The sequence below is a fragment of the Salmo salar genome, chromosome ssa12 (genome assembly GCF_905237065.1).
Source record: "Salmo salar chromosome ssa12, Ssal_v3.1, whole genome shotgun sequence".
Lineage (NCBI taxonomy): Eukaryota > Metazoa > Chordata > Actinopteri > Salmoniformes > Salmonidae > Salmo > Salmo salar.
This window is the reverse complement of record NC_059453.1, coordinates 41,952,918-42,097,096: the sequence shown is the minus strand read 5'-3', so window position 1 is coordinate 42,097,096 and position 144,179 is coordinate 41,952,918. Positions and strand designations below refer to the sequence as shown.

Here is a 144,179-nt window from a genome sequence, read left to right as displayed (position 1 = left end):
GTCCTTACATCTCTATTCAAACCTGCCAGAGCTGTCACGCTTGAACTCCCCTGTGCTCAATCGTTCTACATGTCAGGCTGCTCCCTCTCATTGTGGGCACACTCAATACTTGTTACCATCTGTGTCGGGCAATGCCAGGGTTAATGCGGGCACTCTGCTGAGGGGAGAACAGCTCATAATAATGTCCGGAATGGAGCAACCATGTGTTTGATGTATTTGATACCATTCCACAGAACCCGCTCCAGTCATTACCACGAGCCCGTTCTCCCCAATTAAGGTGGCACCAACCTCCTGTGTAAGCACGCTCATCTAAATTATATAGTTAGCTGACAGACTCGATTGAGAGAGCCACAGGCCAGAGTGTGGTTAGCAGTAATTGGTGAGATCCCGTGGGAGCAGGCAGCTAGTGGGCTGGGTGCCTGAAGACCTACGCAGTTAGCAGGCTGATTCATGCCTTCAGCATCAGAGAAAGGAACAGCCCTTCAGTCAGTACCAGCACAATGCAGACGCAAGTCTCTCACCACCAACATCACTGACCTCCTCCTTAAGGCCGGAATAAACTTACGCAAATACATTACACCGCGTCAACTGCAGAGAAGGTTAGGGGTTAAGTGCTTTGTTAAATGGCACAACAGAAGTTGTGCCATTTATTGGCACCTTTTCACTTTTCTTAAATAATTCCCCATTTCTTCTCAAATAAGTACAAAATTAAATCAAGTATTTTCTCCCTCCTGAAATTCAAAACTTGATAACTCACAATGGACGGGATGTCAGAGAACGGATTCCACTGGTTGATAGGAAGATGCATTGATTTAAAACTGTAATGGGCCGAGCTTATAGGTCCTTATGGGAAATTTGTTGCTGAGGAGATGCATATATGTACAAAATGTCCTGACTGTAGCTCAAACAGAACAGGAGATATACTTGTTCCAAATGTTTTATATCAGTGGATTACTATAGCGCCCACCTTGGGGTAATCATTTTGTAAAAGCCATAGCTCTATGGCAAGACGCATCATTCACACATCATTCACGAAGTTTAGTCAAAATCGGACCAGTGGTGTCTGAGATATTGCATGTGACTAATGTACATACTAACGTTCGTACGTACGGAGACAGATCCATAGTCCCCCCCCAGATTTCATTGTGGAGGACAATAACAACATCTCATAATGAATAAGATTACATGGACAGAGGGGACCTGATCATAGATCAACATTACTCTGAGAAGCTTGATACATATGGGGCCTAGATCATGATCAGACATGTAAGTCAATATGCTATTAATCACCTAATTATCATGAAACAATATGTAATTCATACTGATCAGGTTGGTTAGTCATAAGTTATGACTATGACTAACTGTAACTTATGACTAAGCATATAACATGTAGCCCAAAGACATCTATTAAAATTTTGGGGCACTTAGAAATGTCCTTGTTTTTTGTCCATTAAAATAACATCAAATTGATCAGTAATTCAGTGTAGACATTGTTAATGTTGTAAATGACTATTGTAGCTGAAAACTGCTGGCAGCTTCATTTAATAGTACCTGCAAAACACCAGTCTCAATATCAACAGTGAAGAGGTGACTCCGGGATGCTGGCCTTCTAGGCAGAGTTGAAAATAAAAAGCCATATCTGACTGGCCAATAAAAATAAAAGATTAAGATGGGCAAAAGACCAGCATCCCGGAGTCGCCTCTTCACTGTTGACATTGAGACTGGTGTTTTGCGGGTACTATTTAATGAAGCTGCCAGTTTAGGACTTGTGAGGCGTCTATTTCTCAAACTAGACACTAATGTACTTGTCCTCTTACTCAGTTGTGCACCTGGGCCTCTCGCTCATATTTCTATTCTGGTTAGAGCCAGTTTGCGCTGTTCTGTGAATGGAGTAGTACATAGCGTTGTACGAGATCTTCAGTTTCTTGGCAATTTCTCGCATGGAATAGCCTTTATTTCTCAGAACAAGAATAGACTGACGAGTTTCAGAAGAAAGTTATTTGTTTCTGGCCATTTTGAGCCTGTAAACGAACCCACAAATGCTGATGCTCCAGATACTCAAATAATCTAAAGAAGGCCAGTTTTATTGCTTCTTTAATCAGGACAACAGTTTTCAGCTGTGCTAACATAATTGCAAAAGTGTTTTCTAATGATCAATTGGCCTTTTAAAATGCTAAACTTGGATTAGCTCACATAAAGTGCCATTGGAACACAGGAGTGATGGTTGCTGATAATGGGCCTCTGTATGCCTATGTAGATATTCCATAAAAAATCTGCCATTTCCAGCTACAAGTCATTTACAACATTAACAATGTCTACACTGTATTTCTGATCAATTTGATGTTATTTTAATGGACAAAAAATATGCTTTTCTTTCAAAAACAAGGACATTTCTAAGTGACCCCAAACTTTTGAACGGTAGTGTATTACATATGGTCCTATTCCCATAAGAGGCTGGTCAAGTGCTCACCCAAAGTTTGACTGCGTGATATTATGTGGCCTAGGAGTAACATAGTGCTATCTTTTGTAGGTATATGTGTGATAACGTTCTGTTTGATAGGGTGAGTCACTCACCGGCTTAAGGGTTTTCCGTTTGCAAGTAGTCTGGTAAACTCTCAGCTGCCAGTGTTTGCATAAGGAGATAAGAAGTACTTATACACCTGCACAGGACAGGTATACAGAAAGCCCTCTGGTCAATGGATATATGGATAGACCGGAGGAGAAATACACTTCAGCACCTGACCTGGGCCGTGTTGGAATACTTTAAAAATGCATCCTTCCTTCCTTTCTTCCTTCCTTCCTTCCTTAAAGTAATCACAGATCTGACATGTCCGCATTGGTTAAATAAAACTGAGAGACCCTTGCTTTCATTTACATTTACATTTACATTTTAGTCATTTAGCAGACGCTCTTATCCAGAGCGACTTACAGTAGTGAATGCATACATTTCATTTCATGCATTTTTTTTGTACTGGCCCCCCTTGGGAATCGAACCCACAACCCTGGCGTTGCAAACACCATGCTCTACCAACTGAGCCACGGTTGATCTGTGCTGTTTGATCTGTGATTGCTCCAATTAGTGGAAAAAAGGAAGGAGGCAATCTAACCGTATTCAAACACGGCCAAGGGTTCAAATACTATTTGTGTTCTTTCAAATACTTGAGTGTTTGATTGAACCTGCCAGGTCGAGACTGATCTAGATTTCCAGATGGGCAAGGGTTGCACTTGTAGGACTATTTCATTGGTTCCATTGTGTAAACAATGCAGACAAGGTGGTTGAAAAATACAAATCGACACTGCCCTGCCCAATTTCAGAACCAGCCTCTGTCGGGGTTCCCATCCCCCTTTCTGACCCACATAAGGTGACGGTGACCTCCGGAAGTGACAACCCATTGAACTGTGATGGATCAGTACTGTTAAAGTGTAGAACCACGCAGGCCTGGCCTTTGAACTGTGATATAGTACCGTAGAGGCCCCCTCAACCATGTTGATACCTAATCTGGACCAACAGACACGCACCTTATCTCACTGACCTGGCCCAGAAGAGTCAGTCCATTCATGGTGAAAAAACATGAACGCACACAAGTGTTGGATGTGTTAGCCCAGTGTGGACCTGCCGACTTAAGACTCAAACACCATATCACGCGTGCAGTTAGTTACACATCATCATTCATTCATTATTTATGTTACCTGGCTATAGGTTATGTATCATGAGTAGGCTTATACCAGTGGCGGTCAGTGCTGTTTAAGATGTGGGAGGACACTTTTTTTTTAATGAGCATGGCCTTATTTCTATTACAGCATATTGCATGACTGTCATTCATATTCCATTCACCCAGTTCAATGTAACAGTGATAGGTTTAGGCTACTACATGATACTCAAATTGTCCCTATACCCATCATGATGTTGCTACAACCTCGCCTATGAATGAAAGTTTACAACATAGGTGTACACAGGTCAAGAGAAGAATTTGAGGTGACAGACAGTGACACAGGGACAGACAGTGACACATTCAATACTGCATTGCACACTCTTGCCTGCATCTAGCTGATGTAGGGTGTAATCATTAGTCCAACAGTTGCAAATTAGAGTTTCTATTGGACAAATTCAGGTATGTTTATCCCTGTTTTGTTTGCTTCCGTTTAAGAAATGTTTTTCAACAGAATCGGCAGAATGAATACACCCCTGATCACGTGTTAACACAGTTGACTTTCATAGCAGCCTTCTCGCATTGTATTCCTTCTCACATGTATGCGCTCTCCTCCGCTCGAAAAAAACCTTTCCAAGCCAAATCATATCATAACCTCTACACGGCCTACACGTAACGTCATAGTCAACATATCTAATAGAACTAACGCCTTAGTAAACCGCTACAATCATGCAGTAATGTTACAGTGTATAGTCAGTAAGCAGTTTAGCACTTACGCCGGCAGGCCCTGGTGGCAATAAATTATTAAAACCGAAAGCTTACCTTGACTTGGAAGAGTTCCAGTGTTTTGTTGGATCAACATAGCCAGCTAACTAACACAGCATCTCTCTGTTTGAACAGGATGTTGAGTAGGCTAAACTAGCTAGTTGCATTTGCTAGCTAAGTAAGTGAAACTGAAAAAGAATGTCACTCTTGCTTTTCCTTCATTTGTTCAACTGCAGTGCTAGCTAGCTGTAGCTTAGCTTATGCTTTCAGTACTAGATTCATTATCTTACCCTTTGATTGGGTGGACAACATGTCAGTTCATGCTGCAAGAGCTCTGATAGCTTGGAGGATGTCCTCCGGAAGTTGTCATAATTAATGTGTAAGTCTATGGAAGGGGGTGAGAACCATGAGCCTCCTAGGTTTTTGTATTGAAGTCAATGTACCCAGAGGAGGACGGAAGTTAGCTGTCCTTCACCTATACCATGGTGCTACCCTACAAAGTGCTGTTGAGGCTACAGTTGACCTTCATTGCAAAATAGTGTGTTTTAATCAATTGTTTGGTGACGTGATTATTTTTCGCATAGTTTTATCCCCCAAAATATAAATGTTCCTGTTTTTAACATTTAAATTTTTATGAAATTCACTGAGTAGGATGGTCCTCCCCTTCCTCCTCTGAGGTGCCTCCACTGGCCGATACATCTTCATTCCAGTCTAATCCCTACGGTGAGAAAATCTGCACATACACACATGTGCAAGGGCAAGTTAGATGTGTTATCAATGTATACCCAGCAATGTCTATCGTGCATGTAGTTACACATTATACAGAATACAACCTAAAGTCACTACAAGACATTAACTGCACATAATTACAAGAGTATTATAAACATTGTTAATTTGTGACACTTCTACGATCAAAGGTCTCACCAGATCTGTTTGCTCTGTATCCATAGGAGTTGGTTATACAGCACAAACTGATCTGAGACCAGGACCTCGATCCAGCCGGTATACGTGTTGCACAATGACACTCTAGTCTATTCTTTGGAAAATGATTATACAACAAGCCTGTCATGTCAGCGGAGACACGAGGTGTGGTGAGCCTGCCTGGACTGACTGTTGTCAGGGGGGCTGATAGGAGTGGAGTTGTGTTTCATCATCCATTGATGGCTGTCCTCTTGACATCTGATATCAGTTGGCTGGCTGCTGACAGGGAACAGTGCCACGGACCCTCTTACTCTCTTGGTGCCCTTCGGACACACATAACAACACGGCAAGGTGACCAGACAGCAGTGGAACAAACATGAAATGATTGAACTCCCTGACCCTGCAAGCTTTATAGCTGTTGTGTACTAGACTACAGCACAACATCATACCCCCTGACACTTTATTAGCCTTCTTTGTTAGATACATGCTAATTAGCGTCTGTGGAGGTCGCCTTTTAGGACATCTGGCGTGCAGAACATTTCTAGAACGCTCACAGACACGAGTTTGAAAATGTAGTGATGGTTATCTTGTAGTTTGCCATTGTCTGAGTGATTATTACAGTCGCTCAGACTCATTTAGATGGCAGATATTCATCAGAATCCGTTTGATATTTGGACATAATTACAGAACATTCAGGGGCAGAAATGACACTTCTATTTGGAACCAAGCCATCTCGCTACTACATTATTGCACTTAGTGTTGCAATGCAATGGGTTGTGCCATAAACGTGCTGTTAAAACTTAACTGTTTGAACTACATAATAAAAAATGGATCCGCTAAGTGCCAGAAAACTTTATGATTTTCTATTTCAAATCCCCCATTCCAATTGTTACATTTTACCCCACACCTTGCTCACCAACTGGCCCCTGCACACCTAACCGAGATACTGTGTTGATAAGAGGAGCAGATAATTGTTTTTAATTTCATTTTAAAAAGCTGATGAAAACCTGTAAAAGCTTGTGAACCAGACTAACAATTTAAGACTTGAAGTGATATAAAGGTGAGCACAGTGGTCAGTCTGGTTGACCAGGTTAGTAAAAACATACAGGCACAACTCGGATTCACCAATGGACGAAATGTGCAGTTGGATCAAGAAGCTACTCCAAGGCTAAGCAGAATGAGGGTTGGGGGGGTCGAGTGGGTCCACCTTCCGCAGTGGTTTGGACCCGTTGGACATGCGGTCTTCTGAAGAAGAGTTAATGATTAACCCCTTGTTTAACTCTGACGTATCCCACTTCAAACACGGTCGGCTTCTTTGGTTCTACGGAAACGGGAGAATGCCAGTGGTTGGAAATCGAGATTAGAGTGCCCCGTTAGCTGGCATCATGGGGGTGAACAAACACCGTCTGTTCACTTTCCCTGGGGTTCCCAGGCCCAGAGCAAGCAGACCAGGCGCCAAGCGGCCAGAGACACACGGGCGACATCAGAGAGAGAACAGTCAGTAAGTCAGTCATTCTGTTTGCTCTCTCTGATCCATTGCGAGGTCATGTTTGACATAGCCATAATGTGACTCTGCACTGGATTGGGGTTTGAGCTCAGTGAAGAGGATCAAATGAGTTCTGAGGAATTAGATTAGACATCAAAATTACCTGCCCAAACAAACATTGCTAGATATGATTCTTTCTCTCCAATAATACAATTAAAGTCTGTAATGACTCCTAATGACATGTGTAATGTTAATCTCTTGACAGCCTTATGTTGGCATTATGACAGAAGGTTCAAATACAGTGCCAGTCTGAGTTGAAAGAAAAGGAAAATGAAATCTTGGTAGCACTGGTACTCCCAATTTAGGAGTTAGGAGTACAACATTAAATTTAGGAGCACCAGAAAATAGAAGCAAGCCGTTTTCCATGTAGTAATGGAGTAACCATGATGCTAACAAATCACTCGCTTGTTTCTCTAGGGCACTTGGAAACAACGGTACAGCAAAACCTTATCATTACAACAATTACAATATGGAAGATTTTTTCATAGACCCACAGTGCTCTCAAAGTAAAGATCCTGGTCATACAGCAAAATATTTAGTCTCACTTTAGAGCCCTGCACTGCACCGGTTCTCTTTATACTCCTGTGTGTGTGGGTGTGTGTGTACATACTGCATGTACAGTATGTGTGAGTGTCTCTTCATATGTCAATATGTTCTGTAATGACAGGGCCGTTCTGCCTGGCTCCCTCCTCCTCCTCCACTCGGAAGACCGCCAGCGCAGTCCTGGAGGGCGTCTGAGGTTTCTGACTAAGCTCAGTTTCTGGTAAAGGGCCGCCCTGCTCAGAGCCCCCCGCGCCCTGTTCCTGGCTGCTGCTGCTTTGGATGTAGCAACCTAGCCATGCAGCTGTAGTGTCTTCTTAACCCTAAACAGAAACATGAACATTACAGAAGCCATGAAGCAATGGGGAGACAGAGCAGAAGGGGAGGGGAGGAGAGCAGCCATATGGAGTTTACTGGGTCTCTGGAGTACAGTGTCACTTCCAGCTTCTTTCCACCTCGTCTGGGAGGGTTAAAGGGACATTACATACCACAATCAAACGATCGTCAGATGTTTTCAGATATCCAAAGTAGTATTAAGTCAAGATGAGTCCAAAGACCATGTGAGCTGTTATGCTATTCTAGCGCAGCAGGTATTCTAGTGGTTAGAGCATTGGACCAGTAACCGAAAGGTTGCTGGTTCGAATATCTGAGCCGACAAGGTGAACTATCCAGGGGTGCCATAGTACTCTGTAAAACAATACATTTCACTGGACCTATCTGGTGTATGTGACAATAAAACATATCTTTTTTTTTACCTCAACCCTAAATGAATGGAGAAGATAAACACAGAAAATCTGGAAAGGACATGGTACTTATCTTTACCATTCATTTTGGATTGTGGCATATAGCTAGATCCAGGGGCGTTGCAAGGATTTGAGGATATTTGGGTCTTAGCCCAAAGCCTCTATTGGGTGCATGCACTTGCACGTGCATGTAAAAACTTTATGGGCCTAATAGTAGACATGTCATTTAAACCTCTCCTGGGTATGTGGGACGTGACCGTCCCACCTGCGGGACACACTATTCAACAGCCAGTGAAATAGCAGGGCGCCAAATTCAAAACAACAAAAATCTCATAATTCAAATTTCTCACACATACAAGTATTTTACACCATTTTAAAGATAATCTTCTCGTTAATCCAACCTCTTTGTCCGATTTCAAAAAGGCTTTACGGCGAAAGCATAACATTAGATTATGTTAGGACATCACCTTGACAAGAAAAACCACACAGCCATTTTCCAAGCAAGGAGAGGCGTCACAAAAAACAGAAATACAACTAAAATGAATCACTGACCTTTGATGATCTTCATCAGATGGCACTCATAGGACTTCATGTTACACAATACATGTATGTTTTGCTCGATAAAGTTCATATTTATATCCAAAAACCCCATTTTACATTGACGTGTAATGTTCAGAAATGTTTTGCCTACCAAAACGTCCGGTGAATGAGCACATCAATTTACAGAAATACTCATCATAAACGTTGATAAAATATTAAACTGTAATTCAAAGAATTATAGATACCCTTCTCCTTAATGCAACCGCTGTGTCCGATTTCAAAAACACTTTACAGCGAAAGCACACTTTGCAATAACCTGAGTACAGCGTTCAGACACGAAACCAAACCCGCCGTTTTGTGGAGTCAATAAAACTCAGAAATAATATTATAAATATTCACTTACCTTTGATGATCTTCATCAGAATACACTCCTAGGAATCCCAGGTCCACAATAAATGTTTGTTTTGTTCGATAAAGTCCATCATTTATGTCCAAATACCTCCTTTTTGTTCGCGCGTTCAGTCTACTACTCCAAATGCAGGAAGTGCGTGAAAATGTCACGACGAAAAGTCAAAAAAAGTTATATTTACGTTCGTAGAAATATGTCAAACGATGTATAGCATCAATCTTTATGATGTTTTTAACATAAATCTTCAGTAATATTCCAACCGGACAATTCCAATGTCTTCAGAAAAGAAAAGGAACACAGCTCACACTCACGTGAGAGCATGCCTCTGAGCTCATGTCATTTCCTCACTCATCTGACTCCAGGCCCTCTTGTTCGCTCCATATTCACAGTAGAAGCATGAAACAACGTTCTAAAGACTGTTGGCATCTAGTAGAAGCCTTAGGAAGTGCAAAATGAACCCTAAGTCACTGTGTACTGGATAGAGAATCACTTGAAAAACTACAAGCCTCAGATTTCCACACTTCCTGGTTGGATTTTTCTCAGGTTTTTGCTGCCATATGAGTTCTGTTATACTCACAGACATCATTGAAACAGTTTTAGAAACTTCAGAGTGTTTTCTATCCAAATCTACTAATAATATGCATATCCTACCTTCTGAGCCTGAGTAGTTTAATTTGGGCACACCTTTCATCCGGACGTCAAAATACTGCCCCCTACCCTAGAGAAGTTAACAGTAAAAATGTATTACATTTTAATGTGGCATGAACACAACCAGTCATGATGATTTCATCTTATTGTTAAAAAAATCACTTCAAAAGTAGGCTGCCTGTGCACCTTCATCCACTCCATAATTCCGTCATCAAAACTGTGCACCCACCATTTGATGAATGGAAAGAGACATCTGTTACAAACACCATAAAATTATATTCGGCAATTGTCATTAGGCCTACACAGTGGAATGTATTCATGGATGCCAAGGGAAGCCATGCTTCCCCCAAAATGTTAACAATAAAGAAAGAAAAACACTCATGAAATAATGTAAATTTCGTGTCTCTCCGTGTTTCATCATTTCCCTTCAACCCTCACACTCTTATTCTCTCTCCCTCTCTCTCGCACACAAACACTTTTGAATCTGACCTTAGAAATCACACAAAGATATGTCAAATCAGGTAATGCCAAATTTAAGTATGAATTAAGTATGCGTTCAAGTGATTGAAATGCATTATAGAGGTATTGGAAAATTCAGGAAAGCAGAAGGAAGATCATCAGGCAATCATTGTGTATTTAATCTTTCTTAGAACAGAAAATCACATACAGTGTCTTCAGAAAGTATTCACATCCCTTTTTTCCCCCAAAATTGTCTTACATCCTGAATTTAAATGTGATTCAATTGAGATTTTGTGTCACTGGCCCACACACAATACCCCATAATTACAAAGTGAAAACGTAATTTTTTTCATGTTTCTTGAAAATGAAATACAAACATTTCTAATTTACATAAGTATTCACACCCATGTCAATACTTTGTTGAAGCACCTTTGGCAGCGATTACAGCTGTGAGTCTTTCTGGGTAAGTCTCGAAGATCTTTGTACACCTGGATTGTACAATATTTGCACATTATTGTAAAAAAAGAAATCTCAAGTTCTGTCAAGTTGGTTGTTGATTATTGCTAGACAGACATTTTCAAGTCTTGCCATAGATTTTAAAGGCAATTTAAGTCAAAACTGTAACTAGGCCACTCAGGAACAGTCAATGTCATCTTGGTAAGCAACTCCCGGGCATATTTGGCCTTGTGTTTTAGGTTATTGTTCTGCTGAAAGGTGAATTTGTCTCCCAGTGTCTATTGGAAAGCAGACTGAACCAGGTTTCCCTCTATGATTTTTTTTGCCTGTGCTTAGCTCTATTCCATTTATTTGTATCCTAATAAACTCTCAAGCATAGTTTAAAAAAGGTTAAAAAAATAAATAATTAAATAACATGATGCAGCCATGAGTGGTTCTCAGTGATGTGTTGTGTTGGATTTGCCCCAAACATAATGGTATGTATTCAGGACATAAAGTACATTTTTTTGCCACATTTTCTGCAGTTTTACTCATATTTTTTATTCTGTACAGGCTTCCCTCTTTTCACTCTGTGGAGATACTGACTGTTAAAATCACCATTGGCCTCATGGAGAAATCCCTGAGCGGTTTTCTTCCTCTCTGGCAGCTGATTTAGGAAGGGTGCCTATATCTTTGTAGTGACTGGGTGTAGTGATACACCAACCTAATGAATAACTGACCATGCCCAAAGGGATATTCAATGTATGCTTTTTTTTACCCATCGACCAATAGATGCCCTTCTTTGCGAGTCATAGGAAAAGCTCCCTGGTCTTTGTGGTTGAATCTGTGCTTGAAATTCACTGCTCGATTTAGGGACCTGTGTGGAGTACAGAGATGGGGTAGTCATTTAAAAATCATGTTAAACACTATTATTAGTCCATGCAACTAAAGTGACTTTTAAACAGATTTTTACACCTGAACTTATTTAGACTTGCCATAACCAAAGGGTTGACTCAAGACATTTCAGATTTTCATTTTTAATTAATGTGTAGACATTTCTAAAAACATAATTCCACTTTGACATTATGGGATATTGTGTGTAGAGCAGTGACACAAAATCTCAATTGAATCCACTTTTTCCACAACAAAATGTGGAAAAAGTAAAGGGGTATGAATACTTTCTGAAGGCACTGTATATCAGTGGAGCCACTCCAGCTTCACCTATGATGACGGTCATTCAAAATGACCCAACAGCACTGTCATTTGACCACATTCTGTCTTAGGGAGGTGGAAGGGAAGAGTGGTTTTAGCATTTTTAAATCCTTGAATTTCACTGAAAAGGTCCTTGGGGTTAGAGGGGTGGGGGGTGGTTTATGTTAAGCACTGTCTCTCTTGTTGTGCCCTGAAGGCAACAGTGTGAGGGAAGAGAGAGGGGCCTCTGAGGGGCCGACCTTATCCGTGTGTGTGGAGGCCACACCTGGGAGCGCTCACGTGCTGCTCAACTGGTGGGAAAGTGGTGGGAGTGTTGACAGACAGCCCAATGATAAGGAGGAGGGAACGAGAAAGAGAGAATGAGGAGGATGGTGTGGGAGGAGCCGGAGGGAAAGACAGTACAACTTGCAGAGTAGGACAGATAGTGATCAGGTTGTCATTCAGGGACGTGTGACTTGGGCTGCACATGTGCTTTTCACAACAAACTACAACTGACTCTCTTGGGGCTGGTTGAGTTTTGTTTTCTTCATGTCATAGAGTCAGTGCTTCCTTGTTTTTGTGCACATTCTGTTTTGGAGTATAGAAAACTGAGGGAAACTGTAGCTAAATGACAAAAAGCAAGTAAACTCCCCATTTCAATATCTAGGCAGTTTCTATTTTATTTCACCTTTATTTAACTAGACAAGTCAGTTAGGAACAAATTCTTATTTTCAATGACGGCCTAGGAACGGCAGGTTAACTGCCTTGTTCAGGGGCAGAACGACAGATTTGGGGAGAAGGGTCTAAGAATGCAACCATAAAATATAATAGCCATGTTAATTCAGCAATGATACAGAACAATGTGGAAAACCGTTAATATAACGTCAGTGATTACGATCCACTGTAATACAAGTCTGATTAATGACTAAAATGTAACAGGGAATAATACGTCCATTATCAGATGCTCTGCACAGTCATTTGGCCATTCATAAAATTTAAACAGACCAAATAACGCCAGGAAACCGGAAACGTCTGAGGAGGCAGGAGTTAAAAAAATTGCTCTACTCCGGCTCTGGGGTTCCTGATCTGTTTCTTTCCTTCCCCCTCCCGGTTCGGAGGAAGAGGGCGCGCTCGGAAGAATGTGTCCCTGGCAGAACTCCAGGGATTTGCATAGAGCTGGCGGGAAACAGTTCCTCCCTTTGTCAGAACTGTACAGCAGCCAGGAATTCTCGCCCAGCTGCTAGATCCCCCAGTGGTGGCCTCCTATTGGCTACAGCTTCGCGGGCTTTCTCCTACCATAAACCGGCACATTAAAGTACAAAAGGTCATTGAGGCCAAGGGGCATGACCGAACACAACCCTCCTCAATCTTACATTTGAAAACCCTTGCAAGATAACACGAGCACTGGGACAGAAACAAAGAAAAACAAAGAGATACCGGGTCTGGAATTGAACCAAAAAGGCTGGCAGAATAATATCAAAGATTTTTTACAACTAAACCAAGATAGACCACAGCCTGTTGTTTCCAATAGGAAGAAATGAGTCATAGCGGCCAGAACAAGCAAGGAGGTGGGCATTCTAGCATACATCTGCATATTTCTGTTAGGGAACGCCTGCTCTGTGAAGTGCGCTTTGCAATAACTCAATTCGCCTTTGCACTTCTTCTAAAGAACATGATTTTTTAAAAGGTTTTGCAAAGGGTAAAGTCTGCAAAACGTAGTCCACTCTGTTCATAACATATTTTAGTTTTGGGAACAAAAAACTGTATTGAAATCTAATGTTTTATCAATGAGAAAATTGGCAGAATGTCGGCCAGAAGAATCTCTTTTCATCTTCTCCTACTGCCGGCCAGTGTGCATTCTCTCACTACCGTATTTGGTAGTGAGTGGAAACGGCAACTGGATGCTTCACATTTGTGCATCCGGTGAAATATCTGTCTCGTTGTTCTATCTGTGATAATATGGTCCTTTCAATGGCCGATTGTTTTGCTTTTAACGAATCCTGTCTGACGTGTCTCATTGCTTTTTGGTCCACATTAATAAACGTCATAGGGCTATACGTGCCACGGCCAGGTCATTGACAGTGCTAAGCTGACAGCTACAAAACACCTCCAGACTAACATTATGAGGGCATCTAGCGGCTAAACCAAGACATGACACCAAAACCACAATCCTTTATAAACAGACTTTTACTGTGCTTTGTCCACTCTTTTTAGAGTCTCCCTAAAGTCAAAGAACATGCCAGAATCAATTGCCTCAGGATAAGAAGCGAGTTTTCAGCTTCGTTTCAAAAGGAAGGCCCCTCACATGGCTCGGAGCAACACAAGGTGGCCGGTTACCATGGTGAGGGTGGACAGAAAAGCACGGGGCAGGCAGAGATTTGGCGGGAAGTGCTGCCACAAAGTGCTGCTTTTGTTGATTTTGTTTCTGGACTGGAGGAAGCCAGAACAGTTTCCGTCCTGATTTGTACAGTCCACTGAACATAAAGCCGTTTTATTTCCCATGATGTCAAGCAAAGAGGCACTGAGTTTGAAGGCAGGCCTTGAAATACATCCACAGGTACACCTCTAATTGACTGAAATTATGTCAATTAGCCTATCAGAAGCTTCTAAAGCTATGACATTATTTTCAGGAATTTTCCAAGCTGTTTAAAGGCACAGTCAACTTAGAGTATGTAAACTTCTGACACACTGGAATTGTGATACAGTGAATTATAAGTGAAATAATCTGTCTGTAAACAATTGTTAGAAAAATTACTTGTGTCATGCACAAAGTAGATGTCCTAACTGACTTGCCAAAACTATAGTTTGTAAACAAGAAATTTGTGGAGTGGTTGAAAAGTGAGTTTTAATGAATCCAACCTAAGTGTATGTAAACATTCGACTTCAACTGTATGTATTCAGACCCTTTGCTATGATACTCAAAAATGAGCTCAGGTGCATCCTGTTTCCATTGATCATCCTTGAGATGTTTCTACAACTTGATTGGAGCCCACCTGTGGTAAAGTCAAATGATTGGACATGATTTAGAAAGGCACACACCTGTCTATATAAGCTCCCAAAGTTGACAGTGCATGTCAGAGCAAAAACCAGGCCATGAGGTCGAAGGAATTGTCCGTAGCGCTCCAAAACAGGATTGTGTCGAAGCACAGATCTGGGGAAGGGTTCCAAAATATTGCTGCAGCATTTAAGGTCCCCAAGAACCCAGTGGCATCCATCATTCTTAAATAGAAAAGGTCTGGAACCACCAAGACTCTTCCTAGAGCTGGCCGCCCGGCAAAACTGAGCAATCAGGGGAGAAGGGCCTTGGTCAGGGAGGTGACCAAGAACCCGATGGTCATCCTGACAGAGCTCTATAGTTCTTCTGTGGAGATGGGAGAACCATCTAGAAGTATAACCAGCTCTGCAGCACTCCACCAATCAGGCCTTTATGGTAGAGTGGCCAGACGGAAGCCACTCTGTAAATGCCACCTGACAGCCCACTTGGAGTTTGCCAAAAGGCACCCAAAAGACTCTCAGACCATGAGAAACAAGATTTTCTGGTCTGATGAAACCAAGATTTAACTCTTTGGCCTGAATGCCATGTGTCACGTCTGAAGGAAACCTGTCACCATCTCTACGGTGAAGAATGGTGGCGGTAGCATCATGCTGTGGGGATGTTTTTCAGCAGCAGGGACTGCAATACTAGTCAGGATCGAGGCAAAAATGAATATTGCAAAGTACAGAGATATTTGATGAAAATCTGCTCCAGAGTGCTCAGGAGTTCAGACTGGGGCGAAGGTTATCCTTCCAACAGGACAACGACCCTAAGCAAACAAGCAAAACAAAGCAGGAGTGGCTCAGAACAAGTCTCTGAATGTCTTTGAGCGGCCCAGCCAGAGCCTGGACTAGAACCTGATCAATGTACACACAATATGGGGTATTTTGTGTAGATTGATAAGAATAAAATAATAATCAACTTTAGGATAAGGCTGTAACATAACAAAATATGGAAAAAGTCAAGGGGTCGGAATACTTTCCAAAGGCACTATATGTGTGTAACACTGGAGAAGGGACACTTCATTGAACCCACCTGTGGGAGACGCAACAATTTTGACACCAGTGAACACTGTGGAACTTCGGGTTAACACCACCATGTTTATGCACCAAGGTTTGCCTGAATCCCGGTACACTCTGGTTTCGGGGGCTCCGGCAATCAGTGACATACCCCGATTGGCAGTGCCCCTTGGGGGTACTTCTGCCACAATGAGCCTCACTCGGTTTAGGCAGTAATATGCATCGCGGTAACCGGCTGGCACCCAGAGCTGAAGCTGATTAAACATCATGATCATTACACAGGTGCATCTTGTGCTGGGGGCAATAAAAGGCCACTAAAATGTGCAGTTTTGTCACAACACAATGCCAGAGATGATTCAAGTTTTGAGGGATCGTGCAATTGGTATGCTGACTGCAGGAATGTCCACCAGAGCTGTTGCTAGATAATTTAATGTTAATTTCTCTACCATAAGCCGCCTCCAACGTTGTTTTAGAGAATTTGGCAGTAAGTCCAACCGGTCTTACAACCACAGACCATGTGTAACCACACCAGCCCAGGACCTCCACATCGGCATCTTCACCTGCGAGATCGTCTGAGACCAGCCACCTGGACAGCTGATGAAACTGAGTATTTTTGTCTGTAATAAAGCCCTTTTGTGGGGAGTATAGTTTCAATGAATGTATTTGTTTTGAGAAGGCAACTACATTTTGAAAATGCATTTATTGTTTCACAAAAGGCTACAGAGTTCTGTGTCTTGAGAACACTGTATACATAAATGATGTCGCTCTTGCTGCTGGTGAATCTCTGATCCACCTCTACGCAGACGACACCATTCTGTACACTTCTGGACCTTCTTTGGACACTGTGTTAACAACCCTCCAGACGAGCTTCAATGCCATTCAACTCTCCTTCCGTGGTCTCCAACTGCTCCTAAACACAAGTAAAACTAAATGCATGCTCTTCAACCGATCGCTGCCTGCACCTGCCCGCCTGTCCAGCATCACTTCTCTGGACGGTTCTAACTTAGAATTTGTGGACAACTACAAATACCTAGGTGTCTGGTTAGACTGTAAACTCTCCTTCCAGACTCACATCAATCATCTCCAATCCAAAGTGAAATCTCGAATTGGCTTCCTATTTCGCAACAAAGCATCCTTCACTCATGCTGCCAAACATACCCTCGTAAAACTGACCATCCTACCAATCCTCGACTTCGGTGATGTCATTTACAAAATAGCCTCCAATACCCTACTCAACAAGCTGGATGCAGTCTATCACAGTGCCATCCGCTTTGTCACCAAAGCCCCATATACTACCCACCACTGCGACCTGTACGCTCTCGTTGGCTGGCCTTCGCTTCATAATCGTCGCCAAACACATTGGTTCCAGGTCATCTACAAGACCCTGCTAGGTAAAGTCCCCCCTTATCTCCGCTCACTGGTCACCATAGCAGCACCCACCTGTAGCACGCGCTCCAGCAGGTATATCTCTCTGGTCACCCCTAAAGCCAACTCCTCCTTTGGTCGTCTCTCCTTCCAGTTCTCTGCTGCCAATGACTGGAACGAACTACAAAAATCTCTGAAACTGGAAACACTTATCTCCCTCACTAGCTTTAAGCACCAGCTGTCAGAGCAGCTCACAGATCACTGCACCTGTACATAGCCCATCTATAATTTAGCCCAAACTACTACCTCTTCCCCTACTGTATTTATTTATTTATTTATTTTTTGCTCCTTTGCACCATATTATTTATATTTCAACTTTGAACTTTTTCAAATTACATATCTACCATTCCAGTGTTTTTCTTGCTATACTTATTTACTTTGCCACCATGGCATTTTTTTGCCTTTACCTCCCTTATCTCACATCATTTCCTCACATTGTATATAGTCTTATTTTTTTATCTACTGCATCATTGATTGTAGGTTGTTTTACTCCATGTGTAACTCTGTGTTTTTGTATGTTGTCGAACTGCTTTGCTTTATCTTGGCCAGGTCGCAATTGTAAATGAGAACTTGTTCTCAACTTGCCTACCTGGTTAAATAAAGGTGAAATAAAAAAATAAAAAAACACTGTTGTAAAAACATTGTTCCAAGAAATGTTTGTACACGATTGAGAAAAACTGTAAAGAGCTTTGCTTTCGTGTGGATTTAGGCCTATACAATACTATCAGTTGTGTTCCTCCATTGTATTCACCTTTCCTTATTTATTTTCTGGATTGTGTTCCTGTGCGCCAATGGAAAGTCCCAAAAATTCTGAGCAAACCATCCTTTGTATTCAATACATGGAATTCGATTGTGATACTGATGAATGAATCCTGCTTATTTGTATTTTTTTATCAGGAATATTGAATTTGATGTGTATTAAATTGTTTGGCGAAATATGCATAAAAAGAGGGTAATAGCACATAACTCTGCACCTTTGGATAGTTGTACTTCCAATTTCGATCATCATGAGTAAATTATGTCAAAGAAAATGTATTGATCTACTGGGATTTTCTTTTGTCTGCTTGGACTCAAGAGATAAACATGGTTGTGTTCATCTTTTTGCAGGCAGTCGTGTTCTTTTGATGAATGTATTTGCAATTTTGACAATATAATATTTATGTTTTGAGAAAGCAACTACATTTTGAAATTACATTTACTGTTTTGGATGTCCACAGATTTCGGTGTCTTGTGGAGTCGGTATTGAAAATGTTGAACTACATTAAAATAGACTGTCCCATAAAAAATTCTACCATAGTGTACTATAGTATATACTGTGGCCTACAAATAAATGCATGTGTACCAGGACAACTTTGCAAATAATGGAAATGATTTATCCATATTACTCTACCGTGCAATGACAATCACAAACACAATTTATGTTGTACTGTAAATATTTAGCCATTAAAAAATCTGACATATCATGGTGGAAAGCTGGAAATCATACCATGAATAAGATCATTTTATTTATGAAAATAAATCCTGGTTAACACCCTCATACCCACATGAAAACAATACCTAAGTTTACTTTAGAATACTACAGTACTTACTTTATAGTTATGTAGTGCACTGTATTAAACTGTAGTATACTTTAGAATACTATACTACATACTATATTGATATGCTAATATTTAACTTGCATATTGTATACCCTACCCATTCCCCGTATCCCAAGAGAAACCTACATGCCAAATATAGACCAAGGTTTCCTCAAGGAGAAAACTGCTATGTCAATGTCAATAAAAGAAAAAATATAGTTAACACTACAGTAATGGCCACAAAGACACTACAGTATATTACAGTAAATACTATAGTATATAAATATACTAATACTACAGTATTTATACAATATAATACTATAGTATTTTTTCATGTGGGCTGGGCTCTCTCCGACACCTCTTGCCCTTCCTTTGCCAAAATCTTAACTGATCCAATCTGGGACACAGTCACTCTCATCAATTATGTGTCACAGTGCGTACCACTGCCAAGGCTTCTTCCAGTAAGAGGGTCAGCTTGCTCATCGGTTCCATCCGATCGGCGGTTGCTAGTGACCGCCATGACAAAGACAATGATGACAACAGAAGCAAAAATACTCTCCTTTGCTGCCCCGTCCCAATTAAATTCAGATGAGTTCATTAAAAAGTAAACATTGACTTTACAATCTAACTCGCAATAAAATGTGTGTACAGTACATATCACAAACAGGTCTACACAGAGTGATAAGCATGGGTGTGTTCATATTGGACAATAAACAGTCACAATAGAAGCATTTGACCACTGTAGTTTTAGGCAGGTAGGGAGAAGGTGTAGTTTAGCCTTTCTGTCTGACTCATTATCATCATAGAAAGCGAGAAAGAGTACACACATACAGCAATAGAGACAGAGACAAAGAGAGACAGCGAAAGTGGCGTTTCACCTCCAGAGGACTTGTTGTTGTGATAAAGACTAACAGGTCAGATGATTCATACAGCAACAATAAAGCAGGAAATGATGGATTAATGGTCAGATGATTCATACAGCAACAATAAAGCAGGAAATGATGGATTAACGGTCAAATCATATATGGTCCTTTGAAAGTCTCGCTGTCAAGATCAAATTGCCATTTTGAAAACAGAGTGTCAAGGTTTTTAATTGACATCCAAAGCGCTAAAAGAAAGATCACATTTCATGACACTATATTGTTTCCTTTACAAAGGCTGTTAGGTGGGAATACCCCAGCTGAGACAGATGCCTCCATTCATAACTTCATTATGTTAATCTGTGACAGAAATGATGATATTCAATCGTTGACCTAAGATTACACGCTCATATTGTCATTCGGCAATCAAGTTTTTCACTCTGATCGTAATCTATACATTTCTCATTGTGCTGCACCCCTTTAGAGAGTTTCAAATGTCAAAAGCTCAAAATAAATCTTGAGTAACTGAGGAAAAAGTATTTATATATGCAGTACCAGTCAAATGTTTGGACACACCTAGAGAGTTTAAGAGTTTTCTTCATTTTTACTATTTTACATATTGTAGAATAATAGTGAAGACATCAAAACTGTGAAATAATACATATAGAATCATGTTGTAACATAAGTGTTAAAAACAAATCAAAATATATGACAGCTTTGCATACTCTTGGTATTCTCAACCAGCTTCACCTGGAATGCTATTCCAACAGTCTTGAAGGGGATCCCACATATGATGAGCACTTGTTGGCTGCTTTTCCTTCACTCTGTGGTCCAACTCATTCCAAACTGTCTTAATTGGGTTGAGGTCGGGTGATTGTGGAGGCCAGGTCATCTGATGCAGCACTCCATCACTCTCCTTCTTGGTAAAATAGCCCTTACACAGCCTGGGGGTGTGTTGGGTCATTGTCCTGTTGAAAAACAAATGATAGTCCCACTAAGCGCAATCCAGATGGGATGGCGTATCGCTGCAGAATGCTGTGGTAGCCATGAGGGTTAAATGTACCTGGAATTGTAAAACAATCACTGACAGTGTCACCAGCAAAGCACCCCCACACCTCTATGCTTCACGGTGGGAACCATACATGCAGAGAACATCCGTTCACCTACTCGTCTCACAAAGACACGGCGGTTGGAACCAAAAATCTCAAATTTGGACTCATCAGACCAAAAGGACAGATTTCCACTGGTCTAATGTCATTTGCTCGTGTTTCTTGGCCCAAGCAAGTCTCTTCTTATTATTGGTGTCCTTTAGTAGTAGTGCTTTCTTTGCAGCAATTCGACCAAGGCCTGATTCACGCAGTCTCCTCTGAACAGTTGATGTTATGATGTGTCTGTTACTTGAACTCTGTGATGCATTTATTTGGGCTGCAATTTCTGAGACTGGTAGCTCTAATGAACTTATCCTCTGCAGCAGAGGTAACTCTGGGTCTTCCTTTCCTGTGGCGGTCCTCATGAGAGCCAGTTCCATCATAGCGCTTGATGGTTTTTGTGATTGCACTTGAAGAAACTTTCAAAGTTCTTGAAATATTCTGTATTGACTGACCTTCATGTCTTAAAGTAATGATGGACTGTCATTTCTCTTTGCTTTCAGTATTTGAGCTTTTCTTGCCATAATATGGACTTCTTTTACCAAATAGAGCTATCTTCTGTATACCACCTCTACCTTGTCACAATACAACTGATGCTCAAACACATTAAGAAGGAAAGAAATTACACAAATGAACTTTTAACAAGGCACACCTGCTAATTGAAATGCATTCCAGGTGACCTCATGAACCTCATGAAGCTGGTTGAGAGAATGCCAAGAGTGTGCAAAGCTGTCATCAAGGCAAAGAGTGGCTACTTTGAAAAATCTCAAATATAAAACATATATTGATTTGTTTAACACTTTTTTGGTTACGACATCATTCCATGTGTTATTTCCTAGTTTTGATGTCTTCACTATTATTCTACAATGTAGAAAAAAGTAACAATAAAACCCCTTGAATGAGTAGGTGTGCCCAAACTTTTGACTGGTACTGTATATGTATATTTTTTTACCCTTTTTTCTCCCCAATTTCATGATTTCCAATTGTAGTTACAGTCTTGTCCCATCGCTGCAACTCCCGTACGGCCTTGGGAGAAGAGGAGGTCTGCCGCACTGCTTCTTGACACACTGCTCGCTTAACCTGGAATCCAGCAACACCAATGTGTCGGAGGAAACACTGTTCAACTGGAGACCATGTCAGCGTGCACGCGCTGGCCCATGAGTTGCTAGAGCGCAATGGGACAAGGACATCCTGGCCGGCTAAACCCTCCCCTAACCCAGACGACGCTGGGTCAATTGTGCGCCGCCTCATGGGTCTCCAGGTCGCGGCCGGCTGTGACACAGCCCGGGATTGAACCCAGATCTGTAGTGACGCCTCTAGCACTGCAATGCAGAGCCTTTGACAGCTGCACCACTCTGGAGGCCCCCACTGAGGAAAAAGTTAAGGATTTTAACTCCTCAGGTACAGTGCCTTCAGAGAGTATTCAGACCCTTTCACTTTTTCCACATTTTGTTACCTTACAGCCTTAAAAAAATTTTTTTTTATTTTTATTATCAGAGAAAAAAAACAACCAATTGAAATAAGGTTGTAACCTAACAAAATGTGGAAAAAGATCAGGGGACTGAATGTTTTCCTAAGCACTGTACTTCTCACAGTAGCAAAAGGACTCAGTATGGTGGTGTTGTTCTTCGTAGGGTATTGACGATTTAGTGATACCGCCTCGGAGTATGGTTGTCCGCTGCTGAGCGAAGATGGTTGTCCTATTCAAGCCGTGTCGATAAGTGAAGCTGTACCATTTTAATGAATGCATCTCCATTGAATGAACAAAGGAAGAATAGCCAGTTTCATGTGATATAATTTCCACTGATGCTATAAAAAATACTTGATTGGGTGATGGGAAATGTATAATAACGTTGGATAAGTAAGTTAGCTACTGTGAGGATATCCGAGACATCAGCCACAATAGACAAACAGATGCACTGGCCACAAGAAACTCAATATGGTGCCAACACAAGGCACGAGCAATGACACACACACACACTTATTTAGTCATAGCATAATACTGGTGAAGGAATCACAATAGGTTCCATTGACAGGTGCTCCGAGAGTGCTGAATCACGAGACGAGCTAAAAATTCCCAAAGTATTAGTGCTGTTGGAGTTACACAAATAGGGGTGGGAGGGTGAGAGAGACAGTTCCCGGATCTGCTGGGGATCTGGAGGAAAGTTCAAAGCTTGTATCTTTCGCTGTGTGCCTGTGGTTAGAACAGCGGAGGGACTAGGGAGAGCGCACAGAGCCGAAAGCAGAATTGAGTTGACTCACTCGGTGTTGACATAAACAGGCACACATCAAGGGAATGACCACACACACTGAGTCACCTCCGTTATACAGCAGCTCCAGGAGTAACAAACAGCGAGAGAGCACTTAACCCCTACTTATGCTGCAAGGAAAGGGGAATGTGCCTGGTGAGCTATCAGTTATCATCAAACAGAAATTGACTTCTGATTGGAGTTGAGAGGAAGGGAAAGATCTGCAGTAATTTCGCTCAGATTTTACAAATTTACACAAAACCATCATTGAGAAAAAATTGTCTGATTGACCAGTCCAGATTTGTTTGAATCAGACATCAGGGAATGGCTGGTATACATCTTGTCGTTGGTCGACTGGAGTAGGTATAAGTTGTCACTAATCACTGACAGAGGGATTCAAAAATCTTATCCGGTAAAGGATTAAAGACATGCTCCAGTACTTTGTCGACTAAGAAATACTTTTTTAAGCCTCCCGCTTTGGGCTGGATGTGTTAATGTGTACAGTGCCTTCGGAAAGTATTCAGACCCCTTGACTTTTTCCACATTTTGTTATGTTACAGCCTTATTCTAAAATTGAAAATTGAAATCAATCAATCTACACACAATACCCCATAATGGCAAAGCAAAAACCCAGAAATATCACATTAACATAAGTATTCAGACCCATACTTTGTTGAAGCACCTTTGGCTGCTCCTACACCCTTGAGTCTTCTTGGGTATGACCCTACAAGCTTGGCACACCTGTATTTGGGGAGTTTCTCCCATTCTTCTCTGCAGATCCTCTCAAGCTATGTAAGGTGGGATGGGGAGCATTGCTGCACAGCTATTTTCAGGTCTCTCCAGAGATGTAAGATCAGGTTCAAGTCCAGGCTCTGGCTGGGCCACTCAAGGACAGTCAGATACTTGTCCTGTAGTCAAACCTGCGTTGTCTTGCCTGTGTGCCGTTGTCCTGTTGGAAGGTGAACCGTCGCCCCAGTCTGAGTTCCTAAGCGCTCTGGAAACATTTTTTAAAAAGGATCTCTCTGTACTTTCCTCCGTTCATCTTTGCCTCGATCCTGACTGGTCTCCCAGTCCCTGCCGCTGAAAAACATCCCCACGGCATGATAATGACACCACCATGCTTCACCGTAGGGATGGTGCCAGGTTTCCTCCAGACTTGACGCTTGGCATTCAGGCCAGAGTTAAATCTTGTTTTTTTCAGACCAGAGAATCTTGTTTCTCATGAGAGTCTTTAGGTGCCTTTTGGCAAACTCAAAGCAGGCTGTCATGTGCCTTTTACTGAAGAGTGGCTTCCATCTAGCCACTCTACAATAAGGCCTGTTTGGTAGAGTGCTGCAGAGATGGTTGTCCTTCTGGAAAGTTCTCCCATCGCCACAGAGGAACTCTGGAGCACTTTCAGAGTGACCATCCAGTTCTTGGTCACCTCCCTGACCAGAGCTCTTCTCCCCCGATTGTTCAGTTTGGCTGGGCGGCCAACTTGAAGAAGTTTTGGTGTTTCCAAATTTTTTCCATTAAAGAATGGAGGCCAGTGTGTTCTTGGGGACATACAAGATCTGTTCCTTGACTTAATCCTGTCTCGGAGCTCTACGGACAATTCCTTGTACCTCATGGCTTGGTTTATTTTTTTTGTACAGTCAACTGTGGGACCTTTTATAGACAGGTGTGTGACTTTCCATGTCCAATAAATTGCATTTACTACAGGTGGACTCCAATCAAGTTGTAGAAACATCAAGGATGATCAATGGAAACAGGATGCACCGGAGCTCAATTTCAAGTCTCATAGCAAAGAATCTGAATACAGTGAGGGAAAAAAGTACTGGATCCCCTGCTGATTTTGTATGTTTGCCCACTGAAAGAAATGATCAGTCTATAATTTTAATGGTAGGTTTATTTGAACAGTGAGAGACAGAATAACAACAAAAAAATCCAGAAAAACATGTAAAAAATGTTATAAAATGATTTGCATTTTAATGAGGGAAATAAGTATTTGACCCCTCTGCAAAACATGACTTTGTACTTGGTGGCAAAACCCTTGTTGGCAATCACAGAGGTCAGACGTTTCTTGTAGTTGGCCACCAGGTTTGCACACATCTCAGGAGGGATTTTGTCCCACTCCTCTTTGCAGATATTCTCCAAGTCATTAAGGTTTCGAGGCTGACGCTTGGCAACTCGAACCTTCAGCTCCCTCCACAGATTTTCTATGGGATTAAGGTCTGGAGACTGGCTAGGCTACTCCAGGACCTTAATGTGCTTCTTCTTGAGCCACTCCTTTGTTGCCTTGGCCGTGTGTTTTGGGTTATTGTCATGCTGGAATACCCATCCACGACCCATTTTCAGTGCCCTGGCTGAGGGAAGGAGGTTCTCACCCAAGATTTGACGGTACATGGCCCCGTCCATCATCCCTTTTATGTGGTGAAGTTGTCCTGTCCCCTTAGCAGAAAAACACCCCCAAAGCATAATGTTTCCACCTCCATGTTTGACAGTGGGGATTGTGTTCTTGGGGTCGTAGGCAGCATTCCTCCTCCTCCAAACACGGCGAGTTGAGTTGATGCCAAAGAGCTCCATTTTGGTCTCATCTGACCACAACACTTTCACCCAGTTGTCCTCTGAATCATTTAGATGTTCATTGGCAAACTTCAGACGGGCATGTATATGTGCTTTCTTGAGCAGGGGGACCTTGCGGGCGCTGCAGGATTTCAGTCCTTCACGGCGTAGTGTGTTACCAATTGTTTTCTTGGTGACTATGGTCCTAGCTGCCTTGAGATCATTGACAAGATCCTCCTGTGTAGTTCTGGGCTGATTCCTCACCGTTCTCATGATCATTGCAACTCCACGAGGTGAGATCTTGCATGGAGCCCCAAGCCGAGGGAGATTGACAGTTCTTTTGTGTTTCTTCCATTTGCGAATAATCACACCAACTGTTCTCACCAAGCTGCTTGGCGATGGTCTTGTAGCCTATTCCAGCCTTGTGTAGGTCTACAATCTTGTCCCTGACATCCTTGGAGAACTCTTTGGCCTTGGTGGAGAGTTCGGAATCTGATTGATTGCTTCTGTGGACAGGTGTCTTTTATACAGGTAACAAACTGAGATTAGGAGCACTCCCTTTAAGAGTGTGCTCCTAATCTCAGCTCGTTACCTGTATAAAAGACACCTGGGAGCCAGAAATCTTTCTGATTGAGAGGGGGTCAAATACTTATTTCCCTCATTAAAATGCAAATAATTTGATAACATTTTTGACATGCGTTTTTCTGGATTTTTTGTTGTTGTTATTCTGTCTCTCACTGTTCAAATAAACCTACCATTAGAATTATAGACTGATCATTTCTTTGTCAGTGGGCAAACGTACAAAATCAGCAGGGGATCAAATACTTTTTTCCCTCACTGTACATATGTTAATGAAGGTATTTCTATTTTCTATTTGTAATAAATTTGGTAAAATTCCCCAAAAACGTTTCACTTTCGTATTGTGTGTAGATTGCTGAGGATAACATAACATTTGGAATAAGCGAAGGGATGTAAATATTTTCCGAAGGCACTGCACAATCTATGAGCAGATTTACTGTTTAATTAACCTCAATTAACCACGAAATCCCTAGTTTGAAAGTGACTGGTTTCTTGAAGTTGTGCCGAGCCATTTTCCCTACATTTCCCCCCATGTGGGCCAGCCCCCTAACAATTTGAGTTCTAGACAATGAGCTCCAGCCCCTCGCATTTGAGTGAAAGCTAGCAAGAGGCCTACTAAGCATTATCCAATGTGGTTGCAGGGCGGCCCCAAAGGCTCAGTGGACACAGCAGAGAGACAGAGCAATTTTTGGGGGCCCACTTTTGGCTTGTGAGTGCTACTTTCAGAAGTACTGACTAAACAGTATACAAAAGTACTGGAGAATCTCTTTAAGGTTAGTATTTGGGGGTAGGGTAATCTGATGCTAGATCTTTAGTAGGATGGGTGCAATTGCTACCTTGAGACTCGATTTGTAATGAGTACCGTGCTATTGCACATGCAACGAACACTCAAACTGGACAGTTTTATCTCAATCTCTTCATTCAAAGACTCAATCATGGACACTTACTGACAGTTGGGGCTGCTTTGCTGAATGTATTGTCTCTTCCTTCTTTCCCTTTGTGCTGTTGTCTGTGCCCAATAATGTTTGTACCATGTTTCGTGCTGCTACCATGCTGTGTTGTGCTGCTGCCATGTTGTGTTGCTACCATGCTGTGTTGTCATGTGTTGCTGCCTTGCTATGTTGTCGTCTTAGATCTCTCTTTATGTAGTGTTGTCTCGTCGCGATGTGTGTTTTGTCATCATTTTTTTTATATCCTAGCCCATCCCCGCATATAGGCCTTTTTGTAGGCCGTCATTGGAAATAACAATTTGTTCTTAACCGACTTGCCTAGTTAAATAAAGGTTAAATAAATAAATAAAATCAATTCTGCCAATGGTGGTGTGTGATGCCTTCCAGTGGCCCAGTGAGAGAACACATGTCACATGGTCACGCAGCAGAGCAATAGCTGTGCAATCCTGCCCTACATGAGATCATCCCACTCTTATACCTGCCAGTCACTGTGCAGCGCTGTCTGCTTAGTCATGATCCATCTGCTATTATTTGGCACGTTCCTAAGTTTAGAAGTTGCTGACACCTGACAGATCTTACAACACATGGATATTCATTTGAAGTATCAGCTAACCACATGTTATAGCAATTTGTCAGTCAATGAGTCGATGATGTGGCACGCACCCATTATCTAGTGTGTCAGTGTGTGTACAGTTTGAAGGAAGTTAGAGACTGGAAGTCTATGGGTATCTGTACACAGACATAAAAACGGTATCCACGAGTTCATCTGACTCTGGGGACGTAGATAAATGGCCTTATTGCCAAAAACCCAAAGTAGCCCTTCAAACAAATACAGATTAAGAAAGTCCTCACATAGCTTTGTTACTAGACTAGATGTAAACAAAACAGGTTACATCACAAAAATGTGTGTTCGACCTTTGAGACAAAAAACAAGACTAGGAGCAACTTTTTGAACGCATTTATATTTTATAACCCACATTCCTTTTCATTTAAGGCTTCAGCTTCACTACACAGGTGCATTTGTGACACATAGCAATTGAACACTTTTACAATGAGAGAAACTATTTACAGAACTGGATCAACAGGAGGGTCGGTCAGTTGGAGCTCTATGGGGCAGCTTTGGGGTCAAGATTGGCAGGAAAGGGTTAGAGTCCATTTGATATTTTGTAAATGTATTGTCAAAACACAAAGTCTCAGTCTCTCACATACTGCCGGTGAGTGGCATTGGTAACAGACTAGAGAGCCTGGGTCCCAAATGGCACCCTATTCCCTATATACTGGACTACTTTTGACCAGAACCCATGGGCCAAGGTCAAGGTCAATAACTGGAACATGGTTTTTCAGAACAGGGTTTGGCTCTTCAGTTATGCTGATTGGTGGGGTGGGAGTGGGACTGTAGCAGTGTTTGAGATGGGAAAGTGTAGGCTGGCTGGGCCTGAAAAGGATCATTCAAAATAACATTTTTACATTCATAGATAATTTTACCATTCGCCGCCTAGAACTTAAACTTAAAGCTGTGGATCAAATGCAGCCCGATATTGCTTAGAGCTGCTTGAGTCAGGAGGTACGTTGTTGTATAATCCTGTCACAAAGGCCTCTACTACAGAGGCCATTGTAGTTCCTCTGGGAAACGGGCGTTTCTCCCGGCAACATGAAGAGGCCAGAGACAAGATTGGAGGGCGCACAATCGCTAAACCGGCCAATGGGGTCATTCCATGCACCCATTGACAGGAGTGAGGCAGCGACTGGTGTCAGGTAATTGGGCCTCCTACACAAACCGGGAGGTTGAAAAAAAAAAAGGAAAAAAAAAGAGGGATGGGGGGGTGAGACCGAGGAAAGAATAACCCAGCCGGGTGCTAGTCTCCTTTAATGTTGGGGGAGAGGGATATGCACTTAGCAGAGGCGTTGGTATTGTATTATACCTCCCCCTCACTCAGGATTTTTAAGGGAAGAGTAGCTATGTGTAAAGGCTAGAAGGCCCAAACCCCCATACATTTAAAGTAGTTTGGTTAAGAAGAACACAACGGCAAACAAATTCTAAATGCAATGCCACATCACTTATTTGCCTTTAATCAAATTATTTCACAACCTCCTCCCCCACGCTGTGATTAACAGTTGGGTGGGGCTCACATTCTAGGAACAGCCCAAAAACACTTTAACCCACAGCACAGAGGACGAAAAACTGTGGTCACTCCACAAACAGCGAGTCTCCTCACATGACTTCTATGGTCTGTAAGTAGTTTCAACAGCTTGCTTGGTCAGCAACATCAATTTTCATATCATTATAAAAATGTATATTTCCTAAAATCTTAATTTGGCCAGTGAGTGTATCATGTATCGGGGGGAGAGGAGTCAGGGGAGTTCATCTAGGCTGGGATTGATATGTCACAATAGCACCATATGTTCCTCATAAAAGAGACTGATTACCCTAAAATAATGCTATTCTTTTTTATTAACCAGAACTCCAACCTCAGGTAGACTTGATTTAGGGAGGATATCTATCAGAGATGCTACACTTACGGGGAACCAGGCCATCAGAAACTACACCACATACATCACTAAATCAATGTGCTTTGCAATGTGAAGAATGTCTCAAGATACACTGAGTTTACAAAACAACGACACCTTCCTAATATTGAGTTGCAGTCCTCCTGATCCCACACAATGGTGGCTTTACTTTCCAGCCCAACGATCTTACGGTACACATTAAGTCATGACCCCTGCTATCAAAAGCCCCACAAAGACCTTTGTTGAACCCGTGACCCCTCTCTGCCCTGCAGTGCAAGCCTCTGATTGGCTTAAACAGTCAACCTCCATCACGAGGGGCCCATTGCCTCCGCCACACAGAAGGTGAAGTGTGTGTGTGTTGAGAGAAAAAAAAGTCAACTGAATAAATAGAAAAGCCAGCTCAAAGCATTTCACTGTGGACCTAACAGTACATGAGAGTGCTAGAGCTCACTTGATCACCTTGAACGAGATACAGACGATAAAGCTATATAGGTCTAGTCCTGTGTCCTTGAATCCAGTTCCACTGCTTTTTTTATTTGTTCCCCTCTAATGAACTGATTTAGACCAGGGACACCACATGGGTGGAATTCATTATCAGGTACAACAGAAAACCAGCAGGTTCCGGACATCGTAGTGTAAGAGTTTGAATACCTCTGATCTATGACCTCAAATGCTTTAATATAGCCAACACGCATCCTCGTATGTATAAACATCTTAATTACAGAGCGATAAAGAGGGCATATTCACCTTACGAGTCCATCTGAGGAAGATTATAATAATCATTTTAAAACACAGTGCTGCTGGACATTTGATTAGAGAGAGGGAAGCCTTTTACACCAGACGAAATGTCCAAAAAGGCAACACCCCCTCCAAAAAGCAAGAAAAGCTAAAAGAAAAACAAGAACCATAAAACAAAACAATGACAACCTACACTGGTAGGGAGGGACTCATTTGAAATGGCTGGGCGGGGGGATGAAGGGGGCAGAGCGGTCGTTGGTCAGGGTCCGACGCAGTTTCACTCCCCGGATCATAGTGACCATGTGACCTCCGGCCCCCGAGGGTTCCTTCGCATCCTGCTCCTGGGCGGCAGGGGGCTGCTGGGGGGGCAGGCAGTGCCCGCTCTCCACCAGCTGGTTGGCAGTGCCAGAAGTATTGTGCTGCTGTTGGAGATGAGACTGCTGCTGAATCGGTTGCTGCTGTTGTTGTATGAGCTGCTGTTGCTGAAGCTGCTTTTGATGTTGGAGCTTCTGTTGCTGCTGCTGCTGGAGCTGCTGTTGGTACAGTTGTTGTTGCTGCTGTAGCTGTTGTTGCTGGAAACGTTGCTGTAATTGAAACGTTTGCTGCTGTTGTTGTGTCTGGGCTGTTGGTTGCACCTGATGTGTCTGGGGCTGCTGTTGATACTGCTGCTGCTGGTTGTACTGCAGGTGCTGCTGCTGGTACTGCTTTTGCTGCTGCTGGTGCAGGGCGTACTGCTGCTGCTTGCTCAGCTGGTACAGCTGCTCCGAGCTACCCATGGGAACTGGCGCCTGGCCCGGGATCAGCGAGTAGTACGGTGATGTGGACAAAGAACGGTGCAAGGGCATGGCGCTCAGGCTCTGGGTCGACGTGCACAGGCTGTGCTTGGTGTGGACCAGCCCGTGGTCCACCGTCCAGCTCATGCCCATCCCGCCCTCTGGTGGCCCCATGTTCTCATTGCTCCCGCTGTTCCCCCCTCTGCCGCAGTTGCCTCCCCCTCCTTCTACGCCCAGGGCTTTGAGGGGCACCTGGGGGGTGCAGATGGGGATAGGCACGCCGCCGCTGATGGTGCCGCGGCGGTAGGCAGGCTTGGAGGAGGGCTTGCGGCGGATGGTGGCAGTGTGCGATTGGCACAGGCCCAGCAGCTCGGGCTCGGCCAACAAGCTGACTGTGGAGGCGGGTCGCTTGCTCTGGAACATCTTGCGGTACTGCAGGCTGAGGTCACTGTTGCGTGGGATGGTGGATGACTTGTCAAAGTCAGGCGGGCCGTGGTGCTCCTCCTCGCCCCGGTGCAGGCAGATGTAGTCGTAGTCTGGTGGGTGGAGAAAGAGGGAGAGAGGGATGAGGGACAGATGGATAAAGGAGGGGTGAGGAGGAGGAACAAGAGTAAGCCTGTGGTTACTTAGAGTGGAGGAACACACAATACAACTGGAAAATAACATGGAAAGAAAGCAGACGCTTTGGACTGGGGTGGAAAATCTGACCTGATGCATTCTGTTATAAACCAAGAAAGTTGTTGCACAAAGCTCTTCTACATTAAAGTACGTGAGACAGCATGGAAGACTAGACATATTCGGTGGAGTCAGACGTGTAAAATGTATTAGAGAAACACAAACTCAAAAAGAGTCCAGATTTGCCCCAAACATTATAACCGAATTATGTCTGCATCCCAAATTGCACACTATTCTCTATCTAGTGATCACCTTCTGACATAGGGCTCCGAATCACTGGGCAGTTTGTGACAGGAAGTTAAAAAAGGAAGAAAAAAAGTATTATCTGATGAGGAAGAAATTAGGGGGGGGGGGGGGTGTATATATGATAAAGGGTGAGTCAGCACAGAGCGATGACCTGTTACCAGACAATGATGGTAAACACACACTAACACAATTTCCGGGCAGTACCGCATACATGTGCATATGCCCAATCACTCACATAAGAACTCCGCTCATCCTCTTACGCAAAGGTTTTGTCTCTCTTTCACACGTCACACACCAAATGTTCTACGCTAACGCTCTTCTTTCACTAGCAAAAGGCCATTTGATGTGATGAGAACTCACACAGCACAGATGTCACACTAAATCACTGTGGATGATCTTGTCATTTCACTTGTAAGGAACAGAGAGGGACAAATCTAAACAGTAATGGACAAGAAACCTACCATAAAGAGGCAGCTCTTTCTTTACAGCTGAAAAAGAATATAGAATTGCGTTGAACTTATATACAAAAAGAAAAACAACTTATTGTGAGCTCATTTTCTATTATCAAAAGTAACATGATATGTTGAATGGGGGGGATGCTTCAAAGTGACAGTCGAGCACCATGATGCTTTGAGAGGTATCAAACTGGCGTAAAATAATATTCTCGGGTTGCAGGCATTGGCCCTGATAAGCTACGTATGGCTTTACATCTCGGCATGCAGGCTTTTGATACGACAAACATGATACCGCATGAGACAATATTATCACGATACTTCCAGAGCAATCGGAAAGTATTCAGATCCCTTGACTTTTTCCATATTCTGTTATTTGAAAATTGATTAAATAAATCCACAAAATACCCCATAATGACAACAAAAATACAATTTGTTTGCAGATGTATTAAAAATAAAAAAAACAGAAAAAATACCAAGTATTCAGACCCTTTGCTATGAGACTCAAAATTGAGCTCAGGTGCATCCTGTTTCCATTCACCATCCTTGAGATGTTTTCACAAATTGACAGGACATGATTTGGAAAGGCACACACCTGTCTATGTAAGGTCCAACAGTTTACAGTGCATGTCAGAGAAAAAAACCAAGCCATGAGGTCGAAGGAATTGTCCGTAGAGCTCCGAGACAGGATTGTGTCGAAGCACAGATTTGGGGAAGAGTACTAAAAAATGTCTGCAGCATTGAAGGTCTTCTATACTCCTCAGTAGAAGGCACATGACAGCCCGCTTGGAGTTAGCCAAAAGGCAGTTAAAGTCTCAGACCATGAGAAACAAGATACTCCGGTCTGATGAAATGCCAAGCGTCACGTCTGGAGGTAACCTGGCACCATCCATACGGTGAAGCAAGGTGGTGGCAGCATCATGCTGTGGGGATGTTTTTCAGCGGCAGGGACTGGGAGACAAGTCAGGATCGAGGGAAAGATGAACGGAGCAAAGTACAGAGAGATCCTTGATAAAAACCTTCTCCAGCGTGCTCAGGACCTCAGACTGGGGCGAAGGTTCACCTTCCAACAGGACTAAGCACACATCCAAGACAACGCAGGAGTGTCTTCGGGACAAGTCTCTCAATGTCCTTGTGTGGCCCAGCCAGAGCCCGGAATTGAACCCGATCTAACATCTCTGGATTGACCTGAAAATAGCTGTGCAGTGACGCTCCCCATCCAACCTGACAGAGCTTGAGGGGATCTGCAGAGAAGAATGGGAGCAACTGCCCACATTCAGGTGTGCAAAGCTTGTAGCTTCATACCCATTAAGACTTGAGGCTGTAATCGCTACCAAAGGTGCTTCAACAAGTACTGAGTAAAAACATTTCTAAAAAACTGTTTTTGTGTGGTAGTGTGTGTTGATCGCTGAGCAAAATAAATTATTTAATCTATTTTAGAATAAGGCTGTAACATAACAAAAAGTTAAAAGCCAAGGGGTCTGAATACGTTCCGAATGCACTGTAGGTGCCGTTACAATATGTATTACGATTCTCACAATTCTATATCTATTGCGATTCAATACCGCAATGTTATGTTCCGAACATATTGCACACTGTCTGCTGCAGAGAGAGAGCATGAGACAATTCATTTGATCAATCATGAAAATAAAAGGGGTGAAAACACATTGGCTCACTATTTACAAATAATACTGAGGCCAAGCTACAGGATGAAAAATACCAGAGTTTTGGCGCAGGTCTAGCCGACTCCCATGACTAGGTAGCACTGCAGACAAAAGTGCATAATACTACCAGAGGTTACTTGCACAGGCTGATGCTGTAATAATGCTGTTGAAACAGGCACATGGATTGGACAAAAGTAAAGACGCGATTCTGTTTTGGTTGTGAAATGACAGACGGATGCATGTGACAGACTGCAAAACGATCACAGACACATGTGCAGACAGACACACAGATAAGGCAGGTAGGCAAACAGACCGAAGAGTACAAATAGAGACAATACTTCAATCATGACCTGTACACAGACAGACAAACAATAAGACAAGAATACATTATAAGATCCCAGACAGAATCCGACTGAAAAACAGAGCTGGCTGAGCCAGAGAGGGACAGACACAGTACCAGTGAAAAGTTTGGACACACCTAATCATTCAAGGGTTTTTATTTGTATTATTTTCTACATTGTAGAATAAAGACATCAAAACTATGAAATTACACATATGGAATCATGTAGTAACCCAAAAAGTGTTAACCTGTTGGGTCTAGGGGGCAGCATTTGCACGTCTGGATAAAAAAAATGTACCCGATTTAATCTGGTTACTAATCCTACCCAGTAACTAGAATATGCATATACTTATTATATATGGATAGAAAACACTCTAAAGTTTCTAAAACTGTTTGAATGGTGTCTGTGAGTATAACAGAACTCATTTGGCAGGCAAAACCCTGAGACATTTTCTGACAGGAAGTGGATACCTGATGTGTTGTATTGACTTTAAACCTATCCCATTGAAAAACACAGGGGCTTAGGAATATTTTGGCACTTCCTATTGCTTCCACTAGATGTCACCAGCCTTTACAAAGTGTTTTGAGTCTTCTGGAGGGAGATCTGACCGAACAAGAGCCATGGAACGATGATGTCCCATTAGACACCTGGCGATGCGAGTTCATGTTGGGTACCCTCGTTCCAATACGTTATAAAAGAGTATGCATTCGTCCACCTTGAATATTATTCATGTTCTGGTTAAAAAAGGCCCTAATGATTTATGCTATACAACGTTTGACATGTTTGAACGAACGGAAATATATTTTTTCCCCTCGTTCATGACGAGAAGTCCGGCTGGCTTACATCATGTGCTAACGAGACGGAGATTTTTGGACATAAATGATGAGCTTTTTTGAACAAAACTACATTCGTTATGGACCTGTGATACCTGGAAGTGACATCTGATGAAGAGAATCAAAGGTAATGGATTATTTACATAGTATTTTCGATTTTAGATCTCCCCAACATGACGTCTAGTCTGTATCGCAACGCGTATTTTTCTGGGCGCAGTGCTCAGATTATTGCAAAGTGTGATTTCCCAGTAAGGTTATTTTTAAATCTGGCAAGTTGATTGAGTTCAAGAGATGTAAATCTATAATTCTTTAAATGACAATATAATATTTTACCAATGTTTTCTAATTTTAATTATTTAATTTGTGACGCTGACTTGACTGCCGGTTATTGGAGGGAAACGATTTCCTCAACATCAATGCCATAGTAAAACGCTGTTTTTGGATATAAATATGAACTTGATAGAACTAAAAATGCATGCATTGTCTAACATAATGTCCTAGGAGTGTCATCTGATGGAGATTGTAAAAGGTTAGTGCATCATTTTAGCTGGTTTTATGGTTTTGGTGACCCTGTCTTTGACTTGACAAAACATTACACACAACTCTTGTAAATGTACTGTCCTAACATACTCTAAATGTATGCTTTCGCCGTAAAACCTTTTTGAAATCGTAAAACGTGGTTAGATTAAGGAGATGTTTATCTTTCAAATGGTGTAAAATAGTTGTATTTTTGAAAAATTGGAATTTTGACATTTATTTGGATTCAAATTTGCCGCTCTTGAAATGCACCTGCTGTTGATGGAGTGCACCACGGGTGGCACGCTAGCGTCCCACCTAGCCCCAAGAGGTTAAATCAAAATCCAAATCTATTTGAGGAATTCCCTCAACCAGCTTCACGAGGAATGCTTTTCCAGCAGTCTTGAACAAGTTCCCACATATGCTGAGCACGTGCTGACTGCTTTTCCATCACTCTGCTGTCCATCTCATCCCAAACCATCTCAATTGGGTTGAGATCGGGTGATTGTGTAGGCCAGGTCATCTGATGCAGCACTCCATCACTCTCCTTCTTGGTAAAATTGCACTTACACAGCCTGGAGGTGTGTTTTGGTAACTGTCCTGTAGAAAAACAAATGATAGTGGGACTAAGCACAAACCAGGTAGGATGGCGTATCACTGCAGAATTCTGTGGTGGCCATGCTGGTTAAGTGTGCCTTGGATTCTAAATGAATCACAGACAGTAGCTGTGTTCGAATACCCATACTAACATACTGTATACTACATACGTAATGAGTATATACACTACATACTATTAGTTCATTTTAGTATACTGTAAACGAACGGTGTCCTTTCAGTTGAGCATACTAGCACTATGCCTGTCTATCGGAAGTTGATTATAAGCACAACAAATTACTAGCTAAACATTTTTGTGTCCGTAAATTCAATCTGGAGTGCCAGAGTGCGCTCTGAGCGTTCTTAAATTGAGCGTTGTCAGATTGTCCCTTTGTAAATGGACAATCCCCTCTCGGAGCTTTCAGAGCGCAAACTGGCCGAGGTGTAGGTTTGATCCGAGCATTCTGACCATCACAACGGACGTTCTGACCATCACAACGGAAATGCAGTCAAGCACACAAGCTAACTGGCTAGCTACTTCGACACAAATGAGAAAACACCTCACTGACCATTTTACTCGCCATAGCAGAGCTGATTAGGCTGTTTTCATGACACCGGCCAAATTAAAAACAGGTGTTGAGCGTTCGTAAATTCCTCAGTTATTCTGCGCTCTGGCACACTCAGACGAGAATGCTCTGAAATCGGAGTATATAGCCAGAGCGCATTTATGTCCATTGAGAACGCACAACAACTATACCACTTAGCTATGAATGACGTGAATAATCAAGTCAATAAATGTTGGGTAGTTAGATAGCGTATAGTTAATATACTGGCAAGTTCAATGTATTAGTAGCCAACTAACGAGGTAGCTAGCTAACATACCGCTAGTACCTATGTTGTAATGATATTCTACGCGGTTCATAAGGATAGCGTAGCCAACACATTGTCAGCCAACATTACGTGTAGCGTAAATCATTTGAAAAGTCATTACTTTATTACAATGCTCAACATGTTCTTAACATGTGTCATATTTAGTTAAAGCAAGTAATTTGTATCCGCTCTGGACTTCGGCTGCATATTTTCTGCAAATCTGCAAATCTTGTGAAGCCACGCCCATTTCCCGAAGAATTGCATTATGGGCCCTAAAAGTACGGAAATAGAATCCACTGCGTGTATACTTCGTATTTTGGTGAATGTAGTACGACATCCAGGAACTTTTGGCATATTAACTTTATCCTGTTAGTATGGGTATTCGAACACAGCCAGTGTCACCAGCAAAGCACCCCCACAACATCACACCACCTCCTCCATTCTTCACGGTGGGAATCACACATGCGGAGATCTGTTCACCTACTCTGCGTCTCACAAAGACACAGCAGTTTGAACCAAAAATGTCAAATTTGGTTAATCAGACCAAAGGACAGATTTCCACCGGTCTAATGTCCATTGCTCGTGTTTCTTGGCCCAAGCAAGTCTCTTCTTCATATTGGTGTCCTTTAGTAGTGGTTTCTTTGCAGTAATTCGACCATGAAGGCTTGATTCACGCAGTCCCCTCTGAACAGTTGATGTTGAGATGTGTCTGTTAATTGAACTGTGAAGCATTTATTTGGGCTCCAATTTCTGAGGTGCAGTTAACTCTAAACCTCTGCAGCAGAGGTAACTCTGGGTCTTCCTTTCCTGTGGCGGTCCTCATGAGAGCCAGTTTCATCATAGCGCTTGATGGTCTTTGCGACTGCGCATGAAGAAACTTTCCAAGTTTTTGAAATGTCCCGTATTGACTGACCTCCATGTCTTAAAGTAATGATGGACTGTCGTTTCTCTTTGCTTACTTGAGCTTTTCTTGCCAAATACGGCTATCTTCTGTATACCACCCCTACCTTGTCACAACACAACTGACTGGCTCAAATGCATTAAGGAAAGAAATTCTACAAATAAGGTACACCTGTTAATTGAAATTCATTCCAGGTGAGTGTGTGCAAAGCTGTCATCAAGACAAAGGGTGGCTACTTTGAAGAATCTCAAATAAAATATATTTAGATTTGTTTAACACCTTTTTGGTTACTACATGATTCCATGTGTTATTTAATAGTTTTAATGTCTTAAATATTATTCTACAATGTAGAAAATAGTAAAAATAAAGAAAAATCCTTGAATGAGTAGGTGTGTACAAACTTGACTGGTACTGTACATAAAGGCAGACAAGCAGACAGAGGGACATGCAGACAGAGAACCTACTATCCCCGTGTGACCACAGGGGGATAGTAGGTTCTTGTCAAAAGTAGCGCACTAGGTAGACCATAGGGTGCCATTTGGGACGTATCCCAAGGAGTGGTGTGTGGCAGGGGTTTGGTGGTGATGGTGAGCGGTGGTCACTACTAACCGTGGGAGGGGATGGTGTCCTCGGAGCAGGAGGGCGTGGTGGTCTGCGTGCTGTAGCCGCTGGAGCAGTGGAGGGAGTCGTGGCTGGTGCGGGGGGCCTCCGAGTTGAGCCCTCCGCCGAGGGCCAGGGCCAGCTGCTCCCGGGCACTCTGGGGCTATGAGAGGGAGAAAGGATAGAGGGAGGGAGATCATTGTTTAGAAGAAAAAAAAGGGAATGTGTACAATAGAAGAGAATCCCTCCTCAACCTCTTGGCCTCTGCTGCCACCGTCAGCTGAACACTAAGAACTACACCCTAGTAAATACTGGTACATGCATGGGGCTGCCCAACCCTCTTCCTGGAGATCTACCATTCTGTGGGTTTTCAGTAATTTAACACACCTGATTCTACTAATTAGCTGCTCAACAAGACCTTAACTAGCTGAATCAGATGCGCTAAATTTGGGTAGGACTGAAAACCTACAGGACAGTAGATCTCCAGGAAGAGGGTTGGGCAGCCCTGGCTCTCATCTGTTTTTTGAAAAACAAAATTAACAACGGTAATAACTGTTACTGACTACACTTACATGCTTGTTAGACGACAATTAGTTACAGCTATTATATACCCTGGAATAATGCCTAGGTAATGCAAGGTGTTGCCATCACTTCCTTGTGGAAATACGTCTTAAGTTATTCTACAATCAATTAAGTATAAATGGATTACCAAACGTCTGGTTGGTTTGTCAATGATACACAGAGGAACGCACTGCACCGGTGCTTATTTGCTTTAATCATTGACAACATATCAAAGTACAAACTGATAAGCATTCTATGGAGGTGCGAGTGTGTGTGTCTGTATGTGTGTCTCAGCTTGTGTGTGTGTAAGTCTCTGTGTGGGTGTGTGTGTGCGCACGCAAGTCTGCGTGTGTGTGTGTGCGTGCAAGTCTCTGTGTGTGTCTGCTACCTTTCCGGATGTGGACATGGCGCGGGCCCTCTCGCCGTGCTGTGTGTAGGAGTTGTGAGGAGGCGGCATGGCCGTGCCGTTCTCTGTGCCCGACCCGGTATGTCCCGACCACGAACCGCACACCTCCTGAAACGAACACCAACATCACATTGTGCCACTGCCAACTCAATGTACCAATAGATACAGAGACATTTTATACAAAGATATGATATATTCTATACTCTATAAACAGTTACACCATTAAATACAGACATTCTATAATTACAGATGGATAACTAGATAACGTCAAATTCTAATCACATTCCATTATAATATATACAGTGCATTCGGGAAGTATTCAGACCTGGACTTTTTCCACATTTCGTTACCTTACAGCCTTATTCTAAAACTGATTAAATTGTTTTTTCCCCCTCAATCTACACACAACACCCCTTAATGACAAAGCAAAAACTGTTTTTTAGAAATTAACTTTAATATCACATTTACATAAGTACTCAGACCCTTTACTCAGTACTTTGTTGAAGCACCTTTGGCAGTGATTACAGCCTCAAGTCTTAATAGGTATGAAGCTACAAGCTTTGCACACCTGTATTTGCGGAGTGTCTCCCATTCTTTTCTGCAGATCCTCTCAAGCTCTGTCAGGTGGGATGGGGAGCGTAACTGTACATCTACTTTCAGGTCTCTCCAGAGATGTTCGATCTGGTTCAAGTCCGGGCTCTGGCTGAGCCACACAAGGACATTGAGAGACTTATCCCGAAGCCACTCCTGCATTGTCGTGGCTGTGTGCTTAGGGTCGTTGTCCTGTTGGAAGGTGAACCTTCTCCCCAGTCTGAGGTCCTGATCACTCTCTTTTCATCAAGGATCTCTGTACTTTGCTCAGTTCATCTTTCCCTCGATCCTGATGCTGCCACCACCATGCTTCACTGTAGAGATGGTGACAGGTTTCCTCCAGATGTGACACTTGACATTCAGGCCAAAGAGTTAAATCTTGGTTTCATCAGACCAGAGAATCTTGTTTAGTCGGGCTGTGAAGCGGGCTGTCATGTGCCTTTTACTAAGGAGTGGCTTCCACCTGGGTACTACCATAAAGGCCTGATTGGTGGAGTACTGCAGAGATGGTTGTCCTTCTGGAAGGTTCTCCCATCACATTTACATAAGGTGCCTTATGTAAAGGTGAGAGGAACTCTGGAGCTCTGTCAGAGTGACCATTGGGTTCTTGGTCACCTCACTGACCAAAGCCCTTCTCCCCCGATTGCTCAGTTTTGCCGGGCAGCCAGCTCTAGGAAGAGTCTTGGTGGTTCCAAACTTCTTCCATTTAAGAAAGATGAGGCCACTGTGTTCTTGGGGACCTTCAGTGCTGCATTTTTTTTAGTACCCTTCCCCAGATCTGTGCATTGACAATCCTGTCTCGGCGCTCTACGGACAATTCCTTTGACCTCATGGCTTGGTTTTTGCTCGGACATGCACTGTCAACTGTGGGACCTTATATAGACAGGTGTGTGCCTTTCCAAATCATGTCCAATCAAGTTGTAGAAAGATCAAGGATAATCAATGGAAACAGGATGTACCTAAGCTCAATTTTGAGTCTCATAGCAAAGGTCTGAACACTTACGTAAATAAGGTATCAGTTTTTTTGTTTTTTATAAAGTTGCAAAACATTCTAAAAACCTATTTTCGCTTTGTCATTATGGGGTATTGTGTGTAGATTGATGAAGATGTGTATTAATTTAATCCATTTTAGAATAAGGCTGTAAAATAAAATGTGGAAAAAGGAAAGGGGTCTGAATACTTTCCGAATGCACTGTATGCCTACAGCTCATGCAAAAACAAAACAAGCAGTGGCCTGTTTGATGTGACCGAGAAACAAAAGTCCACATGACAATATGCATCAGAGGTTAATGTATCTGGGTAAGGCTGGGCAGGGCAGATGAAACAAACACTGAAGAACGGGATGTTGACACAAGGATGGGCACTGTGAAGGGCAGTGAGCCGATAAGGACTGGAGGGAGTTAGAGAGGCACAGTAACAGAATTACATATTAGAACTCTATATTACAAAAAAAGCTATATATAATTACTATAATTAGCACAGCTCTTATACGGGTTAAAGTGTTAGAGAGCAATGGCTTTTAGGAGTTTTTGGGCCATCGGACGAGGCTAGTTGGGTTATATATTACTTCAAGTTGCAAATGTTACATTTCCAATGGGAAGCAGGTGAAGTTATGGGCTGATAGTAAATTAGCGAAACCTGTTTTTCTCCCTCGCACACATATACATAACTACACACTTAGACACCGGATGCATTCATTTTACACAACAAAAACAGACGTCTCGCACACACACACATACACCCCACCATTACAGCGACATAGGGTGCTTAACACTAGAAAGGAAGAGAGCGTCATAATGACTCAAAACTAATAAACAATGTAATTACTGCCATTTTCCTTAATAAATCTATATAACACACTGTCATTGTTAGAATCTCAATATCACAAACAGAACTGGTGTTACAAACAGTTTTAGGATGGCATGTCATTTTCTGAATGGTTTTCCCCCTGCTGTCCCTCCGACAGTAGGCCCTGCTCCCCTCCTCCAGACAGTTGAAGGTGCCACGCCCAGTTGATAATCACCCAGATTATTGCCTCGACACCGAACCTAAAACTATACCGAAACTAATTTCACACATATAACAATAGATTAAATAAATGAAGATTAGTATGATGGGGGAGAATGGGTGAGTTGATGAGCGAGGGGAAGCGAATAATGCATGGCTATTCTATTGTATTAATCGATTATAATTGTAATCTCAAAACAGTACACTATATCAGTCCAAGTTTTGGTTAGCCGCTGACGTTGACACCAAGTAAATGCTGTACAGCTTTCCATATTTGGGAAAGTATTCATATCGGGCATGATGCTTGTGGAACCTTACGTCGGTGAGGAGAGAAATGTCACCATTGGGAAAATAAACCTTTTCTACTCTATTCTACTCCATAGTTCGGCGTAGAATAGATTAACATGATTAACTTGGCTTTATCAACGCACATATGTTGTTCAAGCAGTGCATGAACAACACCATGAGCAGGAGAGACGTCATCATGAGTCTGGCACACAGGCTTCGTACGTTAGAGATATATGATGTCCAAGGCAGCAGAAATTCCCGCCGAGGAGAAACTGCCAGGTGGGCAGATGCACTTGGAACAGAACCCCCAATACCCGTTTCAGCTGCAAGCAACTTGTTTGTGGGAAGTGGTAAAAGCAAGTGAAATTGACAAAATTGTGTGTCAACTGTTAGGACAAGGGATAAAACTAAATGAGATTCAACTGATACCATTGCGTGAAGACGGACAACATACTGTAAGCACGAGCAAGACGACAAATAATGTATCCAATAACTGACAATAGTTGACTGCTGTCATCGACACAATTCTAATGCCATTTTGCTTTTGCGCTGATTTTCACAAGCACACTTGCCACTTATACTGATGTTAACCCTACTAATATTTTCTTAATTTGACCGCACGTCTTGGTGGTTTGGGTATTTTTATTTGTTTTCTCGTTATAAAAAAAAGCGGTTATTGTGTTCCAACGTACATGCCTTTTGTTTCATTACACTCCACAAACATTTATTTTACACTTGAAATTCTGTGTCTTTAGTGGTTTTTCATTTTGACATATAGCCTACAGTAACAAACTAATGAAAATGTTATCCCCAAAAATGTGTATCCTAATGTTACATAAGAACTGAAAAATTATAATTGTTCCAATAGCATATATTAAATCAACTTAGACTGTTAGAACATTGACGTCCATAAGACGAATCACTGGCACGAAGGGGTCCAACGAGGTCAGGTCTTTCTAGTGTTAAAACATACACATACATGCACCAAACGACAAAACACACAAGGTAAAGACTACACGGTTATGTGGGGGCCATACTTGGGGGGTTTACGCCATGGGGGGTATTACAGGGGGCCATTAAGGCTTGAGTTTTCCCACGGTGGTGTCCGTGGCTGGCGTGGCTGGCAGAACAGGCATGGGTGCAGTGGGCACCAGAGTGGATGGAGGTGGTGGGCAAGTTGCCCTCGCTGAGAGAGTGTGCGGTGCCCTCCCAGCCCTCAAAGCAGGCCTGGGTGAGCGGCACTACCCACGGAAGGGGGACGGGAAGGGATAGAGAGAATGATTGATGTGTATGAAGTAACGGAGTTGTAGAGAGTACTGTCTAACATGAGTAACTCAGGTAGAGGAAGGGGGCCAGACAGAGCAAGGTCTTTCTTTTAAACTGTTCACTGGGGTTTTCAAATAAGTTTAAAGTTTATATACAACAGTAGTGAAGTTAGGAAAGGGCAATAGACTGAACCTATGATGCAGTCGACTGAACAAATTGTAACATATTTTTAAACAACACAAAACATACACATACAAAACGACAACATCACACAAACATCAACACACCTGCCCAGACCCACATGCTCCCATCTTCCAGCGCCCACATCAGGCTCTGCCATCATTTTTCAAATTACTTCCAATTGAGCCCACTGGGCAAAAGTGCAGCAATGGGACAATGATCGATGCATTTGGAAAAATTCAGCAGCTAAAATAATATTGGGTCTGTCACGCTTCTGCATTGAGACCCAGACAGCTGTGTGGGTTACCTGTGCTGATTCCATGGAGGGCGGGCGGAGGTGAACGCCATCCAAAGAGGAGGTGATGGAGTCCAGAGAGGGGACGTGCCTCACAGAGTTGTAGTTACTGAGAGAGAGAGAGACAGAGAGAGAGAGAGAGACAGAGAGAGAGAGAGAGACAGAGAGAGCGACAGAGAGAGAGAGCGACAGAGAGAGAGAGAGAGAGAGAGCGAGAGAGAGCGACAGAGAGCGAGAGAAAGCGAGAGAGAGCGAGAGAGAGCGACAGAGCGAGAGCGACAGAGAGCGACAGAGAGCGAGAGCGACAGAGAGCGAGAGCGACAGAGAGAGAGAGCGACAGAGAGAGAGAGCGACAGAGAGAGAGAGCGACAGAGAGAGAGAGCGAGAGCGACAGAGCGAGAGCGACAGAGAGAGAGAGCGACAGAGAGAGAGAGGCGAGAGAGCGAAAGCGAGAGAGAGAAGGCGAGGCGACAGAGAGAGAGAGCGAGAGCGAGAGCGAGAGAGAGCGAGAGCGACAGAGAGAGAGCGCGAGAGCGACAGAGAGAGAGAGAGAGCGACAGAGAGAGAGAGAGAGCGACAGAGAGAGAGAGAGAGCGACAGAGAGAGAGAGAGAGCGAGAGCGACAGAGAGAGAGAGCGAGAGCGACAGAGAGAGAGCGAGAGCGACAGAGAGAGAGAGAGAGCGAGAGACAGAGAGAGAGCGACAGAGAGCGAGAGACAGAGAGAGAGCGAGAGAGAGAGAGCGACAGAGAGAGCGACAGAGAGAGCGACAGAGAGAGCGACAGAGAAGCGACAGAGAGAGCGCGAGGCGACAGAGAGAAGCGAGGCGACAGAGAGAAAGCGAGAGCGACAGAGAGAAGCGAGAGCGACAGAGAGAAGCGAGGCGACAGAGAAAGCGGCGAGGCGACAGAGAAAGCGGCGAGGCGACAGAGAGAAAGCGGCGAGAGCGACAGAGAGAAAGCGGCGAGGCGACAGAGAAAGCGGCGAGAGCGACAGAGAAGGCGAGGCGACAGAGAAAGCGGCGAGAGCGACAGAGAGAGAGGCGACAGAGAGAGAAGCGAGAGAGCGACAGAGAGAGAAAGCGAGAGGCGACAGAGAGAGAAGCGAGAGGCGACAGAAGGCGAGAAGGCGACAGAGAGAAAGCGAGAAAGCGAGAGAGCGAAGGCGACAGAGAGAGAAGCGAGAGGCGACAGAGAGAAAGCGAGAAAGCGACAGAGAAAGCGAGAGAGCGACAGAGAGAGAGCGAGAGAGCGACAGAGAGAGAGAGCGAGAGAGCGACAGAGAGAGAGAGCGAGAGAGCGACAGAGAGAGAGAGCGAGAGAGCGAGAGACAGAGAGCGAGAGACAGAGAGAGAGCGAGAGACAGAGAGAGAGCGAGAGACACAGAGAGAGAGCGAGAGACAGAGAGAGAGCGAGAGACACAGAGAGAGAGCGAGAGACACAGAGAGAGAGCGAGAGACAGAGAGAGAGCGAGAGACAGAGAGAGAGCGAGAGACAGAGAGAGAGACAGAGAGAGAGCGACAGAGAGAGAGCGACAGAGAGAGAGCGACAGAGAGAGAGCGACAGAGAGAGAGCGACAGAGAGAGAGCGACAGAGAGAGCGCGACAGAGAGAGCGCGAGAGCGACAGAGAGAGCGCGAGAGCGACAGAGAGAGAGCGAGAGCGACAGAGCGAGAGCGAGAGCGACAGAGCGAGAGCGACAGAGAGAGCGAGGCGACAGAGAGAGAGCGAGAGCGACAGAGAGAGAGCGAGAGCGACAGAGAGAGAGCGAGAGCGACAGAGAGAGAGCGAGAGCGACAGAGAGAGAGCGAGAGCGACAGAGAGCGAGAGCGACAAGAGAGAGAGAGAGCGACAGAGAGAGAGAGCGAGAGAGAGCGAGAGCGACAGAGAGCGAGAGCGACAGAGAGCGAGAGCGACAGAGAGCGAGAGCGACAGAGAGCGAGAGCGACAGAGCGAGAGCGACAGAGAGCGAGAGCGACAGAGAGAGAGCGAGAGCGAGAGAGACCGACAGAGAGAGAGCGAGGAGGAAAAAGTGTGGGTGAGGGAGAGAGCACAATGAATGAAAAAGAGCAGGAAACAAAAGAGCAAAATAAAAAATAAAAAAAGAGAGGGAGAGACAACCAGGCATGAAAAACTGCCGCCATTTCTTCTGAAACTGAGCCAGAGCCAAACGACAGTGAGTGAGAGGTAAACTTCTGATCATTTGAATCTGTTTTGGTGCACTATGTCCTGCCCTATTCACGGTCAGACATAACATAGCCTAGAACAAAAAAATCCACAAAGAAAATCACAGCAGACTTAAGTCACTTAGCCAACTCAACTGGGGGTGTGCACCAATCCACTACAACTATCTTGAACAAGTACTATAGTAAGGTTTAGGTTCCATCCCTTATCTAGCACACCCGATTCTAATAATTAGCTGGTTGATTAGCTGAATCAGGTTAGTTAGATTTGAGGTTGGATCGAAATCTGACAGGACAGTAGCTTTCCATGAACAGGTTTGGAGAGACCAGCCCTATATAGTGTACTAATTTTGTCCATTGGTCAAAAGTAGTGCACTATGTAGGTAATAGGGTGCCACTTGGGACACTAAATGTGTGAATGCACTCATGGATGTTGGTGTCCATGCTAATCGTTAAAATAGAAAGCCTGTCCTCTCATGGTTTGAATGCATAAATGCTCTGCTACATCAACACACCACAGGTTTTGACCGCAGTAGTAGGTGCTTAAGTGGAAATTGAGCTTGGTCCAGAGAACACACTGTACTGCAAATGACCGTTCTAAATGACTATACCATACGGCTTGCTCGCTACTGTTGCTCTGTGGCAAATGTTTAAACCGTCGTTTGATGTTTACTGTACATTATAGAAGTCTTGTCACTTTCGGCCAAGCAAATAACATAATGAATGTCATAAGCTACATCAATTACAATAGAATACATATCAACACATTCAAATATACTGATAGACAGTTTTGCGCTTTAGAGGGGGGTTCGGCTATGGTGCACTTGGGGGATTTGATCTGCCTTGGCTCATTTAATTTGAGCGCACCTTATGAAGAATTGAGATCTAGGCCTAGTCATTTACCCACTGGTCTGCTAATCCTTCTAGCATGTGTGTATGATGGAGGACGTCATCCCTCTACCCCAATCACCACCTGGGGCGGCGTGTGTTTTGGCTGTGGCCTGGACGACCAGTAGACTCAACACACACACACACCAAACACACATAGGCAATGGGATACTGACGCTTATTCCCGTCACACACATTCCCCTCACACATGCAGCCAGAAACGTGTGTGTATGTGTACGTGCGTGTCTTTGCGAGATTGCATGTGTTCTGTGCATGCCTGTACATGCTCTCTGTGTGTGTGTGTGTGTGTGCCAGGATGGTAAAGAGACAGGACACCATGAATGTTTTTCTTCAGTTCCCTTGGCTCAACTTCACTTGTCAACACTGAACTTTACTCAGTCATCTGCTCTCTTCATCACCCCTCCCTCCATCCCTCAAGGCTGCATCCCAAATGGCACCCCATTGAACCCTGTTACAGGAGCACACTTCCTTAGCTGGCTCCAGTCTGTGCGATAGCACAGACACACTGAACTTCACTTAGCTGCTGCTACTACTATCCATTTGATACAGTTTTCCTACCTGCACACTTCACCCTTCAACCCCTCCTCCCTCTTTGCCTCTTTGGTGAGCTCTCTAAAATGTCAAGATGGCCCCCATGCAATGTCAAAGTCAGCACATTTGGTGTGAAGCAGTGTGCGTGTGTATGCCAATATGTCTACCTGAGTACTTAGTGTAGAGTGTGTGTGTGTGTGTGCGCATGTTTATGCATGCATGTGTTTGGGTTTAGCTACCCGCTGATGCTGCTCTTGCGGGACAGTGTGTTGCTGGGGGAGGCAGGGGGCGTCTGGTAACTGTAGCTGTAGTCTGATCCCTTCAGATCCAGGATCACCTGTTCAGAAGTAGGGAGAAAAAGAGTTTCAATGTGGGAGAACGAGAATATGGATAAGTGGGAGTTTCTAACACAGTGTGCGAGTACGTGGTTAAGTGCATTTGTAAAGGTATATTGATGTCAGTGTGTGTGTGTGGCACGAACAAGTGTGTGTGTGTGTGTGTGTGTCCATGTCTTTTTTGGTGAACATGTAGATGTCTGTGTCAAGTGTTTGGCTGTGTAAGAATCATCCATCGAACCTGTTCACTGGCCGGGGGTAGTTTGCTGGGCTCGGCCGTCAGGGTGCTCAGGTCTTCCAGGATGGTCTGCAGGTGGGTCACCTCTCCGAGCATGCTAATCTCATGATCCTGCACACAAACAACCACAGAACCCAGATCAGATCACAGACACACAACCAATCACCAAAAACCAGTCACCCCTATCCACAGATCCCAAATCAGTTCAGACACACAACCAACAAGTAGAAATCACCCCTAACCATATATTCCACGTCAGTTACCCAATTTCCTCAACCCTTAGGGGATGGAAATACAATTCATGACCAAGAGTATGTGGACACCTAATCGTCGAACATCTCATTCCAAAATCATGGGCATTTACAGTTGAAGTCGGAAGTTTACATACACCTTAGCCAAATACATTTAAACTCAGCTTTTCACAACTCAATTAGTATTTGGTAGCATTGCCTTTAAAATGTTTAACTTGGGTCAAACGTTTCAGGTAGCCTTCCACAAGCTTCCCACAATAAGTTGGGTGAATTTTGGTCCATTCCTCCTGACAGAGCTGGTGTAATTCAGTCAGGTTTGTAGTCCTCCTTGCTCACAGATGCTTATTCAGTTCTGCCCACACATTTTCTATAGGATTAAGGGGGCTTTATGATGGCCACCGTACTGCAAACCGTAGTCTGGAGTTTTTATGACAGTTTTGGAGCAGTGCTGAGCGGCCTTTCAGGTTATGTCGATATAGGACTCGTTTTACTGTGGATATAGATACTTTGTACCCGTTTCCTCCAGCATCTTCACAAGGTCCTTTGCTGTTGTTCTGGGATTGATTTGCACTTTTCGCACCAAAGTACGTTCATCTCTATGAGACAGAACACGTCTCCTTCCTGAGCGGTATGACGGTTGCGTGGTCCCATGGTGTTTATACTTGCGTAATATTGTTTGTACAGATGAACGTGGTACCTTCAGGCATTTGTAAATTGCTCCCATGGATGAACCAGACTTATGGAGGTCTACAATTTTTTTCTGAGGTGTTTCTGGGGCGGATTTCTTTTGATTTTCCCATGATGTCAAGACAAGAGGCACTGAGTTTGAAGGTAGGCCTTGAAATACATCCACAGGTACACTTCCAATTGACTCAAATGATGTCAATTAGCCTATCAGAAGCTTCTAAAGCTATGACATTTTCTGGAATTTCCCAAGCTGTTTAAAGGCACAGTCAACTTAGTGTATGTAAACTTCTGACCCCCTGGAATTGTGATACAGTGAATTATAAGTGAAATGATATGTCTGTAAACAACTGTTGGAAAAATTACTTGTGTCATGCACAAAGTAGATGTCCTAACCGACTTGACAAAACTATAGTTTGTTAACAAGAAATTTGCGGAGCCGTTGAAAAATGAGTTTATGACTCCAACCTAGGTGTATATAAACTTATGACTTCAACTGTATGTGAATGTGATCAGTTATTTTTTTAATATACATTTGCAAAAATGTCTAAATCAATTCTAACGTCACAAAATGTGGAAAAAGTCAAGGGGTCTGAATCCTTTCCGAATGCACTGTATATGCCAACAGTGCGTAACATTACCTAATTTGTCATAACCATTACAGATAACGAATCCTAATTGCTAAATTGCCTCATACAGAACCAAATCAAAAGTTTGGACACACCTACTCATTCAAGGGTTATTCATTTTTACCTTTTTCTACATTGTAGAATAATAGTGAAAACATCAAAACTATGAAATAACACATATGGAATCATGTAGTAACCAAAAAAGTGTTAAACAAATCAAAATATATTTTATATTTGAGATTCTTCAAAGTAGCCACCCTTTGCCTGGAGGACAACTTTGCACACTTGGCATTCTCTCAAATAGCTTCATGAGGTAGTCACCTGGAATGCATTTCAATTAACAGATGTGCGTTATTAAAAGTTAATTTGTGGAATTTCTTAACCTTCGTAATGCGTTTGGGCCAATCAGTTGTGTTGTGACAAGGTAGGGGTGGCATACTGAAGATAGCCCTATTTGGTAAAAGACCAAGAACAGTTCAAATAAGCAAAGAGAAATGACAGTTGATCATCACTTCAAGACATGAAGGTCAGTCAATCAGTAAAATTTCAAGTGCAGTTGCAAAAACCATCAAGTGCTATGATGAAACTAGATTTCATGAGGACCGCCACAGGAAAGGAAGACCCAGAGTTACCTCTGCTGCAGAAGATAAGTTAGAGTTACAAGCCTGAGAAATTCAATTAAGACACATCTCAACATCAACTGTTCAGAGGAGACTGCGTGAATCAGGCCTTCATGGTTGAATTGCTGCAAAGAAACCACTACTAAAAGGACACCAATAATAAGAAGAGACTTGCTTGGGCCAAGAAAGTCCAAATTTGAGATTTCTGGTTCCAACCGCCGTGTCTTTGGGAGACGCAGAGTAGGTGAACAGATGATCTCTGCATGTGTGGTTCCCACCGTGAAGCATGGAGAAGGTGTGATGGTGTGGGGATGCTATGCTGGTGATAGTCAGTGATTTATTTAGAATTCCAGGCACACTTAACCAGCATGGCTACCACAGCATTCTGCAGCGATACGCCACCCCATCTGGATTGCGCTTAGCGGGATTATCATTTATTTTTCAACAGGACAATGACCCAACACACCTCCAGGTTGTGTCAGGGCTATTTGACCAAGAAAGTGAGTGATGGAGCGCTGCATCAGATGACCTGGCCTCCACAATCACCCGACCTCAACCCAAATGAGATGGTTTGGGATGAGTTGGACCGCAGAGTGAAGTAAAAGCAGTGCTCAGCATATGTGGGAACTCCTCCAAGACTGTTGGAAAAGCATTACAGGTGAAGATGGTTGAGAGAATGACAAGTGTGCGCAAAGCTGTCATCAAGGCAAAGGGTGGCTACTTTGAAGAATCTAAAATCTATGATTATTTAACTAAAATTCTTGTTAACTACATGATTCCATTTGTGTTATTTCCTAGTTTTGATGTCTTCACTACTATTCAACAATATAGAAAATTGTAAAACTAAATAAAAACCCTTGAATGAGATGTGTCCAAACTTGACTGAAGATCTCGTACAAGGCTGTGTACTACTCCCTTCACCGAACAGCGCAAACTGGCTCTAAAGAGAATAGAAAGATCAGTGGGAGGCCCCAGTGCCAAATTGAGCAAGAGGACAAGTACATTAGTGTCTAGTTTGAGAAACAGACGCCTCACAAGTCCTCAACTGGCAGCTTCATTAAATTGTACCCGCAAAACACTAGTCTCAACGTCAACAGTGTAGAAGCGACTCCGGGATGCTGGCCTTCTAGGCAGAGTTGCAAAGAAAAAGCCATATCTCAGACTGGCCAATAAAAATAAACGATTAAGATGGGCAAAATAACACACACACTGGACTTCCTAGAAGGTCAACATCCTGGAGTCACCTCTTCACTGTTAATGTTGAGACTGGTGTCAAAAGGTTAGTCAGTATCTGGTGTGGCCACCAGCTGCATTAAGTACTTCAGTGTACCGCCTCCTCATGGACTGCACCAGATTTGCCAGTTCTTGCTGTGAGATGTTACCCCGCTTCCACCAAGGCACCTGCAAGTTCCCAGACATTTCTGGGGGGGAATAGCCCTAGCCCTCACCCTCCGATCCAACAGGTCCCAGACGTGCTCAATGGGATTGAGATCCGGGCTCTTCGCTGGCCATGGCAGAACACCGACATTCCTGTCTTGCAGGAAATCAGCCATACTGCTCGTTCTGTGCGTGGAGGCATTGTCATGCTGGAGGGTCATGTCAGGATGAGCCTGCAGGAAGGATACCACATGAGGGAGGAGGATGTCTTCCCTCTAACGCACAGCGTTGCGATTGCCTGCAATGACAACAAGCTCAGTCTGATGATGCTGTGACACACCACCCCAGACCATGACGGACCCTCCACCTCCAAATCGATCCCGCTCCAGAGTACAGGCCTCGGTGTAATGCTCATTCCTTCGATGATAAATGCAAAACCAACCACCACCCCCGGTGAGACAAAACCGCACTCGTCAGTGAAGAGCACCTTGCCAGTCCTGTCTGGTCCAGCGATGGTGGGTTTGTGCCCATAGGCAACGATGTTGCCGGTGATGTCTGGTGAGGACCTGCCTTACAACAGGCCTACAAGCCCTCAGTCCAGACTCTCTCAGCCTGTTGCGGACAGTCTGAGCACTTATGGAGGGATTGTGCATTCCTTGTGTAACTCGGGCAGTTGTTGTTGCCATCCTGTACCTGTCCCGCAGGTGTGATGTCCGGATGTACCGATCCTGTGCAAGTGTTACACGTGGTCTGCCACTGCGAGGACGATCAGCTGTCCGTCCTGTCTCCCTGGAGCTCTGTTTTAGGCGTCTCACAGTACAGACGTTGCAATTTATTGCCCTGGCCACATCTGCAGTCCTCATGCCTCCTTGTAGCATGCCTAAGGCACATTCACGCAGATGAGCAGGGACCCTGGGCATATTTCTTTTAGTATTTTTCAGAGTCAGTAGAAATGCCTCTTTAGTGTCCTAAGATTTCATAACTGTGACCTTAATTGCCTACCCTCTGTAAGCTGTTAGTGTCTTAACGACCATTCCAAAGGTGCATGTTCATTAATTGTTTATAGTTCATTGAACAAGCATGGGAAACAGTGTTAAAACCCTTTATAATGAAGAACTGTGAAGTTATTTGTATTTTTTACAAATTATCATTGAAAGACAGGGTCCTGAAAAAGGGTTTCTTTTTTTGCTGAGTTTACATGCAAAATCTAAACTTAAATTGGAAGCATAGAAATGGAGTTTACAGAACAGATCTACTGCTTCTTAGACTTGCCTTCAATGAGAATGATAGATCTATAACAACGCATGTGTATGTGAATGTGGGGTTGCCCAAAAAGTTACATATTGCAGCTATAATTATGCATCTAGTGAGTAACTGGGCCGGTCTAGTGATGGTTTTGTACTGCTGCTGCTCATTTCATGGCAAAGTTTGCCAATTAATTATTAATGATATACTTCTGCCAGGTAAGCCATCTTTGCAGTTAACATTTAAATGAGGTTTTGGGGAAAGTATTTCTGTCAACCCAAAACACTTATCAAATCAGTCACACGGAGTGATTGAAAAACACACACACCACACAGACAGGAGCAATATTGCAGATTATTGGCAGATATTCTGTTAGCCACTATTGGCTTAGAAAGCCAAACTTAACAGGGTTGTTATAATGTCAATGTTGCGTTGATTAGATAGTAGCTGGGAGCTTGTGGTGTCTGATTTATCCACGACAGTTTTGTGGTGGAAAACGTGAAAATTGCATGTATTTTCAGAATTGTTTGGCGAGCTATTCATAGGTGGGCTGTGAGCTACTGGTAGCTCTTGATCGACCTGTTGGGAGACCCCTGGCCTAGGCTAACCAATTCTAAATGGCACTAGCAGATCGCAAAGAAGGGTCGTCACAAGTTACCACAGCCACACACCCTGTCTATTTCTATCATTTTTCTTAAAATTAGATTAAAACTAACCCTTAACCACACTGCTAACCTTAAGCCTAACCCTAACCTTAAATTAATACCAAAAAGCAACAACAAAAAAAGCATGAATTTTTTATATCATCAATTTTGACTTTGTGGCGGTGGTAACTAGTGACAACCGCAAAGTAGCCTAAGTGGAATATAGATGGCACAATTATTCCAAAACTACACCTCATTGATGGAACACATACTGTATTTCCCTACTTCAGTCAAACAGTCATCTTTGAATTGTGATAAAACTGTCATCTTTTGGCAAGGAATTTAGCTTGTGTATCCCATCAGATACATTTTTATAGGCATTTATTTCTGTAGGCCTAACGGGAGCTTGTGTGCGCACTCAGCATGCGTGTGTAGAGGGAGCGGTCCGAACACAATTGAGTGAGCGAGACACAGAGGGGAAAGGGAATTTAGTGAGAAGAACAGTGTGTTGCTACTCACCAGCACGGGTTTGAGCATGCTGACAAAGGAGCAGTAGCGGCCCCTCTCCTCGATGAGCGCACGGCACGCGGCCCTCTTCTCAGTCTCCTCCAGCACAGCATAGCGCACGTTCACATCCTGCAAGGCGCTGTCCAACTGCCCGCGCACCTCATCCTTCCCTGGGGAAGCATGGGGGGGGGGGGTAACCAAAGATGTCAGGCAAAGCAGAGGGCTACAAGACCGGCACACAAAGCCAGTGGGCTGCTATAGAAAGTCAACAAACCCAGGATAAAAAACGATGCCCCATGCCCGAAACACATTTGTTGGGAAGGGGGCCAATCTGTCCTCACAACTTATTGAATAATATACAAATATTTTGAGACCAACTTTCCTTCCCTTTCTAATTGCAGTCTTATTTTCCCCCAAACCTTTGAAGTAAAATTCAGACCATGATTGAGGAACTGTAAAAAGAGGCTAGCCATATAGTAGAGTGGCTGCCATAACATACTTTACCCACCAGATGGAAGTATAACATTGATATTTCCCAGCAGGTATAGAGCCTCTAAATAAAGAGATTACCACATCAGCGTTGTTACAGCCTCCTCTCCTCCTCAGCTGTTATGTCAGCGTGCTCTCTGGGGAGACGCATGCTGCAGGCCTGTCAAGAGGTGGTGGACACTGGTGTTTGGGTTCACTGGGCCAGAGTGAAGCCCAACAGCGTGAAGCATGAAGGCTGTGTGTGTGTTGAAGAATGCTGTGTGTGGTATGCAGGGGTCTTTAAAGAGACAAGAGGGGGTGTGTGCCTGCCTACTCATCTCAGTTCAGCTGCCATGGAAAGAGGTTCCACAAACAGTTGGCTGACACACACACACACACACACACACCTTAATACCTCAAACACACACCTGTAATGCCTAACAAACACACATGCACTTACCAATTACATAACACACATCTACACAGTATAACACACTCACACACAATACGCTAACTGAATCCACTACAGAATTTTCTTACAGATTTCAGAAGGAGATTTCAAAGCTGTTGGAAAGAGGGACCAAAAGAGCACTCAATAAAAGCCTTTTGAAAAAGATGGGAGGCTTTCATAAGTTTGTTGTTCCTTGCTGAAAAATTAAAAGGTGTTGTAGCAAACAAGTCTTTGGTTATCTAGGCAACCGAAGAGGATGGCTGACGTTATACATGCCCGTAAGCATTGTGCTATTTTGTTAGTTTTTTTGCAACTTATTTTGTACATAATGTGGTTGCAACCATCTCTTATGACTGAAAATAACTTCTGGACATCAGAACTGGGATTACTCAACACGAACTTGGAGGAAGCTTTTTCCTTTAACGAGTCGGACGAGAAAGATATACAGCTCTCCTGGGAACAGGCCAAGATCCCCATCATTTGCATGAAGAAAAGACGGAGGAAGAGAGGACGCAGATCGGGCTGCCTTTTGAAAATCCGCAGGCGAGCGAGTAAACACCCGTCTCTGGATTACATCTTCAACCTAAGGGCAACCGTGGCATGGCATCCGTGACATTGCGACACGTCCATCATGCATGATGAAGTATATGGGTAAGATAGTCTAGCTAACTACATTCAGATATTACACATTTCTAATTTAGACAGAAATGGTTTCATTTCAAGCTAAAGTGTACGGTTCGCTAGCTAGCTAATGTTAGCTGGCTGGCTCCCTAGCTAACGTTACATGTCTGACATTATTTGTATCCCAGAACCGTTTGCTTTGCTAGTTAGAGCCTAATGTTAGGTAGCTAACATTGAATCTGGTTGGTTAGCTCCCAGCAGATTCATGCAGGTTAGTAACAACATGATTTGGCACAATGTTCATTGTTGTTTGACTAGCTAACGTTACGTGTGTGATCTTACATGTTTACCAAGCTAGGTTCATTGTTTACCTAGCTAGCTAGCTACATGTCTTAACCTCTTACATCTAGACGTTCCGCTAGCGGAACACCTGCTCCAATATCCAATGATGGGCGTGGCGCGAAATACAAACTCCTCTAAAATACAAAAACTTCAATTTTTCAAACATATGACTATTTCACAGCATTTTAAAGATAAGACTCTCCTTTATCTAACCACACTGTCCGATTTCAAAAAAAGGCTTTACAACGAAAGCAAAACATTAGATTATGTCAGCAGAGTACCAAGCCAGAAATAATCATACACCCATTTTTCAAGCTAGCATATAATGTCACAAAAACCCAGAAGACAGCTAAATGCAGCACTAACCTTTTATGATCTTCATCAGATGACAACCCTAGGACATTATGTTATACAATACATGCATGTTTTGTTTAATCAAGTTCATATTTATATCAAAAACCAGCTTTTTACATTAGCATGTGACGTTCAGAACTAGCATACCCCCCGCAAACTTCCGGGGAATTCGCTAACATTTTACAAAATTACGCACGATAAACGTTCACAAAAAGCATAACAATTATTTTAAGAATTATAGATACAGACCTCCTCTATGCACTCGATATGTCCGATTTTAAAATAGCTTTTTGGTGAAAGCACATTTTGCAATATTCTAAGTACATAGGCCAGGCATCACGGGCTAGCTATTTAGACACCCGGCAAGTTTAGCACTCACCAATATCAGCTTTACTATTATAAAAGTTTCATTACCTTTTGTTGTCTTCGTCAGAATGCACTCCCAGGACTGCTACTTCAATAACAAATGTTGGTTTGGTCCAAAATAATCCATCGTTATATCCGAATAGCGGCGTTTTGTTCGTGCGTTCCAGACACTATCCGAAATGGTAAAGAAGGGTCGCGCGCATGGCGCAATTCGTGACAAAAAAATTCTAAATATTCCATTACCGTACTTCGAAGCATGTCAACCGCTGTTTAAAATCAATTTTTACGCCATTTTTCTCGTAGAAAAGCGATAATATTCCGACAGGGAATCTCCTTTTCGGCAAACAGAGGGAAAAAAAATCACAAAGGCGGGGGCGGTCGGGTCATGCGCCTAAGCCCAGAGTCCCTTGATCGGCCACTTGAGAAAGGCGATAATGTGTTTCAGCCTGGGGCTGGGATGACGACATTCTGTTTTTTCCCGGGCTCTGAGCGCCTATGGACGATGTAGGAAGTGTCACGTTAGAGCAGAGATCCTTAGTAAAAGATAGAGATGGAAAAGAAGTTCAAGAAATGGTCTGACAGGCCACTTCCTGTAAAGGAATCTCTCAGGTTTTGACCTGCCATTTGAGTTCTGTTATACTCACAGACACCATTCAAACAGTTTTAGAAACTTTAGGGTGTTTTCTATCCATATGTAATAAGTATATGCATATTCTAGTTACTGGGTAGGAATGGTAACCAGATTAAATCGGGTATGTTTTTTATCCAGCCGTGAAAATACTGCCCCCTAGCCATAACAGGTTAAGCTAAAGTGTACAACACCCGTTGAATTTGGCCGGTGTCAGTAAACGTTGGCAAAAAAGCATAATGAAATTGTTGCCAGCCGAGCTGGTTAGGCTGTTTTCATGTTATCCAGAGGTAAACAAATCATCGGCTAGAGCATCAAATGTGCACTCTGAACACTCCGAGAGCAAAACGAGATGGGTGGGGCTGAAGCTTAAGAGGGTATGAACAATGCTGAATGGGTGTAGACAAAGAAGAGCTCTACACTATATACCAAAACATTCAAAGGCCATTTTCTCAAAAGTTTACAATTTCATCAACTTTCAAAGCAGAATTACGTTTCCATTGTTCCTCAAAAATGCAGTGTATGATATGCCATTTTGTAGCTCTGTCTATACTTTTATCCAATGTAAAAAACACATTTTCAAATTTTGATACGTTTTTGGTCTTACGTATCAAAATTTGAAAATGTGTTTTTTACATTAGATAAAAGTATAGACAGAGCTACAAAATGCCATATCATACATTTTTGAAGTTGACACAAGTTTGCCAAAAAACACCTGAAAGCACATGGATAATCACCAAGGCTCCTGGAAGAATGTTCTATGGACAGTTGAGTCAAAAGTATAACTTTTTGGATGATATGGGTCCCATTATGCCTGGTAAAAACCAAACTGCATTCCACAGTAAGAACCTCATATCAACGGTCAAGTTTGGTGGTGGTATGGTGATGGTTTGGGGACCTGTGCCAAAACTCAGGTATTTTTCATCCTATAGCTTGTTCTCCATCTGTTTTAATAGCGAGCCAACATGTTTTCAGCACTTCTATTTCCCTGACTGACCAAAGCTTGTTATCTCATGATCTCTCTCATTTTCCTGCAGCATAGACCATGAGCAATATGTTTGTAACATCAAATCACCCCCCAAAAAATATTTGTATAAATAAAATAAAAATTAAGCACAATATCGAACCGCAATACATATAGAATCGTGAGTCGCAATACATATCGGCACCTAAGTTTCGTGATATTGTATCGTGAGGCCCCTGGCAATTCCCAGCCCTAGAATAAACCAGGTTCTTATATTATTTAAGACCTTGTTTAGCGACCTAAAGGCCCTTCGGCCCAACCAGTTGCCATGTGAGGAGAGTGTATGCCATCACATGACAGACTGCTTCTGAGGGAGGGAAGAAAAAAAATACTTCTTTCCCCTTTCTAGCCATGCCATCCAAAACAGGTCTTCTGAATATGTCCCGTTTCTCTTTAGTTCAAATAAGAAAGTGTTCGGCTGGAGACCTGGTCTGCGTCCAAAATGGCACCCTATTCCCTATATAAAGAAGTGCACTATTTTTGACCAGAGCCCTATGGGTCCTGGTCAAAAGTACTGTACTACATAGGGAATAGTGTGCCATTTGGGATGCAAAAATAGGCTATTCGGAGCTTTTGAAAATATTCCTCCAGTGCAGTAAAAACACACTGGGAACGTGTTTTCAACATTCCACTGTGTAGAGGCAAACATGGCGGATGGGTGCAGGAGGCCGGATACGCACGAACGCACTGGATGCTCAGTTGACATTTATTCCCTTCACACACATATAACCCCTGTCTTTCTGGAGGACATGATCCTGAGCAGAAGTATGAAGTGCTTGAGATACCATGCATAGCCAATACACTGCACATCAACTCCTCTGGGAGATGGAATTCTTGAAAACCAGAATATCTGGAAAACCTATGAATTTTGGTGAAGTAACCAGAATTTTGCAAAGATGAGCAAACTTCTCCATTATAACTGTGCACTGCTTTTTACCAGGGCCCATAGGACTCTCGTCAAAAGTAGTGCATCAAGTAGGGAATAGGGTACCATTTGGGACATAGATGCATGCAGCACGCCCTAAATCCAAACATCAGCTCACAAAGATAAATGTTTACTGTTTTCAGCTGATGAATGAGATTGCACCCCATTCTCTTGTCATTCAGAAGGATAAAAAAAAAAACTTAAAAAAAAAACATTCTCTTGCCAGTAGTCAAATGGGATCTCCCATTGAGAAGAGCCTTTCGCTGTGCCATGCTGGCTGGAAGAATGTATAGCCTATACAGAAAACTGAACTGGATGCTAATCCATGATGTACTGCTACACAATCATAATGGAATAGGGTGTCATTTGGGACACACTTTTTATCTGAGAGCCATGAAGGTAAATCAGGGTTAAGGCACTGGGATGGATTGCACTCTCCAGAGGAGAAAGACAGTCAGCTGCCCATGTTTATTTACAGCTGGGTCTTGTGTTGGGGATGTGAGGGATTTTAAACAGGGAGAGGAAAAGAGAGAGAGAGCAAATGGTGGAAATGGAGAGAGATGAAAAAGAGAGTATATGTAAGACCCAGAGAGTGGTGCTCAGACAGTGTACCTGGGAAAATACCGTCCTGATCAGAACCTATATCCCGGTTGTTCCCAAAATGCTTGGTCTTTGTGAGACCTTGGTTGAGTATTCAGATTTTCGATCCAGCTCTTCAGCCGTGATGGAAGTTGACAATATCTACTCTTGCGTGATGTTTCAGTGAATAATGTCCAATGAAAACATAAGCTTTTTTTTTGATAAATAGTAGAGTGCCATATTGACAGCTGGAGTGTGATTGTATTCGCATGGGGACTTTCAAGAGTGCTTGTGATGGGTCTGCAAAGTTAACTGGAACAAACGTTACATTAACACGCTTCTATTAAACCAATACATTTCCATTAACCCTTTACACTCGTACACGTATACTGTTTGATAATAGCAGATTTGAACACAGATGGGTGCCTAAATTGGAACGCAGTGGCTGTACAATAACATGCTATAAATAACGTCAGAGCTCATCTTCTCTTCACAGAGCTGTATGGGTTTTGACTGACAGCCATTCCAAACTTGAGCACTGCGCGCAACAAGAAGTTGCCCCCATCCCTCCAGCTAATTGGGGAACTTTTGCAAATGTTTTGTTGTCTGGGTGAGGGAAATTCTGTAAATTAAGAGGACTCAAAGTAGACATTGAGGAATTTAATGAATACAGCTTCGATCTCATACAACCAAGCCAAACACCCCAAATGTGCACTTCACATTTCCAGATCATAAAACTATTGCCATATACAGTGTCAATGTTTATGATCACAAGATGACATGTCATACCCTGGGTTGTTAACAGAAATAGCCTACGTTTTTCAACTATCAAGAAAATTTGCCGCAGAACTCCCACCCGAATGCACTCACAACTCCATTCTATGAGCATCAAAATAACAATCCGTTTCTCTGAATTGACACATGAAAGCCTAACATGCTGACCAAACCGGACCCTCGCGTTATTTTACCTGAAATGCACAAGGTCCTCTATTCCGAGAATTAATCCACTGATAAAAGGGTAAACAGAGTTAGTTTCTAGTAATCTCTCCTCCTTCAGTCGTCTGCTTCGGACTTTATATGACGGTTGGCAACCAACTTTAAGGTGCATTACCACCACCACCAACTGGACTGGAGTGTGGACTTGAGTTAATCTTTCAAATCACCCACTTGGGTATATCCTCCTAAAAACCAATGAGGAGATGGAAGAGGCGGGACTTGCAGCTCGTCAAAAATAGAACCAAGTTCTATGTTAGCACCTGGCTACGTAGACGCTCGCGAGCTGTTTGGATGAAATTCGTGAATAACATGCATGTGTACATTTTATTTTGCAACGCTTGCGCATGAATCCCTGCCCCAGAACCAGTTCCTGCCACAGGGCAAGAGCTGTAGATCTGAACCAGACCTCTGCCCACTGCCAGTCAGGCTGCAGGACTTACTAGGTCAACTGGCACCCTTTAAAGTTCTTTGGGATAGGGGGCGGTATTTTGACGTCCGGATGAAAAGCGTGCCCAAAGTAAACTGCTTGCTACTCAGGCCCAGAAGCTAGGATATGCATATAATTGGTAGATTTGGATAGAAAACTCTAAAGTTTCCAAAACTGTTAAAATTATGTCTGTGAGTATAACAGAACTGAAATGGCAGGCGAAACCCCGCTTTTTCATCCTACCACTGATTTCAATGGCTGGCACTTTTATAATAGGGCGAAATCATGCCCGATTGCAGTTCCTAGGGCTTCCACTAGATGTCAACAGTCTTTAGAAAGAGTTTCAGGCTGGTTTTTGGAAGAATTTGCCAGAAATTGTAGTTTTTCTAGGTGGCTCCCATTTTGGCTGTAGTGTTTCCAAGCGCGTGAATGAGAGCGCGTTCTTTGGTATTTTTCTCCGGTAAAGACAATAACGATTCTCCGTCTTAAATTTTATAGTTTATTTGCGTATTAGGGTACCTAAGGTTTGATTATAAACGTTGATTGACTTGTATGCATAAGTTTATTGGTAACGTTTGGGATTCATTTTGTATGCATTTTGAAGGAGGGAAATTGAGTGGATTATTGACTGAAGCGTGCCAGCTAAACTGAGTTTTTATGGATATAAAAAAGGACTTTATCAAACAAAAGGACCATTTGTAATGTAACTGGGACCTTTTGGAGTGCCAACAGAAGAAGATCTTCAAAGGTAAGGCATATATTATATCGCCAGAATGCGGGGGGGGGGGGAATCTGTGTCATGTCAATATGTTTAAATCATACTTCATCCTCTACGATCCGGCGGAAAAGTCAGTGGAAATCGGTAGTGATTTCTGCCTGTAGCCACTGCTGTCACCGTTGACTATAGTCTTCCTCAAGAACACCATGAAAGCCCAATATACCCTGTGCCTGTGAGACAGCTGAGTAACTCAAGAGATTCTAGAAAACCTTTTGGCACACTTGTCTCCGGAGGAAAAAGGTGACATTGTTGAACTGCATTTAGAATATCAGGGTTTATTCTCAGATGTGCCAACTCCACAAATGTACTAGAGCATGACACTGATGTTGTGGACTCTGCTCAATCAAACATGCCTATCGACTGAACCCTGAAAAGACAAGCTTTGCAGAGAGGTGGAGTTCATGCTTGAGCACCACAATGCGCAACATGGCAGTATGTGGAGTTTGCCCTGTATTTTAATACTTAAGGCAGATAGCGCTCTGCGGTTTTGTTCCGAATTTCAGAAACTCAATGCCTCTACTAAGTTGGACTCCTACCCTTTCCCTGAGGTCGACGATTATGTGGACCGTGTTCGCGCTGCTAAGTACGTTAGCAAGTTCAACCTGCTGAAGGGATATTGGCAGGTCCCTCTAACTGAGCACGCCAAAGAATTGTGTACTTTTGTAATGCTTGATAGTTTGTTTACCTTTCTTTAGCTTCCATTCAGGTTACAAAATGCTAAGACCCTTTCGGTCTCTGCAACGGTGCTAGCTGCTCCGGATTTCCGTCGTCCATATGTTTTGTACACCAATGCCAGCCATGTAGGAGCAGGGTCTGTGCTCCTACAGAAAGACAATAACAATTGAGCACCCTATGGGGTACTTTTTAAAGCAAGTTTTGTTTTGGCTCCTTCCAAGGGGATGAGAGTTATAGAAACTCTTAACTGATGTACGTGATTTTACCTACGTTTTTCAAACTTTAGAATTTTAGGCAGCAAAAAAGAAAATAAATATATATATTATGTACAGTAAATAAAATAAGGTGGCTGTTTTGTCTTGTATTTAATTGTTGACAGTTACTAGACATCACGTTTATATTGGAGAACGCGACACATTTAAGTTGATCATGTTGTGAGATGGAAGTTATTTTCTGTTTGATGTGAGCAAACTTGTCCAACAAAAATATAAGATATAGTTGTCTTACGGGGAAGGTGTTACAGGCTTTGGTTTTCACATTTATATTTTGAGGTTGGACATTAGCACGTGGGGCGCACCGATTGGTGTCACCTCGTTATGTGTTACACCTGCGCTGGTTTGTCATCTCATTAGTGGGAAGGGGTTTCGCCTGTGCTGGCCCAGGTGATATTTAAGAGTGGCTGGCCTAGTGCCACAATTGCCTTGAGAGATGTGGAGGGTTAACAGCTTTAGTTGGCTCTCCATTTGATTTCTAGACAAACAGTCCTTTATCTGATCTTCCCTGTTTTGATTTTGTTTGCCTGTTCTTGGGCAAATTTTGTGGCCGCTCATGGTGGGCGTCTTAGGTACCAGTTGTTGTTACTAGTCAACTTTCAGCGTACACCCCCATGAGTGTTTTTCAGAATCCCTCCTAACACCCCACCTGTTGCGTTGGTCAGATTTTTTTTTGGTTTGTTCCCCCTTCTGTTTGCGCAACATTATTCATTTTTAATGCTGGGGAACGTAACGGATTGGTTAGGGGTATTTCATATCTAGAGCTGTTAAATGCTCCAGGTGGGATCAGTTCAGCGTTAGTGGTGCTGGGCAGCGTGGGGGCTAAGACAGAGATTTCCCAGAAATCTGTACTTCCCTCCTCTGATTGCTGCTTTACAGGGAGGCCTGAGGACAGCTTCCCACAGCGGCTCAGAGGGGTGAGTCAGCACTGAGGACACTGCACCACCCTCTCTGGTAACAAACAGGGCCCACTTGATGTGAAACACACCTAGACACACACTCCAATCACAAATAAGAGGACCCTCCCCAGCACGCAACATTCCCATGAGGCATGATGTTCCACTCACAGCCACATTCGCTTTAGTATAAAGCTACAAATTAGCTTAATTACCGCCATACAAGACCACCCATATTAACTGCACCGTGAACTCAAACAGAAACTGCTTGAGTTCTCGGTGCAGTTACACCACATTTTTACTTATCACAGATTGAAACAAGTTAACTATGTTCTAGTGTACCACATCTGTTTTTCTCAGAGCAATACTCAGTTCAATGAATCGTTCTCTGATTGATTAGGAACTAGGGTAGCATTCGTTCCATGTTTCCTAGGGATAAGAGGGTTTTGTCAGACTCCCAACTCACTAATACTCCCCATCTGACCTCGTCTTTGGACCCAAGAGGTCAAAAGTAATCTCTAAGCCCGGGAGCAGAGACAGCTGCCCACATTCCTTCAGCGGTTCATTTCGCTAACAAAGCCCGACTCTACCCCACCTGTGCCTTTAACTAACATTAATGCACTACATGCATTGGAAATTTGTAGGCCATTCAAGTCTCAGGGTGTGGCCTGTGCATTAGAAACTTAAAAGGGCATTGTTCAATTTATTAAATCAGGTCACTGGTGATATGAAAAAAAATCCAGAGTGATAATCTAAACAATTATCACGATAACGATATATCAAAGATGACCATGTAAATTTAGCATGCGATATGATTATGATATGGCTAGGTAAAACATCCTACTGAACGTGACCAAGAAAAGCAGCGTGCTCTTGTTCTGTTAAACAGCATTTGGACTTGTGCGTTCAGGTAGAAAATTGTGTAAATATTATGGAATGCTAACCTCTGACAATACATATATTGCGATAACAACAACAACAAAATGTTATATCACCCAAGACAGAGTTCACCTTTCAACCATGACCTGATTTCAATCACCTCTACCAGATGAACCCCATGGCACTGGTCTTCAGGCTATAAGAGGTCCTTGTTAACCTGGGGTTTCAAACTCACGGCCTGCGGGCCAAGTGCGGCCCTCAAGCCAATTCAATGTGGCCCGTGGTTGGCCCCTGTTATAAACCAAGGCCTTGGCTAAGGAAGGTGGGTTTGGTTACGGGAGCAAAGAGGTTAGAGAGGGGTCGAAGGGCACCCTAACCCAGATGATGTACACCTTCCCCTCTGGACTTTTCAGCCACATGGCCCATTTCCACAAGAGGAACGACTGCCTGAATTCAAGTCAGGGCATTACTGGATTTTATTGCACTTCCCTTTTTGAACTTCAAAGGACAGTAGCTAACTAGTCAGTGTCTCTCTAAGCATTACATGTGACAGGGACTCATCCTAGAAAGACAAATACAGCCTTGAACTACGAAGTGGCCTCCCTAAATGTACACTTAGCTTTATTTATTTCAGTCTGAGCTGCACTGAGCATTACAATGAGTCTTGGCTGTTGCTGCTACTAAACTATTCTGGTGGGATTATTCGCTGAACCTCACCCGGCTGTTAGCCTCTTTTTCCAGATATGCTCTCTGTTTCAACATTGTCCAATGGGTCCTTTGTAGGGCAAGGCAGGGAGGGAGGGCAATGCGCTGCCAAAAATAATCATGGGACCAACAGACTGACCACGCTACTGAGAGAGGACAACAAACATGAGAAACAGTGGAAAGGAGCAGGGAAGGCAATAAAGTATTCATTCAGTTCAGGCGTGGTGGTGATCATATCGGCCTGTCTTGTGTTGCAAAGCACCTTTGGACTGCGGAAGAGTTAGAATCCAGCATTTTAAGGGTTTGTGGGTTCAGGGTTCTTCATTTGAATTGGTGGAGGTGTGGCATACTATAAGAAAGCAGGGGCCTCTTTTGTCTAGACTTTACACGTGCTGGATTGGTGTAACGGATAATGACGATATCCTACTTCCACCACTATCCGTCAGCCCCCCACCCCGCCCTCGACCAGGTGTGTTGCTGCCTGATACCTTCCAACTGCACATTGCCACACAATGGGGTTAAAGCAATGGGGTTACATTACCCAACAATGAAGAAAGACTCAGACTCAGCACTCTTAAATCAACAATGTTGAAAAACTCCAGACACCTGAAACCCCACCTCTTTAAGGAATACCTGGGATAGGATAAAGTAATCCTTCTACCCCCCCTTAAAGATTTAGATGCACTATTGTAAAGTGGTTGTTCCACTGGATATTATAAGGTGAATGCACCAATTTGTAAGTCGCTCTGGATAAGAGCGTCTGCTAAATGACTTAAATGTAAATGTAAATGTATGTATCGTCATATCAAAACTGCCATCAGACAGTCGCCACATTTAAGGTCTAGGCTACATCATGGGAAATGTACCACTACATAATTCTTTAGGGCATCACACGCTGTGCTCAAGCTTTCCCTGCCCCCATCACTGCCTCAATGTTTACAGTGTTACAAGGGGCAAAACTGAACTATTGAGACGAGATCCCATGTCAACCCTGTTGACAAAAACAATTCCTCTAACCCAGGCAGCTATCCACAAATGTTTCTGATTGAGTGGGGCCAACTCTCAACAGGGGGTGTTTCCTACACTTGTGGGAAACAACCCTCATGCTTCTGCTCATCTCCCTGCCATCAAAACGTGCAGTGATACAATTAGCATACTCTTTCCTCTCAGCTCAGTTTAACAATACAACATCTTCTGCACCTCACATACTGCTGGGCTCCCTCTCATCATACGGATTGGCAGATCTATCTCCCTCTCCAGAAAGAGAGCTGCTATCTGACAGGCTCTTCACATAGCGGGTGCTAACGATAGCTAACGGGTGCTAGAAATTGCTAGTGTAGTCAAGTATCTACAAGTCTTAAATTGGGTAAAAGTAGCAGGAATGGCAAGGTTTACAGGTCGTGTTCACCTGTGGAATGACAACCTCAGACCTTCAGAGGACAATTATATTAGTTCATCTTAGAACGCAAACCTTGTCTTTGCCTTTGGGTGACGGAAATATTGTGTTTGCCTTTAGGTGCCTTGACTAGTTCAAACGATAAGCCTTATTGAGCCTTTAGAAAGAGGCAGTTTAAAACAATCAAAAACTGCAGTCGAAGGAATAAAAGCCTCCCTGCCCACTTCTTTCAGGTAGTTTTTTACTGTTCTAACCAGTAATGTAGGTTTATGGTTGCTTGGTTACCCATACGCCTTGCTCCGGCCAAATGCTATGCCATGCCCACGGACACTTGTTTATTTTCCGGAATTAGTCTGGATTGGAGTACCTCCGACTGTTTTGAGGATAGACCATCTGATTGGTCCCAGAAACTGATAGTCTGGGCCAGAGACAGAACACACGTGGGTAAAGCGGTGTTTAGAAAATTCGTCATTGGCTTTGAAACTCTGGTTAGGGATGATCCAATCGCTGCTGACATTGTTTTGTACAACACCCCTCATTTTTATGTCACCCCAAACAACTTAAATTACGGCAGTCTCAGACTGAAGCATGTAGCGAACGATAGACCAGCGGAAGAATTCAGTTTGAATTGTCAGGCAAGGTTTATGGTTCTCAAACAGTCTGAAGCCTTGAGATGGTAATATATAATAATAATAATAATAATAATAAATGCCATTTAGCTGACACTTATCTAAAGTGACTTAGTCATGCATATATTCATTTTTCATATGGGTGACCCCAGCGTGAATCGAACCCACTACCCTGGTGTTGCAAGCACCATGCTCTACCAACTGAGCGACTGAGGACCACACTCTGCTACTGAGGACCAGATGGTGAGTGGTGAATAAGCTATAGAGAGGGCGTTCTGTCAGATAAGAGAGCAGTCCGCGCAGTCAACCTCTGAGGAGTGTTTCCAGTCTACAGTTGACCTCAACGCAGCCATAACAGGACGAACTGGAGGCGTTTCTGCACTGAAGCTCTGAAGTGGGTTGACGCCACATAATAATGACAGACCTTTCATTGGTGATTGAATGTGCAAAGTCACAACGACACATGTTCGTCATCCCTCTCCCACTTTTGGTACACATATTTTCATATTATAGTTCTGCTGTTGCGATACCGAGAACTTGAGGAATAAACACTTAAATTCTCAGAAGACTGAAGCTCATAGTTCAGAGCCATAGGACCGCGATAGTCATGACATCATTACCAGCCTAGCATTTAAATGTCATAATGGGCATGTGTACTATCGTGTTTAATCTTTAGGCTAACTAATGATGTAAGACTGTTGTTATTGTCATATAATTTTACATTGGGAATAATGTCTACACCTTTACATCCTCGTAGGGAGACTAAGAAAAAAGTCCTGAGCTAGAGCTAAACACAACCCCAACCTGGCTGAAACGATACCATTTATGGAAGAGGAAAATTGTAGGTGTGGTGAGATGGTTTGGCGAAGGAGGGGCCCCGTAACAACCGCAGGCATGGAGAAACCACATCATTGTCTCCTTTCACAATACCAGCTGTGGTGAGGTAACCTGACCCTCGGTAATGACTGTTTCGCTGCTCGTTGCTATGCATCACACTCTCCAGTCAGGTGTAGTCCAAGCCTTCCCCCAACCCTACACATTGGCCTAGATAAGAAACGCCCTTGGCAGTGTCACATCACACAGAACTTAGAAAGTTAGAAACAGATGCCCTTACCTTTCTTAACTTTCTTCTGTAGCTTGATTGTGTCTGAGGATTTTTTCTTGATATCTGCTCGGGCCTTCTTGTATTCTGCATTGGGTTGACATGAGAAGATGCATCAAGTGCCAGTTAAATAATTTAGACATCTCAGAATGTACACTACATGACTAAAAGTATACGGACATCTGCTCCTCGAAAATCTCATTACAAAATCCTGGGCCTTAACATGGAGTTTGTCCCTCCTTTGCGGTTATAACAGCCTTCACTCTTCTGGGAAGGCATTCTACTAGATGCTGGAACATTGCTGCAGGGACCTGCTTCCATTCAGCCACAACAGCATTAGTGAGGTCGGGCACTGATGTTGGGTGATTAGGCCTGGCTCACAGTCGGCGTTCCAATTCATCCTAAAGGTGTTCGATGGGGTTGAGGTCAGGGCCCTGTGCAGGCCAGTCAAGTTCTTCCACACAGAACTCGACAAACCATTTCTGTATGGACCTCACTTTATGCACGGGGGCATTGTCATGCTGAAACAAGAAAGGGCCTTCCCCAAACTGTTGCCACAAAGTTGGAAGCACAGAATCGTCTAGAATGTCATTGTATGCTGTCGCGTTAAGATTTCCCTTCATTGGAACTAAGGGGCCTAGCACGAACCATGAAAAACAGCCCCAGACCATTATTCCTCCTCCACCAAACTTTACAGTTGGCACTATGCATTGGGCAGGTAGCGTTTTCCTGGCATCTGCCAAACCTGTGATTCATCACTCCAGAGAATGTGTTTCCATTGCTCCAGAGTCCAATGGCGGCGAGCTTTATGTGATTTCAGCCAACGCTTGGCATTGCACATGGTGATATTAGGCTTGTATGCAGCTTTTCAGCCATGGAAACCCATTTCATGAAGCTCCCGAAGAACAGTTATTGTGCTGATATTGCTTCCAGAGGCAGTTTGGAACTCGGTAGTGAGTGTTGCAACAGACAGACAATTTTTATAAGCTATGCGCTTCAGAACTCGGCGGTCCCGTTCTGTGAGCAGTTAAGCCTTTGTTGCTCCTAGACGTTTCCCCTTCACAGTTGACCAGGGCAGCTCTAGCAGGGCAGAAATTTGACGAATTTACTTGCTGGAAATGTGGCATTGTCTGATGGTGCCACGTTGAAAGCCAATGAGCTCTTCAGTAGACCATTCTACCACCAATGTTTGTCTATGGAGATTGTATGGCTGTGTGCTCGATTGTATACACCTGTCAGCAACAGGTGTGGCTAAAATAGCTGAATCCACTAATTTGAAGGGGTGTCCACATACTTTTGTATATGTAGTTTATGTAGGTGTGTATGTACCATCTCCTACCTTTGGCATGGTCCTTGTCCAACTGACTGGCCACCTTCTTCCACTCCTCAATCTTCAGCTCCAGGGGATTGATCAAGGTATCTGTTAGTGCCCTGCAGTGGAACCCAATAAACCAGCTGTTAAATTACAATCACACACACAGTGGTTCACCTGGACTTTTCACCAGAATGGTTGATAAGATTCAACTTCACCAAATTTAGAATTATCAATGGAAACAAATAGGGGAGGCTTTTTTTTTAGGGATATGACTGATCCATATAGCTAATTAATTGTAATTGATAGGCGGTCCTACAATAGATAAATCAGGTCATCAAAACGACACACCATAGCTTGGGAAGCAAAGCAATTAAACTGAGCATACTCAGGTATGCTGTGAACCCCTCTCGTCACATACCCGGCATAGCCAGAGCTGATCAGCCGTGACAGGTTAGCACACAATGAGTGTCTATAAATTGATGACATGAGATAAGCACTTTGAACCACTCTCACCTACCCTCTCCCCACACACACGGTGTCTGGGGGAAAACTAGGCCAAAGTAATAAAGTTAAGAGATCTTATTAATGAAGCTTATAGGTTTAGCGGGAGTCTGTTAGTTCCCCTTCCCTCTACTTTGTCTAACGGCCTATTCAGAGTTGAGCCCTTCTCTGGGATGGGCCTATGTACAGTAGGGTCAGTGGGATCATTGGGATTTTGGTGTCGGTCAGTGTTAATTCCAACTGAAGCTGGGCGGTCAATGACTTGACATTGCATAATGCAATTGAAGAAAGACACTACAGCAATGTCAGAGGCCAGGAGTGATGGAAATAATGGAGGGAGAAAAAAGACACAAAAGAATGAGAGACTACCAGGATTTCCACCGAAGAGAGGGAAAGTACAGCCTGGGCTATACCCTTTTCCCACTATCATGCCGACCCGAACAGTACTGGCTCTGATATTTTCTTCTCACATGGTTCTAGCAACTATGGTTAATGTGTAACCAGGACAGCGAAGTACAGCATGGCCCGGCTTGGTTTAGTAGTGTGCAAATGGTACCAGAGAGCAACAATCCAATCTCCTACTCCATCCATCCACAACCGGAGTCCCATTACAGCCATGTCCTAGGCTTAGAGAGCACTGGCTGTAGTACAACCAGTCCACAGTGCTGTTTTACAGCTGGACAAAATATTAATTTGTCTGTCTCATTAGCACACAGAGCAACAGAGAGGACCCTAAGCAGGGCCTGATTGGATTTGCTGGGGCTGAAGTAGGCAGGAATTGGGTTCAGGGTTGTAGAGCAGCGTGAGGCGAGCCGGCCGTCATCCACTTGCCAAGTCAGCCAGGGTCATCATCCTAGCAGGTGAGAGCTCTCTGTGGTTTTTGGAGGAATGTCCGATACTGACTGAGTTCGGCACACAGGAAAACATATACAAATCGCACACAGCTGGGAATCCTGAACACTAAGGCCATGCCAGAAACCAATCACTTGGATGAAAATGCAGGTCTGAGTCGATATCGCTCACTTTTCAGTGTGTGACAGAAAAACATTGAGTATCAAAACAGCAACCATCTGATATACCAATGTCACGGAATGCTTCATGTCACGTTTTCATGTAATAGTCTGAAATGTTAAAGACGGCAGTAATAATATGCCCTAACCAAAAAATAGGAAACAATAGGGGGGGGGGGGGGGGGTTGCCTTAAGACTGTAATACTACATTAATGTCTTCCAGAAACCATGATTTATAGTTCTATCACTTACGTGGTGAAGAGCTTCAGTTTTGACTCGATGCTTCTGTGCCTCATGCACATTCTCGTCAAGGCCGAGCCAATCTCTTTTGTCGCGCCTGGAAAACAATGGAACAAAACAGAACAAACCTGTCAATTTCCAAACCTTGACAACAATGCCATATTACAAGCCTGATGAAGCCAAAAAAAGTTGGAAGTCCTCCAGTGTTTTCCCCTTTCCTGTTAAAGTAATATTGCAAGTATAAATACAGTAATGTACATAGACAGAAGTGTAAAAAAATTGGTTCTAAGCAAAATAGTGTTTTTTAGACAATATCGTTTTAGAGAATTCCGGAGTACGTCCAACCAGCATCACAACTGCAGAATGTGTAACTTCTCAAGCGCAGGACCTCCACATCCGGCTTCACCTGCGGGATCGTCTGAGACCAGCCATCAGGACAGCTGATGAAGCTGAGGAGTATGTGTGTTTGTAATAAAGCCCTTTTGTGGGGGAAAAACTCATTCTGATTGGCTGGGCCTGGCACCCAAGCGGGTGGGCGGCGCCCCTGCCCAGTATATTTTAATGGGGTTGTTTTCGTTCACTCAGAAATATTTGCACAAACTGCCAGTGAGTTCGTTGCACCACGTCGATAGGGATTCCACAGCAGGTCTGTCACGCAGCAGACTTCCTTATTGCTGTATTGAATTCAGATTTAACAGCAGACCAGCGCAGCTAACTCTTCCACCCCGACCCCTTCCCGTAGGCTTTCGAGGCTGGTATGAAGCCTCCGACTGGTTCTGAACACCCGCCGCGGGGGGGGTTGGCATTGTCGAGACACCAACATCTGCTTTTGATTGCACTCATTTATCCACTTAATATTCCCAGCCCAATCCCAGGCAGGCCCAGTGAGACCGTGATGTCTACAGTCAGCCAGACATACAGGGGAGAAGACACAGAGAGCCCAGACAGATCAGGCCTTTCCATTCTACAACATTAACACCACAATGACTGTGCCCCAAATGGCACCCTATTCACTGCACTATATACAGTAGGGAATAGGGTACCATTTGGGATGCACTTGGTGACTCACTGCCCTCTGGGACAGAAAATTATATTTCTTTAAACCACTGCAGAGATAAATGGTCACACTGCAAATTTATCAGACGTCATATGTTTTCCTAAGATCATTAGGATGTGTCCAGTTTTATGATGGAAGCAAGCAACACTTGGTCTGTTGCCTGTTTACATTACAGCAGGAGCAGCATCAGGTCTCAATCTGGACTACTCATTAGGAGGTTAAAGATCTCAGATATTAGCTCCATCAACCATATGAGCTTATTAGGACAACCACAGTACTTTGGTTAAGAGAAAACAAGAGGCATTAGTGAGTGTGGAACTTTCACTACTATTGCTTGTGTCATATCAAGATAATGTCCAGAAAGTCTGGTAAGCAAGTAAGACTTCCATTGAAGAAAACAGACAAATGGAACCTGCAACTAACATTGGTCCTGCTAACCCAACTGTGGCAGGCTAGATAAGTCTGGAAGCCAGCCAAGATGTGAAAACCTCCCTAGTCAATTTCACCCTCAAGGACAATTGGTGCCACCGATGGGGCGACTGAAGTACTTGAAAATGCATGGGGTAATATGGCATATCAAAACATGTCAACAACGCAGCACTGGATACATTTCCGCTCTGGCTGCATGGGGCTGTTCTGAGTGCTCTGGATCAGGTATTCATCAAGGATCTCTCTGTACTTAACTCCGTTCATCTTTCCCTCGATCCTGACTAGTCTCCCAGTCCCTGTCGCTGAAAAACATCCCCACAGCATGAAGCTGCCACCACGCTTCATCGCAGGGATGGTATTGGCCAGGTAATGAGCGGTGCCTGGTTTCCTCCAGACGTGTCGCTTGGCATCTAGGCCAAAGAGTTCAATCATGGTTTCATCAGAACAGAGAAACTGGTTTCTCATGATCTGAGTGTCCTTTATGTGCCTTTTGCTCTGACATGCACTGTCAACTGTGGGCCCTTATAGACAGGTCTGTGCCTTTCCAAATCATGTCAAATCAATTGAATTTACCACAGGTGGACTCCAATGAAGTTGTAGAAACATCAAGGATGCTCAATGGAAACAGGATGCACCCGAGTTAAATTGAGTCTCATAGCAAAGGGTCTGAATACTTATGTAAATAAAGGTTAAATAACAACATGTAAAAAAAAAAAAAACTGTTTTCGCTTTGTCATTATGGGGTATTTTGTGTAGAATGAGGAAAAAATGTAATTTAATCAATTTTAGAATAAGGCTGTAACGTAACAAAATCTGAAAAGGTGAAGGTGTCTGAATACAATCTGAATGCACACTATAGGGCGAGAGAGAGACTGACTCACTCCCATCACACAGGGCCCAGTGTGGCTTCTCCAGCCCAGCCCTAAACTGCAAAGCCCTCGTCCTGTCGGCCCAGAGCCTCATTAATAGATAGGCCATTGTAGCATTCTGTATTCACTGAATACAGAGCCCGTCGTATGAGATGGCCCAGTTTGCTGTGCTGAAAGGGAAGATAACACTCCTTTCAGTGATAGAGGAAAACAAGAGGGAAAGAAGGACCCAGCAAACGTTCCTCCACAATCCCTAGTGATATTCCTCTCTCTTCTCCCCACCCTAACCCCTGGGCTGGACTGTGCATCTCCTGCTGAGAACAGTGTTGAGATTATCAGCTGTATGAATGTGTCCCAGTTATCACAACCCCAATCCCTGCTAATGCTGGATCACCTGGGCCACTCGCTGGCTCAGTAAGCCAACCTAGTAGCCCTATACACAGCCTCCACTGGCCACCAGTATCAGAGGGGTATGGATTATTATGACCACACAGACCCTCAGTTTCTCCATGGCAACTTTCACAACAAGTGAGATGGGAGAGCGTTGCTAAGATTACAATGGGTGCACATGAACTCTATGATCTTGTGAGATAATTGTTACATCACACAGTATGATAGAGTAGCGGAAATGAAAAAGGTGCACTCTGTTCCTTGCCTCGGGCTGCACACGCTGTTCTCTCAATCAAGTGATCATATTTTCACCCATCAAACTACTCTCAATTTAATCTAGTCTTCACTAATATTTAAAATGTGTTTTGATTTAGAATAGCTCATTATCAAAATTGGCAGGAACAGAGGCAGGGGAAAAAATATGTAATCAGTATGCACTCGAATAGCAATTGGAGGCCACTTTCCCGCGGGTTTGTTTTCCATCATGCCCAGTAGGCTAGTGTGGTTATTTCACTCCACCCATCAACCAAAGCTTTAGGAGCATGCATCCTCCAGCTGAGCAACAGGTGATATTCCACCCAAACTCTGTCTGCCATGGGCTCTCCAACCCTGTTCTTGCTGCTACCCAGTGCTTAATTTGGTAAACCAAGTGAAATCTGTTCGGGAACATCGATAGTAACATGTTTTCACAACAAAACATATTTCAATAAAATGTTCACAGCCCCTCTCCCTGCATGCTTGAGAAAGGAATGAAGGCGAGAGAGGTGATGGAAACGCAGTGGTAGCTAAAGGTAATGTGTTAGCCTATTAATGATGAAAATACAAAAAATGCCATTACTAGGCTATTCAAAATCAAAATTCACATATATATATATATATATATATATATATATATATATATATATATATATATATATATATATATATATATATACATATATACACACACATATATATATATATACACATATATACATATACACATATATATACACATATATATACACATATATACATATACACATATATACATATATATATATATACACATATATACATACACACACACACATATAATATACACTGCTCAAAAAAATAAAGGGAACACTTAAACAACACAATGTAACTCCAAGTCAATCACACTTCTGTGAAATCAAACTGTCCACTTAGGAAGCAACACTGATTGACAATACATTTCACATGCTGTTGTGCAAATGGAATAGACAACAGGTGGAAATTATAGGCAATTAGCAAGACACCCCCAATAAAGGAGTGGTTCTGCAGGTAGTAACCACAGACCACTTCTCAGTTCCTATGCTTCCTGGCTGATGTTTTGGTCACTTTTGAATGCTGGCGGTGCTTTCACTCTAGCGGTAGCATGAGACGGAGTCTACAACCCACACAAGTGGCTCAGGTAGTGCAGCTCATCCAGGATGGCACATCAATGCGAGCTGTGGCAAGAAGGTTTGCTGTGTCTGTCAGCTTAGTATCCAGAGCATGGAGGCGCTACCAGGAGACAGGCCAGTACATCAGGAGACGTGGAGGAGGCCGTAGGAGGGCAACAACGCAGCAGCAGGACCGCTACCTCCGCCTTTGTGCAAGGAGGAGCAGGAGGAGCACTGCCAGAGCCCTGCAAAATGACCTCCAGCAGGCCACAAATGTGCATGCGTCTGCTCAAACGGTCAGAAACAGACTCCATGAGGGTGGTATGAGGGCCTGACGTCCACAGGTGGGGGTTGTGCTTACAGCCCAACACCCTGCAGGACGTTTGGCATTTGCCAGAGAACACCAAGATTGGCAAATTCGCCACTGGCGCAAGGTGCTCTTCACAGATGAAAGTAGGTTCACACTGAGCACATGACAGACGTGACAGAGTTTGGAGACGCCGTGGAGAACGTTCTGCTGCCTGCAACATCCTCCAGCATGACCGGTTGGTCAGTCATGGTGTGGGGTGGCATTTCTTTGGGGGGCCGCACAGCCCTCCATGTGCTCGCCAGAGGTAGCCTGACTGCCATTAGGTACCGAGATGAGATCCTCAGACCCCTTGTGAGACCATATGCTGGTGCGGTTGGCCCTGGGTTCCTCCTAATGCAAGACCTCATGTGGCTGGAGTGTGTCAGCAGTTCCTGCAAGAGGAAGGCATTGATGCTATGGACCGCCCGTTCCCCAGACCTGAATCCAATTGAGCACATCTGGGACATCATGTCTCGCTCCATCCACCAACGCCACGTTGCACCACAGACTGTCCAGGAGTTGGCGGATGCTTTAGTCCAGGTCTGGGAGGAGATCCCTCAGGAGACCACCCGCCACCTCATCAGGAGCATGCCCAGGCATTGTAGGGAGGTCATACAGGCACGTGGATGCCACACACACACTACTGAGCCTCATTTTGACTTGTTTTAAGGACATTACATCAAAGTTGGATCAGCCTGTAGTGTGGTTTTCCACTTTAATTTTGAGTGTGACTCCAAATCCAGACCTCCATGGGTTGACAAAATGGATTTCCATTGATTATTTTTGTGTGATTTTGTTGTCAGCACATTCAACTATGTAAAGAAAAAAGTATTTAATAAGATTACTTCTTTCATTCAGATCTAGGATGTGTTGTTTAAGTGTTCACTTTATTTTTACATACATACACACACACACACACACACACACACACACACACACATATATATACATACACACACATACATACACACAGTTTACATACACTTAGGTTGGAGTCATTAAAACTCGCTTTTCAACCACTCCACAAATGTCTTGTTAACTTCTTTGGGATAGGTGGCAGTATTTTCACGGCCGGATAAAAAAACGTACCCGATTTAATCTGGTTACTACTCCTGCCCAGAAACTAGAATATGCATATAATTAGTAGATTTGGATAGAAAACACTCTAAAGTTTCTAAAACTGTTTGAATGGTGTCCGTGAGTATAACAGAACTCATATGGCAGGCCAAAACCTGAGAAGATTCCATACAGGAAGTGCCCTATCTGACAATTTGTTGTCCTTCTGTTGCATCTCTATCGAAAATACAGCATCTGTGCTGTAACGTGACATTTTCTAAGGCTTCCATTGGCTCTCTAAAGCCGCCAGAAAGTGGAATGTGGTGTCTGTTGTCTCTGGGCGAAGAACAGCAGCAGAATTTGTAAGTGGTCAGCCTGGGGACAGTGAGACTGAGATGCGCGTTCACTACTCAATTATTTTCTTTCAGCCTTTGAATGAATACAACGTTGCCCGGTTGGAATATTATCGCTATTTTACGAGAAAAATTGCATAAAAATTGATTTTAAACAGCGTTTGACATGCTTCGAAGTACGGTAATGGAATATTTTGAAATTTGTCACGAAATGCGCTCGCGCGTCACCCTTCGGATAGTGACCTGAATGCACGAACAAAACGGCGCTATTTGAATATAACTATAGATTATTTGGAACCAAAACAACATTTGTTGTTTAAGTAGAAGTCATGGGAGTGCATTCTGACGAAGAACAGCAAAGGTAATCCAATTTTTCTAATAGTAATTCTGAGTTTAGTGAGCCCCAAACTTGGTGGGTGTCAAAATAGCTAGCCGTGATGGCCGAGCTATGTACTCAGAATATTGCAAAATGTGCTTTCACCGAAAAGCTTTTATATAATCTGACACCGCGATTGCATAAAGGACTTCTGTATGTATAATTCTTAAAATAATTGTTATGTATTTTGTGAACGTTTATCATGAGTAATTTAGTAAATTCACCGGAAGTTTTCGGTGGGTATGCTAGTTCTGAACATCACATGCTAATGTAAAAAGCTGTTTTTTGATATAAATATGAACTTGATTGAACAAAACATGAATGTATTGCATAACAATGTCCTAGGAGTGTCATCTGATGAAGATCATCAAAGGTTAGTGCTGCATTTAGCTGTGGTTTAGGTTTTTGTGACATATATGCTTGCTTTGAAAATGGCTGTGATTATTTTTGGCAGGGTACTCTGACATAATCTAATGTTTTGCTTTCGCTGTAAAGCCTTTTTGAAATCGGACAATGTGGTTAGATTAACGAGTCTTATCTTTAAAATGGTGTAAAATAGTTGATTGTTTGAGAAAATTGAATTGTGGTATTTTAGTTGGTTTTGTATTTCGCACCGTGCGATGCCATTGGCTGTTGGCTAGGGGTTCTGCAGGCGGAATGGGGTTCCGCTAGCGGAACGCCTGTCCTCAACAAACTATACTTTTGGCAAGTCGGTTAGGACATCTACTTTATGCATGACACAAGTCATTTTTCCAACAACTGTTTACAGACAGATTATTTCACTTATAATTCACTGTATCACAATTCCAGTGGGTAAGAGGTTTACATACGCTATGTTGACTGTGCCTTTAAACAGCTTGGAAAATTCCAGAAAATTGTGTAATGGCTTTAGAAGCTTCTGATAGGCTAATTGACATTTCAATTAATTGGAGGTGTGGATGTATTTCAAGGCCTATCTTCAAACTCAGTACCTCTTTGCTTGACATCATGGGAAAATCAAAAGAAATCAGCCAAGACTTCAGAAAAAAAATGGTGGACCTCCACAAGTCTGGTTCTTCCTTGGGATCAATTTCCAAACGCCTAAAGGTACCACGTTCATCTGTTCAAACAATAGTACGCAAGTATAAACACCATGGGACCGCGCAGCCGTCATACCGCTCAGGAAGGAGACGCGTTCTGTCTCCCAGAGATGAACGTACTTTGGTGCAAAAAGTGCAAATCAATCTCAGAACGACAGCAAAGGACCTTGTGAATATCGTGAAGGAATCAGGTACAAAAGTATGTACAGTCGTGGCCAAAAGCTTTGAGAATGACACAAATATTCATGTTCACAAAGTTTGGCGCTTCAGTGTCTTTAGATATTTTGTCAGATGTTACTATGGAATACTGAAGTATATTTACAAGCATTTCATAAGTGTCAAAGGCTTTTATTGACAATTACATGAAGTGGATGCAGAGGCAATATTTGCAGTGTTGACCCTTCTTTTTCAAGACCTCTGCAATCTGCCCTGGCATGCTGTCAATTAACTTCTGGGCCACATCCTGACTGATGGCAGCCCATTCTTGCATAATCAATGCTTGGAGTTTGTCATAATTTGTGGGGTTTTGTTTGTCCACCCGCCTCGAGGATTGACCACAAGTTCTCAATGGGATTAAGGTCTGGGGAGTTTTCTGGCCATGGACCCAAAAGATCGATGTTTTGTTCCCCGAGCCACTTAGTTATTGCTTTTCCTTATGGCAAGGTGCTCCATCATGCTGGAAAAGGTGTTGTTCGTCACCAAACTGTTCCTGGATGGTTGGGAGAAGTTGCTCTCGGGGGATGTGTTGGTACCATTCTTTATTCATGGCTGTGTTCTTAGGCAAAATTGTGAGTGAGCCCACTCCCTTGGCTGAGAAGCAACCCCACACATGAATGGTCTCAGGATGCTTTACTGTTGGTATGACACAGGACTGATGGTAGCGCTCACCTTGTCTTCTCCGGACAAGCTTTTTTCCCAGATGCCCCAAACAATAGGAAAGGGGATTCACAGAAAATGACTTTACCCCAGTCCTCAGCAGTCCAATCCCTGTACCTTTTGCAGAATATCAGTCTGTCCCTGATGTTTTTCCTGGAGAGAAGTAGCTTCTTTGCTGCCCTTCTTGACACCAGGCCATCCTCCAAAAGTCTTTGCCTCACTGTGCGTGCAGATGCACTCACACCTGCCTGCTGCTATTCCTGAGCAAGCTCTGTACTGGTGGTGCCCCGATCCCGCAGCTGAATCAACTTTAGGAGACGGTCCTGGCGCTTGCTGGACTTTCTTGGGCGCCCTGAAGCCTTCTTCACAACAATTGAACCGCTCTCCTTGAAGTTCTTGATGATTCGATAAATGGTTGATTTAGGTGCAATCTTACTGGCAGCAATATCCTTGCCTGTGAAGCCCTTTTTGTGAAAAGCAATGATGACGGCACGTGTTTCCTTGCAGGTAACCATGTTTGACAGAGGAAGAACAATGATTCCAAGCACCACCCTCCTTTTGAAGCTTCCAGTCTGTTATTCGAACTCAATCAGCATGACAGAGTGATCTCCAGCCTTGTCCTCGTCCTCTTAACGAGAGAATCACTGACATGTCAGCTGGTCCTTTTGTGGCAGGGCTGAAATGCAGTGGAAATGTTTTTTTGGGGGGGATTCAGTACATTTTGCATGGCAAAGAGGGACTTTGCAATTAATCTGATCACTCTTCATAACATTCTGGAGTATATGCAAACTGCCATCATACAAACTGAGGTAGCAAACTTAGTGAAAATTTATATTTGTGTCATTCTCAAAACTTTTGGCCACGACTGTATATCCACAGTATAACGAGTCCTATATCAACAGCAAGGAAGAAGCTCAGCAACGAAGAAGCCACTGCTCTAAAAACCCCATAAAAAAGCCAGACTGCACATGGGGACAAATATGGTACTTTTTGGAGAAATGTCCTCTGGTCTGATGAAACAAAAATGTAACTGTTTGGCCATAATTATGTTTGGAGGAAATAGGGGGAGGCTTGCAAGCCGAAGAACACCATCCCAACCGTGAAGCACGGGGGTGGCAGCATCATGTTGTGGCTTGTGCTTTGCTGCAGGAGGGCCTGGTGCACTTGGCAAAATAGTTGGCATCATGAGGCAGAAAAATTATGTGGATATATTGAAGCAACATCTCAAGACATCAGTCAGGAAGTTAAAGCTTGGTCGCAAATGGGTTTTCCAAATGGACAATGACCCAAAGCATACTTCCAAAGTTGTGGCAAAATGGCTTATGGACAAAGTCAAGGTATTGGAGTGGCCATCACAAAGCCCTGACATCAATTTTATAGGAAATGTGTGTGCATTACTGAAAAGGTGTGTGTGAGCAATGAGGCCTACAACCTGACTCAGTTACACCAGCTCTGTCAGGAGGAATGGGCCAAAATTCACCTTATTGTGGGAAGCTTGTGGAAGGCTACCTGAAACGTTTGACAATTAAAGTTAAACAATTAAATGCAATGCTACCAAATACTAATTGAGTATGTAAACGTCTGACCCACTGGGAATGTGATGAAATAAATAAAAGCTGAAATAAATCATTCTCTCTACTATTATTCTGACATTTCACATTCTTAAAATAAAGTGGTGATCCAAACTGACCTAAGACAGGGAATTCTTACTTGGATTAAATGTTGGGAATTGTGAAAAACTGAGTTGAAATATATTTGGCTATGGTCTATGTAAACTTCTGACTTCAACTGTGTGTGTGTGTGTGTGTGTGTGTGTGTGTGTGTGTGTGTGTGTGTATATAAAAAAGACAGGCCTATGTGCATGCATAAACTCTGTTTTGGGTGTTTTGAATTAATCATCACCTTAGAAAGCGCTGCCCATTTTGTTGTGTTAGGCTTTGAAACAACCATGTTTTTCACTCAGTTTTACTTCTTTGTTCAAATTGATCAATCACAGTGAGACGAGTTTTAAAAGCATGATACTGTTTTGATGACAAGTGTTTGATGTGATTTTCAATTGCATTTGCATTGATGTCAGAGTGGTTAGAGGGACAATAGAGCCCCGAGTCGTTAGCTAGTTGGGTAATACCAACACAAGTCCAGAGTGCATAAGAAGAGATTACCGTGACTCAGTGGTCACATGGAATTTAACTGCAGTGATGACTCGTATGAAGATATCATAGGCCTGCAGTATAATAGTGTGATGGCCACACCACACCTTCAAAAGTTTCTAGACTTTATTAGGCAGAGGTTAACATTCACTTTTTTAGTCACTTGTCCTTTAGACAAGTAGGACAGATATTTTTCACTTGTCCAAAATCAAGTCAATTGCCAAAAAAAAAAGTTGAACACCATTTTACATCATTGTATGACACAAGGAATCACTTTACAGAATGAAATGCACTTTTTTTTATCAGAGAGTCAGACAAAAATGTAAGCTACATTCTGCCCATAGGCTTCTTTGCATATTCAAGCCCGTCAAAATACAACACTGCCCAATTAAGGCGCCCAATTAAAGAGCATAAGTCACACATTTTGCATATTCTAACGTTCAATTGAACAACTGAATGCCTCAATGCCCATCTTCCTGCTTTATATAGCAAGCTAAGGCCACGTGAATCACTTTCTTTAGGAGCACAGCATTTTCATGAATGGGCTGGTGTGTGCATGAGTGCATGTGCACTAAGGTGCGGAGAATCAGAGGTGGTGGTCAGTCGAGTTAGTGTTCAGCTGTCTGATGGCTTGTAGATAAACAGTCAGCTTGTAGGTATCACAACTCATGCTTCGAACCCGTCTGCCCGACGGTAAGGGAAAGAACAGATCGCGGCTGGAGTGTGTGGGATCCTTTGATGCTGCGTGCCTTCCTCGGGCAACGTTTCGAGTAGATGTCCCGGATGGGTGGGAGCACGGTCCCAGAGATCTACTGGGCCGTCTTCACCAACCGCTGGAGGAACTTCCAGTCGTGAACGGCGCAATTCCATACCAGGGAGTGATGCAACCAGTCAGGACGCTCTCTATGGTGCAGTGGTAGTATCTGGAGAGGACCCGGGGCGGAATGCCAAATTTCTTCAGCCGCCTTAGGAAGTAGAGACGCTTTTGCGCCTTTGACAAGAGTGGTGGTGTTGTTGGTCAATGACAAGTCCTCTGAAGTGGTGTGGATGTGGGCATGTTCCCTCTGCTTCGGGAAGTCAACAATCAAGTCATGTTTTGCTGACGTTGAGGGAGAAGTTGTTATGACACCACAGCTCCAGCTGACAATTTGTTCTCCTTCTGTGGCATCTCTATTGAAAATACAGCAACTCTGCTGTAACGTGACAATTTCTAAGGCTTCCATTGGCTCTCAGAAGGCGCCAGAAAGTGGAATGACATCTCTCCTGTCTCTGGGCGAAAAACAGCAGGAGATTTTGTGAGTGGTCAGGCTGGGAACAGTGACACTGGAGATGCGCGCGTTCATGAGAATTCTCAATTTTTTTCTTTCAGCCTTTGAATGAATACAACGTCGCCCGGTTGGAATATTATCTCTATTTTACAAGAAAAATAGTATAAAAATTGATTTTAAACAGCGTTTGACATGCTTCCAAGTACAGTAATGGAATATTTTGAAATCTTTTGTCACGAAATGCGCTCGCGCGTCACCCTTCGGATACTGACCTGAATGCACGAACAAAACGGAGGTATTTGAATATAACTATGGATTATTTGGAACCAAAACAACATTTGTTGTTGAAGTAGAAGTCCTGGGAGTGCATTCTGACAAAGAACAGCAAAGGTAATCCAATTTTTCTTATAGTAAATCTGAGTTTGGTGAGTGCCAAACTTGGTGGGTGTGAAGTTTGCGGTGGGTATGCTAGTTCTGAACATCACATGCTAATGTAAAAAGCTGGTTTTTGATTTAAATATGAACTTGATTGAACAAAACATGCATGTATCGTATAACAATGTCCTAGGAGTGTCATCTGATGAAGATCAAAGGTTAGTGCTGCATTTAGCTGTGGTTTTGTTTTTTTGTGACATATATGCTTGCTTTGAAAATGGCTGTGTGATTATTTTTGGCAGGGTACTCTCCTGACATAATCTAATGTTTTGCTTTCGCTGTAAAGCCTTTTTGAAATCGGACAATGTGGTTAGATTAACGAGAGTCTTGTCTTTAAAATGGTGTAAAATAGTCATATGTTTGAAAAATTGAAGTTTTTGCATTTGAGGTATTTGTAATTCGCGCCACGCTATACCATTGGATATTGGTGAGGCGTTCCTCTAGCGGAACATCTGTCCCTAATAGGTTTTAAGAATACGTTTTCGTTTGTCTCCTCCATCTCCACTAACTGAAGCTAATTGTATGGATTTTTTCCCCTATTAATAATGTAAAATTAACATCTGTACAGAAAGACTCATGTGAAGGCCAAATTAGAGGAGAAATTTCTTGATGCAATTAAAGCCTTTAAGGCTAGGAACACTCCAGGGCTGGATGGAATACCAGTGGAAGCATACCAAACTTTTTTTGATATACTCAGAGGACCATTACTAGCATGTTTTAACCACTCCTATATAAACGGTAGATTATCAGATATGCAACAAGGTGGTCTGATTTCATTATTACTGAAACAGGATCCAAGTGGTATATATAAAGATCCAGTCCATTGAAAAAATTGGAGGCCTCTTACACTTCAGTGTTGTGATGCAAAAATTCTAGCTAAATCTTAGGTGCAAAGAATTAAAAAAGGTATTGTCAGATATTATTCATCCTAATCAGACAGGTTTTTTTTCATGGACGATTCATTGGAAATAATATAAGACAAGTACTGGAAACAATAGAATACTATGAAATATCGGGGAAACCAGGCCTGGTTTACATAGCTGTTTTAGAAAAGGCTTTTGATAAAGTACGGCTGGAGTTTATATATAAATGCCTAGAATATTTAAATTTTGGATCTCTTATAAAATAGGTTATATACGTATAGTAACCCCCAGTTTAATCCACCTGAAAAGACAGAACAAATAATACAACAAATACTGTGGTTAAACTCAAATATACTAATTAATTTTTGTAAATTATATCATAAATAGGACTGGTGGAGTTGTCACACATGCAGCTAACACAGACATATGGAATCTGCTCTACCCACAATTACAACCAACTAACTGCAGCATTACCACAAAAAAGGAAGACGCAAGTAGAACGGGGGAAAAGGTAAGGAACTTGTCTGTCGGCCCTGCATTAAAGACCATAAATGGTTAAATAAAATTGTGATAACTAAAAACATCTACCAATTTTATTTAAGAACCAAAAAAATGGACAGCTCTGCCATATACATTTCAAAATAGTTGGGAAGAGATTTGATGTACCGATTCCATGGAACATGGTTTATGAATTGATACGCAAAACAACGCCGGACTCAAGACTTCTAAATATTTGAATGTGCAACCTAATCCAGTGATTTTCATGTATTTTGGGTGATCAGATGAATTTGCCTGCATCTGTATGTGCTCTAATACCATAGGCAAATTTATTTGGGGCTAATTCACCAACTGAGCTAGATCAAACTCTAAAAGATAATACCCACTGCTAGTAGCTATGTATTAATCTAACCGCACATTTAATATAAAAAAAAAAAAGGCCAATAAAACAAGGCCAATGGCACAGACTGTTCGAAAATCTTAGAGGACCTCCTATTGGTCGCACACACGTGCTGTTTTAAAGCAAATTTCCAGCAATTCTAGACATTTTGCCATGGTGCGGAGGGAAATTTGTACAGTTTGAAAGCAAGTTTCCCATTATTCTAGACATTTGGCATGGGGCCAAGTGAAATTTGCAGATTTAAACATAATTTCTTGCAACTCTACACACATGGCTTATGATGTCTTCTTGCACTGAGTGAATCAGATAAAATCAATGGGGACCCTATGCCATGACATCTTTGGAATTTTAGATTCTCCCTGACTGTCATTATTATGGTGGTTGTTAGTTCGTAAACATATTATTTAAAAATACATAGCTCTATTATCTCTACAGACCATTTGGTTTTAGTCATTTAAGATTACACTGAAACGGTTTTACCATACCGAAAAAGTTCTAAATAAAATAAAACGTTTTTGCAGCGGCGAACATGATTTAGCAGCGGCGGCCCGCCAATGCTAAATTAATAAAGGGTAAACACTAGAGTTGTACATTAATATTATAAACTTAGTGGTAACCTTTATCGTTATCGTGATATGGATTTTTGTCCTCATCCCCCAGCGCAACACATCAACCAAAATCTGGGTGCGCTCAAACCGCAGAACCGAAAAGGCAAAATTACCCACTAAGAAACAAACACTTGAATATGACTCCTAAAAATACCCTAATGGCTGAATATACCAGGTTTGGGTTTGAAGTTTGAGGATGAGCAGAGGCTAGACTGGTGGGTTGGGAGTGACTACGCTAGGTAGCTGACTCATAGAATGTTATATCAAAACACATTGTAAAATAGGAGTGAGGTACTACAGTGCCAGTAATATCAGTGTCTCATAGCACACAGCTTATGCTATCAGACATTTCCAGCATTTAATGTTCGGCGTTCTTCCTCTAGTTAAGTTCTGGTGTAGTGGTGCATGGGCCTGTAGAGTGTGAAGATAGATGGTACCATACAACACAATCTGTTCTCCTTCTGGCAACAAAACACTCAAACTTGACAGTTTTATCTCAATCTCTTCATTCAAAGACTCAATCATGGACACGCTTACTGACAGTTGTGGCTGCTTTGTGTGATGCATTGTTGTCTCTACCTTCTTGACCTTTGTGCTGTTGACTGTGCCCAATAATGTTTGTACCATGTTTTGTGCTGCTAGCATGTTGTGTTGCTACCATGCTGTGGTGTCTTATGTCTCTTTATGTAGTGCTGTGTTGTCTCTTCTTGTGATGGGTGTTTTGTCCTATATTTATCTAGTATTTTTTAAATAATTATTTTCATCCCAGGACCCCGTCCCCGCAGGATGCCTTTTGGTAGGCCGTCATTGTAAATAAGAATTTGTTCTTAATTGACTTGCCTAGTTAAAAATATTATCAGCATTCTTTAATTCAACATTGAACACAGAAATTTCCATTTTAATAATGCAGAGATCCTCAATGCATGACTCATGTCAAATCTGGACCTTGGAATTCTTAATCATCAGGTTTATATGGATGACTCACATCCTTACACTCCAACACATTTTTTTCCCCCCTGTTACTTTGTCTGTTTGTTCCCTTCCTCCATAAAGCCTTGTTTGAAAAACCTCTCAAAACATTCCTGTCTCTGATGACCTCCAGAGGGAGAATGCTATCAATCCAGTCGGCTGGGCATGTGGCATACTTACTCGTGTAGTGCAAGTTGGCCGACAAAGACAATACAGCACAAACACCAAGTCAACAACACACTTCTTTGGGGCTGTGGTGGGAAAGGAATGAGCACATTTTCAAGTAAAGCCCTCCATAATTTACATGAAAGCATTTGAAGTAACTCAACTAATTAGCAATGTTCATTACCGATGTCGAAGTAACGCGACTGTGTCTGCACAACAGATGGAAAACCAAAGTATGGGATAAAGAGCTTGCCAACGGGTGGTTTTTCTTACAAATAGCCCCACAACACAACAGGGTGAGTAAAATGGGAGCCGGTCCGCTGTTCCAAGTGGGGGAGGAGTTGAGTGGAGACCATAAAGGTTTGGCGCTGGAAAAGGGGAAGCCATAGTGTGGGTGTGTCTAAAACTGTTGGGGTAGAAGAACAGCGCAGGACAGAACAGGTTGGTAAAGTAATGCTTTTCTGCAACATGGCCACAGGTGATGGAGTGTGAAGTCAATGAGGCAAGATGGAGAGAGAAAAAAAAAAAAAACACCCCTCCCTTCTTTAAGGTCGCACATGTCCTAGCACAAGACCTGGACTTTGAGGTGGATGGCCACGCCTTGTTATTAGGGGGAAGCTAGGCACTTCATTCAACCGACATCTGTCAATTTCTGTGAAACAAGCCCTGAGACAGAATGTGTGTAGCCCCGTGCCCCTCCTGCCAGACCCAGTTTGGGATTCACTGGGCTACACCACTCACACACCTTAGTTATAATAAGCAACATGGGAATGGCTCCTGCAGCACAGCCGAGACATGTCAGGTCCTGCGTCTACTTTTAGAGTGTTGTGGAGGATTAATACAGTGCATTCGGAAAGTATTCACCCCATTTTACTTTTTCCACATTGTGTTACGTTACAGCCTTATTCTAAAATGTATTAAATTGTTTTTCACATCAAATCTACACACAATACCCATGACAATGAAAAAACAGGTTTTTAGAAATGTTTGCAAATTTACAGTTGAAGTCAGAAGTTTACATATTTAGGCTGGAGTCATTAAAACTTGTTTTTCAACCGCTCCACAAATGTCTTGTTTGCGAACTATAGTTTTGGCAATTGTTTACAGACAGATTATTTCACTTATAATTCATTGTATCACAATTCCAGTGGGTAAGAAGTTACATACACTAAGTTGACTGTGCCTTTAAACAGCTTGGAAATTTCCAGAAAATGATGTCATGGCTTTAGAAGCTTCCGATAGGCTAATTGACATAATTTCAGTCAATTGGAGGTGTACCTGTGGATGTATTTCAAGGCCTGCCTTCAAACTCAGTGCCTCTTTGCTTGACATCATGGGCAAAATCTAAAGAAATCAGCCAAGACCTCAGAAAAAAAATTGTAGACCTCCACAAGTCTGGCTCCTCCTTGGGAGCAATTTCCAAACACCTGAAGGTACCACGTTCATCTGTACAAACAATAGTACGCAACTATAAACACCATGGGACCACGCAGCCATCATACGGCTCAGGAAGGAGACGCGTTCTGTCTCCTAGAGTTGAATGTACTTTCGTGCGAAAAGTGCAAATCAATCCCAGAACAGCAGCAAAGAACCTTGAAGATGCTGGAGGAAACAGGTACAAAAGTGTCTATATCCACAGTAAAACGAGTCCTATAAATCGACATAACCTGAAAGGCCACTCAGCAAGGCCACTGCTCCAAAACAGCAATATTGAAGCAACATCTCAAGACATCAGTCAGGAAGTTAAAGCTTGGTCGCAAATGGGTCTTCCAAATGGACAATGACCCCAAGCAAAATGGCTTAAGGACAACAAAGTCAAGGTATTGGAGTGGCCATCACAAAGCCCTGACCTCAATCCTATAGAAAATTTCTGGGCAGAACTGAAAAGGCCTGTGTGAGCAAGGAGGCCCACAAACCTGACTCAGTTACACCAGCTCTGTCAGGAGGAATGGGCCGAAATTCACCCAACTTATTGTGGGAAGCTTTTGGACGGCTACCCGAAACCTTTGACCCAAGTTAAACAATTTAAAGGCAATGCTACCAAATACTAATTGAGTGTATGTAAGCGTCTGACCCACTGGGAATGTGATGAATGAAATAAAAGCTAAAATAAAATAATTCTCTGTTATTCTAACATTTCACATTCTTAAAATAAAGTGGTGATCCAAACTGACCTAAAACAGGGAATTGTTACTTGGATTAAATGTCAGGAATTATGAAAAACTGAGTTTAAATGTATTTGGCTAAGGTGTATGTAAACTTCCGACTTCAACTGGAAATATATAAAACTGCAATATCACATATACATTCGTATTCTTACCGTTTACTCAATACTTTGTTGAAGCACCTTTGGCAGCGATTACAGCCTCGAGTCTCCTTTGGTATGACGCTACAAGCTTGGCACAACTGTACTTAGAGAGTTTCTCCCATTCTTCTCTGCAGATCCTATCAAGCTTTCTCAGATTGGATGGGGATTGTCGCTGCACTGCTATTTTCAGGTCTCTCCAGAGATGTTTGATCGGGTTCAAGTCCGAGCTCTGGCTGGGCCACTCAAGGACATTGAGATTGTCAAGAAGCCACTCCTGCGTTGTCTTGGCTGTGTGTTTAGGGTAGTTATCCTGTTGGAAGGTGAACCTTCGCCCCAGTCGGACATTCTGAGCACTCTGGAGCAGGTTATCATCAAGGATCTCTGTACTTTGCTCAGTTCATCTTTCCCCTCGACCCTGACTAATCTCCCAGTCCCTGCTGCTTAAAAACATCCCCACAGCATGATGCTGCCACCATGCTTCACTGTAGGGATGGTGCCAGGTTTCCTCCAGAGATGACAGTTGGCATTCAATGTTAAAAGTTAAAGGTTTAATTAACTTCGATCAGTATTTAACCTCTCTGGCATCATTGGGATGCTAGCGTCCCACCTCGACAACATCCAGTGAAATTGCAGGGCGCCAAATTCAAACAGAAATCCCATAATTAAAATTCCTCAAACATGCAAGTATTATACACCATTTTAAAGCTTAACTTCTTGTTAATCCAACCACAGTGTCAGATTTCAAAAAGGCTTTACAGCGAAAGCACTCCATGCGATTATGTTAGGACAGTGCCTAGCCACAAAACACCAGACATTTTCCAGCCAAGGAGAGGAATCACAAAAGTCAGAAATAGCGATTAAATTAATCACTTACCTTTGATGATCTTCATCTGGTGGCACTCCTAGGACTCCATGTTACACAATACATGTTCGTTTTGTTCGATAATGTCCCTCTATGGCCAAAAACCTCCGTTTTGTTGGTGCGTTTAGTTCAGTAATCGAAAGGCACAAAGCGTGCTCTCAACACCCAGACAAAAAGTTTTTTAAAAAGTACAATAAAAGTTGGTAGAAACATGTCAAACGATGTTTAAAATCAATCCTCAGGTTGTTTTTGTCATAAATAATCAATAGAAAAGGAGAAACAAGAAAAGGCATGCTCCCGATCACACACTGGCTTCATGTCTGGAAATTTCCACTGTCCACTCATTGAAAGTGCTGTATCTCCCTAAATTTTCAGAGTAAAAGACTGAAACAATGCCTAAAGACTGGCCACATGTAGAAGAAGCCATAGAGATCGTGAACTGGGTCCTACGTCTTTGTATGGTGGATAGGCTATCAATGGAAAAACAGCCTTTCAAAATAATAGTACTTCCTGAATGGATTTTCCTCAGGTTTTCGCCTGCCATATCAGTTCTGTTAGAGTGTTTTCTATCCAAATCTACCAATTATATGCATATCCTAGCTTCTGGGCCTGAGTAGCAGGCAGTTTAATTTGGGCATGCTTTTCATCCAAAATTCAAAATGCTGCCCCCTACCCTTGTGAAGTTAAAGCTACATTGGACTGTCTTTTAAACTGGTTAACGAAGTTACTGAGCTACAAGTAGTTATACAAGACCATTTATCAGTCCAACTATACAATTACATCAATCATATTCTATTCAGATCTGCCAGTCAAATTGAGGGAGGGACCCCTTTTTCCAGTCAGTGTGAACTGTGATCAAATAGGAAGTCATGGGCCAGGTTCTATATCATAAAATTTCACTCCCAGCTGCATATTCTATGAGTCGAAACTAATAGCGCTAACATTTATATTGGGCGGCGCACAATTGGCCTAGCATCATCCCGATTAGGGTTTGGCCGGGGTAGGCTGTCATTGTAAATAAGAATTTGTTCTTAACTGACTTGCCTAATTAAATAAAGGTTAAACAATATCTCTCTATACATTGAAATTCTTAAAGGGATACTTAAGGATTTTGGCACTGAGGCCCTTTATTTACTTCCCCAGTCAGATGAACTTGTGGATACCCTTTTTAAGTCTGCGTGCAGTTTGAAGAAAGTTGCTAACTAGTGTTAGTGCAATGGCTAACTAGCATGCTAGTAGATACCATAGACTTCATTCCGCTAATGCTAATTAGCATTGGCTCACAAAACGACCTCTAACTTCCCTCATACTGGTTGCAGAGACAAACATGGTATACAAGAGTCCATCTAACTCTCAGGAAGTAGATAAAAGGCTTAATTGCAAAAATCCCAAAGTATCCCTTTAAGCCTCTCTATAGGGCATTCATTTACTTTCAGGACATGACTCTGGTTTTCTGACAAATGTAGCCTATATAGTGACTAGGGACTAAATGCAAATGTTTAACAGCCGTTAAAAACATCCCCATATAGCCAAACCCCGTGTTTCCCAACTCCAGTCCTCGAGTACCCCCAACAGCACACATTTTTGTTGTAGCCCCGGAAAACCCCATTTCAATTCACAGAAGGCTTGATGAATGTAAGTTGAATCAGGTGTGTTTGTCCTAGGCTACAATAAAAATGTGTACTGTTGGGGAAACACACGAGGACCGGAGTTGGGGAAACACGCGAGGACCGGAGTTGGGGAAACACGCGAGGACCGGAGTTGGGGAAACACGCGAGGACCGGAGTTGGGGAAACACGCGAGGACCGGAGTTGGGGAAACACGCGAGGACCGGAGTTGGGGAAACACGCGAGGACCGGAGTTGGGGAAACACGCGAGGACCGGAGTTGGGGAAACACGCGAGGACCGGAGTTGGGGAAACACGCGAGGACCGGAGTTGGGGAAACACGCGAGGACCGGAGTTGGGGAAACACGCGAGGACCGGAGTTGGGGAAACACGCGAGGACCGGAGTTGGGGAAACACGCGAGGACCGGAGTTGGGGAAACACGCGAGGACTGGAGTTGGGGAAACACGCGAGGACTGGAGTTGGGGAAACACGCGAGGACTGGAGTTGGGGAAACACGCGAGGACTGGAGTTGGGGAAACACGCGAGGACTGGAGTTGGGGAAACACGCGAGGACTGGAGTTGGGGAAACACTGGCCTAAAAAAAAAAAACTGGAAAGTAACATTTGATTAAATAAAGTAAATGCAAATGTGTAACAACAAGTACTTTTGCCTAAGTGAAAGAAAATAATCCCCAGGTCATTTATGTTGAATCCTCTTTTGGGAAGCTCTCAATGCTGGTACTTTAGAGTAGTTACATAAAAACAGCATTTTATGTGGGCTTAAACAATTATGTAAATCAGTTTTTGAACCATTAGCACGTGAGCCATACAGACAAAAATGAACAGTGGATGTTATCCACTTTTGTGCTTGACATGTTACATCAAGTAATCCATTTATAATTTCGCTCAATCGTTCCCTGAGGTATTAACTGTGGCAGGGATGGAGGACTGGGCTGATATGGATGGGTAAAACTGACATTGAAAAAAGTCCTATTTGTAGAACTTTTCATAGGAATAAAACTCTGGAACTGCAAAAAAATGTCCCCTTTAATTCCAGCATTTACTTCTATTACTTAATTTTCTTCATGTTATTCACAAATTTATCATCACTTACACACTGTGCCACATTTTTGTCTTTGTATGCCTCTATTTCGTCAAAAAAAGTCACCTTTCCTTTATCCAAATAATTATTCTCCTCGGTGGCAACGTTTTTTCAATGGAAGTTCTTTAGTGTTCTGATTTCTAGGGGCTTTTCTCCTGCTTCCAAATCTATGCCAAAGTGTCTTTGGCTGTGCTAGCAAGTTTTCAGCTGTTATCAGTCTTGTACTGGCGCTAAAAACGGACGATTGCCATAATGTTTGGAGTTTCATTACTCAATTAGGGTATATAACAAACCAAACATTAAAATAATGTTATAGAAGGTAAAGTAAAAATCCAAACTGGTCTGTGGATGAATATCAGTATACAGTAAAAAAAACTATACACCGCCCTGCTCTAGGCCCTGGTCTAGTGGCACACTGTAGGGAATATGGTGCCATTTGGAACGCTGCCAGAGCTTCCATGTTCTACCTCATGTCAGACGTGTGAGAGAACCGCAGGATGCTAGCTGACTGCAGATTACCTTATATCACAGTGCACACCTTAGAAAGCGGAGAGAAGAGAGGGAGATGGATGGAGCGGGTAGTGAGATGAGCGAGACCGAGAACTAAAAACAAAGCCTTTTCCACAGAGAGATAAGATGCAAAAGAACGCATTTGTTCTTGTCTAGGCCAAAAGGTTCCATTTGAAATCACAAAGCATTTTTTGTAGAGAGAGTTTAAATAGGGAAACAAAAAAAAAAGGAGATGGTCACTTGATCAAGTGCATGTGGCCTATTTCTTCAGGACATGACTCAGAAGAACAACATTTCCTGGCTGTAATGCACCAACTCAACCACTTAGGTATGAATTGTGAAAGGGCCAAATGAACAGTCTATGTTCTCATGTAATAATATATTTGAGGAAAGAAAACATTTCAAGCTATTCAATTTCCTTCCAGTTTCCTTCATCATGTTGCCGAAGACAGAGAGAGCATTTGAGGCAGTGTTCAATGTGGCATTTCATTCGCCCGGCCCTGGCCTAACCAATGCTTCACGACCACAGGGCACATTTTCCAAGTCCGGGCCCATTCATAATGTGGTCATTGACAGCAGTGACTGGGCTGGGCTGCGGCAGAAGGGGGAGGTAGGCAAGCCTGTAGCTCCAACCGTCGTTTTTCCTCAGACGGTTCCTTTCTTTTTCATAGATTCTATTACTGAAGAGTAAAATGTATATAACAATACTCCTCTATCATGAGCGGGGCAATATGATCTCTCCTGGGGGACACTGTTGAGCGCTTGTCTGTGTCGATAATTTCATGGATCCATGTCAGCTCAGCAGACTGAGCTTTTATGCATGATTTTTCTGGTTCCATTTTCAGTCATCGCCAGAGGTAATTGGTGTCTCACTAGGACAGCGTTACAGATGTGAGACACTGCCTCAAGGGTAAGAGGGAGAGAACATCAGACCTCGTTTTCATGCAGATGTACGTGTACATATGTCCGATTCATTTGGCTAATGAGAGCAGTCTAATCATGTCTATCATGTAGAAAATACAATATAAAAGCAGAACGCTGCTGGGTACTTCAGATATGAAGCAGTAAGCATAACTGAAGATACAGAATACATGGCCAGGGAATGAATAAGGACAAGTGTGATATTTGAAGGAATTAAAGGAAGAAATGACTGTGGCAATGTAATTGTGCCTCAACAGAACATAGACATTGAGCAATGACTAGAACTTATCCAGTGACCTGACTGGTTGACTTCCTCGAAAGGACACAAGTTAAATGGAAACAGAACTACGAGACTGAAAGTGGCCACTGAGTCACTTTAAAGCAGAAGCTTTGATGGGTGGATCCCGTGTCAAGTGGTAGAGAAGAGGAACATGGATGTTTCCTGTATCTCTGAGCTATTGTAGTGAAACTCCTTGCCCCTCTGCCTATTCTGGGCCTAGCCATTGTCAAAACAAGCACACTACTGACTGTGTCTGACTGACTGACTGACACACACACACTACAGCTGGGTGGGTGTAATTTCAAACTAGTTTCCATTGATAATTGCACTTACATTTCAATTAAAGAGATTATACAGTGGGGTCCCAGCAGTCATATTAAGTCCCTATTAAGTCACCTATTAAGTCCACTTCCTATCACTAATCTATTTTTTGCAATGCATGTGGGTGTGGCAGACCGGATTATCAATCTGACTCGATCGGTTTATTGTAAATATGCACCGCACAGCTTGGATGGAGGAAAAGGCACCATGCAACTACATTAGCTACACTGGCATCAGATTATAGGGGCTGTGGAGGCTCCTGCTGTGTGCAAATCTAGATCATGCTGAATATAGGCCTCTGGCAACACCCTGATGCAACATCACCATTAATCACCCCTACTTCTCCTGCTAGGAACAACTTACTCCATCCACATTGCACAGACGAAATCCTGCAACTCACCTGTGTTTGCAGTGTTTTATGAAGCAGTTATAATCAAACTGAATAAATGGAATCTTCTGGGTTTTGAGAAATGTTTATTTTTAATATGACACCAATAGTGAAATAAGAGCCTTCAATGAAAACGTGGTATACAGCAACCATTTAATTTCCTAATGAAAGACGGGGCGAGGAGAGGTACAGGGCAGGGCACTCCACCAACGGCTTTCAGTTTGACCTGAGATATTCAGCCCACAGGAGGATTCGTCAGCATAAAACCAGTCCCATGTCCAGGTGACGCCATCCCATCTGTCCAAATCAATCTGTAGGAGTGTAATGAACCATTAACCTGGATTATGCAGACCCATGATTGTATAATATCATAGCTGAAAAAGGATCCTGGAAAAACATTCAAGGCTCTTGGCTAAGCGATTTCTCTGAAGAGGCTGCTAACATGCAGTTGCTGTGACATTGAGAGGCTTGTCAGTAGGTTAGGGCAGGATGGTAATGTGGTCTGGCTGATCAGCAGAGTGTGCAGCAATAGATGGGGGTCACTCAGTGGAAAGAGGAAGGGGCAGAAGGGATGTCCACTGTCCTACTGCGGTCAGGAAATGCTCTCCAACTCCGCTTGGGGACAAACGTCCTATCCTGCTGGCTTTTTATGGCCCTCGGTCAAACGAGACTGTCTTGTAAGCTCCAGCCCCTGAGGCACCATCAAAAAGGCCTTTCCTACACACACCCTCACAAAGCTGTTATATACACAGTCCCACACGACAAGTTCTTTCTCACACACACACACACACACTTCACATGGGGAGAACTCAGAATGGACTTCCAGTCTGGTTTCCTGAAAGGCCTGCCTGTTTGTCTCTTTTCAAAGGAGAGTGCGTCACCTTTCCTTCCCAACCCCCACAGCTTTCCTCTACAACAAACGCAGTGGAACCATCCTCAGTAAACTCACTCCAGATTGGCCACTCTCCAAGGAACGCCAGAGAGAGAAAACCCCATTGCCCTGACCAGTCTGCGCCTCCTGAAAAAAGGCACGCCACTTAAGAAATCCTCCTCGAATAGTGGACGGTCGTGTAGTTTTTGTATCAAACGGACTCCTTGCGTGCGTCACGCAGTGCCGTTTAGCCACAGGCCACAATAAGAGATAAAAAGTTGTGAGCTCATGCTCCAGATGGGGCTAATGCCTGCGAAAACATGACACAGCTTTTCCTGGACCGCTCAGTCGTAAAGTGGTTCCAAATGGATCAAATTAAGAGTTTTAGCACAGACTCAAACCCTGACAGGTCCCACCTCATTCATTCAAACCCTCCCCTCCATGAACCCTCTTCAGTTTGATAAATCTCTGGAGGTGTTACATGTGATTCACTTTTGCTCTGTTCATATGTAGCTGCCTAACTAGACACCTTTGATTCTGGAGGAGGAATCAACGTGGGAGGACATTGTCACAAAATGTATTGCGAAACTAATCCCAATACGTTGACAATAACCGTCTTCCTGACAGAATCTAGCCATGTTGTTCACCAGTAGCATCATCCTACCAATGTCCAATTCTCTCCAGCACACCAAACCATGTTCCGTCTTGCTCTTAGACAAACACCAGAATAACTGGTGCCCACATCTCCCCACAGCACAAGGCACTCAGTGTCTCGCAGCACGAGAGCTGGGCTCTGCTCATACCTACTCAGTTTACCCAGACACCCCCTCTCAGTGGTCTGCTGTGGCGATGTTCCAGACAGTTCTATGGGTAAGGCCCAAGTGCTTCGACTTTGACTAGTTTTGATTCTGCCCGAGGTAAAAATAGAATACATTAATATATCCTGGGGGACAGCACTCCAAAAACTTTAACTCTATTCACACAGTTCTAAATAGGGTCAGAACAATCAGTCCATGCTTTTAGTTTTTCCTTCTTTCAGTAACCTCAATCATATCATGCTCCTTCAAGTGTTGTCTCTAAAATGGTCGGGGGGAAAAATGGTAGACACTAAATTATTCCACTAATTCTGTATGATATTGGTAACTAGGACAGACCTTCCCTTGGCTTCTGGATCCCTGTTGCGAGTCTTGTGATGTTTTCTTTGATGCATTGGACAAAAAGGAGTCTGCCTTGTATAAGACCAATTATGTAAAAAAAACTAAATCCCCAGGGTAACCAGTCATGAGGATCAACAGAAAAAACAGTCAGATCATGCTGTTGACAACGGCCAGATAAAGAGTCTTACATCCACCGATTTCACAAAAAAAAAAAAATAGAACTACATATTGATTCCGAGACCTCAAACCATTTCGTACATCCATAGTGCAATGCTGTTAGTGTGTCACTAGTCAACTGATCACACAATGGTAAGAAGAGAAGACTCACTGTCGAGACTAGGGATGTTAAACGGTTAACCATTAAATTGGTTAGCTGACAAAAATACATTTGACCAGTCATGCTTATGGGTCTACAGGTTAATTTGCATAATTTAGTGGAATTAACCTGTTAGGGCTAGGGGGCAGTATTTACACGGCCGGATAAAAAAACGTACCTGATTTAATCTGGTTATTACTACTGCCCAGAAACTAGAATATGCATATAATTATTGGCTTTGGATAGAAAACACCCTAAAGTTTCTAAAACTGTTTGAATGGTGTCTGAGTATAACAGAACTCATATGGCAGGAAAAAACCTGAGAAGATTCTGTACAGGAAGTACCCTCTCTGACCATTCCTTGGGCTTCTTGGCTCTGTTTATTGAAAATTTAGGATCTTTGCTGTAACGTGACACTTCCTACGGCTCCCATAGGCTCTCAGAACCCGGGAAAAAGCTGAATGATGTAATTCCAGCCGCTGGCTGAAAAACATTAGCGCCTTTGGTAAGTGGCTGATCAGAGGACCATCAGACTGAGGCTCGTGCACGAGGGGATCCCATGTTTTTATTTTCTCTCTTTGAACGTAAACACGCTTTCCCGGTCGTAATATTATCGCTTTTTTACGAGAAAAATTGCATAAAAATTGATTTTAAACAGTGGTTGACATGCTTCGAAGTACGGTAATGGAATATTTAGAATTTTTTTGTCACGAAACGCGTCGGGCGCGTAACCCTTATTTACCCTTTCGGATAGTGTCTTGAACGCACGAACAAAACGCCGCTATTTGGATATAACTATGGATTATTTGGGACCAAACCAACATTTGTTATTGAAGTAGAAGTCCTGGGAGTGCATTCTGACGAAGAACAGAAAAGGTAATAACATTTTTCTTATAGTAAATCTGACTTTGGTGAGGGCTAAACTTGCTGGGTGTCTAAATAGCTAGCCCTGTGATGCCGGGCTATCTACTTAGAATATTGCAAAATGTGGTTTCACCGAAAAGCTATTTTAAAATCGGACATATCGAGTGCATAGAGGAGTTCTGTATCTATAATTCTTAAAATAATTGTTATGCTTTTTGTGAACGTTTATCGTGAGTAATTTAGTAAATTCACCGGCAGTGTTCGGTGGGAATGCTAGTCACATGCTAGTCACATGCTAATGTAAAAAGCTGTTTTTTGATATAAATATGAACTTGATTGAACAAAACATGCATGTATTGTATAACATAATGTCCTAAGATTGTCATCTGATGAAGATCATCAAAGGTTAGTGCTGCATTTAGCTGTGGTTTGGGTTTATGTGACATTATATGCTAGCTTGAAAAATGGGTGTCTGATTATTTCTGGCTGGGTACTCTGCTGACATAATCTAATGTTTTGCTTTCGTTGTAAAGCCTTTTTGAAATCGGACAGTGTGGTTAGATTAACGAGAGTCTTGTCTTTAAAATTGTGTAAAATAGTCATATGTTAGTAATAGTAATAGCATTTCTAAGGTATTTGAATAACGCGCCACAGGATTCCACTGGCTGTTACGTAGGTGGGACGAAATCGTCCCACTGGCCCTAGAGAAGTTAAATTGCAGTGTGTGTATTTTCGTTAGTCGTCATTTATCTTTTTAATCACACGTGCAGAGGACCTAGATTGAAGATCGGAATGGCCCATCTCCTGTCAGACAGCGAGAGCAGCTCCTCAAAACTGGTACTGGAGTGAAATGTGCTTTTCTAAACCCAGTCATTATGAAACAAGTAATTCTAAATGCAATCCCATGTTAACTTGATGGCCACTTAAAAATAGCTACTATTTATTTCTCAATCTCAATAAGTAATTAAAGCGTACCTCCCATGCATAGGTTAGTCAACGTTAGGCAGGCTATCAGAGCACCACCCACCACTTTATAAATGTGAGCTCGTGGCAGTATAATTGTTTGAAACCTAAATCGTTTTACTTTACTTCAAATCATGAGGAATGACTTACCTTGCTTCAAAGTAGCCTAGCCAAACCATAGAAATATGGAGGCAATTATTTTATAAATACCTCTTGGCATTAGCCAGCATTTCTTTCCTGTTCTATTGGTTTTCATATCAACCATCTTTCATTGTCCAGAAGCCAAAAGGCACAATTCAAGTCATATTAGCAACCCATCCTAGTTATGGCTATTAGTTTCCCCTCTAAGTTTATAAGAGATTTTAATCTTTGTCACATATGGAACCGCTCGCATAAGGTGCGCTGTTTAGAACTATATTTTCCACCGAATTGCATTTTGGCAAATGTTTGAAAATGACATTTTATTAGCTACTTCATTTCAGCAGTTGCATGTTCAATATTAGGTAGATAGCAAGACTATATGTTCAATATTAGGTATAGATAGCAAGACTATAGGCTTGCTATTGTTGCATGTTTTCATTAAGCTCTTAATGAAAAGTGTCTGTTCATTGGATTTTTTTTTTTACCGTTTGTTGACAGGTGGGTCGGCAACAAAACTGACCGAAAATACTGGTACTAGATGTAGGCCTAACAGTACTTGGGCACAGTTTGGCAACATAGAAAATGAAAACTGGGGGGTTGGGAAGTGCTAATAACCCAACAAATGTCCTAGTAGATCTCAAGAGAGCCCAAAAGGGGGGAAATGTGAGGGGAGAACAATTGACTATTTGGACGTGTGCTGTCATCGCCATTCAAAGAAGATGGATAACCCTAGAGAGGGACTGAAAGTTGGAGCTCTGCGCTCCCTCCACACGTCATAAAATACACAGCCATACATTTTTTCTCCCGTTCTCTCCTTCCCTTTGTTTAGATTGTTTAGAAAAGGGGAAATGTATACAGATGTGGCAGTGCAAGTTTGCTTAGAGAGAGCACGTGTCGCAAAGGAACATTTAACAGACGGAGGAACTCTAAAGACGTTGTCAAATTGTTCCCAGTGATAAATATTGCTTAGTCCTCAAGTCATGTTGCTGGTGTAAATACTAGGTCAATCATGTAATGCCTTTGACCAGACATTTAAATATGAAAACCAATATTTAGTTAATTATTGCACAAGGCACTGGCGACTATTAGTTGGCTAAAAACCGGGCTACAATGTGATGCTGTGTTGCTGTATTGTGAGGTTAGAGAAACAGGCCTGAGTATAGGCCTGAGTAACCATTAGGGTTATACATGAGGCAAGACTTATTGTACTGTCAAAACTATTTCAAAAGTGAAAACATTTCAGACAAAGACAGCCTTGCAAGGCCTTAATACAGTATGTGAATTGGGGGGGGGGAGAGAATATGACCTTGTTATTATAGCAGAAAGGTTGTCGCTCCAGGGACAGCTGTTTGGGATCATGCTCCATCGCATTTGGTCAGTCGAGTGGGGGACGGAGAGGAGGGTAGTGAGTCAGAGCTTAAGGTGAGGCTCTGTGGGTAAAAAACACACATCCCTCAAGCTCAGTTTGGAATGTGTCCGCTGTTCAGGGATCCCTGCTGACCGGTGGGTGCGTGGGACATGGAGGGGTGGCAGAGGGGACAGCTGGCACTCAGAGGCAAATCCGTGGTGCGCCACCCCACTCCATCATTGGACAGCTGAGTTAATGAAGGATGCAAAGAGGGGATTGTGAGTTCAAAGAGTTAAAATCTTGGTTTAATCAGACCAGAGAATCTTGTTTCTCATGGTCTGAGTCTTTTAGGTGCATTTTGGCAAAACGCCAAGCGGGCTGTCATTTTCATTTTACTGAGGAGTGTCTTCCATCTGGCCACTCTACCATAAAGGCCTGATTGGTGGAGTGCTGCAGAGATGGGAGAACCTTCCAAAAGGACAACCATATCCACAGATGAACTCTGGAGTTCTGAGACCATAGGGTTCTTGGTCACCTCCCTCAGGTGGCCAGCTCTAGGAAGAGTCTTGGTGGTTCCAAACGTCTTCCATTTAACAATGATGGAAGCCACTGTGTTCTTGGGGACCTTCAATGTTGCAGAAATATTTCGCTCCCCTTCCCCAGATCTGTGCCTCGACACAATCCTGTCTCGGAACTCTACGGACAATTCCTTTGACCTCATGGCTTGGTTTTTGCTCTGACATACACTGTCAACTGTGGGACCTTATATAGACAGGTGTGTGTGCCTTTCCAAATCATGTCCAATCAATTGAATTTACCACAGGTGGACTCCAATCAAGTTGTAGAAACATCTCAAGGATGATCAATGGAAACAGGATGCACCTGTTAGATTTTGAGTCTCATAGCAAAGGGTCTAAATACTTGTGTAAATAAGATATGTTTATTTTTAATACATTTGCAAAAACATTTACCTGTTTTCGCTTTGTCATTATGGGGTATTGTGTAGATTGCTGAGGATTTTTTTTTTGAATACATTTTAGAATACGGCTGTAAAACGTAACAAAATGTGGATAAAGTCAAGGGGTCTGAATACTTTCTCAAGGTACTGTACAAACCAAACTAATTTACACCATGCTATCCCTGAATCATTTGACTTCCGTTATGCATGAAACATGAAAGCGATAGGAGCAGCATAGAACATCCCAGTGTTATAAAAGTATTTCCATGGCAAATCAAAGCATTGTCACACTGTTTGAAATGTTCTGTAGCAGACAGGAGTAATGGCATTCTGCCCACAGGGAGGGCCTTTACAAACAAAAAAAACACTGAACTGGGTCACGTAATGTAAATAAGAGATCGGCTAAGAGAGAAGTTCAATTCATTCGAGGCAACAAATTACAACACAGGCATTGTTTGTGTTGTATAACTTGTGATTAACTTTGGAAAGCTTATTCAATCGGAGGTTGTCTCAAATGCTGATGAGCGTGACCACAGTGATTCAGTTGTCCTCTCAAGAAGATGAATGTTGCACCAAGGTTTAATCACGTGGGAGATATTGCTATCTGAGGGAAATTGTGCAACATGCGTCTCTTGACTGGGGTTTTGGTCAGTCAAGGACTCAGACCATCACTGCACTGTCACCATCACTGCACTGGATATGAAGTGACAAAAAAATAAAATCTATTTGCTGACTTGTCACTGAATCATGTGAGTGTTGAGGAACCGAAAAAATAAGGGAGTGGGAAGGGGCCAGGCCACTTCAGTGAAAAGGGAGTTAGGGGGAGGTGTTAAGGTATTCGTGTCCCGTTTGCACTGGGGGGGGGGGGGGGGAAATGGACCATGTCTGAATGAGGGGAGACCGCAGGCTGATTATTAGGGAGTAAGAGAACGGCAGCTACCCAAAAATGTATGTCCACAATGTATGCTGTGTGGATCTATTTGTACGTTTCAAAGAAAGATAACAAAAAGGCCATATGCAACATTTGTGCTGCTATTATTTCCCGAGGGGAGAAAGTGAAATTGTTCAATACCACAAACCTAATTACTCATTTGAAAGTCAATCACCCCCAGACGTTCAGCGACTACTTAGAACATAAGTAGAAAAAAAAACTAAGCGCATAAGAGTAAGAAAATTTCAGCGAGACAACTCAAAGCCGAAATCCATTAACGCCAAGATAACGGAATTCATTGTCCTTGACAATCAACCGTTCTCTGTCGTGGATAATGTTGGCTTTCGCCGACTGGTTGAGCACCTTGAGCCCCGGTACACACTACCAAGTAGGTGCTATTTTTCAGATGTTGCCCTACCGGAGTTACACAGTATTGTTGAAACGCACTTCCATGAGCTACTAGCTATGGGCGTCACTACCATTAGCTTCACGACTGACATTTGGACCAGAGACGTCAGTCCCATGAGCATGCTGAGTGACAGCACAGTGGGCGAACAAGGATTTCGTACTGAAGAAAGCCGTATTGCATGCTCAAGAACGTGCTGGTTCTCATACCACTGTTGCCATTTGAGAACATGTTTGAAACATGAACACTCCCCTAGCTCCATTCGAGCAACTGACTCGAGAAACAAGTTCATCAACAGTGTCTGTAGCAGACGTGATACCCTCTGTCATGGCATTGAAACGCCTGCTCAACAACACGGTCTGTGTCGGCAGTTGGGTTAAAACTTGTAAAAGTACTCAACTAGAGGCTGTGAACAAGCAATTCGGTGGCATTCCCTCTGAGCGTCTTTACTGTATCTCCACCATGCTCGATGCAAGGACCGCTACTTCGATGCAGACAAGAAACAGTGATTACTTGAAACTTTAGAGACAGCTGGACAAGATGGAAATGGACACAGTGACAGTACGCACCGAGGAAGAGGCGCCACGGACAGGCAGAGCTGAAACTTCACTGCTTGACATATGATGAAATTCTGGTTTGAAACAACTGAACGAAACAGCACAGCAGGTAAGTGAAATAAATGGGTTTTGATTATGTTTTACTGGTAATGGGGACATAAGTAAATGCCAACAAAATAACTTTTTGGTCAGTGTGTGCGTTTCAACTATTTAACTGTACTAGAATGCTTAAGGCCACAAATTTTAAATATCGGTATCGGGTTTTTTGGCAAGAAAGATATTGGATATCGGTATCGGACAGAAATGTCATATCGGTGCATCCCTAATTGAATGCCCTTTGAGCATGGTGTAGTCATTAATTACACTTTGGATGGTGTATCAATACAGCCAGTCACTACAAAGATACAGGCGTCTTTGCTAACTCAGTTGCCGGAAAGGAAGGAAACTGCTCAGGGATTTCACCATGAGGTCAATGGTGACTTTAAAACAGTTAGAGTTTATTTGTTGAGATAGGAGAAAACTGAGGATGGAGCAACCTTGTAGTTGTGTGTAGTGTACATTTTAGAATTTAAAAAGGGACTTTTTGTCCTGAATACAAAGTGTTATGTTGTTAGGGGAAAATCCTATACATTACTGAGTACCACTCTCCATATTTTCAAGCATACTGGTGGCTGCATCATTTTATGAGTATGCTTGTAATCGTTAAGGACTGGGGAGTTTTTCAGGATGAAAGAAATCAACTGAATGGAGCTAAGCACAGGCAAAATCCTAAAGGAAGAACTGGTTCAGTCTGCTTTCTACCAGACAATGGGAGATGAATTCACCTTTCAGCAGGGCAATAAGCTAAAACACAAGGCCAAATATACACTGGAGTTGCTTACCAAGACAGTAGTGAATGTTCCTGAGTGGCCGAGTTAAATTTTTTACTTAAATCTGCTTGAAATTCTTTTAGCAAATATTGTACAACCCAGATGTGCAAAGCGCTTGCCCAGAAAGAGACTCACAGCTGTAATAGCAGCCAAAGGTGATTCTAACATGTATTGACTCAGGTGTGAAAAGTTAAGAAAATTTGATATTTCTACATTTCATTTTTCAATACATTTGCTAAAATGTATAAAAACACGTTTTCACTTTATCATGGGGTATTGTGCGTAGATGGGTGAGATTTAAAAAAACATTTCATCCAAGGGGAATTAACACTTTGAAGGCATCGTATATATCGAGTCCAGCCAGGTTATAGAAAGGCTGCCATGTTAGCGCCTTTATTCTCGAATAAAGGCAATGTAACAATACGAAAGCGCCTCCGACAATTCCCTATGAAATGACCCGCAGTAAACAAGCAAAACAGAGCAGGGAATTTAAAGGGATACTTCAGGATTTTGTCAATAGGCCCTTTATCTACATCTGCAGAGTCAGATGAACGCGTGGATACCATTTTTAAATGTCTCTGCATGCCGTTTGAAAGAAGTTGCTAACTCAACATTAGAAAGGTGTTCCTAATGTTTTCTACACAGTGTATATGACTCTGGTTTTAACAATGTTTTGAAGCGCTACAGACAGTGTACATTGACTTTGTTTACAAACATTTAAGTAGAACAAGCTTATATTTTGGGTTCTGATGGTGTACAACAGTTGAACTAACCTTCAAGATATATATCATTAATTTAACACCCCAAAAATTATGGAGCAACTCCAGATTGCACCTTTACGAGGTTCTGGAAAAGAAAGGCGCCTAGCAGGACACCCGCGGGGCACTCAGTGGAGAGAGAATGATGACTGGTCAATGCAGTGTTTTCCACAAGTACATAGAGTAGCCAGCCAAACAGAAAAAGTAGCCAGACAAACAGAAAATGTAGCCAGCCAGGCGTCCCCGGCCCTGGGTTTGAAATGTTTTGCCAAAGGAGCTCTATTTTGGTGGCATCTTCTACATTCTAGTACCTTGATTCCATCTGAAATAGACAGCAAAATGATTGAATACTTTAAATCGCATGTACCTCCAGGGTCAGTCAGCAAAGAGAAAGATTATCCCAGCCATTGCATTGACAAACCGTTTATGGCAAGATACTATTAGGCCTAACTGAAGATATGAACATGGCCAGTGCCACTGCGCACCAAAAAACAGACCAGGCAGGATATAAAATATCCAAACAAAGGTGAATTTAGAAGAACCAAGTTAAACGGTAGCTAGCCACACCTTTTTAAATGCCATAGTTTGAGCTCCTAGGAGGCGAGATGAGAAAGCAAGCCAAGGCATTGCTGCTTCTCTGTAAAGGAGAGGACTAGCATCACAGATTTGCAGGAACTAATAGTTATTTCCCCATCAGGAGAGAACAAAGCATAAAGCGTTTAATCAACAGTCAATATCAAGATCAGAGTAGCTCATAAAAAATCTGAAATAAACAAATAGGTTTTTAGAAGGTTCAGCCTCAACATGCCATTTTATTTGTTGGTTTTGATTCAGTTTTAGAGTGTGCCTCTGAGAATCAGTTCTAGATGTTAGCAGAGTCCAGTTAACAGGTTTAGGCACTGCTTCGTGTACCCTCAAGCCTTGTTCACATTACCCATTAGCACTCTTACATTGGGCCGGACGTCATGCATTTCAAATGGGGACGTCCACAAAGGAGAGTAAACACAAAGCCCCCTTGTGGTTGAAAGGTAAAGGGGGAAACCAAGTCAGTCAACAATGCATTCAACTGAATTGTGTCTTGCACATTTAACCCAACCTCTCTCCGTTGTGAGACAACCGCTGCTGACGAATATTCAAACTTTGCGTCCTCTTCAGCCATAGTCCGTGGAAGAAAAGTACGTTATCAAACCACAGAAGAACATGAAAATATATGGTTTCCGTGATGGCTTTATGGGATAGCTAGCAACTTGTAAACAATTATCCCATTCCTATAAGTACTATTTTAATAGTAATGTAAACGAATACATATTGGCTGTCATGCCAATTATACTGAATAAAAATACAATTGCAACAATTTCAAAGATTTTACTGAGTCATAGGGAAATCAGTCAATTTAAATAAATTCATTAAGCCCTAATCTATGGATTTCACATGACTGGGCAGGGGTGCAGCCATAACATTTTTTTTTAAACTATCCACTGGGGAGGCAGGCCCAGCCAATCAGAATTAGTTTCCCCACAAAAAGGGCTTTATTACAGACAGAAATACTCCTCAGCACCCCACCTACCCCTCAGACAATCCCGCAGGTGAATATGGTGGATGTGGAGGTCCTGGGCTGGAGTGGTTACACATGGTTTTTGGTTGCGAGGCCGGTTGGATGTACTGACAAATTCCAATTGCATGCTCCCTCAAAAACTTGCGACATTTGTGTTGTGACAAAACTGCACATTTTAAAGTGGCCTTTTATTGTCCCCAGCACAAGGTACACCTCTGTAATGATCATGCTGTTAAATCAACTTTTTGATATGCCACACCTGTCAGGTGGATGGCTTATCTTGGCAAAAGAGAAATGCTCACTAACATGGATGTAAAAAAACATTTTTTTATATACAATTTTTTTGGTTTAATTTTTTTTTTTTAAATGGAGAAACACTTTGTGCTTATGAAAAATGTCAGTGATTTTTTTGTTCTCAACTCATGAAACATGGGACCAACACTTTACCAATTGTGTTTATAATTTGTTCAGTGTACACTATATGACTGTTGCCTCCCGTTAAGTTTGTGATGGTAATGACATTTGTTTTTTATGCTACTTATTAGGTGGAGGTAGCTAGCTACAGTGGTATGTAAACCTAGCATTTAGATTGCTGCTCTGCAAGCTAGTTTTAGTTGCTATAAAGTTAGAGAAACAAGTTGAGGAAAAGTAACTCGTTTTCACCTGAAACAATATTTATCCTGTCTTGAATGAAAAAGGTGATATTTTGGAATCTCCAAAAAATGCCATCTCTGACGAGACTTCACTTGTCTGTTCAGTAGCGGGGCAACATTCCGTGAAAATTACAAACTTACACAACCACTGAGTTGCATTGCAGAGTACATAGACATTGCTTAACCTCTCTGGGCCAGTAGGACTGTTACGTGTTACGTTTTTCTTGTTCCCCATTTTTCCCCTGCTAGTGTGTTTGTCTTGGGCATTACAGGTGTACCGAGCTGCGGCTAACGATGGTGGGCGTGGCTGTAGCTGATTACAGAGAGGATATCTGTTTTGCCGTGTGAGAAGAGAAGAGAGGAGGGGGAGAGAGAGAGAGGACACTTGTTTTTTGTTTGATTATTTGTGTTAATTTCCTTGTGTTTCAGCCTGTCCTCCTGAGGCGCTCCACCCTACCTAGGTCCTGGAGAAGGGAAAAGGTAGATCTGCCCATGGGTGTACATTCTCACGTAGATAACCCATTGTTTTATACACTAGGTTAGCCGGGCGGGTGTCACCCTTGTATTTTTCTTGGAACCAGGTAGGACAGTGGGTTAGGGTTTAGAATGTGTTAGGAAGGATTAGGTGTGTAGAAGAGGAGGGACCTTTTGTTTATTTTCATTACTTGGACCCCGAACCCAAACAATTCCCTTCTCTTACCTTCCCTTGTTGTGGTTGTTTTGTTTCTTATTAATTATTTATGGGTGTGTTATATTGTTTATTTAACTAATTCACTAAACATCCCCTGAGGGTTAAAATTGAGTTCTGGTTGTGGTCTGATTTATTTATCGCTCATTGCACCCCACATTTCTTCCCTTTTCATCTGTATTACCTGGTGTGTTTAGGCCCAAGCATTTACGTCTCCTCCTCAGACGAGCTACACCCGAGGGGAGAACGTAATATGGGGGCTCATCCGGGATATTTTTGATCCAGCTTGTGCCTGCACACTAGGGTAGTAAAGGTGGATTGGGTGGTTGTTGTGTTTGGTGTAGTGTTTAGTGCTGTGTAGTAGTTAGGTGGTGGATTTAGAATATGGCCAACTTTAACCTGAAGTTTTTTCTGGATAACCCAACGTGGGAGGGTTTTGAGAATTGTAGGAGAGTGGATTTAGAGACTTTGGCAGACCATTTCGATATCTCCGTGCCTAGGGGTTTTGTTAAGGCGGAGGTAAAGGCATTGGTATTAGCGGCACTGATGGAAAAGCAGGTGTTGGTTTTGCCTCGGCCTACGGTTGGAGAGGTGGTGGATGCTCTGGGTACCCCGACTAGGCCCGACGATGAGGTCGAGTATAAATCCCCGGACACCTTGCCTCGATTTGACCCTCTTTCTCCTGTGCCTACGGCTGTACATTTGCAGATGGAGGCAGAAGAGCGAGCACAAATCCGAAAGGATGAGCTACATCTCAAGTTGGAGATGCGCCGACTGGAGTTGGAAGCAGAAAAGGACCTTAAAATAAGGCAGATGGACTTCGAAATGCGCAAATTGGAATTAGGGGTGGAGATGGCGAGGCTGGCCGCTGTCCCTGCCGTTTCCAATAGTGTGTTTTCCACCCCAGGATCTGCCTCTACCTTTGACATTAGCCGGCATATTGCTTTAGTTCCACAATTCCGTGAGTCTGAGGTTGACTCTTACTTTTGTGCATTCGAACGCATAGCAGTGGCTTTGAATTGGCCTAGGGACGTGTGGCCGCTTTTACTCCAATGTAAATTGTCCGGTAAAGCGCAGGAGGTATTGGGTACTCTTTCTCTCGCTGATAGTCTTAATTATGACATAGTTAAGGCTACTGTGCTCCGTGGGTATGAGCTTGTGCCAGAGGCTTATAGACAAAAGTTTAGAAAGCACTCCAAATCCTCTATAAAAACTTTTGTTGAATTCGCTAGAGAGAAGGAGTCTCTCTTTGACAAATGGTGCTCAGCGAGTAAAATCAATGACTTTGAAGGTCTTCGTGAATTAATGTTATTGGAAGAATTTAAAAACAGCCTCCCAGAGCGGTTGGTTGTATACATTAAGGAACAGAAAGTGTTAAAGTTATCTGACGCCGCGGTGCTTGCAGATGAATTTGTGTTAACACATAAAACGGTGTTTCCCACACACCGTAGTGAGACTAGACCGGTTGTATCCTCTTCTGTCTACTATTCACCCCGTTACTCAGGAAGTACACGGCTGAATCAAAAGGAGGAACGCGCATGTTTTTACTGTCATAAAGTAGGACACGTAATTTCAGAATGTATGTCTCTAAAACACAAGTCACCAGCTTCAACCCCTAAACTCCATAAAAGTGTGGGTTTGATTAAAGTAACCAATAAGAGCTCTGTAAAGGAGAGTCCTGAAGTTGTACTAAGTCGTCCTGATCAAACGTACGACCCGTTCATATTTAAAGGCTTTGTTTCCCTGACAGATGATTCTGGAGACCAAAAGCCAGTTTTGATATTGAGAGATACTGGTGCGGCTCAGTCTGTAATTCTCTCGAGTGTTCTGCCTTGGTCAGAAGAGTCTTATTGTGGCTCTAGTGTATTATTGAGGGGGATCGAAATGGGTTGTGTGCCTGTTCCGTTACATACTGTCCATTTGACTTCTGATCTAGTGAGTGGATATTTCAGAATCGGTGTACAGTCCGAGCTTCCCGTACATGGGGTTGACCTAATCATGGGTAACGATCTAGCAGGAGGCAAAGTTGTGCCTGTGTTAGAAGTACTAGACAAGCCTGATGCTCAGTTAAGTGCTGATGTTTTGGGAACTACGTTTCCCGACGCATTTCCAGCGTGTGCCATTACGCGGGCGCAGTCACGTTGCTTAGGTACCATGGTAGACTTAGCTGACTCTGTGCTTGCACCTATGTTGAATGGGGAAGATATTCAGTGTTCTACTCCTGTGTTCCCAGTGAGTTCTGATCATGATGATGGAAATAAAGACAAGACAATGGCTTCCTCGGTGGACTGTTTAAGGTTGCCAGTTACTCGGGAGGAGCTAATAGCTGCCCAGATAGAGGATGTGGGCTTGGCCAAATGTTTTTCCTCCATGTTACCTTTGAGTGACAAAAACAGGAAAGGTGTCACGTATTTCCTTGAGAAGGGGCTTCTGATGAGAAAATGGACTCCCCGTGCTGACCTAGAAAATGATTGGAGTTCCGTTAGCCAGATTGTAGTTCCTGCCCCGTTTCAGACAAAGGTGTTGTCCCTAGCTCATGATATTCCCTGGTCTGGTCATCTAGGGGTGACTAAAACCTACGACCGACTCCTCCGTCATTTCTTCTGGCCGGGAATGAAACGGGATGTGGCTCGCTATTGCCGTACATGTAGTACTTGCCAGGTGGTGGGGAAGCCTAACCAGGTAATTTCCCAGGCTCCTCTCTGCCCTATTCCGGTCATGGGAGAGCCGTTTGAGAAGGTAATCATTGATTGTGTTGGTCCCTTACCCAGGACTAAGTCGGGTAATCAATTCTTGTTAACAATAATGTGCACTGCTACAAGGTACCCAGAGGCGATTCCTATGCGTAAAATCACAAGTAAGGCAATTGTGAAGGCGCTGATTAAGTATTTCTCTACCTTTGGATTTCCAAAAATTGTACAGACAGATCAAGGCACAAATTTTACATCAAAATTGTTTGGAAGTGTGTTGAAGTCCTTGTCAGTGTCCCATCAGATGTCTAGCGCTTATCACCCGGAGAGTCAGGGCGCGCTGGAACGTTGGCATCAGACGCTAAAAGCTATGTTGCGTAAATACTGTATGGACACAGGAAAAGATTGGGATGAGGGGGTGCCCTACGTGCTGTTTGCTATTCGGGAGACCGTACAGGAGTCTCTTGGGTTTAGCCCAGCTGAGCTAATCTTTGGTCATACCGTGAGAGGGCCTCTCAAGGTACTGAAAGAACAACTTATGGCTGATGATTCAGTTGGGTCCTCTACTAATGTACTAGACTATGTTAGTCAAGTCCGGGAGCGGTTGCATGACGCCTGTGCTGTAGCCAGAGAAAATCTGTCTTCCACACAAAAGAAAATGAAACGTCATTTTGATGTTAAATCTGTGTTTCGTTCTTTTCAACCAGGTGACCAAGTCTTGGTGTTGTTGCCGGTACCCGGCTCGTGTCTCTCTTCCAGTTTCTCTGGCCCATATGTAGTGGACCGAAAACTCAGTGATACTGATTATGTTATCAAAACGCCAGACCGTAGACGACCATTTAGGGTATGTCACATTAACATGATTAAAGCCTATCTTGTTAGAGGTGGTACCGAGTCTCCCATTACCAGTGAAAAACCTGTTGTATCCTCTGTTGCTTCTGTGAGCCTGGTTACTCACCCAGGAGTCAGCCTAAATGATGAGGACGGTTTGGTGATGCGGAATACTCCTGAGCAGTGTGCTCGTTTGTGTAATTCTGAGATGGTGGCGTCTCTCCCAACCCATTTGTTGCATTTGAATGATCAGCAGAGATCTGATATTGAGTTACTAATCACTGATTTTCCAAGTCTCTTTCAGGATGTTCCCAGTCGTACCAATGTGTTGAAACATGATATAAATGTAGGTGATGCTGCTCCAATCAAACAGCACCCTTATCGTGTGAATTCAATCAAGAGAGGAGTGATGAAGAAAGAGGTAACTTATTTACTGGAAAATGAGATGGCAATCCCCAGTGGCAGTCCTTGGAGTTCCCCCTGTCTGCTGATTCCAAAGCCTGACGGGACTCAAAGATTTTGCACTGACTACAGGAAAGTGAATAATGTTACTATACCTGACTCATTCCCTTTACCTCGCATGGATGACTGTATAGACACCATTGGATCGGCTGCGTATGTTACTAAGCTTGACTTGTTAAAAGGTTATTGGCAGGTGCCTTTAACCCTTCGTGCCTCTGAGGTGTCTGCTTTTGTAACTCCTGACAGTTTCTGTCAGTACACAGTGATGGCTTTTGGAATGAGGAATGCTCCAGCCACGTTTCAACGTTTGGTAAATATTGTGTTGGCTGATGTTCCTGATTGTACTGCATATCTGGATGACCTGGTTGTTCATTCGACTACCTGGCTTGATCACCTGAGCACATTGAGGGCTGTGTTTGCACGCTTGGCCAACTCTTCTTTGACCCTTAACTTAGCCAAATGTGAGTTTGGAAAGGCAACTGTTACATATTTGGGTAAAGAGGTAGGTCGGGGTCAGGTGCGTGCACGTAGCAGCTAAGGTGGATGCTATCACCCGGTTTCCTGCCCCTGCCACTCGCCGAGAATTACGCAGATTTTTAGGCATGACGGGTTATTATCGTACATTTTGTAGGAATTTCTCAACAGTTGTAGCCCCACTGACTAGGTTACTCAGTCCTTCAGTATCCTTTGAGTGGACCGCTGAGTGTCAATCTGCTTTTGACTCTGTAAAAGCACTATTGTGTACTTCTCCTGTTCTTTCTGCCCCTGATTTCCAGAAACCATTTAAGTTGGAGGTGGATGCCAGTTCAGTGGGTGCAGGTGCTGTACTATTACAGGAACACGATGGTCTAGATCACCCAGTTTGCTACTTCTCTCGAAAATTCAACAGCTGTCAGTCAAGGTATTCCACTATCGAACAGGAGACCCTGGCGCTGTTATTTGCCCTACAATTTTTTGAAGTTTATGTTGGTTCCAGTGTGTTGCCTGTTGTGGTATACACAGACCACAACCCTTTAACTTTCTTGAGCCGCATGTATAACCACAACCAATGTCTTATGCGTTGGGCGTTGGTTATACAGGGTTATAATTTACAAATTCAGCACATAAAGGGTTCGGAAAACATCGTTGCGGATGCTTTGTCCCGTGCCTAGTAAAAAAAAAAAAAATACTAATAGCACCAGGCATTGATAACTTCGCTGTTGTAAAAAAATATATATATGTATGTAAGGGTTTTATCATAAACCCAGGGGTTTACTCTTTTTGGGGGGGGCGTGTTACGTGTTACGTTTTTCTTGTTCCCCATTTTTCCCCTGCTAGTGTGTTTGTCTTGGGCATTACAGGTGTACCGAGCTGCGGCTAACGATGGTGGGCGTGGCTGTAGCTGATTACAGAGAGGATATCTGTTTTGCCGTGTGAGAAGAGAAGAGAGGAGGGGGAGAGAGAGAGAGGACACTTGTTTTTTGTTTGATTATTTGTGTTAATTTCCTTGTGTTTCAGCCTGTCCTCCTGAGGCGCTCCACCCTACCTAGGTCCTGGAGAAGGGAAAAGGTAGATCTGCCCATGGGTGTACATTCTCACGTAGATAACCCATTGTTTTATACACTAGGTTAGCCGGGCGGGTGTCACCCTTGTATTTTTCTTGGAACCAGGTAGGACAGTGGGTTAGGGTTTAGAATGTGTTAGGAAGGATTAGGTGTGTAGAAGAGGAGGGACCTTTTGTTTATTTTCATTACTTGGACCCCGAACCCAAACAATTCCCTTCTCTTACCTTCCCTTGTTGTGGTTGTTTTGTTTCTTATTAATTATTTATGGGTGTGTTATATTGTTTATTTAACTAATTCACTAAACATCCCCTGAGGGTTAAAATTGAGTTCTGGTTGTGGTCTGATTTATTTATCGCTCATTGCACCCCACATTTCTTCCCTTTTCATCTGTATTACCTGGTGTGTTTAGGCCCAAGCATTTACGTCTCCTCCTCAGACGAGCTACACCCGAGGGGAGAACGTAATAAGGACGCTTGCGTCCCACCTACTCAACAGCCAGTGGAATCCCGTGGCGCGATATTCAAATACCTTAGAAATGCTATTACTTCAATTTCTCAAACATATGACTATTTTACACCATTTTAAAGACAAGACTCTCGTTAATCTAACCACACTGTCCGATTTCAAAAAGGCTTTACAACGAAAGCAAAACATTAGATTATGTCAGCAGAGTACCCAGCCAGAAATAATCAGACACCCATTTTTCAAGCTAGCATATAATGTCACATAAACCCAAACCACAGCTAAATGCAGCACTAACCTTTGATGATCTTCATCAGATGACAACCCTAGGACATTGTTATACAATACATGCATGTTTTGTTCAATCAAGTTCATATTTATATCAAAAACCAGCTTTTTACATTAGCATGTGACTAGCATGTGACTAGCATTCCCGCCGAACACTGCCGGTGAATTTACTAAATTACTCACGATAAACGTTCACAAAAAACATAAATTATTTAAAGAATTATAGATACAGAACTCCTTTATGCAATCGCGGTGTCCAATTTTAAAATAGCTTTTCGGTGAAAGCACATTTTGCAATATTCTGAGTAGATAGCCCGGCCATCACGGGCTAGCTATTTTGACACCCACCAAGTGTGGTACTCACCAAACTCAGATTTACTATTAGAAAAATTGGATTTCTTTTGCTGTTCTTCATCAGAATGCACTCCCAGGACTTCTACTTCAATAACAAATGATGGTTTGGTTCCAAATAATCCATAGTTATATCCAAATAGCGGCGTTTTGTTCGTGCGTTCAAGACACTATCCGAAGGGTAAAGAAGGGTGACGCGCCCGGCGCGTTTCGTGATAAAAAAATTCAAAATATTCCATTACCGTACTTCGAAGCATGTCAAACGCTGTTTAAAATCAATTTTTATGCGATTTTTCGCGTAAAAAAAGCGATAATATTCCGACCGGGAAACCCTGTTTTCGTTCAAAGACGAAAAAATAAAAACATGGTGTCGGCTCGTGCACGCGCCCCAGTCTCATTGTTCTCAGATCGACCACTTACCAAATGCGCTACTGTTTTTCAGCCATGGCCTGCAAAGTCCCCATTCAACGTTCTGGCGACTTCTGAGAGCCTATGGGAGCGTTAGAAAATGTCATGTTATGCCAGCGATCCCCTGTTTTGGATAGAGATGATCAAGAAGGCCAAGAAATAGTCAGAGAGAGCACTTCCTGTTTGGAATCTTCTCAGGTTTTGGCCTGCCAAATGAGTTCTGTTATACTCACAGACACCATTCAAACAGTTTTAGAAACTTTAGGGTGTTTTCTATCCAAATCAAACAATTGTATGCATATTCTAGTTACTGGGCAGGAGTAGTAACCAGATTAAATCGGGTACGTTTTTTATCCGGCCATGCAAATACTGCCCCCTATCCCCAACAGGTTAAACAGTTCCCCATGGGAACTTATGGACATGTGTCAGAAGCATTATCTTTTCTAAACGGTGAAATGGCTGCACACAAGGCTTGACAAAGCACCTTTATACTTTGTGCTATTACAGCAAGAAATGCATGTGCAGGGTCTGCCTTACTGTGTAAAGTCTAACTTCAACATATTGGCCAGGAACATAAGCAGATCATGTAGTCAACTTTTTTTTTTTTTTCTAATTTTTTTTTTAAGAGGCGCTATAACAAGAGCCAAATACGGGAAAGTGCCAAGTACTTCCACTCTGAAAAAAAAAATCATCAGCAGCTCCATCCAAGTCAGGGCTAGTGACACTGATAGTAGCTGAAGGTCTGGCTTATAGAGAGCAATGGGAAAACTGATAGTCTTGTATTCATGTCCTATCAAACTGGATGCGGGGGGTCTAACACTATCTCAGGTATAATGATCTAGCATTACCAGCTCTCATTGTTCAAGTGGTGGATAATGAGAGGCCTGGCTGAGGGCATGCCCACTGTTATTACTCCAGTTTTTCCCACTTGAGTGCAAAGAGCAGGTCGTAAACTGTAGGTGCGGGTTTTAGGCTGAGAATCTGACATGGTGATAATACACTGACCCAGTACCCAAACAACTGATGGAATGATTCCCCTCCATAAAGACTGGCACACTTTAAAAAAAACGACGCTGATTTTCATAGGTAAGAGTCGACTCTAAACCTTAGCAGAAAATAAGCATGAAAGAAACTGGCAGTTTAACATTTCAATCTGTTCCAAAATAGGAATATTTCAAAACAATTAAAAGATTCAAAGGCCACGATACTGTTGTATAACAGCAATGTAAATGGTTCAGTGTGATAATTTCAATAATGGATTGTGTCACTTGATCTCTCGGGATGGGGGGGAAGTTTAGTAACAGTATCACAGTGGGTAGCCTAAACTGACACTTTGTACTGTGCTTCAGTGCCATGTTAACTGAAAGCACATCAGCTGAAAACATGCACCTGCACACACACGGAAGAACTGTCCTGCGAATTCTCAGATCTTCTGCCCTTTAGGAGTTCTGTTTTTAAATGTATTTGTGAGACCCTCACCCTATCTGCTGCTTCTTAGAAATACACAGAACCTCGGATGGAAATACTCAGTTTCAGTAGTAGCTTATTAATAACCCGTTACACTTGTACCCTTGTAAAGGGTTGAAATTGGCAGATTTGGGCACTAATAAGCACCTAAATTGGAACGTAGTGGCTGTACATTAACATATTATATATGACGTCACAGCTCTGGCTTTGCCAGCTCTGTATAGGTTTAGACTAACATAAGTTGCGTGACAAGAAGTTCCTCCATCCCTTCTGGTAATTGGGCAACTTTTGCACATTTCTAATAGTCTGAGGCAAATACTGTAAATTAAGATGACTTTGTTTTTTGAAAGATTAGACGTGGAGGATAATAAATAACACTGACTTCATACAAGCAAGCCAAACACCCATGAGTCCAAACGTGCACTTCACATTTCCAGTGTCAACATTTATGCTCACTATGTTTGATGTAGAGTACCAGTCAAGTTTGGACACACCTACTCATTCAAGGGTTTTTCCTTTCTTTTTACTATTTTCTACATTGTATAATAATAGTGAAGACATCAAAACTATGAAATAACACATGGAATCATGTAGTAACCAAAAATGTGTTTAACAAATCAAAATATATTTGAGATTTCAGATTCTTCAAAGTAGCCACCCTTTGCCTTGATGACAGCTTTGCACACTAGGCATTCTATCAACTAGCTTCACCTGGAATTTCTCTGAATTGCCCTTTGAAAGCCTATCACTGTAAGAGTATATTCTATAACTTAGCTAGTCGTGTTGGCAATAGAACAGGTTTTCAAATCATTCCCACCTGACACAGATTTCTAATGGACCGTTTTGGACTGCGTAAACTGTAATTGTGTGATGGAGGAGATGCAGGGATGTGTTCCAAACAAAACTACAAGTGTGCTCTCTAGTTCCTCAACGGTACAGCTAGGAGTTCTCATAAAGTACAGTGTAGTTGACTCTTCTTTGAGTCATAAAAGAGCATTGAAATTGCTTAGGAACTATGCACACTTGGAGGTGTGTGGCCACTTGGAAACACCAGTTAGTCCCCTCATTCAAACCCTTGTACTGTTTTTGACTTGTGTTGCACCTACCCCACATTCTGAAGGAATAGTCTTACCATGTTACTGAATGTATCCCAGAGTATTTTAAGATTTCGTTACTAAGAAATGCGGCAAAAAGTACAGTAAATGTAAAATGCACAAAATCAACAGTGTAATGTTTGGTCTTGTGAACTGTTGTGTACACACCTTTGGTCTAAAAAAATTCCCATTATCTACAAACTGATCCTTTTCTATTGCTAACATGATTATGCATATGCATTTCATATTTGTTCGGTAAGAAACATTTCAATTTAGCCGTATACATATAGGCCAATTCCCAAAAGTGTAAAGGCGATTATCCTGGGTATCCAGGAAGGATATTGACCTCATCCCGTCAGTAGAGGATGCCTGGTTAGTCATTCAAAGCGCCTTCCTCACCATCTTAAATAAGCATGCCCCGTTCAAAAAATGTTGAACCAGGAACAGATATAGCCCTTGGTTCTCTCCAGACCTGACTGCCCTTGACCAGCACAAAAACAACCTGTGGCGTTCTGCATTAGCGTCAAATAGTCCCCGTGATATGCTACTTCAGGGAAGTTAGGAACCAATACACACATGCAGTTAGGAAAGCCAAAGCTAGCTTTTTCAAACAGAAATGTTCATCCTGTAGCACAAACTCAAAAAAGTTCTGGGACACTGTAACATCCATGGAGAATAAGAGCACCTCCTCCCAGCTGCCCACTGCACTGAGGCTAGGAAACACTGTCACCACTAATAAATCCACTAATTGCGAATCTCAATAAGCATTTTTCTACAGCTGGCCATGCCTTCCACCTGGCTACCACTACCCCGATCAACAGCCCTCCAACCCCGACAGCAATTCGCCCAAGCCTCCCCCATTTCTCCTTCACCCAAATCCAGATAACTGACGTTCTGAAAGAGCTGCAAAATCTGGACCCCTACAAATCAGCCGAGCTAGACAATCTGGACCGACTCCATCTAAAATGATCTGCCGAAATTGTTGCAACCCCTATTACTAGCCTGTTCAACCTCTTTCGTATCGTTTGAGATTCCTATAGATTGGAAAGCTGCCGCGGTCATCCCCCTCTTCAAAGAGGGAGACACTCTAGACCCAAACTGCTACAATCCAATATCTATCCTACCTTGCCTTTTTAAGGTCTTTGAAAGCCAAGTTAACAAACAGATCAGCGACCATTTCGAATACCACCGTACCTTCTCCACCATGCAATCTGGTTTCAGAGCAGGTCATGGGTGCACCTCAGCCACGCTCAAGGTCCTAAACGATATCATAACCGCCATCGATAAGAGACATTACTGTGCAGCCGTATTCATCGACCTGGCCAAGGCTTTCGACTCTGTCAATCACCACATTCTTATTGGCAGACTCAACAGCCTTGGTTTCTCAAATGACTGCCTCACCTGGTTCACCAACTACTTCTCAGACAGAGTTCAGTGTGTCAAATCGGAGGGCCTGTTGTCCAGACCTCTGGCAGTCTCTATGGGGGTGCCACAAGGTTCAATTCTCGGGCCGACTCTCTTCTCCGTATACATCAATGATGTCGCTCTTGCTGCTGGTGATTCTCTGATCCACCTCTAAACAGACGACACCATTCTGTATACCTCTGGCCCTTCTTTGGACACTGTTAACTAACCTCCAGACGAGCTTCAATGTCATACAACTCTCCTTCCGTGGCCTCCAACTGCTCTTAAACGCAAGTAAAACTAAATGCATGCTCTTCAACCGATCGCTGCCCGCACCTGCCCGCCCATCCAGCATCACTACTCTGGACGGTTCTGACTTAGAATATGTGGAAAACTACAAATACATAGGTGTCTGGCTAGCCTACTGTAAACTCTCCTTCCAGACTCATTAAGTATCTCCAATCCAAAATGAAATCTAGAATCGGCTTCTTATTTCACAACAAAGCATCCTTCACTCATGCTGCCAAACATACTAGAGGTTGACCGATTAATCGGAATGCCTGATTAATTAGGGCCGATTTCAAGTTTTCATAACAACCGGTAATCGGTATTTTTGTCCACCGATTTTTTTCTCTCTTCCCCCCCCCCCACCTTTATTTAACAAGGCAAGTCAGATTAAGAGCACATACTTATTTTCAATGGCGGCCTAGGAACGGGGGTTAACTGCCTTGTTCAGGGGGGAGTCGGGGATTCATTTTTGCAACCTTCCGGTTACTAGTCCAACGCTCTAACCACCTGTCTTACATTGCACTCCACGAGGAGCCTGCATGGCAGGCTGACTACCTGTTACGCGAGGGCAGCAAGAAGCCAAGGTAAGTTGCTAGCTAGCATTAAACTTACCTTATAAAAAACAATCAATCTTATCACAATCACTAGTTAAACTAGTAATATCATCAACCATGTGTAGTTATCTAACGTGTCCTGCGTTGCATATAATCGATGCGGTGCCTGTTCATTTCTCATCGAATCACAGCCTACTTCGACAAACGGGTGATGATTTAACAAGCGCATTTGCGAAAAAAGTACTGTCATTGCACCAATGTACCTAACCATAAACATCAATGCTTTTCTTTATAGGCCGTAATTAATTTGCCAGAATTGTACATAATTATGACATAACATTGAAGGTTGTGCAATGTAACAGGAATATTTAGACTTAGGGATGCCACCCGTTAGATAAAATACAGAACGGTTCCGTATTTCACTGAAATAATAAACATTTCGTTTTCGAAATGATAGTTTCCGGATTCGACCATATTAATAACCAAAGGCTCGTATTTCTGTGTGTTATTATGTTATAATTAAGTCTATGATTTGATAGAGCAGTCTGACTGAGCGATGGTAGGCAGCAGCAGGCTCGTACGCATTCATTCAAACAGCACCTGCGTGCATTTTGCCAGCAGTTCTTCGCAATTCTTCAAGCATTGCACTGTTTATGACTTCAAGCCTATCAACCCCCGAGATTAGGCTGGTGTAACCCATGTGAAATGGCTAGCTAGTTTATCGGGTGCGCGCTAATAGCGTTTCAAACGTCACTCGCTCTGAGACTTGGAGTAGTTGTTTCTTTGCTCTACATGGGTAACGCTGCTTCGAGGGTGGCTGTTGTCGATGTGTTCCTGGTTCAAGCCCAGGTAGGAGCGAGGAGAGGGACGGAAGCTATACTGTTACACTGGCAATACTAAAGTGCCTATAAGAACATCCAATAGTCAAAAGGTATATGAAATACAAATGGTAGAGAGAAATAGTCCTAATTCCTATAATAACTACAACCTAAAACTTACCTGGGAATATTGAAGACTCATGTTCAAAGGAACCACCAGCTTTCATATGTTCTCATGTTCTGAGCAAGGAACTTAAACGTTAGCTTTTTTACATGGCACATTTTGCACTTTCACTTTCTTCTCCAACACTGTTTTTGCATTATTTAAACCAATTGAACATGTTTCATTTATTTATTTGAGGCTAAATAGATTTTATTAATGTATTATATTAAGTTACAATAAGTGTTCATTCAGTATTGTTGTAATTGTCATTATTACAAATAAATTAAAATAAATGTAAAAAACTGCCGATTAATCGGTATCTGCTTTTTTTTGGTCCTCCAATATCAGTATCGGCGGTGGAAAATCATAATCGGTCGACCTCTAAATCATACCCTCGTAAAACTGACCATCCTACCGATCCTAGACTTCAGCGATGTCATTTACAAAATAGCCTCCAACACTCTACTCAACAAATTGGACGCAGTCTATCACAGTGCCATCCGTTTTGTCACCAAAGCCCCATATACTACCCACCACTGCGACCTGTATGCTCGTTGGCTGGCCCTCGCTTCATACTAGTCTCCAAACCTACTGGTTCCAGGTAATCTACAAGTCTCTGCTAGGTAAAGCCCCGCCTTATCTCAGCTCACTGGTTACCAGTGAGCTGCGCTCCAGCGGGTAAATCTCACTGGTCACCCCCAAAGCCAATCCTTCCTTTGGCCGCCTTTCCTTCCAGTTCTCTGCTGCCAATGACTGGAACGAACTGCAAAAATCACTGAAGCTGGATATCTCCCTCACTAGCTTCAAGCATCAGGTGTCAGAGCAGCTCAGATCACTGCACATAGCCCATCTGTAAATAGCCCATCCAACTACCTCATCCCCATACTGTATTTATCTTGCTCCTTTGCACCCCAGTATCTCTACTTGCACATTCATCTTCTGCACATCTACCATTCCAGTGTTTAATTGCTATATTGTAATTACTTCGCCACCATGGCCTATTTATTGCCTTACCCCCCTTATCCTGCCTCATTTGCACATACTGTAATTAGACTTTTTCTACTGTATTATTGACTGTTTGTTTATTCCATGTGTAACTCTATTGTTGTATGTGTCAAACTGCTTTGCTTTATCTTGGCCAGGTTGCAGTTGCAACTAGTCTACCTAGTTAAATAAAGGTGAAATATATATATTTTTTTAAAGCACTACAGCAAAAAGTCAAAATCATAGACTGACCTACATGCACCATATTTGCAAAGTGTAAGTGCAATGCAGGCCACATGCAGCCAGCACAGTTGACTTCCATTCAACAAACTACAATTGTCTCTGTTATCTAATTGTGGCATCAATAAGGGATGGAGACCGGTGCATATATTTGGCTTTACCTCTTGTTCCAGTCGCCATATCTGCCACCTTCTGAAAGGCATCCAGGAAAGAGCCTGTGACGACGATAGTTGCCCTAAAAAATAAAAACAAATACAATGATAAGCATTACAGTTAAACTACTTTAAAAATGGCATATTGTAGTGAAACATTTGATTTTCCTGTGTTTTAAATACACTCAGTGGCCAGTTTATTAGGTTCATCCATCTAGTACCGGGTCGGGCCGGCCTTTGCTTCCAGAACAGCCTGAATTCTTTGGGACATGGAAACATCTCAATTGGTATCAAGGGACCTAATGTGTGCCAGGTAAACATTCCCACACCATTACACCACCAGCCTGTACCGTTGAGACCAGGCTGGATGGGGCCATGGACTAATGCAGCATTTGCCAAATCCTGGCCAACATCAACATGATGCAACAGAAACGGGGATTCGACAGACCAAGAGATGTTTTTCCACTCAATTGTCCAGTGTTGGTGATCGCGTGCCCACTTGAGCCGCTTCCTTCTTGTTTTTAGCTGACAGGAGTGGAACCCGGTGTTTTTCGTCTACTGCAATGAGAAATTGCTCTGTGCTAAGAAGCCATATGTTTATTTTTGACCATTTTAATTTAAATCAAATCACAGTAAGGTACTTAAGTGTAACCCCTATTTCTCCATGCCAGAAACGCATATAATAGTAAATTACAGTACCAAGAAAATATATCCAAATAAACTCTTAAATCACTTATAATATTATGCTGTTCTAAAAGTTGGGTTTGAGGTTCTCCAAATCAGCTCTAACTTCAGAAACAATCCCATAACAGCTTCACACAATCAACAAAAACACTGAAAGAGGTGGGCGAATTGGGAGTCTACTCGTCAATCTGTGGGGCATATTTTATCCATGAGAACTTCCACGGCTATCAACACTGGAAGGAGGGCTTTAGCAAGAAGTTGCTTCTCAAAGTGAATGCTGTCCCTACCATCAATGTGGCTTCTAAAGCATCTCAAAACAGCCAGCAGCATCAGCAGAGACCGAGCTTTATATTATTATGGGCGTAAACATGGAGCTTGAACCTCAACGTCAGCTAGCTATAGCGCATTTAGCTCACGTGATCCATCTAAATAACACTGATAACATGTCTGCTACTTGTTGGTAGCCAACTGCTGATGCTGTCATACTGTAGACAGCAGTTTCCCCTAGGGGGTGGGGGGAGCGTGGCCAATGATGTTGCCTCAGAGACAAAGCTTTGCTGTTAAAGTTCAAAATAAAGTTTGGCACCAGTTGAATCCCCCATAAAGTACCTGTTTATATCATTCCTTTTTAAACCTCTGAAAGGGGGCCCCTCAGGGTTGCGTGCTTAGTCCCCTCATGTACACCCTATTCACCCATGACTGCATGGCCAAGCACGACTCCAAAACCATCATTAAGGCTAGCTGATGACAACAGTGGTAGGCCTGATCACCGACAACAATGAGACAGCTTAGAGGGAAGTCAGAGACCTGGCAGTGTGGTGCCAGGACAACAACCTCTCCCTCAATGTGAGCAAGACAAAGGAGCTGATCGTGGACTACAGGAAAAGGAGGACAGAGCACACCCCCATTAACATCAACTGGGCTGTAGTGGAGCAGGTGGAGAGCTTCAAGTTCCTTGGTGTCCACATCACCAACAAACTATCATGGCCCAAACACATCAAGACAGTCGTGAAGAGGGCACGACAAAACCTATTCCCCCTCAGGAGACTGAAAAGATTTTGCATGGGTCCTCTGATCCTCAAAATGTTATACAGCTGTGCCATCGAGAGCATCCTGACCGGTTGCATCACCGCCTGGTATGGCAACTGCTCAGCCTCTGACCGTAAGGCGCTACAGAGAGTAGTGCGTATGACCCAGTAAATCACTCGGGCCAAGCTTCCTGACATCCAGGACCTGCATACTAGGCAGTGTCAGAGGAAGGCCCAAAAATTGTCAAAGACTCCAGTCACACAAGTCATAGAAGGTTCTCTAACGCATAGCAAGCAGTACCAGAGCACCAAGCCTAGGACCAAAAGGCTCCTTAACCTCTCTTGGGTAGGGGGCAGTATTTTCACGGCCGGATGAAAAACGTACCCAAATTAAAACGTCCTACTACTCGGGCCCAGGAACTAGAATATGCATATTATTAGTAGATTTGGATAGAAAACATGAGTTTTGTGGAGCGTGTTCACGTGATGAGGTGTCTGTGTTCCAAAATGTTTTTCAAGACATTGGAATCGTCCGGTTGGAATATTATTGAAGTTATGTTAAAAAGGCCCTAAAGATTGATGCTATACAACGTTTGACATGTTTCAAAGAACGTAAATAGAACTTTTTTTTTTAAACTTTTCGTCGTGAAATTTTGGGCGCGCTTCCTACATTTGGAGTAGCTTACTGAACGCGCAAACAACAAGGAGGTATTTGGACAAATTATGGACTATCGAACAAAACATTTATTGTGGACCTGGGATTCCTGGAAGTGCCTTCTGATGAAGATCAAAGGTAAGTGAATATTTATAATGCTATTTATGATTTTAGATGACTCCAAAATGGCGGGTATCTGAATTGCCTAGTGTATGTTTCTGAGCGCCGTACTCAGATTATTGCAAAGTGTGCTTTCCCCGTGAAGCTTTTTTGAAATCTGTCACAGCGGTTGCATAAAGGAGATGGTTATCAATAATTCTTTGAATAACAGTTTAATATTTTATCGACGTTTATGAGTATTTTTGTAAATTGTTGTGCTGATTCACCGGCAGTATTGGAGGCTAAATATTTTCTGAACATCACGCGCCTATGTAAAATGCTGTTTTTGGATATAAATATGAACTTTATCAAACAAAACTTACATGTATTGTCTAACATTGAGTCCTAGGAGTGTCATCTGATGAAGATCGTCAAAGGTTAGTGCTTAATTTTAGCAGAATTTCTGGTATTTGTGACCCCTCTCCTGCTTGGAAAATGGCTGTGTGGTTTTTCTTGTGTTGTACCTGTCCTAACATAATCTAACTTTATGCTTTCGCCGTAAAGCCTTTTTGAAATCGGACAATGTGGTTACATTAAGGAGAAGGGTACCTTTAAAATGGTGTAAAATAGTCGTATGTTTGAGAACTTTGAATTATGCCATTTTGTTGATTTGAATTTGGCGCTCTGATTTTTCACTGGCTGTTGAATAGTGTGAACCGTAGGTGGGACCTAGCGTCCCACCTGCCCAAGAGAGGTTAACAGCTTCTACCCCCAAGCCATAAGACTGCTGAACAATTAATCAAAATGGCCACCCGGACTATTTACATTGACCCCCCCTTTGTTTATTACTTATGCGTAGTCACTTTACAAATTACCTCGACTAACCTGTACCCCCTGCACTTTGACTTGTTACTTAGATCATTTTCTCTATTTTTTACTTTAGTTTATTTAGTAAATACTTTAAAATATTTATTGAACTGCATTGTTGGTTAAGGGCTTGTAAATATGAATTTCACGGTAAGGTCTATACCTGTTGTATTCGGCACCACTCCTGCATTGTCTTGACTGTGTGCTTAGGGTCGTTGTCCTGTTGGAAGGTGAACCTTCGCCCCAGTCTGTGGCCCTGAGCACTCTGGAGAAGGTTTTCATCAAGGATCTCTGTACATCTTTCCCCAATCCTGACTAATCTCACAGTCCCTGCTGCTGAAAAACATCCCCACAGCATGATGCTGCCACTACACTTCACCTTCGGGATGGTGCCAGGTTTCCTCTAGATGTGACACTTGGGCTTCAGGGCAAGGAGTTACATCAGACCAGAGAATCTTGTTTTTCCATGGTCAGAGTCTTTAGGTGGATTTTGGCAAACTCCAAGCGGGCTGTCATGTGCCTTTTACTGAGGAGTGGCTTCCACCTGGCCACTACCATAAATGCCTGATTGGTGGAGTGCTGCAGAGATGGTTGTCCTTCTAGAAGGTTCTCCCATCTCAGAGGAACTCTGTCAGGATGACCATCGGGTTCTTGGTCACCTCCCTGACCAAGGGCCTTCTCCCCGATTGTTCTGTTTGGCCGGGTGGCCAGCTCTAGGAAGAGCCCAAAATTCTTCCATTTAAGAATGATGGAGGCCACTGTGTTCTTGGGGATTTTCAATGCTGCAGAAATATTTCGCTACCCTTCCCCAGATCTGTGCCTCGACACAATCCTGTCTCGGATCTCTACGGACAATTCCTTCGACCTCATGGCTTGGTTTTTGGTGTGACATGCACTGTCAACTGTGGGACCTTATATAGACAGGTGTGTGCCTTTCCAAATCATGTCCAATCAATTGAATTAGTATGTAGTACACTTAGTACTTAGTATGCCGTTTTAGTAAGTAGTAAGCAAGCCAGATTTCAGACACGGCCTGTGACTGTTTTGATCACAGGAATGTCAGCCCTAAATCATGGTTAGGAAAACCCCTACATAACCATGTCCTAGACCTATTTTCCTATTGCCCTTTAGATGTCAGTTTATGGGATTTTAAATCATTATTAAATGTAGACATTTTCCCCAAGTGAGTATGCCATTGCTTTATATATTGGATTGTTTAACTGTGATCTGTTAAAAGTATAGGCTAATCTGTAATTTGAATGGATTATTTTGCAAATGTTCCAAAGTGGGAATCAATTGGTTTTCAATATTTTCACCATTGTGAGTTTAGGTAGAGTATTGTGCATTTCCAAACAGAGGTGACACAGCTTCACCCACTCGTGTCTGGACTAGACTTTTCCCAAACAGCACTCTGGTACTGGCCTGAGGGGTATCCTATGAAGCAGGTTTGAAAAGTTAGCGAGGTAACTTTGGTAAATTCTGGATAAACGGTCATACGAAAGTGGCTCACCTTTCAGCCTGGTACATTTCTATGGCAACGAATCCTTCAGAACTAAAAGGTTTTAAGGTATAGGCAGACCTGCTCCAGACAGCGTATGGAGTCATGGAGGACACAGTAGCTCAGACACAGAGCATCAATGGCTGTATTGTGGAGGCCCTGTAATGTACTGTGAGTGCTGGGTGGTATTACCGATGAGGACCAGGGTATCAGGTGTTACAGCTGTGAATGACCATCGGAGGTACTGAGGGAAAGAGGCTCTCACTCGTAACCCCAAGATAGGTGGGTGGAAATACTACAACTTGACAATCGTCAGCAAGCTTGGCCAGTGGAAACTGTTTGACGGGAAGAGCAGAGAGATGCCATTGTTACAGGGCGACAATTGGCAGAGGATGGCAATACTGTTCCTACTGACGCTCCTTCCTTCAAATCACTATTAAACGACGGACTCAAAATAAATCCAGAGAGACACACGAATGCTGAATCCCAAGTCAACCTTTACTCCTTACTTTGTAAGCAAATGGACCTGTAGAGATATGGGGTGTAAGCAAGCAATATGGTGAAAAATTCAACCAAGCTCATCGGAAGGCAATGTGGAGCAAGTTCCATATTGCTAAAAACCTATATCAGTAACCTCCTTAGGTATACAGGAGTAATTGTTTCGGGTCTAGGACAGGGCTCTCCAACCATGTTTCTGTAGAGCTGCCGTCCAGTAGATTTTCGCTCCAACCCTAATCTAGCACCCCTTGATTCTAATAATTATCTGTTTGATGAACTGAATCAGTTTAGTTACAACTGGGGTTGTAGCGAAAACCTACAGGAGGGTAGCTCTCCAGGCACAGGGTTGGAGAGTCCTGGTCTAGGAGTTAATTTTAACACTCAGGAGTAAAGTGGGTGGCTAGCCTAAAGTACCAAAGAGACAGTGGCTTCAGAAAGTATTCACACCCCTCAACTTTTTCCACATTTTGTTGTGCTACAACTTGCATTTAAAACAGAGGCCCTTTTAGCGGGTGGAATAGCAGAGAACAATTCACTATGGTACTTTATGGTAAGTTTAAAACATATATTATGATAAATAGAATTTAAACTTGTATCTCAATCTAAATGGTGACATACAGTACAAGTAAAAAGTTTGGACACCTACTCGTTCAAGGGTTTTTCTTAATTTTTTACTATTTTCTACATTGTAGAATAATAGTGAAGACATCAAAATTATGAAATAACACATATGGAATCAACCTGGCGACCATGTCTGCGGATGCACGCCGACACGTTTCCTCCGACACATTGGTGTGGCTGGCTTCTGGGTTAAGCGGGCATTGTGTCAAGAAGCAGTGCGGCTTGGTTGGGTTTCGGAGGACGCACGGCTATCGACCTTCGCCTCTCCTGATTCCATACGGGAGTTGCAGCGATGAGACAAGACCAACTACCAATTCAATACCACAAAATTGGGGAGAAAGAGAGTAAAAAATAAAAAGATAATAAATAGGACTGGTGGAGTTGTCACATATGCAGCCAAACAAAAATACGGAAATTTATTTTCTACCCCAAATTTCAACCAACTTATTGCAGCATTACCGCAAAAAATGGAAGCTGTGCCATGTAGGTTGGGAAGAGATTTTTGATATAAAAAAAGACACCTGATATAAGCGGTTTCATGTTAGAGATGAACATCTCCGTTAGAAAGAGTGAAAATGTAAATATGCAACAACTAGGATGAGTTGTTAATATGATTAGGATTGTGCTTTTGGCTTCTGGACAACAAAAGAAAGTTGCTATGAAAACCAGTAGATTATTGACAATAGTATACAAGACTAGATGTGAAATGCGATTGTTCCAAGATGGCGCTGACCTGTAACGTTAGCCTATTTTTCCAGAGTATCGCATCCCCTTTCATCGCAAAGTATGATTACCCAGTAAAGTTAATTTTAAATCTGGCATTACAGGTGCTTTCAAGAGATATTCATCTATAAATCTTAGAATGACAATATTACATTTTAAAAATGTTTTCGAATAGTAATTTAGTAAATTGTAGCTCTGTTTCATCGGATGCATTTGAGGGAAAATAGTTAGTCAATGTTACGCACCGATGTAAAATGCTGTTTTTATATATAAATATGAACTTTATCGAACAAAAGAATGCATGTATTGTGTAACATGATGTCCTAGGAGTGTCATCTGATGAAGTTTGTAAAAGGTTAGTGCTGCATTTAGCCATTTTTTGGTTATTTGTGATGCATGTGGTTGGTCGGAAAATGGCTGTGGCTACTTTTACGATATACTCCTCTAACATAATCTAATGTTTTGCTTTTGCTGTAAAGCCTTTTTGAAATCGGACCACGTGGTTCGATTCAGGAGAGGTGTATCTATAAAACTATATAATTTGAAAAAAAAAAAAATATTAAATTTTATGCTAATGGCGATATGATTTTTCGCTGCATGAGGCCGCACAGGGGTTAAAGGTTAATTTAAATTGGTGTCAGAATTTAACATCCCTAATACTAACCTAAATGACAGAGTGAAAAGGAAGCATGTACAAACAAATATTCCAAAACATGCATCCTGTCTGCAACAAGGAACTAAAGTAATACTGCAAAACAATGTGGCAAAGCAATTAACTTTTTGTCCTAAATACGAAGTGTTATGTTCGGGGAAAATCCAATACAACAAATAACTGAGTACCACTCTTCATATTTTCAAGCACAGTGGTGGCTGCATCATATTATGGGTATGCTTATAATCCTTAAGGACTGGGGAGGTTCAGGATAGAAAATAAAACGGAATGGAGCTTAGCACAGGCAAAATCCTAGAAGAAGACCTGGTTCAGTATACTTTCCACCAGACACTGAGATTAATTCACCTTTCAGCAGGGCAATCACCTAAAGCACAAGGACAAATCTACACGAGTTGCTTACCAAGAAGACAGTGAATGTTCCTGAGTGGCTGAGTTACAGTTTTGACTTAGATCGTCTTGAAAAACTACGGCAAGACCTGTAAATGGTTGTCTAGCAATGATCAACAACTGATTTGACAGAGCTTTTAGAATTTTGAAAATAATAAATTTGCAAATGTTGCACAATCCAGGTGTGGAAAGCACTTAGAGACTTACCTAGAAAGACTAATAGCTGTAAAACCACTGCCAAAGGTGCTTCTACAAAGTGTGAATTCCTTTGTAAATGAGATCTGCATTTCATTTTCAATACATTTGCTAATATGTATAAAAACATGTTTTCAATGTCCTTATGTAGTGTTGTGTAGATTGGTGAACAAATATTAATTAAATTTTGAATTCAAGCTGTAACAAAATTTGGAAAAAGTAAACGGGTAAGAATACTTTCTGAAGGCACTGTTTGTCAGTCTGCTTACTCCTAGGGTGGTTGAGCAAGGCAGTGCCCTGCCCTCCAGTTGCCCTTGCAGTATGCTAGGTTAGCGCCAGTGCTAATTGGGCATGAGTGAAGCGGACACGGTGATGTTTTTATCGACTCAAGTGGACCGCAGGGAGTCATTATCCTAATTTTCAGTTCTCTCCCTGAGGGCAGCGAGGCAGTGCTGTGGCCAGAATATTTGCTGACCTTGCAAACATGACCTTCCATTTCATAAGAGATCTCTATACAGAGTCGTATCTGGCCAAGAAATCTGCAGGGAACTGGCTGTTATTTTGTTAGGTCATTACTGTTTACACACTTGTTAATAGTGTTCAAATTAAAAATGGGGATGGGTTTTCAGTCATTACTTCACTGTTCATCTTTGGCACATGCACACACAGACCCTTTTTGCTAATGAATGGATATTGATTGAGAGGGGTTGCAGAGGCAAGGGTTAGTTCTTACCTTAGCTGGGATTGCAGCTTCACTCCTTTGGTTACAAAGTCTTCCCAGGCTGGATAACTAGCCTGTAAAGAAAATACATGGGGATTAGATGTTAAAAACAGTAGTGAATCCTTAAATCTATAGGATAAAAACATTTCATGTCAGCCGCTACTAGACCATTCTTTGAGACTGCAATCGCTTAGATGATTTAACTCAATAATGCTGTCATTTTTAAATTGGATGTGAAGAATATTGCCTGTTACTGGGAAAAGGAGTGGGTCAGGGAGGCTTGAACAGTCAATAGGGCTGCTGCATTGAACCAGTTGGAGTTCAAATAAAATATTGGTCACACACAAATTTAGCAGAAGTTATTGCACGGGTAGCGAAATGCTTGTGTTCCAAGCTCTAATAGTGCAGTTAAAATGCTAGTTTACTAAGGGGTTCTTCTGCATGTGAAATTAAATAAGGCAGGGGCTGTCTGTCAAGTCCAAATATTGCCTAGCAACGAGTCTCCACTCTGGCTTGCTAGCGCACTAGAATTTACGTAAGAAAGCTACTTACTAACTTGGTAAACTCACCGTACATTACTATTTTCAGCAAAATAATCATTCCGGTCAACAAGACACTGTTCCTGTTTTATGACTGACCATTGTTAAATTCTGACACCAATTTAAATTAACAGGGGCTGTCTGTCAAGTCCAAATATTTCAGAGAGGCAAAAACATAGCACTGGCTACAGAACATGAGTAGAAATGAAAGCCTAATAATCACAGAGCCAACTAAAGGACCACTGCATGGTGCACAAAAATAAGTCAAATTCTATAGAGATGATGCAATGTAAAAATAGAAACAGAAGTAGGCCTAGCCAAAACTTGGTCACCTGGTAATGGCTGACCCAAGCCGCTGTTGATAAAATGTGGGGTGGGAATGCCGCTTAGACAATAAGTCTCAAACGTTTAGCCTCTTATCGGCCGAGCCAAGCTGTTCGCTCCCACTGCAAGCACGCACCTCGGCTGAATTTGGTGGTGCTTGTTTTGTACCTTCCGTCTCCAAAAGGGGCTATTTGGTGTGTGACTCTATCCACTAACAATTAAGAATCAAATCAACCTTTGTCCTTGGCCGAAGGAGCGATTGATCTAGGAAGCTACTGGAAGAAGTCACTACGAAACAAGGACATTAACTACAGAACAAGCAATGACATGTACAAATGAAATAAATAATTTCTCCTCGAATTGTGACAGTAAATGCATTCACTGCATGCCATTTGCTTTCCGTTGCTGTTGACCTGCTTCAACAAACCAATCCTTATGTAAGTTCACATACAGGGCCCTGTGAATAAACCTGATAAGTCACATGATAATGAGCCTTTTGCTGCCCCAAGGCCAGTGAGAAAAAAAAAGAAGCTTTTTTCCCCCCTGTTGGCAACAGAGCAATACAGCTGTTACTGGCTACAGTTTTAGGAGATGTGCTGACTCGCAGAGATAATGTAATGTATTCTAGAGAGGAGGAAAATAAACTGATAGAGATCACTATGGTGCGATTTCTGAGGAAACAAATAACATAACTCTAAACCGGTTTCCCAGCACAAACATACTAGGAAAGCCTTGTTTGCCTTTTAGGCTACATAGAACTGGGTAAGGTTGGAAAGTAGTCAATGTTTTATTGGGGCCGTTCCAGCAAGATATGACACCAACCATCTCAGATGTTTCTAACTACATAAATTATTTCATAACTATAAGATTACCATTCCTGCAACATTATTTTGTTGAAATATAATTGGAGAAATGAATCTAATTGGCCATTTTAATTTATAGGTTTCAAATAAAATCCAATAAATATACACTACCGTTCAAAAGTTTGGGGTCACTTCGAAATGTCCTTGTTTTTGAAACTTTGCACTTTGTTTTTTGTCTATTTAAAATATCAAATTGATCAGAAATACAGTGTAGACATTGTTAATGCTTTAAATGACTATTGTACCCTGCAAAAACACCAGTCTCAACGTCAACAGTGAAGAGGCGACTCCGGGATGCTGGCCTTCTAGGCAGGGTTGCAAAGAAAAAGGCATCTCAGACTGGCCAATAAAAACAACACAGACACTGGACAGAGGAACTCTGCCAGAAGGCCAGAATCGCCTCTTCACTGTTGACATTGAGACTGGTGTTTTGCAGGTACTATTTAATGAAGCTGCCAGTTGAGGACACTAATGTACTTGTCCTCTTGCTCAGTTGTGCACCAGGACCTCCCACTCCTCTTTCTATTCTGGTTAAAGCACGTTTGCGCTGTTCTGTGAAGGGAGTAGTACACAGCATTGTACGAGATCTTGAGTTTCTTGGCAATTTCTCACATGGGATAGCCTTCATTTCTCAGAACAAGAATAGACTGACGAGTTTCAGAACAAAGTCTTTGTTTCTGGCCATTTTGAGCCTGTAATCGAACCCACAAATGCCAATGCTCCAGATACTCAACTAGTCCAAAGAAGGCCAGTTTAATTGCTTCTTTAACCACGACAACAGTTTTTAGCTGTGCTAACATAATTGCAAAAGGGTTTTCTAATGATCAATTGGCCTTTTAAAATGATAAACTTTGATTAGCTAACCAATGGCACGTTGTGAGCACAGGAGTGATGGTTGCTGATAATGGGCTTCTGTACGCCTATGTAGATATTCCTTTTCACATCAGCTGTTTCCAGCTAGAATAGTCATTTACAACAATGTCTACACTGTTTTTCTGAACAATTTGATGTTATTTTAAAATAAACAAAAGTGCTTTTCTTTCAAAAACAAGGACATTTCTAAGTGACCCCAAAGTTTTGAACAGTAGTATAGTACGTAACATCTGATTTGGACCAAACCTTGAGAGAGATGAGGAATCCAAAGAAATGGTCAAAAGCCACCCACGGAGTCCAACACAAACCCACCCCAACAACGATTATACAGTATCAGTTCTATGTCTGACAAGTAGTATGGCGCTGCGGCTCAGAGTAGGACTATCCACGACACATGAGCGGGTGGCTTTTGACCATTTCTTTGGATTCCTCATGTCTAAATAATTGTTAGAAAAACTTGGTCCAAATCAGATGTTAGGTACTATATTTATGGGATATCATATGAAGCCTATAGATAAAAACTTGCCAGTTTGGGTGCAATCAATTAGCTTAATTTCTCAGAGATGAAATTATATTTCAACATTTTTTTTTTTTAGAGGAACGCTAATCTTATGTTTCTAACTACATAAATGAACAGAAACAGATGGGTGTCAAAATCCTTGTGCTTTTTGAGGTGTAATGACCCACTGATCAATCAATTGCCGTCACGATGACTAATTGTTTGCGGGTGCTGTTGGACAGGCACTGGTTGATTTATATTACTTCAAAAGAAATACCATGAAAATACACAGGACATAATGCATTCACACGGCAGCATGAACAGTGCAGATGCTCTGAAATGGCAACTGAGGCCATTGCACCTGGCAAAATGCAATCTGGATCAAAGGGGCTGGACAGTGTGGGATGGGGAGTATAGCCTATAGCCTGCAGTTTTGTGCTTGCCTCTCACCTTTCAAACTGGTTTCAGTAGCAGAATTCCATAAAATAATTTTACAACTTCATGAAATTATGAAGGGGAAAATAGCTGTAGACTACTTGCAGACTAGAAAACTGTGTGCATAGCGTCTAAGCACCACTTGTAGCCTACCAGTGCCGATGGTTTGTACCAAAGAGGCTGCTTTCCTGTGTCTGAAAAAAGCTTTTAGTGATCCACCCAGGAGAGCCCTCCCTGTTTCTTTCATGGTTTCACTTCCTTGATTCTTATTTTTTCTCCCTAGTGAGTACAGCTCTTGTGAAGTTAGTCCCTCGAGTTTCTCTTTAAACTGCATGAAAGCCTTTGTATCCGTGTTGACTCCCGGAGAGAATCTCTTACATTTTGCTGTTGCGATGGAAAGACGAAATTACTAACATACACCTTCTACACTCCTACTGGCTAGTTCTTGCGCCATCTCCCTGCCTCCAAAAACAGCATCAGGGTATGCCACTGGAACATAACTGATCATTGATCCTGTTGAACAGTAAAGTAGCGAACTTTGCTTCATTCAAGCTGTAGCTCAGCTGTCATTCATTCATGCCTAGAGCTGTACCAACAGTGGAGCCAGCCTGCCTCCTGTGCTCCACTTATTGGATTAATAATTGATACAAAAAAGATGACGGTCCAGCTCCTCTCTACACTAAAACTGCTACTAACAAGGGCCCTTGGGAGGCTAGGTGAGCCCGATAGCCCAGTAACAAATCATACACCAACGAGGTTGAGCATACTTTTTGCACATCTCAAATACATTTTCACACTGGATGGAGAACGATGCACTGTCCTTATAAAGATGGATGTAACCTAAAAGGACACTTGTTGATTGAGTACCTGTGGACCACACAGTTTAAGGTGGGTGCGTTTGGATACTACAACACCACAGTTTCCCTGTATGGGAAACTTCCTGTATGGAATCTTCTCAGGTTTTGGCCTGCCATATGAGTTCTGTTATACTCAGACACCATTCAAACAGTTTTATAAACTTTAGGGTGTTTTCTATCCATATGTAATACGTATATGCATATTCTAGTTACTGGGTAGGAGTGGTAACCAGATTAAATCGGGTACGTTTTTTATCCAGCCGTGTCAATACTGCCCCCTAGCCCTAACAGGTTAAGGGATCTCAGACGATACGAGAGGTTGAACAGGCAAGTAATAGGGGTTGCAACAATTGCGATGGATCATTTTAGAAAGAGAGGGTCCAGATTGTCTAGCCCAGCTGATTTGTAAGGGTCCAGATTTTGCAGCTCTTTCAGAACATCAGGATTTGGGTGAAGGAGAAGCATGGGGTGCTTTGGCAATTGCTGTTGGGAGTGCAGAGCTGTTGGCCGGGGTAGGGGTAGCAAGGTGGAAGGCATGGCCAGCTGTAGAAAAATGCTTACTGAAATTCTCAATTATCATGGATTTATCAGTGGTGACAGTGTTTCCTAGCCTCGGTGTAGTGGGCAGCTGGGAGGAGGTGCTCTTATTCTCCATGGACTTTACAGTGTCCCAGAACTTTTTGGAGTTTGTGCTACAGGATGCAAATTTCTGTTTGAAGAAGCTAGCCTTTGCTTTCCTAACTGACTGTGTATATTGGTTCCTAACTTCCCTGAAGTAGCATATCGCGGGGGCTACTCGATGCTAATGCAGCATGCCACAGGATGTTTTTGTGCTGGTCAAGGGCAGTCAAGTCTGGAGTGAACCAAGGGCTATTTCTGTTCTTAGTTCAACATTTTGAATGGGGCATGCTTATTTAACACGTAGAGAAAAGCACTTTTAAAGAACAACCAGGCATCCTTTACTGACGGGACGAGGTCAATATCCTTCACGGGCCAGGTCAATTAGAAAGGCCTGCTCACTGAAGTGTTTTTTGGGAGCGTTTGACAGTGATGAGGGGTGGTCGTTTGACCGCGGAACCATTACGCACGCAGGCAATGATGGCTGAGATTCTGGTTGAAGACAGCAGAGGTGTATTTAGAGGGCGGGTTGGTCAGGATGAAAAGGGTGCCCGTGGTTACAGATTTAGGGTTGTACCTGGTAGGTTCCTTGATAATTTGTGTGAGATTGAGGGCATCAAGCTTAGACTGTAGAATGGCCGGGGTGTTAAGCATATCCCAGTTCAGGTCACCTAACAGTACAAACTGAAGATAAATGGGGGGCAAATAATTCACATATGGTGTCCAGGGCACAGCTGGGGGCTGAGGGGGGTCTATAACAAGCCGCAACAGTGAGAGACTTGTTTCTGGAAAGGTGTATATTTAAAAGTATAAGCTCGAACTGTTTGGGCACAGACCTGGATAGCATGACAGAACTGTGCAGGCTAACTCCGCCCCCTTTGGCAGTTCTATTTTGGTGGAAAATGTTGTAGTTGGGGATGGACATTTTCAGGATTTTTGGTGGCCTTCCTAAGCCAGGATTCAGACACGGCTAGGACATCAGGGTTGGCGGAGTGTGCTAAAGCAGTGAATAAAATAAACTTAGGGAGGAGGCTTCTAATGTTAACATGCATGAAACCAAGGCTTTTACGGTTACCGAAGTCAACAAATGATAGCGCCTGGGGAATAGGAGTGGAACTGGGGTCTACAGGGCCTGGGTTAACCTCTACATCACCAGAGGAACAGAGGAGGAGTAGGATAAGGGTGCGGCTAAAGGCTATAAGAACTGGTCGTCTAGTGCGTTGGGAACAGAGAATAAAATGAGCAGATTTCTAGGCGTGGTGGAATAAATTCAGGGCATTATGTACAGACAAGGGTATGGTAGACTGAGTACAGTGGAGGTAAACCTAGACATTGAGTGACGATGAGAGAGGTTTCGTCGCTTGAGGCACCAGTTAAGCCAGGTGAGGTCTCCGCATGTGTGGGGTGGGACAAAAGAACCATCTAAGCATGTTGAGCGGGACTGAGGCTTCTACAGTAAAGTAAAACAATAAGAACTAGCCAAGACAGCAGTTGACAAGGCATAAAGCAATCACAGGTGTTGATCGGGAGAGCTAAGACAACAGGTAAATGGCGATGAATGGGCAGAGCGGGTCAGTTAGGCACATACAGGGCTTGAGTTCGAGGCTGGGACCGACACGTAAACAAAATTAGGTACCGTGTTATTGAAACAGTCCAGGGGGCATCAGCTGTGTAGCCGAGTGATCATAGGTTCCAATTAACAGCAATATGTGAGTCAGGGGGCCATTCGGTAGTCACTACCACGCTAGGCGAGCAGGGGATACGGCGTTAAGAAATCTAGCGGGCCGGAGCTAGCAGATGGTTCTTCGGCGACATTGTAACGGAATAGCCTGTTGAGACTACTTCGGGCGATTACGTCAGCAGATCAGTAGTGATGGATCGGCGGGGCTCTGTGTCGACAATAACGGGCCCAGGCCAATTGGCAAAAGACGTATTGTAGCCCTAGAATTAGCTGGTATATGGGCCTAGTTCGAGGCTAGCTCAAGGCTAACTGGTGCTTGCTTCGGGACAGATGTTAGCAAACAGTAGCCACTCATTTGCAGCTAGCTAGCGGCGATGAGCCGGTGTAATGATCTAGAGCGGCTGGAAACCGGTGATGTGGTAGAGAAGCAGTCCGATATGCTCTGGGTTGATATTGCGCTGGGCAGACTGGCAGGTATTGTCCGGGCTAATGCTGGCTGGTGTCCGAGCTAAAGGTGAAGACCACTGGCCGTGGCTAACAAAGACTAGTAGCTATTTAGCTGGCTAGCTCCTGATGGAGGTTCCAGTTATAAGGAATAAAAATAGCAGATCCGTACCACATTGGGTGAGGCGGGTTGCAGGAAAGTATATTTAGTTTGTAGATAGAAAGTGAGATTCAAATATATATGAAGGAAAAAAATGGCTATTTACACGGGACAAGACAAAGACAAAACACACGTCCGACTGCTACGCCATCTTGGTACAACATAGAATAGGGCCTAATTTGTTTATTTCAACTGACTGATTTCCTTATATGAATTGTAACTCAGTAAAAACGTTGAAATTGTTGCGTTCATATTTTTGTTCAGTATAGATGTTTACTCACTACAGCTAACATTGAGCAAACGGTAGATGGGGAACCTGTTGGGCAAATAAACCTAGGCCTAACCTGAAATAGCCTACTCAATTTACCTCTAATTTAACCCTTTAATAAAAAAGGGCATTGGTTGCAATTCTAGTATCATGCCCAAGGGAAGGTCTATAAGTTTCATCCAAGGATATAGGCCTAGCTGCTTGTAAGTAAATTAAATATGAATATGTTGGGAAAATTTGGCCATACAGTGGGGATGCCATGCTGGTAATTTGCTGGGTGCTGCTGCTGCCACATGCAACTCACCCCTGCAAACGTCAGTTGCCAATCAGGATAACAGCCACTGACATTGGGTGACTTCATGGCCTTTATGACCTTCATTTATGACCAAAGAAAAAGACAGAGGTTGGGCTCTTTTTATCTAAGACAGTCTCCTCTTTATACACTCTACTGCTATTCTTGAGTAGATATTTCAGGAAACGTTAGGTCTACTGTAACCTCCCAATAGTGTTGTTCACATAGACAAGAGTGGCCTTCTGCATTTACAATGACCAATTTCCTGCTCACCTGTGCACAATCGAATGGAAACATTTCAGAAGTGAGTGCGTGCTATTGGTGTTCAGTCACACGTGCAAATAGTTGCGATAGATCACTTGTTAAAAAGACGAGTTTGTATGATAAAGACTTTTGGGAAAAGCTGGGAAAACATCCAATAGTGTGTCATGATAAAATTCAACAAATACATGGGGATATTTTATAATTCAGCTTGCTAATGTTCACTAGTTAGAAGAACATCTGACCAGGGGCTACAGGTAAAATGGATGGCCCTGTTTGATCTACTCCAGCTAGGGTTAGCTAGCCAGCTAACATCAAAGCAAGTAGAGTTGGTCTACGAGCAAGTTGGCTAATATTAGTTAGCCTGTTGCATTTGTTTTAGCTAGGTAAAATTAGTTTTATATTGGATATTCAGTTATCCCATCAATCCCACTGAACCAAGCATGCCATGACTATGAAAACAGTATATTAAGAATCAGGGGTGGATGGAGAACAATCCACGCCTTTTTATTATTGTGCCCACCCACCCCCACATAGTGGTTTCTTCCGGAACTCAATATTCAATAGCTCTTAAATAGGTGCAATCGTGTCACCATTTCCTGGGTGGTGAAACCTACTTTCAGTTTGTGACAAAACAAGCAATGTTTCGTGTAGATAATCACAATCAACGTTCCATCTAAACCGGAGTGAAATATATTTTTAACCAAAAACATTGCATTTTCAATCTGTTTGAAGTTGGTGTACAAAACAAAGTAAAAGACGCAAAAACTAAACTTAACAAGAAGCATAGAAAGAACAGATATACCGCTTCTAAGACTTGTTTCAATGAGAATGACAGATCTATAACTTACATTTCAATGTGAACTTAGTCAGATCGCCCAAAAATGTACATACTGCAGCTTTAACCTGTTAGGGCTAGGGGGCAGTATTGACACGGCCGGATAAAAAAACGTACCAGATTTAATCTGGTTACCACTCCTACCCAGTAACTAGAATATGCATATACTTATTACATATGGATAGAAAACACCCTAAAGTTTCTAAAACTGTTTGAATGGTGTCTGTGAGTATAACAGAACTCATTTGGCAGGCAAAAATCTGAGAAGGTTTCATTCAGGAAGTGGCCTGTCTGACAAGGTGTCGTTCTTCTTGTCTCTGTTTATTGAAGAGTGAGGATCTTAGCTGTCCCGTGACACTTCCTACGGCTGCCATAGGGTCTCAGAAGGCGGTAAAAAGCTTAATCGTGGCTTTGCAGGCTCTGGCTGAAAAAAAAGTAGCGCGTTTGGGTAGTGGCTGGTTACAGTACTGTGAGACTCAGGCTCGTGCCCGCGTCGACCGAAAGCTTTGTTTACTTTCCTCTGTTTAGCTAAATGGACATTCCCGGTCGGAATATTATCGCTTTTTACGAGAAAAATGGCATAAAAATGGATTTTAAACAGCGGTTGACATGCTTCGAAGTACGGTAATGGAATATTTAGATTTTTTTTGTCACGAATTGCGCCATGCGCACGACCCTTATTTACCATTTCAGATAGTGTCTGCGACGCACGAACAAAAACGCCGCTATTCGGATATAACGATGGATTATTTTGGACCAAACCAACATTTGTTATTGAAGTAGCAGTCCTGGGAGTGCATTCTGACGAAGACAACAAAAGGTAATCAAACTTTTATAATAGTAAACCTGATATTGGTGAGTGCTAAACTTGCCGGGTGTCTAAATAGCTAGCCCGTGATGCCTGGGCTATGTACTTAGAATATTGCAAAATGTGCTTTCACCAAAAAGCTATTTTAAAATCGGACATATCGAGTGCATAGAGGAGTTCTGTATCTATAATTCTTAAAATAATTGTTATGCTTTTTGTGAACGTTTATCGTGAGTAATTTAGTAAATTCACCGGCAGTGTTCGGTGGGAATGCTAGTCACATGCTAATGTAAAAAGCTGGTTTTTGATATAAATATGAACTTGATTGAACAAAACATGCATGTATTGTATAACATAATGTCCTAGGGTTGTCATCTGATGAAGATCATCAAAGGTTAGTGCTGCATTTAGCTGTCTTCTGGGTTTTTGTGACATTATATGCTAGCTTGAAAAATGGGTGTCTGATTATTTCTGGCTTGGTACTCTGCTGACAATCTAATATTTTGCTTTCGTTGTAAAGCCTTTTTGAAATCGGACAGTGTGGTTAGATTAACGAGAGTCTTGTCTTTAAATAGCTGTAAAATAGTAATATGTTTGAGAAATTGAAGTAATAGCATTTCAAACGTTTTGAAAATTGCGCCACAGGATTCAACGGGCTGTTACGTAGGTGGGACGAATTCGTCCCGCCTAGCCCAGAGAGGTTAACCAAAGCGTGACATGACTATGAAAATTAGATATTCTGAACCAGGGGAGGATAGAAGGGGAGGGGATTCTTCATCCACCCCGATGGAGAATATACCATTTTCACAGTCATGGCATGCTGAGTAAACTGCTATTGACGAGTGAAAACCGAATGTCCACCGAAATTCCAATACAAAACCAATTTTACCTCAGTCACACTTTGGGTTGGCAAAATGAATACTGGGGCAAGCCGTAAAAACGTGGCAAACTGCAAATAACTTTGCTCGCTAGCTACTACTTGAAGTGTCTCACCAGATAACCTTTTAACATCTATTTGAGTTCTATCTACTGTACTAAGAATGTTATTTAATCAATGTGAACATCTCTTACCTTCATGTCGTTCATGATGATCTGGAAGAGCCCTCCCAGAGCGCTGCATTCCTTTTCAATACCCGAATCCATTTTCCAAGTAGAAAAACTACTAACAGTAGTAGCTAGCTTTTAAGTTAAAAGTAATGCGTTTATAAATATACGTTGCGGGAAACCCCGACGTGCAAAATTTAAGTAATTGGGCCAAAAATAGAGCCCGATCGAGAAAAATATATTTCAAAGTAACTAGCTAACGTTAGTTATTTAGAGAGTAAAAATAAAATCTGGGGGGGCAATACATAGCTAGCTATGTGGAATAGTAATACCACATACTGTCTGTTAACTGTCTTTGCAATACTGTTCCTGTCAGACCCAGTGTGGTAGGCTAGCTAGCTAACTAGCCAGCCAACTTGATACACCTCCGAGAAAACATGGCATTAGTGTATCCAAACCTATAACTACCACAGCCAAATAGGCAATGCGGCTGGCTAGCAATACCTGACTAGCGACCTACTAGCTAACGCGCGGGCAGGTAACTGGCAGTTTCTTGATAAATTACTTACTAGTCAGCGAATAATATTTATTACAAATCTTATTTCAGTTTCCCATGTTCCGGTGAAAATGACTCCTCTTATTCCTATGCGTTTTCAGCTTGTTTGCACATGTGTGTCATGGCCTTTCACCCAATTATTCGATGAGAATCCACGTATCGTTTTGAGTTGGCTTGCCTTGTGTGTGTTGCTACCACGGTACGCTCAATATTCCCTCTTCTTCTTCTTCTTCTTCTTCTTCTTCTTCTTCTTCAGTGGGGTTTGTCCGCGGTTGGCATCCAACGTTATGGTGCATTACCGCCACCTACTGTAATGGAGCGTGGGCCAGAGACGGAGAAACGAAATCCTTCATGCCAGCCCCGTTGCTCTTAAAAAAGATAACACAGTATTTGAGACTATATCTAATGACGTTCTACTCAATATACTCTTTAAACTAATTTCCTGTATCCCCTTCTCCCTCATGCTAGATCTCAGCCTCTCTCTTTCAGGGCTTCCGAGTGGCACAGTGGTCTAAGGCACTGCATCTCAGCGTGTGAGGCGTCACTACAGACACCCTGGTTTGAATCCAGGCTGTATCACAACTGGCTGTGATTGGGAGTCCCATAGGGTGGTGCACAATTGGCCCAGCGTCGTCTAGGTTTGACCAGTGTAGGCCGTCATAAGTTAAGAATTTGTTCTTAACTGACTTACCTAGTTAAATAAAGGTTCAATTAAATGTTTTTTTTAAAATCACACTGTAGCAATACATGCTCCACTGTCTCTGTTTCCTGCCAATAATCACACTTTCCTGTTGGA

The 144,179-nt window shown here is 42.7% G+C and overlaps 1 protein-coding gene across 2 annotated transcripts; it reads right to left on the bottom strand.

Annotated features, from left to right (window-relative positions):
- Positions 1 to 28,175: 28,175 nt before the first annotated feature.
- mtss1 (MTSS I-BAR domain containing 1) lies at positions 28,176 to 143,636 on the bottom strand. 2 transcript variants are annotated; one of them, XM_014131670.2, is made up of 14 exons: positions 142,855 to 143,636; positions 132,036 to 132,097; positions 123,384 to 123,457; positions 72,279 to 72,363; positions 70,540 to 70,631; positions 69,213 to 69,287; positions 54,700 to 54,857; positions 48,734 to 48,841; positions 48,397 to 48,494; positions 44,550 to 44,646; positions 39,893 to 40,018; positions 38,953 to 39,106; positions 32,634 to 32,660; positions 28,176 to 31,787 (listed from the first exon to the last, which is right to left on the bottom strand). In XM_014131670.2, exons 1-14 carry the CDS (start codon positions 142,924 to 142,926, stop codon positions 30,688 to 30,690), a joined length of 2,328 nt encoding a protein of 775 aa, XP_013987145.1. In that variant the 5' UTR covers positions 142,927 to 143,636; the 3' UTR covers positions 28,176 to 30,687. The 2 variants fall into 2 exon arrangements, with proteins under 2 accessions (XP_013987145.1, XP_013987146.1); XM_014131671.2 differs by lacking the exon at positions 32,634 to 32,660 and having other exon boundaries at positions 142,855 to 143,633.
- Positions 143,637 to 144,179: the final 543 nt, after the last annotated feature.

What these genes read in the sequence shown, in the direction of transcription:
- mtss1 (XM_014131670.2), bottom strand. Translation starts at nt 142,926, where the DNA reads ATGGATTCGGGTATTGAAAAGGAATGCAGCGCTCTGGGAGGGCTCTTC. An exon ending in TATGGCGACTGGAACAAGAG is followed by an intron (nt 72,364 to 123,383) that starts GTAAAGCCAAAT and finishes ATTGTTTTCCAG; the next exon opens with GCGCGACAAAAGAGATTGGC. An exon ending in CCTCCATGGAATCAGCACAG is followed by an intron (nt 40,019 to 44,549) that starts GTAACCCACACA and finishes TGTTCGTTTCAG; the next exon opens with GAGGTGTGCGGTTCGTGGTC.